This window comes from Primulina tabacum, chromosome 1 (genome assembly GCF_025594145.1).
Source record: "Primulina tabacum isolate GXHZ01 chromosome 1, ASM2559414v2, whole genome shotgun sequence".
NCBI classification, from domain to species: Eukaryota; Viridiplantae; Streptophyta; class Magnoliopsida; order Lamiales; family Gesneriaceae; genus Primulina; species Primulina tabacum.
In genome coordinates, this window is record NC_134550.1 from 12,486,384 (window position 1) to 12,630,562 (window position 144,179).

At 38.2% G+C, this 144,179-nt stretch overlaps 8 protein-coding genes, 1 long non-coding RNA gene and 2 pseudogenes across 10 annotated transcripts; 5 read left to right on the top strand and 6 right to left on the bottom strand.

Moving 5' to 3' along the window:
- The first annotated feature begins 33,220 nt into the window (after nucleotides 1-33,220).
- Nucleotides 33,221-37,315, top strand: LOC142541775 (uncharacterized protein At1g01500-like). Of its 2 annotated transcripts, XM_075648243.1 has the most exons (3): nucleotides 33,221-33,276; nucleotides 34,932-35,780; nucleotides 36,745-37,315. In XM_075648243.1, exons 2-3 carry the CDS (start codon nucleotides 35,010-35,012, stop codon nucleotides 36,970-36,972), a joined length of 999 nt encoding a protein of 332 aa, XP_075504358.1. In that variant the 5' UTR covers nucleotides 33,221-33,276; nucleotides 34,932-35,009; the 3' UTR covers nucleotides 36,973-37,315. The 2 variants fall into 2 exon arrangements, with proteins under 2 accessions (XP_075504358.1, XP_075504355.1); XM_075648240.1 differs by lacking the exon at nucleotides 33,221-33,276 and having other exon boundaries at nucleotides 34,342-35,780.
- A 475-nt stretch (nucleotides 37,316-37,790) lies between these two features.
- Nucleotides 37,791-39,915, bottom strand: LOC142541770 (BTB/POZ domain-containing protein At1g63850-like). Its single transcript, XM_075648236.1, has 2 exons — nucleotides 38,652-39,915; nucleotides 37,791-38,390 (listed from the first exon to the last, which is right to left on the bottom strand). Exons 1-2 carry the CDS (start codon nucleotides 39,840-39,842, stop codon nucleotides 38,097-38,099), a joined length of 1,485 nt encoding a protein of 494 aa, XP_075504351.1. The 5' UTR covers nucleotides 39,843-39,915; the 3' UTR covers nucleotides 37,791-38,096.
- A 15,982-nt stretch (nucleotides 39,916-55,897) lies between these two features.
- On the bottom strand, nucleotides 55,898-56,365 carry LOC142505067 (uncharacterized). Its single transcript, XM_075617887.1, has one exon. The coding sequence runs from the start codon at nucleotides 56,363-56,365 to the stop codon at nucleotides 55,898-55,900; it is 468 nt and encodes a 155-aa protein (XP_075474002.1).
- A 5,442-nt stretch (nucleotides 56,366-61,807) lies between these two features.
- Nucleotides 61,808-65,997, top strand: LOC142541782 (cyclase-associated protein 1-like). The gene is made up of 10 exons (XM_075648247.1): nucleotides 61,808-62,234; nucleotides 62,867-63,035; nucleotides 63,133-63,197; nucleotides 63,892-64,201; nucleotides 64,294-64,444; nucleotides 64,524-64,633; nucleotides 64,750-64,805; nucleotides 64,905-64,961; nucleotides 65,273-65,416; nucleotides 65,626-65,997. Exons 1-10 carry the CDS (start codon nucleotides 61,959-61,961, stop codon nucleotides 65,710-65,712), a joined length of 1,425 nt encoding a protein of 474 aa, XP_075504362.1. The 5' UTR covers nucleotides 61,808-61,958; the 3' UTR covers nucleotides 65,713-65,997.
- Nucleotides 65,998-68,175: 2,178 nt separating this feature from the next.
- On the top strand, nucleotides 68,176-71,366 carry LOC142541793 (ras-related protein Rab7). The gene is made up of 7 exons (XM_075648256.1): nucleotides 68,176-68,416; nucleotides 68,696-68,722; nucleotides 68,860-68,959; nucleotides 69,388-69,534; nucleotides 70,106-70,186; nucleotides 70,635-70,780; nucleotides 71,005-71,366. The coding sequence occupies exons 1-7, from the start codon at nucleotides 68,364-68,366 to the stop codon at nucleotides 71,069-71,071; spliced, it is 621 nt and encodes a 206-aa protein (XP_075504371.1). The 5' UTR covers nucleotides 68,176-68,363; the 3' UTR covers nucleotides 71,072-71,366.
- Nucleotides 71,367-72,104: 738 nt separating this feature from the next.
- Nucleotides 72,105-75,337, bottom strand: LOC142505082 (uncharacterized; annotated as a pseudogene).
- A 13,359-nt stretch (nucleotides 75,338-88,696) lies between these two features.
- LOC142518022 (uncharacterized) lies at nucleotides 88,697-90,631 on the bottom strand. Its single transcript, XR_012813454.1, has 2 exons — nucleotides 90,394-90,631; nucleotides 88,697-89,131 (listed from the first exon to the last, which is right to left on the bottom strand). It is a non-coding gene; the product is annotated as an uncharacterized LOC142518022 (long non-coding RNA).
- Nucleotides 90,632-94,754: 4,123 nt separating this feature from the next.
- LOC142505090 (secreted RxLR effector protein 161-like) lies at nucleotides 94,755-95,453 on the bottom strand. Its single transcript, XM_075617918.1, has 2 exons — nucleotides 94,988-95,453; nucleotides 94,755-94,903 (listed from the first exon to the last, which is right to left on the bottom strand). The coding sequence occupies exons 1-2, from the start codon at nucleotides 95,451-95,453 to the stop codon at nucleotides 94,755-94,757; spliced, it is 615 nt and encodes a 204-aa protein (XP_075474033.1).
- A 1,588-nt stretch (nucleotides 95,454-97,041) lies between these two features.
- Nucleotides 97,042-98,690, bottom strand: LOC142505098 (uncharacterized). Its single transcript, XM_075617930.1, has 2 exons — nucleotides 98,274-98,690; nucleotides 97,042-97,143 (listed from the first exon to the last, which is right to left on the bottom strand). The coding sequence occupies exons 1-2, from the start codon at nucleotides 98,688-98,690 to the stop codon at nucleotides 97,042-97,044; spliced, it is 519 nt and encodes a 172-aa protein (XP_075474045.1).
- A 3,774-nt stretch (nucleotides 98,691-102,464) lies between these two features.
- On the top strand, nucleotides 102,465-106,867 carry LOC142505108 (uncharacterized). Its single transcript, XM_075617939.1, has 6 exons — nucleotides 102,465-102,615; nucleotides 102,697-103,368; nucleotides 103,801-105,341; nucleotides 105,449-105,845; nucleotides 106,110-106,175; nucleotides 106,506-106,867. The coding sequence occupies exons 1-6, from the start codon at nucleotides 102,465-102,467 to the stop codon at nucleotides 106,865-106,867; spliced, it is 3,189 nt and encodes a 1,062-aa protein (XP_075474054.1).
- Nucleotides 106,868-143,161: 36,294 nt separating this feature from the next.
- The window catches only part of LOC142518027 (BURP domain protein USPL1-like), a 1,169-nt pseudogene continuing 151 nt past the window's right edge, over nucleotides 143,162-144,179 (top strand).

Consider the following 144,179-nt stretch of genomic DNA (forward strand, 5'->3'; position numbering starts at 1 on the left):
GCTACGCCCGTGATCACCACGCTATGTCCATCTCTCATCTCTGTCGCGACCCTGATCCTGCTCCACCTGTTGTTATGCACACATACAGACATAACAACAGCCGAAAACGCCGGTGAGAACAAATCCCAGTATAAAACATGTATGCATGGTGATACATAATCATAAATCATGAATGCAAGCAATAACAATGGGTTCCATAGTCTATGAAACCAATCTATATAAACATGCAATTCAAATCAAATCATGTCTTGACTCGACTCAACTCTAACTCTAGGGATCCCGATGTGAATAAGACGTCACTGTCTGTCACCTACCCTCCCAATCGAGGTAACTATACGTTTTATTCCTAGACTTCGGCCCCGTCTGTATCGAATGTTTACAATCGGATTGAATCTGGTCCGAAGCGTCGATACCACCGAACGTCTAGTTTAGCAAGTCTGCCAATGACTCTCCTATCTCAATGCTTGAATATAAATCTATAAACAAGACATAATCATAATCAAATATAAATAACAAATCTAGTATGTGATTTAGGGAAACTCCAACCAAGTCTGATTCGAGTCGTATATCCCGAATTCACATGAATTATACCTTTCTTGTCGTCGGAATAATTCGAAGTCTCGAAGTAGGGATATCGAACCTGTCAATCCAAATCTGAAATGACAATGTTGAGATGTACAATATCAAATCACAACTCAAACTAATACTAGTACGGTTCAATATCAAATCTTGATACAATTCGACGGTATAACGGCATAGTTTCTCGATACCGATCAATTCAAATCTCAACATATATATCCTCAACTCATAGTCAATACCATAACCATTTCAAACTCTGAAAATCTGCATAATCTCATGCACATATATGCTGGAATTTCATAACAATTGTATATGACATCCGATAATCGATCCGTTTACGATTCTAAGACGTCTATGATCTCAAGAACATATAATCACAAACATATCTGAATTTCCTCCACATGTCAACTTCAAAACATGCTGAAAGATATAGAAAGTATACCCTTTTGAAGCCCTTGTCAAGAGGAACAATAATCTCAACTTGGATTAAAGTTTGGATGGCTAAATCTTGCACAAGCTCAATTCTAAAATGAAAGAAGCCTTTCACCTCTTTTTGGAATAACTCTCGGTTCTCTCCTCAGGAAATGAAGAAGAATGACTCAGCCCAAGTAGATATATATATATATATATATATATATATGCCATGTGTCAACATAAGAATCAAGGGTGGCTTTCTCGCACAGGGCACCGCGGGTGCGCTCTATCTAGACCACGGGTGCGCTTAAGCTTCGGCACCACTTTTCATTTTCCAACATTCGACGACCGCGGGTGCGGTGTCTTGTGGACCGCGGGTGCGGTCTTGCTTCGCATAAAATTTCCTACCCTACTGGCCATGCATCGCGGGTGCGGTACTTCTTCACCGCGGGTGCGGTGTCACTTCTGTAAATAATCTGCAACTCTCTGTCCATCAACCGCGGGTGCGGTCTTGTTCGTAGCGCGGGTGCGGTCTAGACTTTATGCAACCCTTCATAATCTCATTCAGTGCCTCTCATTACATGTCATGCATACTCATATCTTCCGAATATCACATCAATGAAGACTAATAAATCTCAAGCCTTACATTTCTCCCCCTCTAAGAAATGATTTCGTCCTCGAAATCGCAGGCCATCAGTCAAATCATAAATGAAAAACAATATAATCAAAAGCTGAATAAATACTCACATCATGTAAACAACTCGGGATATTTATGTCTCATATCTGCTTCTGTCTCCCAAGTCGCTTCTTCAGTGCCATGACGACTCCACTGGACTTTCACTAGCGGAATAGTTTTCGTTCTGAGCTATTTTTCTTTCCGATCAAGAATCTGTATCGGTTGCTCAGTATAACTCAAAGTCTGATCAAGCTCAGCTTCGTCAGGCTGAATGACATGAGAAGCATCAGGCATATATCTACGCAGCATTGATACATGAAATACGTCATGTATTCCAGATAGAGAAGGAGGAAGACCTAGTCGATAGGCTCGATCGCCAATCTTCTCAAGAATCTCGTATGGACCGATGTATCTAGGAGACAACTTCCCGTGTTTGCCAAATCTGACAACGCCTCTGAAAGGAGAAATCTTTAAGAATACTCTGTCTCCCTGTTCAAATACTAGTGGTCTACGTCTGATATCGGCATACTTGGCTTGTCTATCATGTGCCGTCTTCATCCTCTTCTGAATTATCTTTACTTTCTCTGTCATCTCACGAATCATATCAGGCCCAAGTTCTGGTACCTCAGATATATCATCCCAATATAGAGGAGATCTGCACTTCTTGCCATATAATGCTTCAAACGGTGCCATCTCTATGCTCGTTTGATAGCTGTTGTTGTACGAAAATTCACACAACGGTAGTGAATCTTGCCAACTAGTGCCAAAGTCTAGCACTACAGCTCTCAACATGTCCTCTAAAGTCTGGATAGTCCGCTCTGACTGTCCATCTGTCTATGGATGATAAGCTGTACTCAGGTGCAATGTCGTACCTAAAGCCTGCTGCAAACTGTGCCAAAAGTGTGAAGTGAATCGTGGATCACGATCTGATACGATAGACTTCGGCACACCATGCAACCTGACTATCTCTCTGACATATATCTCAGCGATCTGATCGTGTCGATATGACATTCTGTATGGAATAAAACACGGTGATTTGGTTAATCTGTCAATAATGACCCAGATCGCGTCACAACCCCGGGATGATCGAGGTAACTTCGTCACGAAATCCATGGAAATGTGATCCCATTTCCATTCAGGAATAGACAAACTCTGAAGTAAACCTCCGGGCTTCTTTCTTTCGGCCTTCACCTTTTGGCAATTTAAGCACTTAGACACAAATTCGGCAATATCTGATTTCATCTGTTTCCACCAGAACTGTGTCTTCAAGTCGTTGTACATTTTTCTGCCACCAGGGTGAATGCTGAACCGACTACAGTGCGCTTCTGACATAATTTTCTGTTTCAAATCTGAAACATCGGGCACTACAAGACGGTTATTCACATACAGGACAAAGCCATGTACCTGATATTCAGACTGATGTCCTGATCTGACCGTCTGAATTGACTTCTTACATTCTGATCTGTTCTTTGAGCTTCTTTGATTTTCATAATCAAATCTGGCTCAACTTGAATCGTGGCAAGTCTCAATGGTCTACTATCTGTGTCAAATGCTAAACCAGACAAACAACACTTTTCAACTAAATTCGAAACACCTATCATCGATAAGTATAGGGCACATACCTTTCGACTCAAGGCATCTGCTGCTGCATTTGACTTCCCTGGATAGTACTTGATCTCGCAATCAAAATCTTTCAGTAGATCAAGCCATCTACGCTGCCTCATGTTCAACTCTGATTGAGAAAACAGATACTTCAGGCTTTTATGGTCAGAGTAAATCTCAAATTTCTCACCATAAAGATAATGACGCCAAATCTTTAATGCAAATACGATAGCCGCCAATTCAAGATCATGAATGGGATATCGAATCTCGTGTGGCTTCAGTTGTCTAGAGGCATATGCGACCACATGACCCCGCTGCATAAGAACACACCCTAGCCCTCTGTGGGATGCATCACAATATACAACGAAATCGTCAGTACCTGAAGGAATCATCAAGACAGGTGCACTGGTCAGTCTCTTCTTCAATTCTAGAAAGCTAGACTCACAATCCGCAGACCACACAAATGGCGCATTCTTCTGTGTCAACTGGGTAGTCGGCTTCGCAATGCTGGAGAAATATTTGATGAATCGTCGATAATATCCTGCCAGACCCATGAAACTGCGTATCTCAGGCACATAAGTCGGTCTTGGCCAACCGATCACCGCTTCAACTTTACTTGGATCTACCGAAATACCATCTCCAGATATGATATGACCCAAGAAGACAACCTGTCTCAGCCAAAACTCACACTTTGACAGTTTAGCAAATAATCTTTCATTTCTCAACGTTTGCAACACACTTCTCAAATGATCGGCATGCGCAGTCATACTCTTGGAATACACCAAAATATCATCGATAAAAACAATCACAAACTCATCTAAATACCTCTGAAAGACACGGTTCATCAACCCCATAAACACCGCTGGAGCATTCGTTAAACCAAAAGGCACGACAACAAACTCATAATGTCCATACCTGGTTCGGAATGCTGTCTTCGATATATCAACATCTCTAACTCTCAGCTGGTGATATCTAGATCTCAGATCGATCTTGGAATAAACAGAGGATCCCTGCAACTGATCAAATAAATCATCGATACGAGGCAATGGATATTTGTTCTTTACCGTCGCCTTGTTCAGTTGCCGGTAGTCGATACACAATCTCATTGAACCGTCTTTCTTTCGTACAAAAAGTACTGGAGCGCCCCAAGGAGATACACTGGGTCTGATATATCCCTTGTCTAGAAGATCTTCTAACTGTGCTTTCAATTCTTTCAATTCTATCGGCGCCATCCTATACGGAGCTCTCGAAATAGGAACGGTACCTGGAATGAGCTCAATGCTAAAATCTACCTCTCGGACTGGGGGTAATCCTGGAATCTCATCAGGAAATACATCTGCAAACTCCCGTACGACTGGCAAGTCTGCCAATGCCGGGCTCGATTTCTGTAGATCTACATAATAAATAAGGAACCCCTCTGCTCCTTTCTGCAACAATCTACTCATAGTCAAAGCAGATACTAAGGGAATCCGAGATCTGGAACCCTTTCCGTAGAATTTCCACTCTTCTGTCATTTCAGGTCTGAATCTGACAATCTTGTGAAAACAATCTACAGTAGCTCTGTACTTGGTCAACGTGTCAATCCCGACAATACAATCAAAATCAGATAAGCCAAGTACAACACAGTCTAAATCAATCTCATGTCCCTCAAACTGTAGTATACAATGTCTAACTGAAGTTACAGATATCAGACCACTCCCCAACGGAGAAGAAATAGACACTACAGTAGACAATGACTCGACAGGCAATGTATGTAATAGTACAAAACGCTCAGATATGAATGTATGGGATGCACCTGTGTCTATCAACACATATGCAGGATAACCGCAAAGGAAACAGTTACCTGCAATCACATCGTCCGGTGCATCTTGGGCTTGCTCTTCCGTCAATGCAAACACCTGAGCCTGTTGTCTGGGAGGTTGGCTCACTGTCTGGCCACCTCTGGCTCTAGGTTGGGACTGTGTAGGCGTGGGCTGGAAGGAATGGACAGACGAAACTTGCCTCTCAGGCTGAGTCACTGATGCTGATGACCCTGCACTCTGAAATCTCTGTGCACCTCTCTGGGGACAGACTCTGGCGAAATGTCCCTGTTGCTTACATATGTTACATCTGCCCATCACTCCCTGACACTGCTCTGTGGCATGTCGGCCTCCACAAGTAGTGCAATACACACATGTCACATCTGTACTCTGGCCAGGACCTCTCTGTCTTGACCCACTGAAGCTTGACGAACTGCTCCCTGATCTCTTGAACTGCTTACCCTTAACTTTCAAAAAATCCTTCTTGCCACTACTACTGCTTCCACTGTCAAATCGAGGAGGAGGTGGTGGAAATTGGGCGGCAGGCTGTGGCGGTCTCTGGCTCTGAGCACTATAAGAAGCTCCTCGCTGCCTGATCAAGCCAGCCTCTGCTCCATTTGCTCGGTTCAGTGCATCAGAAAAGGTATTGGGTCGTCCCGTGTTCACCAAAGTAAAAATATCCGGGTTCAAACCATTGATGAACTGGTCCGCGACCGCTTCATCATTTCCTGCCACGTGTGGCGCAAATCGGAGCAAGGAAGAAAACTTGACAACATACTCTTCTATGTTCCACTGCCCCTGTCTCAAGTTGGCAAATTCGGCCCCTTTGTCTTTTCGATACGACACTGGAAAGAAACGTTGATAAAATTCATCTTTAAATACTTTCCAAGTAATATCGATACCTCGATGTTCTAAAGCTCTTTTTGTGGTCAACCACCAGCTTTTCGCAACTTCTTGCAACTGATGCCCGATTAGTTTCACTCTTCGTTCGTCTGTATAAGCCAGAGATTCAAACAACGTCTCTATATCGTCTAACCAGCTCTCACAATCCACTGCATTTTCTGTGCCCTTCAAGGTGGGTGGATGGAATGATTGAAATCTCTTCAACAAAGTCTCCATCGGTGTCGCAGTCACGTCCATCTGAGTACCCGACGTACTACCCTATTCTGGCACTTGACCTGCAGCTGGTTGTGGTATTCTTCTAGGCGGCATATCTGATTATCAAACAGATTAGGATACAATCTATAAAATCTGTCTCAGCCCTCCTCTGATCATATACCTCTAATCCAGAATCGGTTCTGATTCAGTCTTTACAAGTATATGCTGTAAATCAACTCAGATACAATACAACATATAACAGGGAAAGCATTAAATCATGCTAGCACATCAAAAGCAAGGAAGAAGACTCGATCTACCCCGCTCATTGTATTCTATCTCAGTCTACAGAACCTACTGCTCTGATACCACCTGTTTTGGGGACCCGAGCTCTAACTCAGTTCTTTTCGGGATTAATCGGATCATTGTTAAAATATACGGGTCAAAATTTTGCTTTTAACATTAACTCACATGTTTATAACTTAAGCAAAAGATAGTTCTATATTTATTTCATTATAACAAACATAATATACATGTCTTGTTTTGTCCATATTCTACAAACCAGTATTTAAGTACAGTACATGTCAAAAGTACAACTACTAGTTCATCTGCTACGCCCGTGATCACCACGCTATGTCCATCTCTCATCTCTGTCGCGACCCTGATCCTGCTCCACCTGTTGTTATGCACACATACAGACATAACAACAGCCGGAAACGCCGGTGAGAACAAATCCCAGTATAAAACATGTATGCATGCTGATACATAATCATAAATCATGAATGCAAGCAATAACAATGGGTTCCATAGTCTATGAAACCAATCTATATAAACATGCAATTCAAATCAAATCATGTCTTGACTCGACTCAACTCTAACTCTAGGGATCCCGGTGTGAATAAGACGTCACTGTCTGTCACCTACCCTCCCAATCGGGGTAACTGTACGTCTTATTCCTAGACTTCGGCCCCGTCTGTATCGAATGTCTACAATCGGATTGAATCTGGCCCGAAGCGTTGATACCACCGAACGTCTAGTTTAGCAAGTCTGCCAATGACTCTCCTATCTCAATGCTTGAATATAAATCTATAAACAAGACATAATCATAATCAAATATAAATAACAAATCTAGTATGTGATTTAGGGAAACTCCAACCAAGTCTGGTTCGAGTCGTATCTCCCGAATTCACATGAATTATACCTTTCTTGTCGTTGGAATAATTCGAAGTCTCGAAGTAGGGATATCGAACCTGTCAATCCAAATCTGAAATGACAATGTTGAGATGTACAATATCAAATCACAACTCAAACTAATACTAGTACGGTTCAATATCAAATCTTGATACAATTCGACGGTATAACGGCATAGTTTCTCGATACCGATCAATTCAAATCTCAACATATATATCCTCAACTCATAGTCAATACCATAACCATTTCAAACTCTGAAAATCTGCATAATCTCATGCACATATATGCTGGAATTTCATAACAATTGTATATGACATCCGATAATCGATCCGTTTACGATTCTACGACGTCTATGATCTCAAGAACATATAATCACAAACATATCAAAATTTCCTCCACATGTCAACTTCAAAACATGCTGAAAAGATATAGAAAGTATACCCTTTTGAAGCCCTTGTCAAGAGGAACAATAATCTCAACTTGGATTAAAGTTTGGATGGCTAAATCTTGCACAAGCTCAATTCTAAAATGAAAGAAGCCTTTCACCTCTTTTTGGAATAACTCTCGGTTCTCTCCTCAGGAAATGAAGAAGAATGACTCAGCCTAAGTAGATATATATATATATATATATATATATATATATATGCCATGTGTCAACATAAGAATCAAGGGTGGCTTTCTCGCACAGGGCACCGCGGGTGCGCTCCATCTAGACCGCGGGTGCGCTTAAGCTTCGGCACCACTTTTCATTTTCCAACATTCGACGACCGCGGGTGCGGTGTCTTGTGGACCGCGGGTGCGGTCTTGCTTCGCATAAAATTTCCTACCCTATTGGCCATGCACCGTGGGTGCGGTACTTCTTCACCGCGGGTGCGGTGTCACTTCTGTAAATAATCTGCAACTCTCTGTCCATCAACCGCGGGTGCGGTCTTGTTCGTAGCGCGGGTGCGTTCTAGACTTTATGCAACCCTTCATAATCTCATTCAGCGCCTCTCATTACATGTCATGCATACTCATATCTTCCGAATATCACATCAATGAAGACTAATAAATCTCAAGCCTTACACGTTGCCTGCTAGTAAAGATGTAACGAAGACGAGTCGAACTGACGTCATGAATATTTAAGCTTAACTTGTTTATAATGGAGTCGAGCTCGATCTTTATTTAACGAATAAATTCATAGTTTACGAGTTTATTCAAACTTTTTTCAAATTTAAACGAGTTTAATAAATATAAATTATACATTTATATTTTCATTAAATTCATTAACATAAACAAATTTAATAGATTTTTCTATATATTTAATAAATAACTTATAAAATCAATAAATCAAATATCAATACTATTATTTTTATTTAAAAGTTGATTCATGAACTTACCAACGAATATGTTCATGAGCTAATGAGACGAATATTTTAAAGCTTGACTTGTTTATGTTAACGAGCCTCATTAAACGAGTTTTTATCGAATCGAGCTTCGAATAGCTCATAAACGATTTGGTTCATTTACATCTCCACTTGCGAGGGTGGAAGAAATTATATGCTCCTTTGGATAGCACCTTGGTCGTAATTTGGTTTCAATAAACTAGTGATTTGAACAAATCAAGGAGAGAGATTAAATTCACCAATGACATGAACGTCATTTCGAATTGAATTAAACATTTTTATAAAGAAAATGAATAATAAATAATAATTGAAATACTGAAAAAAAGATTGAACTTGAGCTAAAGATGATTTTATATAAGAAACTAGTGAAAATGTTTGCAAGTTGATACTAGGCTTGCTAGATAAATGATTGATACCCTCTCTTTCATCTTTCTTACTTATAATCCATCGTAATTGTGAAAATATACAGAATCGTGTCTAATATCAAGAAAAATTTAAGTTTTAAATACAAGTTCGTATAATTAAATATATTTTTTTACTCGAATAAGAGCTTGGTTCAAAATTTGCAAGCATATTTGCGAGTGGTTTGAAACTGCTGCTTAAAGTAGTGATTCGTGAAATGTCGAGAAAGCTCGTTTCAAATTATTAATTATACTAAAAAAAATACTAATTTTTGCAAGTAATTCATGAAAATATCGACAGAAATAATTTGGGTTCGATTTCATATATAAATTATGAATAAAGGCCTTGTGACAAGTGGTTGCCCAAGCTAGGTCCAACTGCCCGATCAACATAATAATCGATCAAAGAAAATTAGGCCATTAGCCCATTCTTAGTAGACCTACCCAACTTTGTATAAATGGTTAAGGGGCCGAGGTTTAAAAAGGGTTGGGTCTCAAAACGCTCTCTTTGGGAAAAAAAAATCTGGGGCCGAGGTTTCAAACTCCGGCCCGTATGTGCTTATTTCAAGGAGCCGGGGTTTCAAACCCGAGATCATTTGAAAGTTTTATCTTTTAAAAATAATATAAAAATAATTATTGTTGGGTTAAACCTATATAAATGACAGTGATAATCAAATTGATTGAAAGTTCTCGTCCGTCAAAGTGCCGACGTTGAACCGCTTGATTTCGTTGGCTAGGTGGACTGTAAAGAGTGGCGCGAAATCTTAACAGGTGATATTGTTTCTGTTGGGGGCATAGCCGACGATATGAAAATGATAAGACTGATATCTAAGGATATAAGAAAGCACCAGTAGGTAAACACACATTATCTCAGACTCATGAGCCTAACTGCCCAGCCCACTGGTACCTAAGTAGTTATACCATGCGCTGCCACAAGCTAAAATGTATTTTTCAGATAAAATTCGGTACAAAACATTGAAAATTTGAAACAAATATATGATTTTTCATAACTAAATATTTTAAATTTGGTTCATATATATGATTTGAGTATCTAAACATGTATAACAAATTTTAATATTAACGACACATATTTATGGATGAAAATTTAAATTTTAATATTAATGACACGTATTTCTCGGATAAAAATTTAGTACAAATACCTTGAAAATATATCATTATGTTATATAGTATATCTATTTTTTTAATAAAAAAACTATCTAATTTAATCTAATAATGTGATCTTCAGGAAAAATTGAAATCTCGATTATCAATTATACAAGAATCTATTGTAATAACCAATTCTAGCATGGTGAAATTTGCATGTATTGTGTCAGCATGACACGCGTTCGATACTTGCGTGTTTTGATGGCATCAAGAGACCGAAGTGACCTGCTTCTTCACGTGTTGTTTCCTTTAAATCGCATTTCCTCAATAAAACATTTATATATATTTTTTATTTATTTTTGTCACCTTTTTATTTTCTATATATTATAATATAATTTTTATTTATTATACTATAAAAACAAAAATGGACGTTTAATTAATTTCAAGGCCTCGACCAGTGGGCCGAGCCAGCCTCTTAGACATGGATTCTTTTGTCGTATATATTATTTATTATTATCGATCGGTCAAGGGATAAAATACCAGGATTTAGATCTATTGTATGCTTAAATTTGCATTTCCGATGTGATCAAGTGTATTATTATTAGAATTTTTTGTGCTTAATGAATTGAAAATAAATAAAGAAGCCGAAGGAAAACTCAAACAAAATCGTGGTAATTTCATTGAGATGTTAAAATTATTGGAGAAATGGAATGCTAGTATTGGTGATGTTATCTTAGAAAAGGCTCCGGGAAATGCAAGATATACCTCACCAGAAGTTCAAAAAGAAATCTTGCATATTATTGGTAATAGAGTCAGAAATAAAATTTGTGATGAAATTGGAGATTCTAAGTTTTGTATTTTGGTGAATGAAGCGAAAGATGTATCTAACAAAGAACAGATGGCTATAATTTTGAGATTTGTTGATGCCCATGGTTTTTTGCGGGAGCGTTTTTTTTCAAACTGTGCATGTTCATGACACTACCGCTGCGACACTCAAGAAAGAAATATGTGATGTCCTCACTAGATATAATCTAGAAATTCATAATATGCGAGGTCAAGGATATGATGGTGCTAGTAACATGAGTTGTGCTTTTAATGGATTGCAAGTTTTATTTCTAAATATTGCCCCTATGCATATTATGTACATTGTTTGCCATCGACTCTAACTAGCATTAGTTGCAGCAGCTGAAAATGAGATCTCTATATGGCTTTTCTTTTCAAATCTGATGACAATTGTTGATACCCCTATAAGGGTCCGGGTCATCATTAACCCGGATTATTACTCGGATAGCCCAGATTAGAGCCAATAGGCCGGACACTTTCCGCAAGACCCTGGCACTTCCTCCCTACCCAGGTGATCGCCCAATAGCCCGGGCCCTCAGACATATACCCGGGTACCCTACTACCCGGGCCACCTCAAGAATTGCACCACACTCGAGTGTGATTGGTACAAGCCGTCTAATCTGTCAGAACCATTTGAGCTTGGAGTGTCCTAGAAGTCATCAGAAGCTACAAGTATGGGCAGTGGACTTGCCATACTTAGTAGGTGGCACGAGAATCGAGGTATCTACCCCATTTTTCTACTATAAATAACAGGTATTAATGTCATTTAATGACTCTAAAATCCTTTAACTCTCAAGCAATTACATATTTTCTCTCAAGTATTGCTTGTGTTCATCTTCAACCTGCTGACTTTAGCACCGGAGTGGCTACGCCGGACACTCCTCCGGCGCCCATTCACGAGTTCCTTTCTTGTTTGCAGGTATTGTCACAGCCATTATCTTTTCACTCAAATTCCTAAACACTAAAAATTATTGATTTGATTCGTTGAAGCTCCTTACCCGGCTCATCTGTTTCAGCGAGATCACATCATTTGCGCCGTATGTGGGAAGTTGAGACTAAGACGTTGATATGGCTCATATGTGAAGAACTAACCAGGATAATTCCCGGGTTCATGGTGATATTGCGCGTACTTCGAGACAAGGTGGTGGTGTTCCTCCCACAGGACTCAATCTTATTACCACGACCCCGGAGGATCTGGCTAGAATGATCTCTGAAGCGGTGGATAAGGCCATGGCCCGCAGAGATCATTCACGCCACTCCTCCAAGAGAAGAGCAAGAGAATGAGCAGGAGCAGTAGCAGGAGTTGAGGGAGGAGGAGGAGATGAGGAGAGAGGACGATGAGTCTAGTGCCGGGTCCAAATCTCCAACTGTAGCGGAAGAATTGTTGGAACTAAGGCAAAAGATGAAGGTCCTGGAAGGGCAGTTGGAGAGTCGGAGTACTTCCCGGGAAATCGTCAAAGGATTCCCATTTGCTGAAGCCATTGTCCGGGAACCTCTTCCCAGGAACTTCAAATCTGCCAAAATAAAAGATTACGATGGCAATGCAGACCCCGAGGAGCACCTGGCCAGATTTGAAAATATGGCCATGTTACACTGATCGAATCAAGTGTAAGGTGTTCCTGACAACATTGGTAGATTCTGCTCAGAGATGGTTTGAGGGATTGGGTCCTCAAAGTATTCATTCCTTCAAAGACTTCCAGAAGGTGTTCTCACACCATTTTAGCAGCAGCAAGAAGTACAAGAAGACTGCTTTTAGTCTTTTTGAGGTAAAACAGAGCCCGGAGGAGAGTCTAAGAGCTTACATTAGAAGATTCAATAGAGTGGCTCTGGATGTCCCTACTTGTGCCACTGAGACAAAAACGACTGCATTCACCCAAGGCTTGAGGGAGGGTGAATTTTTCAAATCACTGACTAAGAAAGTGCCCGGGGATTTCGAGGACTTATTATGCCAGGCAGAAAAATACATCAGCATGGAGGAAGCCCAGAAGCAGAAGAGAGATGCTGTGAGGAAGGAGAGAGGAAACCGGGTGTCTAAGCCCGAGGAGAAGGGACAAAGGAGAAATAATCCAGGGCACTTTTTTCACCATGTGCCTCTAAAGATTGCCCGGGAAAGGGAGATTCAGGAATGTAGTAGAGACCTAGCCCCGGATTTTAAAGTAGCCCGTCCTGAGAAGAGAGGATTTTGCACCCTGCACAAAGTATGTTATCACAACACTGAGGACTGCAAAACATTGAAGGGAAACTATGTCTTACCTTCCGTCTCAGGACCGAGTCAAGCTAACAAGAGACCGAGATTGCCTCCATGGACATCTCGGCAGCCAGGATCCAGTACCCGAGGAGGAGGTATAAGAAGTAGTCTGAGGAGTGAGCTCGGGAGAATGAGAGAGCCCGAGCCCGAGAGAAAGAAGAATTCGCCCCCTGCAACGGGGTTGATTAAAATGATATTAGGAGGCTCCACTGATGGAGACTCTAATCGGGCGAGGAAGTCAAGGAGTATGAGAGATTGTATGGAAGTGGATGGGGTGAGGAGAAATGAGGCGGTGATCAGTTTCGGCCCGGAAGATTTAAAGGGGGTAAATTTACACCATAATGACGCCCTGGTATCCAAGCCCAGATAGCCAATTATGATATTTTGAGAGTCTTCGTGGACTTGGGCAGCTCTGTTAATTTTATCTTTAAATATGCCTTTGAGCAGATGGATTTGCAGGGTTATCATTTGGAAACTATAGAGACTGCCCTTTTTGGCTTTGCTGGCCATGTGGTTTACCCTGAAGGGGAGATTATCCTGCCACTAATTTTGGGCTCCACAGATCTTAAAAAGACGGTGATGACCTCTTTCACTGTGGTGGACTCCCCATCATCATACAATATCATTCTGGGGAGGCCGGCTATGAACGAATTAAAAGACGTGGTATCCACCTACCACCAAAAGATCAAATTTTCTGTGGGAGCCCGGGTAGAAAAAGTCCGGGAAGATCAACCTTCCTCCCGAAAATGCTATGTGGAAGTAGTTCGGGCTGATCAGAGCAAAAACAGGAGGGAAAGGAAGAAAGCGAGAGTTGATGAAGTGGGAGGAAGAGTAGTGGAGAAGGGAGAGGTTCATTTTGTGGCTGAGGAAGACCAGGAGGTGATAGAAGACGGGCTAGGCCAGCAAATACAGGTGGCTCGGGACCTCAGTACATCCACCCGAGTTAGTTTGATTAACTGTTTAAAAGCTAATATTCATGTATTTTCCTGGTCCCAACAGGAGTTGACAAGGATCTCACCCCTGATATCGGAGCATCAACTGAATGTTCTCCCGGGATCTCACCCGGTGAAGCAAAAGAAGAGGCACTTTGGTCCTGAAAAGGACAAAGTTATTGATGAATAGGTGAAAGATCTGCCGAAGGCCGGTCACATTCGAGAAATTCAATTTCCTACATGACTTTCGAATGTGGTGTTAGTGCCTAAGTCCAACGGGAAGTGGAGAATGTACGTGGATTTCCGAGATCTCAACAAAGCTTGCCCAAAAGACCATTATCCCCTGCCCGGATTGATCAACTGGTGGATTCCATCTCGGGCTTTGAACTGCTGAGTTTCATGGATTCTTACCAGGGATATCATCAAATTCCCTTGGCCAAGAGTGATCAAGACAAAGCCAGCTTCATCACCTCGGGAGGTACATTTTGTTATGTTGTAATGTCTTTCGGGTTGGAAAATGCAGGGGCCACTTACCAGCGTCTCATGAACAAAGTCTTTGAGAAGCAAATGGGCAGGAATGTGGAGGTGTATGTAGAAGACATTTTGGGCAAGTCTAAAGAGGTTGCGGATTTTATTGCTAATCTGGAAGAAACTTTCGCCACTCTGATGCATTACGGGATAAAGCTCAACCCTGCCAAATGCATTTTTGGTGTAAAGAGTGGCAAGTTTTTGGGTTTCATAATGACCGACCGGGGGATTGAGGTAAATCAGAAAAAAGTCAAGTCCGTGTTGTGCATGCCATCTCCCCGATCTGTCAAAGAAGTACAGAAGCTGACTAGGAGGATTGCCTCCCTGTCTCGATTTATATCTCGGTCAGCGCACATGAGTTATCCTTTCTTTTAGGTCCTAAGGAAGGCCTAACAATTCGGGTGGGATGAGAAATGTGAACATGCCTTCCAGGACTTGAAGATTCATCTTACAGAGCTCTCTGTATTGGTGTAGCCGGAGCCCGGGGAGAAGCTATTCGTTTATCTGTATACTACGGAGTATGCTGTCAGCTCAGTTATGATAAAAGAAGAAGGCTTTGATCAAAAGCATGTCTACTATGTCAGCCATGCTCTAAGAGGCCCCGAGCTCCGTTACAATGAAATAGAGAAGATTGTTTTGGCCTTGATCATGACCACCCGGAAGCTACGACCTTACTTTCTGTCACATCAAATCATTGTTCTTATCAATAGTCCTCTTGGCAGGATCATGACTCACTCAGAAGTATCCGTGAGGATGATCAAGTGGACACTAGAGTTGGGAGAATATGACATTGAATACAAGCCCTGGGTTGCCATCAAAGCGCGAGCCTTATCAGATTTCTTATCCGAGATGGTTCAACCCGAGGAAGAAGAAGTATCGAGAGTTTTTGTGGATGGGGCGTCTAGCCTTACTGGGTGTGGAGTAGAGGTTGTGATAATATTTCCCCCGGGAGAGAAGATTAAATTACCACTAAGGATTGATTCTCGGGTAACCAATAATGAGGTCGAATATGAAGCTGTCCTCGCCGGTATCCGAGCTACCCGGGAGGTTGGAGCTTCTCGGATTATTATGTACTCTGATTCACAGCTAATCACTCAACAGATAAAGGGCATTTATGAAACTAAGGATGACAGGATGCGCAAGTATCTACAGCTCATTCAAGCCCAAGTAGAAACCTTTGTGGATTGGAGTATTGAACAGATCCCCCGGAAGGAGAATGGAGAGGCTGATGCTCTGGCAAAAATGGCTGCCTCTTTGTCAGAGGTCAGCACCCGGGAAGTTTTGTATGTTTCTCGGTTGGTCCTTTCGACCGAAGAATAAATAATACCAGTACCCGAGAACTCCTGGATGACACCATTGATAAAATTCATTATCAATAATGAACTACCCGAGGACAAAGCCCGAGCTCAAAAGATTAAGAGACAAGCTCTCAGGTTTGTTCTCTTAAATAATGTCTTGTACAAGAGATCATTCCAGGGACCTCTATTAAAATGCTTATCTGAGGGAGAAGTGGATTATGTCCTCCGGGAGATCCATGAAGGATGCTGTGCTGAGCATCTAGGAGGAATATCTTTGGCCCGAAAGACGATGCTTGCCGGGTTCTGGTGGCCAACTCTTAGCCAAGATTCTGCTCGAGTGGTCCAGGCTTATGAGGGATGTCAACATCATTCAAATTTTCAACATAGCCCGGCCACTCTTATGAAGCTTATCTGGACTTTTTTCCCCTTTGATCAATGGGGTATGGATATTGTTGGCCCTTTTCCCATAGCCCGGGCTCAGAAGAAATTCATGCTGGTGGCTGTAGATTATTTTTCTAAGTGGGTGGAAGCTGAGCCCTTGGCCAAGATCACTGAGCAGGAAGTTTTGAAATTTCTATGGAAGAACATAGTATGCCGGTTTGGAGTACCCAGAAGATTGATCTCAGATAATGGAAGACAGTTTCAGGGCAAAAAAATTACATCCTGGTGCCGGGAAATGAAGATCACTCAGTCTTTCACCTCTGTTGCCTACCCGCAGGCTAATGGCCAGACAGAATTCGTAAATAGAGTCATTGTACAAGCATTAAAAACTATGCTGCAAGGCAAAAGAAAGGACTGGGTGAAAGAATTACCCAGTGTTCTCTGGGCATACAGAACCACTCCCCGGGCACCTACTCAAGAAACTCCTTTCAACCTGGTATATAGTTCTGAAGCAGTCCTTCCAGTTGAGATCGTTCAAACGTCTTCCCGGATAGAATCTTACCTGGACGACAATGATCAGATCCGGGCCATGGAGTTGGATTTGGTGGAAGAAAAAAGAGACCGAGCATTCATTCGAATGGAAGCATATTGGAGCCGGGTTATGAAATCATATAACAGGAAGGTCCGGATCCGAAACTTCCAAGTAGGGGATCTACTCATGAAGAAAGTCAACCCTGCCGGGGATGTGGGGAAGTTGGAAACTCGGTGGGAAGGACCCTATAAGATCACCCGGAGGGTCAGTTCGGGATCTTTTTATTTGGAAGATGCACATGGCCGTCTTCTCAAAAGGCCTTGGAATGTATTTAATTTAAAGAAATATTACGCTTGACAGATGTAATTATTTGATGGAAGAGATGATGAAAGATCTGTTTTCTCAAGGAGTTATGTATGTTTCTTATATCTTAACCTGGAGGGTACAAAGCCCCAGTTACATAAAAAGCCCAGGGCACTACACTCTAGCTCGGGGAACCACACCTCGACCATTCCCAAGTCCCGGGACATGCTCTCCGGCCCAAGGCTCCACACCTTGGTTCTTAAAAAGCATAGAGAACTACACTCTGACTCGGGGAACCACACATCGACCATTCCCAAGTCCCGTGACATGCTCCCCGGCTCAAGGCACCGCACCTTGGTTCTTAAAAAGCCCAGGGCACTACACCCTGGCTCGGGGAACCACACCTCAACCATTCCCAAGTCCCGTGACATGCTCCCCGGACCAAGACACCACACCTTGGTTCTTAAAAAGCCCAGGGCACTACACCCTGGCTCGGGGAACCACACCTCGACCATTCCCAAGTCCCGGGACATGCTCTCCGGCCCAAGGCTCCGCACCTTGGTTCTTAAAAAGCCCAGGAAACTACACCCTGGCTCGGGGAACCACACCTCGACCATTCTCAAGTTCCGGGACATGCTCCCCGACCCAAGGGACCGCACCTTGGTTCTTAAAAAGCCCAAGGCACTACACCCTGGCTCGGGGAACCACACCTCGATCATTCCCAAATCCCGGGACATGCTCCCCGGCCCAAGGCTCTGCACCTTGGTTCTTGAAAAGCCCAGGGAACTATACCCTGGCTCGAGAAACCACACCTCGACCATTCTCAAGTCCCGGGACATGCTCCCCGGCCCAAGGCTCCGCACCTTGGTTCTTAAAAAGCCCAAGGAACTATACCCTGGCTCGGGGAACCACACCTCAACCATTCCCAAGTCCCGGGACATGCTCCCCGGCCCAAGGCACCGCACCTTGATTCTTAAAAAGCCCAGGGCACTACACCCTGGCTCGGGGAACCTCACCTCGACCATTCCTAAGTCCCGGAACATGCTCCCGGCCCAAGGCACTGCACCTTGGTTCTTTAAAAAAAATGTCCAAGGCATTATACCTTGGCTCGGGGCACCACACTTGGACCAATCCAGATCCCGAAATATGCTCTTTTACCCATCTTTTCACACTTTGGTTATATATACAAAGGTTTTATACCTGGTTCTATGGTTTTTACTTCTCGGTCATTTGCTAAATATGGGATTTTAATACATTACGGGGATCAAGACCCCGGGTATTTATTTGAAGTTACCGGTTAGATTTCAACAATTTTTATGATCATTTGCACACGAGCAGTGTGGTTAGCCGAGTTGTGAAATAGTATAAAAAGTACAAACAGTGGAAAGAAATATAATTTCATTAAAAAGCCCGAAGGTAGGAATTACAGGAAAAAAACAAAGAAAAGAACAAGCCTAATCTATATTTACAGGCTCGGACTCTGGCTGTTCTTCTGGAGCCTCCTTCTCTTCTTCTCCATCCTTGGGAAGGGATGCTATAGCACGTCCAAAGTCCGGGAAATCTTCCCTATCCTCAGGTAAAAGCCCGGCCTCTTCAAACTGCTCTCGGTTCTTTTCAAAGACGATTTGAAAGAAAGGATAGGCCCGATCTTCAACTGCCTTCTTGAACTCGGAAGATTGAAGGAAGGAGGCCTGCCATTTGTCCTTATTGTATTCAGCCAGAGCCAAGACGCTCTCGGCTTTCTCTGCTCAGAATTGCTGCACCTCTGCCTGCTCGGATAGAGAACGGTTTCTCGACTCCGAAACAGATAGGGAACTTCGCAAATTTTCCTCCCGAATGGAGCATTCAGTGAGGTCATCTTTGACTTTGTCCAGGGCAGAGCGCAAGCCGGCCATTTCCTCCTCGTGAGTGGCTCGAGCCCGGGACAATTCCTCTTGAAGTTTTGCTTGAGTATCTTGGAATTGCCGGGCCCGGTTACCGAAAATGGTGGCAGCCGCAGCAACCTTCTCGAAGGCCGAGATCATCAGTTGAGCAGCCTGTTCAGAAGTCAGTTAGTAAAAGATAAACAATAAGCAGAACAAGAAAGATTCAACGGAAAAACTTACCGCCAAGAGCTTGTTCGAGCCCTCGAAAAGTTTGGCAGAAGCCCGAGAGTTCTTCAAACAAGCCTCCTCATCAGTAGTCAGGAGCCGTTTGAAGATCTTGAGTCCTGTTGATGAGGATCCCTCCTCAAAAATATTGACCCGGGAAGGCTGCTCGGTGAGGAAGGGCTGTTGGTTGGATTGTTGACGAGGGGAGTGGTTGACTGAGCTGCCTAAGATGAACTCTGACCCTCCTCCCGGTTATCCTCTACCAGGATCAGCCCCGGGCTTGAGATAGCCTTTCGCTTCCTCTGGATGAGGGGACATGGTCTTCAGAATCCTCCCGGGATTCGTCTCGAGTTGCCTCCTCCTCCTGGTGAGTTTCAACCCGGGTCAACGTAGCCTGCCGGGCTGCCTCCTCCTCGGCCTGTTTCTTCTCAGCTGCAGCCTTCCGGGCCGCCAGTTTCTTCTCCTTGGCTACCTTCTCGGCCGCCCATCTCTTGGCAAAAGTCTCCTACATTTTCGAGTTATCTGCACAGAACAAGAGGAAGGAAATATCAATACAAGTTGTAAATTTAAATAAAATGAAGTAAAGACAAGAAATAAGAATGTACCGGGTTGAGAGCCCGAGCCAGCTACTTCATCGATCACCCGATCTATCGGATCTTCAGCCCGGGCACTCAACCGGTAAGTAATCAGGTTCTCTTGGGCAATGAGGGTAGAGGAGGAGTATTTTTTATCCTCCACCAAAGTTTGGCTTCAGTTATAGAACTCCTCGAATTTATAAGCCTGGGGAAGGGCAGGTTGTTGGGGAAGAGAAGTGATGAAGCCGGTTTGACAGGAAAGAGGGGCTGGGAGTTGAATGAAAAAATATCTTCCTTTCCATCCCTTCTGGGAAGAAGGGATGTGATCAAGGAACCGGACATTAAGCCGGGCAGAAAGAGAGAAAGCATATTCACCTAATCTACAAACAAAATAGTAGTGAAGGATGAGGGAGTTAATTACAAGGTTATGCATTTTAAAAAGAACATAAACCGAAGCCATTATTCGGAAAGAATTAGGGTGGAATTGTTTGATAGGCACACCAAAGAACTTGGCGACCTCGATGTAAAAAGAAGGGATGGGAAACCAGAGACCATTTCTAACCTGGTCTCGGAAGAAGGTGGTAGAGCCATGGGGAGGTTGATCAGCCCTATCGGAGAAGCCGTGTATGAGAATAGAATAGGTGGAAGGAATAGCCCCCAAAGTTCGGAGTTCCTCATCTGCCCCAGAGCGCAAACTGCTGCTCATTGAGGTAAACCAAGGAACCCCCGGGGCCTCGGTAGAAGGAGGGTCAGAAGTCCGGGCTTTGCCCTTACCCTTGTCTTTTTTTGAGACTCGGGAAGTGCCCGAAGAAGAAGGTTTTGAAGAGGAGAGTTTGGTTTGATGAGCCATTGGTTTTTTGGAGGTTTGGGTAGGGAGGCGACGAGGAGGAGGAGACAGGGAAGAAGCAGAGCGCATCGCGGTGGACTCATCACCAGGAGAGCCTCGCGCATTCGCTCCAGAAGTTGAAGAAGTAGAATTAGACATAGTTAGAGGGAGAAGACTTACGATTTTTGGAGGAGAAGATGATTTGAAGTTTACAGATGGTGGGAGGTCGTCGGAGTCCAGAAATTTGCACGTCGGAAAGATGAGAGGAAAATTCGCAAGAGCTTCGCTGCAATTTTAAATTCGAAAGTGATTTTTGAAAAATAGGAGGGCTACTATATATAGGCGATGAAGAGAGATTTTAGCCGTTGATCTAAGTACGCATGGACGATCAAGATGAGCCTCGTAAATTGTACCGGGCATATGAAAGGATGTGCACATATATCAAAGTGTCAGACTTATCGGATTCTCGGAATATGAAACGATTTTTTGCCGGGAATTTAATGTTAAAGGCATACGTCATAATGACACCTTTTGGACTGCCCTAGGATACTAAGAGACATAATAGGCAAAGTCCGGGAGATATGAGGCCCCGACATCTCATGCAAAGACCGGGCAGTGTGAGACCCCGGCATCTTATTCCAAACCTGGGTAGGGTGAGCCCCCGCATATTATCTTGAGCTTAAGTGGTATCAGGCCCCGGTGTCTCCTCTCACCTATGGGATATTTGAAGCCCCCGATGCTTTTACACATTCTAAATTATGTTTCTACAAAGTACAAGTATGATTGATGGGGACAACGAGTAAGACTCTAGCCCGACTATTTTAGGGATGGCTGGTGATACCCCTATAAGGGTCCGGATCATCATTAACCCGGCTTATTACTCTGATAGCCAAGATTAGGGCCAATAAGCCGGGCACTTTCTGCAAGACCCGGGCACTTCCTCCCTACCCGGGTGATCGCCCAATAGCCCCGGCCCTCAGACATATACCCGGGTACCCTACTACCCGGGCCATCTCGAGAATTGCACCACACTCGAGTGTGATTGGTACAAGCCGTCTAATCTGTCAGAATCATTTGGGCTTGGAGTGTCCTAGAAGTCATCAGAAGCTACAAGTATGGGCAGTCGACTTGCCATACTTAGTAGGTGGCACGAGAATCGAGGTACCTACCCTATTTTTTTACTATAAATAATAGGTATTAATGCCATTTAATGACTCTGAAATCCTTTAACTCTCAAGCACTTACATATTTTCTCTCAAGTATTGCTTGTGTTCATCTTCAACCTGCTGACTTTAGCATCGGAGTGGCTACGCCGGACACTTCTCCGGCGCCCATTCACGAGTTCTTTTCTTGTTTGTAGGTGTTGTCACAGTCATTATCTTCACTCAAATTCCTAAACACTAAAAATTATTGATTTGATCCGTTGGAACTTCTTACCCGGCTCATCCATTTCAGCGAGATCACATCAATTGTCAATCTTGTTACATCTTCTTCCAAGCGCAATGCCGAGTAACAATCTTATCAAGTTAATAAAATTGTACGTTCTATTGTTGTCACTGAACGCGAGACTGGGCGAGGAGCTAATTAGATTGGTACTTTGCATCGAGCAGGTACTACTCATTGGAGCTCCTATTTTAATTCTATTTGTAGCTTGATAGATATGTATGATGCAACTATTAATGTGCTCGAAAACATTATCATTGATGGTACCTCTACTTCAATGCGCGGAGAAGCTGGTGGTTCATTAATAGTGATGAAGTCTTTTGATTTTATTTTTATTTTGCATTTGATGCATAAAATTATGGAGATCACAAATTTGCTTTGTCGTGCCTTGCAAAAAAAATCTCTTGATATGATAAGTGCAATGGATTTGGTATCTACGACTAATGAACTTTTCCTGAGATTGAGAAATGATAGTTTTGATATTCTTCTTTCGTGTGTAAAATCATTTTGCACAAGATTGGATATCGATATACCGGAGATGAGTTCTCTTATAATCATTCTAGTCGTTCATGCCAAAAAAAGAAACCATCACAGTTGAACATCACTTTCATTATGATATATTTAATGTTGCAATAGATTTTCAGTTGGAAAAGTTAAAATCTAGATTCAGTGATGAGATTGTTGAACTTCTAATTCTCATCTCTGCTTTGGAACCAAAAGATAATTTTAAATGGTTCAACATTGACAAGATTTGTATTCTCGCTGAGCAGTATTATCCCGAGGACTTCACTAAACAGAAAATGCATCATTTGAGGTGTCAACTACAACATTTTGAGCTCGATGTAGTTTGTCATGAAGATTTTCAGAAAATGTCTACTATCTCAGAATTGTACCGAGGGTTATTTGAAACAAAAAGGTTGCAATATTATAAATTGATTGAAAAGTTGATCCGTCTAGTTTTAACTTTGCCTGTTTCCACGACAACTACGAAGCGTGCATTTTCGGCTATGAAGCATGTTAAAACAATTCTTCGTAGTAAAATGGGAGATTGTTTTCTGACAAATTCTATGATTATCTACATTGAGATAGAGTTTGCTTCAAACATAGACTCAGATTCTATGATTGATGAATATTATACTTCGAAAAATCGTAGATCACATCTTCAATAGTAAGATTATGTCTACAGATTATCTTTGTATATTTTTTAGTTTTAAAATATTTAATCTAGTCATCTAACATATTAAATGAATGGTTTTAGAGATTTTAGTTTTATTTGATCTTCATTAAATTTTCTTGCAGGATGATGGAGATATAATGTTACATTGTCAATGTTTTGTCGGTTTCTGAATCTTACGAGTTCAATAACCAAATTAATGAAGATCTTGTTAATGAGAAACTTTTTGAGACTACGATGAACATGTATCATAGTTATGATTTTAATTGTTATGGATTATTTTGTTTTTTGTTAAAAAAATTTAGCTCGGGTAGATTTCAAATCATAGGCTGAGTAACTTCACATGTGTTATCATTAAATTTACATTTTCACAGCCTAAATTCCGAGGTTTTTATACCAGACGGCGCCATGCATGTGTTAGAGTAGATGCCCTGCAAGCCAACTGTTGCGTGGGGATTTTATTGACTCAGTTGTAATAAACAATCTTTATTTTAATATAATTCATTATTTTCATGGTTTGTTAATTCTTTATCTGTATACCCATGTTATCAGACATAGATAAAGATATTGATTATACTTTAATACAAATGAATCGTAATTCGATGTTGAAACTCGTTTGTGAACACTGTATGATCTAAATTCGTTTCTAGTCGATTCAGCCGCCTAAAATATGGATAAAGGTCGCTTGAGCTCGAGACTAGCATATTTGATATTGTGTACTGCGTTTCTTGGTAAGGGCATAGAGATGTCCAAACATAGAGATGGGTAGTCATATGATGATTATACCGAACAACCCTCACTCGGAATTTCCAAGTGGTTATCATTCATCGAGAGGATTAAGTCCGTGGTTATGATTGAACACAATTAGTCCTTACTACCCGGGACAACACTGAGGCTCTATATGCTAGGGCTATGCTTTGACTCGTTTACCTGCTCCAGAAGAGTTCAGGTGGCGAGGTTGGGTATAGTTGCGACACATATAGAAGCCAGTGCATTGTAGCCGGGGATTCACCGCTCACCTACGGGTGTGGATATCCTATGTGATCTGATGTAATAATAGTGCATGGAATCTCTGGCCAGAGTATGAGATGTACGTTAGAGAAGGAGTTCTCCAATAGTACACGCGATGCCACTATTATAGTTATCACATAGTGATCGAATTAATATGCAACTCTCGATGAACCAATGATTGCAGATTCGATTGGGATATATGAGATGAAGGGACCGTACTGTACGTTAATCATAATCGACTGGTTCTTGCAGGCACTATCAGTGATACCTAGGGGATCATGGGGTGATGCTACTAGACGCTCTTACCATGATCCGATTGGTGCAATCATAAATGAGTTCTGACAATTTTTATCAAGGTGTTAATGAAAAGAATGGGGCTAATTAGGGTAAAACCGAATAAAGGATTATGTCCTGAATCACAAAGAGTTGTGAACCCAATGCTAGCTGTATCCCTGAACCATTGAGGGTCACACAAGAACTGGATCGTTTGTTCCCGTTGAGAGAATAAATTCAAGAAGTTGAATTTATATTATATAGTAAATTCAAGGAGTTGAATTTATGATAATTAAATTTTGAGAGAATAAATTCAAGAAGTTAAATTTATAAAATTTGAGAATTTAATTTATTAAACTCAAATGTTGGGTTTATTAGATATTAAATTTTGGAGGTGAGATAAATTTAAGGAGTTGAATTTATAAGTTAAAAAATAAATTCAAATGTTGAATTTATAATGAATTTAATTAATTAAGCTCAAAAGTTGAGTTGATTAAATATTAAATTAAAATTGATGTGAAGTATATTTAATGGGCTTGTAGGAGTACAAGTCCAACACACTTAATAAATAAAATTTAATGGACTTTGATTAAATTAATTAAACTAGTTGGACTAGACCAATTAATTAATCAAGCTCATTAATGTTAATTATATGTTTTAGGTCATGGGTTAATTATAAATAAGTGTTGAGAAGTCAAAATCCTAGCCACCACCCACCATAATTTCGAGAATCCCTCCTCCAAAAGAAAAAAAATTCGTCCACCTCTCTTGAGGAAGAAGTTTGGGTCGTCTCTCAAACTTTGATCTCCTACGTAAAATCTCTTTCATATTCTCTAGTGCAATTTGGAAGAGGATCAAACGATCTAGTCGTGGACTTGATAGGAGGATCAAACAAAGAGTTAATCGAAGAAAGTTCGTAGGGATTCATCAAGAGCTAATCCGTTTATACCGGATTAGTTGGAGCCACGTGATTTATTCATCAAAGATATAACGATTATAACGCCCTATAAATGTTTATCTTAAAACCATATAAGTGCCCAAACATAAACATATTTTGATTGTCAAAATAAATTAAAAATTTTAAAACTTTCGCTGCGTTTGGGCGCGTAGAAAACCGAGATCCAACAGTGGTATCAGAGCCAAGGTTTTTCTAAAACATATGGTTTTTATATTGAATAATTTGTTTCTAACAACACAAGAAAATTTTCAGAAAAATTGATGCACCATCAAAAGTATTTTTTTTTCAGGAAAAAAAAAATTTGTATCTGCCTGGAACTGTTCCAGGCAGACCTGCGCCCAGGGCAGCGCTATCAGCGCGTGGCTGCGCGCACGGCAGGCGAAGCACGGCGTGCGGAGCGTCTGCACGCCGTGCGATGCCCTGCGCAGCGCGCAGCGTGTGGAGCGTCCGCACGCTGAACGTTGCGCCACACGCCCTAGCGCGCACAGGAGTGCCGCCACTGCCCGAAACGTTTGGGCAGCGGGCGGGCAACGAGGGTGGCTATCCGAGATCGTCTCTGGAAGCGTGCTGAATGGTGGGCTTGAATTGTTTGGGACCAGAGTGCAATTTTCTGATTTTTCAAATTTTTGGGCAAAATTGATATTTTTGAAAATTGGTTCAATTTTTTTTTGGAAAATTACTTTTTGGAAAATTAAAAATTTTCTTGTAAAATAAATAATTAGAATATGATTTTAATTATTTATGGTATAATTGAGTTTTACAAGAAATCAATTATTATGGTTTTAATTGGAAATTAAATAAAGGTTTTATTTAATTTATTAAATTCTTTAATAATTGTGGTGGCTAGTGATAAAACTATTAGATATATGATTTATCAATTAATTAAATTAGTTTAATTAAATTGATGTTAATATTTGATATTAAATGAATGAAGGATGATCGAGAGCCTTGACCAATGTGTTAGGTGTATGTTAGGATATTTTACTGTTTTTTTCATTTTTTAAATATTTGATATTATTAAAATGAGCCTGGTTTATGGCCCGTTCCCATCCCATGAGATGTATCCCTTATGTGTCATGGCTATTTAAATGTAATTATTAGAAATAGTGGGAGATCAAGACTGGAAGATGGTGGGTCCAATGGACGAGATGAAGACATATTAAATATTGGAAGCTCTTGTAATAGTTGCATTTGCATCCCTGCATTCACCTAGATTTTGGACTTGGATCCATGTATGGCTCACATGGATCTAATAGTGCTGGCAATCGATCATCCTTATTTATTGTTGAATGTCATATTATGATATATATGCGATATATAGTAGTATGCATGTATGTATATTATTAGATAGTATGTATATTATTAGATAATATAGTTGCATGGATCCGGCAAACATACAAACTCGTGGCATGCGTTTTTAAAAATTAAAATGATGACACAATTTTAAAATTAAAATCCCTCATTTTGAATATGATTTGAAATTCATATCAAACCGTAAAAGTTAAAATTAAAAGAGTTTAATTTTTCCCTGCCTTCCATCAACTGTGGTTGCATGTTGATCGCTACCCACGGACAGTGTCTGGCTCATATTATTGGGGAGGCCTGGAAGCCGGAAAGCTGTGACTTCCACCGGACATATGATGTGAATTGAGTGGAAATCCCACTGATTTTGGCTCATATTATTGGGGGAATTCATGGCGACCGTCTACTACAATTCAATATTGATGGGTCTATTTGACACGCGAAAATAAACGGCGTCATATTATTGGGTCCTTATTAAACGTGAGGCAAAACACACAGAGGTTGCATAGGGATGCTAATTGGATTCTACCTTTTAGAAATTATAATTGGCTGATATTATTCGGGATTATAATTGGCTAATTGGACTCTACGTGCCACTAAGGAAATACGATTTCTCTTTTTCATCAGAGGATGGTGGAAATGTCAAAATAGTGGGAGAGATATTTATAAAATAAAATCCATATTTTATATCTTAGAATTATTTTAAAATTATCAGCAGCCATTATTCTGTTTCCATATCAGTATATTTTTGATTTCGTCACGTAATCCATTTTTATTATTAACAAGCTAATCGAATCTAATTTTCAAGACTGGTTGGAAAAATTGTTCTGAATTCGGAGAAAATGGCATACACACTATTGTCAGTCCTGCTGAACTGACAAAGCATGCAGGATGGTAGGACCATAGTATGCAAGCTAAAGTGTAACATGCTCTCTTCTATGTCAAATGAACTGTAGGGACAATTTGAGAAAATGTTGAATGCTGCTGACATTCGAATGCACGTGCAAGAGTTGCATGGTGCATGAAACTCATACAATGATGCGCATTACTTTCAAGGAGCTCATGACTACACGTATGCAAGATGAGCCTTTGGCCCATGAGCGTGATGTACGTATGACTGGCTTATTGAGAATGTGGTGGGCCTGGAATATGTGATTCCTAATGAGTTACTTGATGACATCAAATTGTTGTCTTTCTCTTCCTCATTTGATGGGGTTATGGTGAACTTCAATTTGAATAAGATAGATGATAGCCTTGAAGAGTTAGTCAATACGCTTATGACTTATGAGATCACCATAAAACATGAAATTGTTGTTTTTCTAATGGGCCTCTCGTCAGACGAAAAATAGCCCATAAGGTAAGGGAAAGAAATGTTCTGCTCCTCACAATAAAAAAATAATCCCAAATAAGAGGCAAACTCTGAAGCACTCTTAAAGGGCATACAAAACTCGATAAGTCAGAACATATTTATTTCACTGCAAGAAGTCCGAACATAAGAAATTATATGCGCCAGAAATATTCTGGAAATGATAAGTGAATGTCCAAGTAAACACGATTTCAACAACAAACAAAAGAAAGTTAGATGATCCAAATCCCGCACAAATATGGCACGTTAGACTATGTCACATTTTCCAAATAAGGATGCACAAACTAGTGGGAGAATGCATGTTTGACTTGTCAGACATAAATTCTCTACCTGCTTGTAAGTCATGTCTAAAAATAAAAATGACAAAGACTCCATTCAATGGAAACGTAGAACGTGCGCATGGTCTACTGGATTTGATTCACACAGACTTTTGTGGCCCGCTAAGTGTTAGCACTAAATATGGGCGATCCTACTTCATTACCTTTACTGATGACCATTCGAGATATGAGTATGTTTATGAAACACAAATCTGAAGCATTTGAAAGGTTCAAAGAATTCAGATCTGAATTAAAAAAACAGCTAGAAAGGAGTATTAAGACACTTCGATCTGATCGAGGTGGAGAATACTTGAGTGATGAATTTTTGGGTTATCTAAAAGAGAATGAGATTCTCTCACAGTGGACTTCACCAGCAATACCACAATTGAATGGCGTTTCTGAACGTCGTAATCGAACCTTGATGGACATGGTTCGATCCCTGATGGGATTCACTGAATTGTGTACATCGTTTCGGGGCTTTGCGCTTAAAACTGTGGCAATGTTGTTGAATAATGTCCATACTAAAGCAGTGGATAAAACACCATATGAGATATGAATGGGAAAAACTCCCAAATATTCTTACATGAGAATATAAGGATGTCTTGCTTACGTGAAGCAGACAGTGGGAGACAAATTGGATAGTAGATCCACTTTGTGCTACTTTGTAGGATATCCAAAGAATTTTGTTGGATATTATTTCTATCATCCCACTGAAGCAAAATTGTTTGTTTCAAGAAATGCCACTTTTTGGAAAAGGAATTTCTATTATAGAAAAAGCAAGATGATAGAACTTGAAGAAATTCAAGATACTCCCTCAACTATAGTAATTGAACCTAATCACCAACAACGAGTAGTTGAAGTACAAGCTCCTAGAAAGTCTGATAGGGTTATGAGACCACCTGCAAGATATACGCTTCTTCATGAAAAAGGCCATGATGAGTCTTGTGTTGGATGTGATCCAATGAATTTCAAAGAAGAAATATCTGATACCGATTCAATCAAATGGCCCGAAGCCATGCAGTCAGAAATGGACTCTATGCATTCAAACCAAGTCTGGACATTAGTGGATCCACCTGAGGGAATCGTTTCTATAGGATGCCAATGGATCTACAAAAGAAAGCTTGGGGCGGATGGGAAGGTAGTGACCTTCAAAACAAAACTGGTTGCAAAAGGTTATACTCAAAGGCAAGGAATTGACTATGAGGAAACTTTTTCACCAGTTGCTATGTTTAAGTCCATTAGAATACTATTAGCCATAGCAGCATGGTATGACTATGAGATATGACAAATGGATGTAAAGACTGCATTCCTCAATGGAGACATCAAAGAAGAAATTTATATGTCTCAAGTTGAGGGATACACATCAGTAGGAAGTGAGCATAAGGTATGCAAACTTCAGAGATCAATATATGATCTCAAGCAGACATCAAGGAGTTGGAACCTCAAATTTGATAGCACTATCAAAGAGTTTGGTTTTGCTAAGAATCCTGAAGAACCGTGTGTGTACAAGAAAGTTAGTGGGAGTGCAGTGACATTCCTAGTACTTTATGTTGATGATATCCTGCTCATTGGGAATGATGTAGGATTATTGTAATCAACTAAAGTATGGTTTGCAGGTAAATTCTCCATGAAATACATGACATTCCTAGTATGGTTGCAGGTAAATTCTCCTATGTATTGAGAATACAAATGTATAGAGATAGATCGAAAAGGATGTTGGGACTCACCCAAGCCACCTATATCGATACCATTATAAAGCGATTCTCTATGGAAGAATCCAAGAGATGATATTTATCAATATGTCATGGTGTTACTCTATCTAAAGCTATGTGTCCCAAAACTGATGAAGAGATATAGATGATGACATGTATTTCATATGTGTCAGCCATTGGTAGTATCATGTATGGTATGATATCGACACGTCCTGATGTTGCTTACGCTTTGAGTGTTACAAGCAGATATCAGGGGAACCCTGGTCCAATGCATTTGAAGACCGTGAAAGATATTCTTAAGTACTTGAGAAGGACTAAGAACTTGTTCATGGTCTATGGGGGTGGAGAATTAAAATTGGAAGGCTACACTGATTCTAGCTTCCAATGTGATGTAGATGATTCGAAATCGACCTCTGATTTTGTATTCATGCTTAATGGTGCGGCTGTATCTTGGAAAAGTTCCAAGCAAGACACCGTTGCGGATTCCACCACAGAAGCTGAATACATTGTTGCATCTGCTGCAGCCAAAGAGGCAGTTTGGATGAGGAATTTTGTCCAAGAGTTGGGCGTTATTCCTAATGGAGTTGATCCAGTCCCGGTGTACTCCGACAACACTGGTGCCGTTGCGCAACCAAAGGAACCAAGGTCTCATCAACGATCCAAACATGTACTGAGGAAGTTCCACATCATCCGGGAGATTGTGGGAAGAGGAGATATATCAGTCGAAAGAGTCCCCTCTGCAGATAACGTTGCTGATCCACTTACAAAGCCCTTACTAGAACCATTGTTTGAAAAGCATCGCGAAGCAATGTGATTAAAGTTTATGGGTAGTTGGCTCTAGGGCAAGTGGGAGATTGTTAGAGTAGATGCCCTGCAAGCCAACTGTTGCCTAGGGATTTTATTGACTCAGTTGTAATAAACAATCTTTATTTTAATATAATTCATTATTTTCATGGTTTGTTAATTCTTTATCTGTATACCCATGTTATCAGACATAGATAAAGACCTTGATTATACTTTAATACAAATGAATCGTAATTCGATGTTGAAACTCGTTTGTAAACACTGTATGACCTAAATTCGTTCCTAGTCGATTCAGCCGCCTAAAACATGGATAAAGGTCGCTTGAGCTCGAGACTAGCATCTGTGATGTTGTGTACTGCGTTTCTTGGTAAGGGCATAGAAATGTCCAAACATGAAGATTGGTAGTCATATGATGATTATACCGAACAACCCTCCCTCAGACTTTTCAAGTGGTTATCATTCATCGAGATGATAAGTCTGTGGTTATAATTGTACACCATTAGCCTTACGACCCGGGACAACACTGAGGCTCTATATGCTAGGGCTGTGCTTTGACTCGTTTACCGGCTCCAGGAGAGTCATCAGGTGGCGAGGTTGGGTATAGTTGCGACACATATAGGAGCCAGTGCATTGTAGTCGGGGATTCACCGCTCACCTACGGGTGTGGATATCCTATGTGATCTGATGTAATAATAGTGCATGGAATCTCTGGCCAGAGTATGAGATGTACGTTAGAGAAGGAGTTCTCCAATAGTACACGCGATGCCACTATTATAGTTATCACATAGTGATCGAATTAATATGCAACCCTCGATGAACCAATGGTTGCAGATTCGATCGGGATATATGTGATAAAGGGATCGTACTGTACGTTAATCATAATTGACTGGTTTTTGCAGGCACTATCAGTGATACCTAGGGGATCATGGGGCGGTGCTACTAGACGCTCTTATCATGATCCGATGGGTACAATCAGAATTGAGCTCTGACATTCTTGATCAAGGTGTTGATGAAAAGAATGAGGCTAACTAGGGTAAGCCCGAATAAAGAATTATGTCCTGAATCACAAGGAGTTGTGAACCCACAGCTAGCTGTATCCCTGAACCATTGAGGGTCACACAAGAACTGGATCGTTTGTTCCCGTTGAGAGAATAAATTCAAGAAATTGAATTTATATTATATAGTAAATTCAAGGAGTTGAATTTATGATAATTAAATTTTGAGAGAATAAATTCAAGGAGTTGAATTTATAAAATTTGAGAATTTAATTTATTAAACTCAAATGTTGGGTTTATTATAAATTAAATTTTGGAGGTGATATAAATTTAAGGAGTTGAATTTATAAGTTAAATAATAAATTCAAATGTTGAATTTATAATGAATTTAATTAATTAAGCTCAAAAGTTGAGTTGATTAAATATTAAATTAAAATTGGTGGGAAGTATATTTAATGGGCTCGTAGGAGTACAAGTCCAACATACTTAATAATTAAAGTTTAATGAACTTTGATTAAAATAATTAAACTAGTTGGACTAGATCAATTAATTAATCAAGCTCATTAATGTTAATTATATGTATTAGGTCATGTGTTAATTATAAATAAGTGTTGAGAAGTCAAAACCCTAGCCACCACCCATCATAATTTCGAGAATCCCTCTTCCAAAAGAAAAAAAATTTGGCCACCTCTCTTGAGGAAGAAGTTTGGGTCGTCTCTCAAACTTTGATCTCCTACGTAAAATGTCTTTCATATTCTCTAGTGCAATTTGGAAGAGGATCAAGCGATCTAGTCGTGGACTTGATAGGAGGATCAAACAAGGAGTTCATCGAAGAAAGTTCGTAGGGATTCATCAAGAGCTAATCCGTTTATAACGGATTAATTGGAGCCACGTGATTTATTCACCAAATGTATAACGATTATAACGCCCCATGAATGTTTATCTTAAAACATACAAGTGTTCAAACATAAACATATTTTGATTGTCAAAATAAATTAAAAATTTTAAAACTTCCGCTGCGTTTGGGCGCGTAAAAAATCGAGATCCAACAGCATGTGCTTAAAGCAATTCAAGAACCCACCATTTCTTAACTCAATTCGAGAGAAATTTCTTGAGACGGTGGGCTGCCTACAAATTTAGTGCTATTTAACGCATAAATGTGGTTCTATTGGATTTCATTCTGAATCCAACAGCAAGCATGAAGCACACACTTCACGCCTTGGGGGTTTGCTGGGGGCTGGGGAGTGGGTTTGTTTTCTAGCGTGTCACTGAATGAGAAGGGTGGTGTCGTATGGTGATGGCTCACATTTAATTATGGGCAGTAATGGGCTTTTATTTCATTCTTTCGTCATTTTAAATTATGATTTTTGGTATTTTTTTTCAAGATAGGAAACTTTTTCTTCGCACGTAAAGCATCTGGGATTCTTGGTTCACTATTTATTAGTGCTGGCTAATTTTTTTGGGTTTGTTTGGCGGGCATTCAAGTTTTCTGATATGTAATCACATTTTGTGGCGTATCGGGAGGTGGTAAAATCAAGTGTTTTTTTACTGCACTTTTTTGGTTCTACATTTGTCATTAATGTCTCCATTGACCATGCAGCTCAAGCCATTTTACTCTAGTTCCATTCGATACATTTCTAAGGCCATCTCCAATCCATATCCTCTATTTTTCATCCTCTATCCTCCAAAATAGAGATCCATGATCTCTATTTTCAAACACATTCTCCAACCCATATCCTCTAAATATTACCAAATACTCTATTTCTTTAATTATTTCATTTTCAACTCATATCCTCTAAATATTACCAAATAATTTTTTTTAATTTATTTCATTTCCGAACACATACACACATATAATTAATTAATTTCATAATATATTATTTAACTAAACTTAATTAATTCGCTAAACATGGCACAACTACATGTAATTCGCTTATTAATTTTCAAAAGGACTATATGGCAATTTTTAAAATATCTATTTTGTAATTATTTTTCACTCCTTTTCAATCCTCTATATGAACAGTGATACTCCATAAATAGAGAATCACTGTTGCATACTCTAAAATGGAGGAAACAAATAGAGTACGGTTGGAGAAGATTTCATCCTCCATAATGAAGGATTCCTTCGTTATGGAGGACGGTTGGAGATGCTCTAAGGAACTTAGTATAAAAGATTTGGAGAAATTACACCTCGGCTTTTAAGTAATCAATTTTGTTGGATTTCTACTGTGCTTTTTTGGAGTTTTCTTTTATTAAGAATTGCCACTGTTTCATATATATCTCTCCCGAACACCTACTTTATATCCTCATTTTCGGGCTCTTTTTATCAGGCAAGTTAGTAGCTGGATTCTTGGTTTGTTCTATGCTTCATAGATTTTTCTTACTTTCTGTTTGATGCAACAATAAAAGCAAAATCTTTGCATCAGGGAACCATTTTTTTCGTACTCAACCTACAATCCTTCCACGTTTTTTCGTTTCGAGTTGCGTTTATCACCTTTTTTTCTTAAAGGGTTTTCCTTGTGGTTCTCATATCTGTTTCTTTAGTGCAAATTTGAGAAGTTTTTGTCCATTTAAACTCCTCCGTCAGTCCGTTGGTTTCTTGTAGGAGGAATTTGCTTATTTCCCCCCTCTTTCCTGTCCACAATTCTGTTCTTTCAACTTTCTTTCTTCGTAGTTTCTTGGAAAGTGGCTTATTCCGTATTTCCTTGTTTCTTGAAATGCGTGGAACGCTTGTTTTATATCTCTTTCATATTGCTCTGCTTGCATTTTTTCAGGTCTTATTTCCAGATACAAAAATCTTAATTCCCACTCCCGTGAGTACTTCTCTCAGTCCATTACATTGAGTGAGCTAAATGGATTTCCATGAAGAAGTGGAAGTGTCGTTTTCTTTGAGAGAAATGGAGGATTCTGATGAGGAACACCACGAAAACGGGGCTGTCGTAAATGGTAACACTTTCATTAGGCACTCTTCTCACCAGCAAGGCATCAACAACAAGGCATCTCTAGCATGGCTTGATTTGAGAGTTTTTTATGTTAGATTCAGCAAATGTGTGATTCAGGATTATTCAATTCCTGAATGTCTTACAGTGAACTACGTTCCATTGAATCGGGATACTCTTTTAGAGATCAATGGTATTAGGACAAGCATATATGCTGATGGTGTGTCATCCCTTTTGAAAAGGGACAGATTAGATAAACGATCCGAGGAGGTTACTTTTGTGAGTACCGATAGTATCAGGATGGCAGGGAGTGTGAAATTTGAGATTTTTTGTAAAGATGTGCTGGTTCTATCTGGGACGTTAGAGCTCTGTCCTAGCAATGGATTCATCTGTGAGTCGAAATACCATTGGCAGGGTTGGAGTATGAATTGTGAATCAGATGTACATGTCGAGGCTGGGTTTTTTAAGGGGAATCAAAATCATCATGCGGGTTTGGATTCAATTTCGCCGGCTATCGAGGTTTATGTGGCTGGTTGTTACTCAAGTAGTCCTATTATATTGACTAAAACTTTGCAGATTGGTCACGGGAAGAAGCAAAGGAGGAGAGGGATGCTGGATTCTATTCCAGAATATGAGGCAATTTTAAGTAAGAAAGGTGATTCCTCGGCTGCCTTCGGAATCCAGGTACCTGTCATCGGATTAGTGGATTCATAAAAAAATTTGCTTCAATGGAATTTGGTTACCCTTTTGATTTATTTGCTTGTTAGAATGTGGGATTTTCTTGTTTAGCAAGTCTTGGCCTTTGCATGGTTGCTGAACAAAAATGAACAATTCTTGCAGAAAATCTTCTTGGTACCACAAATCTTGGGACATAGTTAAAAACATGTCCTAAAATTTTCAGGATAGTGAAATCGATGATGGCACGTGTTTCAATGCAGAAGAATCATAATTATAGGCCTTAATATCTTTGTCATATGGTATGCAATTTTCAACCTCAACAGGGTCCACTAGTGCAGATGATAACACACATATGAAACATAAGTATCACCTTGCAGTAGTAATTAATTCGAAATGGATCTTTACAGAAATTTACGCATAAAATATTACAGTTTTTTAATCTAGAGAACTTGGGGATCCTCCCTTATTTGGAACTTTGAACGCTAACAGTTTTTTAAGGGAGGAAGCTAACAGTTTTTTAATCTAGAGAACTTTTACACATGGTTGCTTTCTCAATGCATGTGTCCATTCGAGTCGATCCTCCCTTATTAGCAACCATGTGTAAAGCTAACAGTTTTTTAATCTAGAGAACTTTTACACATGGTTGCTTTCTCAATGCATGTGTCCATCTATAAATACCCCTTTCGAGGCCATAGCTGCATGATGCATTGATGTGGTTCTTGGTTTCGCATGGTTATCACCTCCTTAAATTTTGCTTCATATCATCTACTTAAACTTGAAGAAACAAATCAAATCGTGAAAACTAGACCTAGTTTACCAGACTAGTTCGGTTTTAATGAACTAGTAGCAATTTCTCAAGTATCAAATTCTTGTTTTCTGAATGTTTTTCCTCTTATGTTTTGTTCAAACACTAAAAGATAACAAAACTAGAGTTCCCACTGACTCTTTTCCTGCACCGTGCATTTTGCAGTCTCAGAATGGCCTGGAGTACAAACTGGAAGAGGAAGGTAACTGCAGTCTATGTTCAGGAATGGAGAATTTCGAAGGTGAAGATGGAGAATTATCATGGTTCAATGCTGGAGTAAGAGTTGGTGTAGGCATTGGCCTCAGTGTTTGCCTTGGCGTCGGGATAGGAGTTGGATTGCTCGCTCGAACTTACCAAGGAACGGCCAGAAACTTTGCAAGGCGCCTAATGTGATTTGTTTCTTTGTCCCAAACAGTTCGATTTGGTCTACTGTAGGGTCGTGTGCCCTCACGCTGAGCAAAAGCAAAAAGAGGATCACCTAACCCAATGTAGGTGTAGAAGCTGACAATAAAATCTCTAATTCTGTAACAATGGAGAGTTAGCCGAATATCATGAAGACTTGACGTCCCAAGTCCAACCTGTCTAGCTCTTTGTTTTTGTTATCGAGTCGTTCTTTCTAATGAAGCTTGTGTAGTCTGATGAAACTATATTTCTTCTGATGCCACGTTAATGTTCTGTGGAATAAGATTTTGGAACTTTTGGATACATTACCAATCTAGACACTTTACAAGGTTTAGCTTTCTCGTTGCATCTCTTTTGGTTGCTTGTTCTTGTAATAATCGATACATGTTCCATTACAGTAACAGAATCAGGTCAGACTTGCCGAGAACATTATATTTGTCTCTCAAGTATTCTCACATGGATCCATGTAAAGCCAGTTTTTTCGATGCTGCCGAACGTCATCAGCCAAATCTGATCATATGGTGGTCAGATCTAGCCCCTCCATACTAGGAGGTGGTCAGTCTATGCTAGCATCGCAGTAGCTTGTTGAGCCAGTCTATGCATGGTAGACCATCATCTTAAGTAGCTACAAGAATGTTTCTTCCATCTTATGAAGCTATTCCTCCCATTCTACTAATAGAAAAATGGGGTCTTGTAGTATTCATATAGGTGGCAAAGAGTCTCTGGCATATACAACCAAATTATAACTCTAGAATCGGATATGGAACGGGTGTCACAGCATTCACAGAGATGGCAAAGAGTCTCTGAACCATAACTTAAACACAGCACTGGAATCCGATATGGAACAGGTGTTACAGTACTCACATAGGTTCCAAAAGCACATAAAACTATACATTCACGATTTAAACAAAAAAAGTATCTGAACTCTACAACTCAAAGTTCTAGAACAGAAACGACACGCAAGTTCGCAACCAGTCAATAATCATGAAATGGTTGCCTTCGAGTTGATAAGTAGGTGGTCATTGCTGCAGAAAATATACAAACTGCTCGCTTTGCAGAAGATTTATGCACCATTCAAGCAGGAGTTCCCAAGCTTTTATATAAACATTGCAGGGTCACTCACATGATTCAAACTGTTGGGGTCTGTTTGCACGACGAAACCAAGTAGTAAAAGCCGCAACCAAATGAGGGCAGTCATCACCGACACGAGTTGAAAAGCGAAGACACTGCTGTAGCAAGTCTTGAGAATCTGACATAGGAAGAGTTGATATAATTCTCAAGAATGTTTCTTCCAGCTCGAGGTAGAGTGTTTTGTGATTCGGCCCCATAGGCGATGACACACTTTCTCTGTCTTTGTCTTTGCATATTATCAAAACCGGGAGCCAATCTCTTACAAGATTCATTCTCACCTGTTGTGCACACTTGAGCTGTAAATTGACAGGTTCTATAAAATTTTGAGTAACAGCATGTGATGGATTTTCTAGCACATAAAAACATGAAACCAAACTAGGAAAAACAGTACAACACAGTGTATAATTGAATTGCGACTCCTCCCCAAATCAATAAATAGTTCCCAGAAACAGAATAGACAATATCAGATGGATTCAGGATGTCTTGTAAAACATTGGTCGACATCTGAAGGATAAAGGCAAGTATATTTGGGAGAAAACCTGTCTAGTGGCCAAAACACTGCCCGTTGCGACAGCATTAGCAAGCTTGCTAGTGCACCGAAGCACGACAGAAGGAAGTCCCGGAAGCATATTTCTCCAAGGACCTTCATGAAACGCCTTGTGCAAGTCTGCAGTAAAGGAAGCCAGCTCGCTCCAAGCCTTCACAGCCGAGTCCGCAACTTTCAGCTCAAGCATCCTCTCCACCAACCACAACAAGTGTTTCCCATAATTCATAGCAGTGTACAGATTCACCTTCTGAATCGCCTCCGGTGCAAGACGATTTGCTCTAAAGTCGGGACTCGAGTACTCCTCCATGGCCTGCTTCACTATTCTCAAATTCTTCTCAAACTCCTTATGCAAAACCCTTCTTGCTAACTCCTTAGAGGAAAAATCCTTCAGCAGCTTCACAACAAACGCTTTCCCGGAGGCCATGCTAGGGCTATTGTAGATTGCAGTACGTACTAACCCGTGAAGCATTTCCTCTGATGAATCACTCTTCGCCGGAGAAACCCTAGCAAGAAGCTCTTTGGATTCTTGGTCACTCAGTAAAGGAATCAAATCCAAAATTTTTTCTTCTTCATCTTCATTCCACGGCACTGCCTCCAGGAATTTAACACATGCCTTAATGCAATCCTCGAAGAGTAATTCAAGCGCAATCGGAAGTATACTGAGGACTGTGGATACGCTACCAATCGAGGACAACAAATCATCGGAGTAAAGCAGCTGGAGAACTTTCAGGTAATTGTCGATGGAATCAGCAGTTTCCGGAACCGAGAGACTGAATCGATACTGCTTTCGCGAATTTCCTGAATTGTTCGAAGAGAAATCATCCTGGTGCTGCCACCGTTCCGACAGGAACGCAGCGAAATACTTCGAGCGGCGAAGAACGAGAGAATGAAGATGTAACTGAATCTCGGCCCGATCGACGGTGGTAGCGGGGAGTTTTTTGGTATCGGAGGAGGCGTCGGACGATACAAAAAGCGGAGTTCCACGATCGGGGTGAAGGCGGAGGATGACGTCAGCAGTCGCTGCGTCGTTGAATCCGCCACCGCAGGCGGAAGCGACGGGGTGGAGAGAATAGGGAGACGATTCGATGGCGGAGGAGAGGCAGTGATTGGTATCCACGCGCTGCCTCTTCTTCGGTGCGTCGGAGGTAGCTCCGTCGCAGTTGCCGCATCCACCACGGGACATCAAAAAAGATAATGAAATGGGGAAGGATTTGGATGAGGATGGTTACTTGATGAACGAAAACATTTTTCACACTGAAAATAAGGGAAATTTGGTAATTCACAAAAATGTACTGATCGTAATTTTATTATTTTGTTCATAAAAATAAAAACCCAAATTAATCAAAATAAAAATTGTACCTCAAACTTAACTCGCACATAAAACTTTATCTCAAACTCAGATATGTAAAACTCGCCTATTAACCTAAATATGTAAAAACTCAACTCAAATATGAAAAACTCAACTCAAATTCGATCCAAATGTGAAAAACTTTATCAAGATATGAAAAAAGCGACCCAAAATATGACAAATTCGACTCATGCTCGATCCAAATGTGAAAATTTTAACCAAATACGAAAACTTTGATCTAAATAAGAACAAATCGACCCAAATTCGATATGTATATAATTATTTACGTAAATATTCAATCAAACGTGAACTAATGCATTGGGAAGACATTTAGTTGTGCAAAACACATGGTTCGAATCTTGATTTGGTCAAAATATAATGCTAATTTTTTATTTTTATTTTAACAACAAGCATGTGTAAAGACCATCTTGTCCTTTAAGTCACTGTCTTTTACCAAATTAAAAAAAGTCAGACTCTCTCCGAATTAAAATCAATCGGTGGAGAGTCGTATATAATTTAATGATATCTGAATATAATAATAATTGTTATTATTAAACTAACAGTTGGCTAATACCGAAATCAAGTCAACCTAGATCGGTTTATGAGTCCGGATCAGTGAGTCTTTGCGATGTGATCACTAAAATTATCTCAGAGGCAATGATAAACAGCTTCAAAGTATCATTTCAATTGAACAAAGTGCATTTGTGTAGGGACGTTTAATAACTCATGATAATATCATTGTAGCTTTTGAGTGTCTTCATACTTTGCATGAGAGATCTCGAGGCAGAGAAAGTCTGATGACTTTCAAGTTGGATATGATCAGGCTTATGATAGAGTTGAATGGATGACCGACTGTTTCGGTTGGGAAAAAATCTAGCAAGTGGACTAGGTCAAGTTATAGTAAATGGACGACAACTCCAAGTATCGATCCCACATAAACTATTATTTAAATACCAAGATCTAACTTATTCGATTTAATCTAGGCAAATAATAACAAGTGATTTGATGATAATTTAAACTAATTAATTTAAATTAAATTATGCTAAATTAATGACTAAGAGCGAAATTTCAGAACAGGTTGACACTTGGGAAATTTTCAAATTCAACAAAATGATCGGAGCACACAACGGTCCAAACTTTGATTATTGTCACGCATTAGAATTAATTAACCACAGATTATTCGATGATACGATGAAATTCCCTGGATTAACTATAAATCTATTTCTAGAATTTATAATCCTATTTTCGTTTAACAGTCCAATTATTTCTAATTGAATTTAATCAAACAAAAACTGCATTATTCAACGATGGAATTACAGATGTCGCCTAAAATCGCACATTGAAACCGAATACTATTTCTAGTCGATTTAACCGTGTGTTGATTAATATTTTTGAAGCTAAATTTAATCTATTCTCTTTCGAGTCAAGATCAAACAACAAACATGCAAATTGTTAGAGTAGGTGCCGGTCGAGCCAAGTGTTGGCCGAGGGTTCATGTTTAAACTCTATGTATAAACAATCTTTATTTTAATAATATTTGAAATTATTGTTTTGGCACTTTTTTATCTGTATACACATGCTAGTTGCATAGATAAAGCCCTTGAATATACAAATATTAGAAAGAATATGAGATGCTCATATGATGAGTATCATGAAACTCATATTTGGAATACTGTATATTCTAAACAGTTCCTAGTCGATTCAGCCGCCGCTAAGAAGGATATAGGCCGCTCGAGTTCGAGACTAGTATCTGCGATGTGAGTACCATATTTCATTGGTAGGGGACATTGTGATGTCCGAACATGCAGATAGGTGCTCCTTGTAGAGTGCACTGAACAACCCTCCATAAAGGTTTTTCCAAGTGGTTCTCACTTATCGACTGGAAACGTCCTAGTTTATGGTTGTACACCATTAGTCCTTATGACCCGGGACAACATTGAGACTATATGTGCTAGCATTACACTTTGACTTGTTTACCGACTCTCATGGGGTCATCAGATGGCAAGGTTGGGTGTTTTGTCGAAACATATAGGAGTCGATGCATTGTAGTCGGGGATTCACAGCTTACCTTCGGGTGTGGATATCCTATGTGATCTCATGTGTATGTAGTATGAAATCTCTGATCAGAATATGGTGGTAATTATGAAATGGGTTTTATAGATTACACCATCCTACGACATGACACATAGTATCGATTCATTGGCAACTCTCGATAAATCAATGGTTGTCGAATCGGTCGGGATATATGAGTTGAAGGGACCGTACTTTACGCTAACCATAATTGAATGGTTCTTGCAGGCACCATCATTTGATACCTAGGGAATCATGTAAGCGATGCTGCTAGGCGTTTAACATGATTGGTTGAGTACTATCAGACTTGAGTTCTGACGTTCTTGTTATCAAAGAGTTGATAATTAAAAATAGAGCAATTGGGGTATGCTCATATAAGGACATGTTTAGTCCGAATCACATGGAGATGTGAACCAACGGCTAGTTGTATCAATGAACCATTGAGGGCCACACAAGTACTAGCTTTCTAGATCCTGTTGAGAAGTAAAATAGTTCAATGTGTTGAACGGCTTATAAATGAGTTTATAAGCGTAAGGAAAAATAGAAGTATGACTTTTATGAGGGAAATGTAACTTTTAATTTATGGAAGTGTTCCTAAATTAAAAGTTGGCCAAATAAATAATGTATTTGAAAATTGTGATTTTCATAAATATTATTATGGACTAAATTAAATTAATTCAAGTGTTGAATTAATTAAACACTAGTGGGCCTAATAGAGTCCAAATAATTAAATTAATTCAAGTGTTGAATTAATTAAATCATATTGGGTCTTGTATAGCCCAATAGTAAAATAATTATTCAACTAGTGACTTGAGTAAATTCAAGTAATGTTTAATTAGTCTCAAATTTATTTTAAATAATAAATTAAGTCCATGGATTTTTAATTGTTAAAAATCAAATAAAATTGCATGCATGGGAGGTGAAGGGTTGGAGATTACTTTTTCAATCTCCAAGGCTTGGCATACTAAAAGTGTTTTAGCTTTTTACACAACCAAGACTAGTCATCCTTCTCCCCATTCCACTCCTCACTTGGCTGAAACCTTGAGAGATTTTCCTTCCAATTTTCTCTCAATTTTTCTTCTTCAATTGTTGAGGAAAGAAATCAGTTCTCAAAGAAAAATCTTCTTATTTTTCTAGTGCAAAGTAAGAAGGGTTCTAGCTAGCAAGTGGTGGGCCTAATTTTGAAGGAAATGAGGAAGCTTGTAGATCAACTCATCCCTTCAAGAGCTTAGTTGTTTGATAACTAAGTTGGAGCCAACATCAATCTTTTAAGATTGATAGATAATATCTTTAAAACACCCTATGTATGACATATTTTGTGTTTTGTATTTGTTAGACCACTAATAGGTGCTCGGTTTTCTTCCCTATAAAATATGATTTTTGAAACTTCCGTTGCGCTACCGACACCGTAACAGATCCTCTTTCAAGTGGTATCCGAGCTATGGTTACAATTTTGGTGTAGCAAATACATAATATTATATTGAGGTCGATTTCTAACCGCTTGAAATAAATTTTGCAACAAAAAAATCAAGGTTTTTGAGTGGGGATTTCGGGCAGCAAGGGCAGCCCGAGGGGCTGCCCGAACGCCCTCTTTAAAATAAAAAAATTTTGTTGGCCGGAATCCGGCGACGGCGATGACGACTAGGGTTTTCAAAAGTGTTTTGGATTATCAAAGTGTCATGGACCTTGAAGTTGTTGGGCCATGAGATGGCTAACATATTTGTGAAATTTAAATGGGCCAAAATGTTTTTGGTGAAAAATGATTTTTTGGGCCCTTAAGTTTAAATTTATAAAAGTTGCAAATATTTTCTCATGAAATAAATAATTGAAGTTGGACTTTAATTATTTATAGTAAATGATTATTTACAAGAAATTCGGTTATAAATAAATTAATTAGAAAGTAGACAAAGGAGTTTGTATACTTTGTTAATTTAGATTATAATCGTGGCGGTTAGTGATTGGATCAAGATATATGATATTAGATCAATTAATTATTGTGATAATTAATTGATGTTGTATGATATGTAATATTATGCATGAAGGATGATCAAAAGCCCAAGCCCAATTTGCTAGGTGTATGCTTGGATATTTTGTGTTGAATGATTGTAATAACTATCAAATTTAAAGTGAGCTTGGTTTATGGCCCGTTCCCACCCCCATGAGATGTATCCCTATTTGCCATGGATATTTATTTGTAAATATTAGAATAGTGGAAGATCAAGATTGGAAGATGGTGGCCTTGATGATTATGAAGATCGAAGACATGTAAATATTGGAAGCTTATGTAATAGTTGCATTTGCATCCCTTGCATTTCCCTAGGATTGGACCTAGGCCCGTGCTTAGCTCACACGGGCCATTAGTATTAGGGCGATTGATCATCCTTGTTTTGTTTACTGTTTATAATATATGCATGATATGTTATAAATAATGAGTATCTGCGTTATTATTATGATAATAACAAAGTTGCATGAATCCGGCAAACATACGATCAAACATGGCGAGCTTTTAAATAAAATTAATGATGAGACCTTTCAAAATTAAAAACCCTCATTTTGAATAAGATTCAAAATTAATATCAAGCCCGAAAAGGGAAATTATAAATTTGTTTATAATTTCCATGTCTTCCATCGACAATGGGTGCATGAAGAACGCTACCCGTGCTCGGGGCTCGGCTCATATTATTGGGGGGGGGGGGGGGGCGTGGGTGCCGGAAAGCTGTGACATCCATTGACATGGTGCTTGAACTACGTAGAAGTCCCATGATTTCGGCTCATATTATTGAGGGAACTCATGACGACCGTCCATTAAGGTTCAACATCGATGGGTAAGGCTTGACACGTAAAGATGAACGACGTCATATTATTGGGTCCTAATCAAACCTGAGACAAAAGTTTACGTAGAGGGTTGCATGGTGATGCAATTGGAAACTACCTTTTAGGAATTGTGATTGACTGATATTATTCGGGATCATAATTCGCTAATTGGACCTTGCGTACCTACTGAGGAAAGGAGTTTCCCGTTTTCACTAGAGGGTAGTGAAAGATATCAAAACAGTGGGAGTAAACATTTATAAAGTAAAAGTCCATACTTTATATCTTACTAAATATTTTAAAAAAGTCATTAACATTTATCTGTTTACTTTTCGGTACAATTTTTGACAATGTCTTCGATTCGCAATCCACTGTTTGCTATACTCGAAAAACACGTATTAACCCGACCTAATTACCTCACTTGGCTAAGAAACCTGAAAATCGTCTTGAACTCGGAAAAGATTGCATATACACTGACTGAGTCGCCCCCTGTTGAGGCTCCGACTAGCTGCACGTCTGAGAAATTGCAGACTTACAGGGATTGGTGTGACCATGACTTGAAAGCCAGGTGTTATATGCAGGCTTCTATGAATGATGAGCTGCAGAGGCGTTTTGAGGATGCAAAGAATGCTGCTGACATTCATTTGTATCTCAAGGAGCTCTTTGGTGAGCAGACTCGACCTCTGAGGCATGCTACCGTCAAGGAGCTGATCACTTTGCGCATACGAGATGGGGCCTCGGTCCATGAGCATGGTCTAAAGATGATTGGGCTCGTTGGCATGGATTTGATGTTGCCTTCGGAGCTGACCACCGACGTGTTGCTGTTTTCACTGCCTAGCTCATTTGATCCTTTTGTGGTGAATTTCAATATGAACAAGATGGAGCCGACCCTTGAGGAGTTGGTGAACATGCTTGTGACCTTTGAGTCCACCATCAAGAAAGAGAAGCCGGTTCTTTATGTGGGTTCTTCATCTGGTACGAAGACCGATCCATGTGGGAAAGGAAAGAAGCGTTCTTTCCAACGTCCCAAGAAGAACGTACCCTTGAAGAGGCAATCTCCGAGTTCCGTTGTGGCAGCCATACCAGTGAAGGCTGACAAGACTGCTGATGTATGTCATCACTGCAAGAAGCCTGAACATTGGAGGCGTAATTGCAGGGAATATCTTGCCCAGAAGAGTTCTAGAAACGGTATGTTCTATATTGAAGTAAACATTTCAATTAACTCTACTTCTTGGGTAATGGATACCGGCTGTGGCTCACATCTCTGTAATGATTTGCAGGTGATGAGAAGAAGTAGGAGGCTCAGGGAAGGTGAGACCTTCTTGAGGATGGGCAATGGAGCAAGAGTTGCTGCCAAGACCATATGAGATGTTTACTTGCTTTTGATTAATGATTTTAAGTTAATTTTGAGAGATGTTTTGTTTGTACCAGATTTGGTGAAAAACATTATTTCCATTTCTATGCTTGATAAAGATGGATTTTCTTGTTTATTTAGCAAATGTGTTTGCAAAATTTACAAGAATGAATGTTTAATTGGTACTGGAGAACTTGAAAACGATCTCTACACCTTAAAATACAAAGATATTCCACTAAACAATGTCCAAGCAATAACAACAACAAACAAGCGAAAACAAGATACTCTAAATTCGACATAATTGTGGCATGCTCGATCAGGACATATTTCCCTAAGAAGGATGAACAAGCTAGTGGGAGTGGGCATGTTTGATATGTCTGATATTAATGCTCTCACGACTTGTGAATCCTGTCTAAAAGAAAAGATGGCCAAAATTCCCTTTAAGGGCCATGTGGAGCGAGCCACAGGGTTATTGGATTTGATCCATACCGATGTGTGCGGTCCTCTTAGCATCACCACTAAGCATGGACATGCCTACTTCATCACCTTTACCGATGACTTTTCGAGGTACGGGTATGTGTATTTGATGAAATACAAGTCTGAAGCCTTTGAAAAGTTCAAAGAATTCAGAAGTGAAGTAGAGAAACAGTTGGGACGAAGCATCAAGACACTTCGATCGGATCGAGGTGGTGAGTACTTGAGTGCCGAGTTCCAAGAGTATCTTAGGGAGAATGAGATTCTCTCGCAGTGGACTCCGCCTGCTACACCACAGTTGAATGGTGTTTTGGAGCGTCGTAACCGGACTTTGATGGACATGGTTCGGTCTATGATGGGGTTCACGGAGTTGCCGCCATCCTTTTGGGGATATGCGCTTGAGACAGCGGCACTGTTGTTGAACAATGTCCATTCAAAGGCAGTTGACAAGACACCATATGAGATATGGATGGGTAAGCCACCCAAATATTCTTATCTTAGAATATGGGGGTGCCCTACTTATGTGAAGCAAGTAGTGGGAGATAAATTGGATAGTCGATCCATTTTATGTTACTTTGTGGGATATCCAAGGAATTCAGTTGGATACTATTTCTATCATCCCCAAGAAACAAAGGTGTTTGTTTCTAGGAATGCAACTTTTTTGGAAAAGGAATTTCTATTGGATAGAAAAGGGGAGATGATAGCACTCGAAGAGGTTCGATAGACACCCACAATTATAGAACCCATACCCGAAGAGCCAAGAGAGGAGATACAAGCTCCTAGAATATCCGAGAGAGTCTCGAGACCACCTATGAGGCTATGGTCTGCTTCTTGAAGAGGGCCATGATGAGCCTAACCATGGATGTGATCCGAGGACCTTCAAGGAAACGTTATCTGATGCCGATTCGTCCAAATGGCTTGAAGCAATGGAATCTGAGATGAATTCCATGCATTCGAACCAAGTGTGGAATCTCGTGGATCCACCTGAGGGAATTGTTCCCATAGGGTGTAAATGGATTTACAAGAGGAAACTTGGGGCGGATGGGAAGGTATTGACCTTCAAAGCGTGATTGGTAGCAAAAGGATATACTCAAAGAAAAAGAGTTGACTTTGAGGAAACCTTTTCTCCAGTTGCAATGTTCAAGCCCATAAGGATATTGCTAGCCATAGCTGCATGGTATGACTATGAGATATGACAGATGGATGTCAAGACAGCCTTTCTTAATGGGGATATTAAGGAAGAGATTTATATGTCTCAACCTGAAGAGTTTACATCTTTCGGAAGTGAGCATATGGTATGCAAACTTCAGAGATCTATTTATGGTCTAAAGCAGGCATCTAGGAGTTGGAACCTTAGATTCGATAGTACAATCAAAGAGTTTGGTTTTACTAAGACTCCTGAGAAACCCTACGTGTATAAGAAGGTCAGTGGGAGTACTGTGACATTCCTGGTGCTTTATGTTGATGACATTCTACTCATTGGGAATGATGTAGGAATGTTGCAATCAACTAAGATATGGTTAGCGAGTAAGTTCTCGATGCAGGACTTGGGTGAAGCATCTTTTGTATTGGGAATACAGATCTATAGAGATAGATCAAGAAGATTGCTTGGTCTCACCCAATCCACATACATTGATACCATCGTGAAGAGGTTCTCGATGGATGAGTCCAAGAGAGGACATCTACCAATGTGTCATGGCGTGTCCCTATCCAAGTCTATGTCTCCCAAGACTGATGCAGAGGTAGAGGCGATGACACGCATTTCCGTATGCATCTGCGATTGGTAGCATCATGTATGGGATGATATCTACACGTCCTGACGTGGCTTTCGCACTAAGTGTAGTGAGTAGATATCAATCGAACCCCGGTCTTCCACATTGGAAAGCTGTGAAAGACATCCTCAAGTATTTGAGAAGGACCAATAAATTGTTCTTAGTCTATGGGGGTAGAGAACTGAAATTGGAAGGCTATACCGACTCTAGCTTCCAAAGCAATATCGATGACTCTAAGTCAACCTCTGGGTTCATATTCATGCTCAATGGTGTTGTTGTCTCTTGGAAGAGTTCCAAGCAAGACAGTACAGCGGATTACACCACTGAGGCAGAATACATTGCTGCATCAACTGCAGCAAAGGATGCTGTTTGGATAAGGAATTTCGTCCAAGAGTTGGGCGTCATTCCTAATGGAGTTGCTTATTTTCCGGTGTTTTGTGACAACATGGGAGCCATTGCTCAAGCAAAGGAGCCAAGGTCTCATCAAAAGTCCAAACATGTATTGAGAAAGTACCACATCCTCCGAGAGATTGTGGAAAGAGGAGATGTCTCGATTGACAAAGTCGGCTCCGCAGATAATGTTGCTGATCCGCTTACTAAGCCTTTACCTAGACCATTATTCGAGAAGCATCGCGAATCGATGGGTTTGAAGCATATGAGTAGTTGGCTCTAGTGCAAGTGGGAGATTGTTAGAGTAGGTGCCCGTCGAGCCAAGTGTTGGCCGAGGGTTCAGGTTTAAACTCAATGTATAAACAATCTTTATTTTAATAATATTTAAAATTATTGTTTTGGCACTTCTTTATCTGTATACTCATGCTAGTTGCATAGATAAAGCCCTTGAATATACAAATAGTAGAAAGAATATGAGATGCTAATATGATGAGTATCATGAAACTCATATTTGGAATACTATATATTCTAAACAGTTCCTAGTCGATTCAGCCGCCGCTAAGAAGGATATAGGCCGCTCGAGTTCGAGACTAGTATCTGCGATGTGAGTTCCATGTTTCATTGGTAGGGGACATTGTGATGTCCGAAAATGCAGATAGGTGCTCCTTGTAGAGTGCACTGAACAACCCTCCATAAAGGATTTTCCAAGTGGTTCTCACTTATCGAGTGGAAACGTCCTAGTTTATGGTTGTACACCATTAGTCCTTATGACCCGGGACAACATTGCGACTCTATGTGCTAGCATTACACTTTGACTTATTTACCGACTCTCATGGGGTCATCAGATGGCAAGGTTGGGTGTTTTGTCGAAACATATAGGAGTCGATGCATTGTAGTCGGGGATTCACCGCTTACCTTCGGGTATGGATTTTCTATGTGATCTCATGTGTATGTAGTATGAAATCTCTGATCAGAGTATGGTGGTAATTATGAAATGGGTTTCATAGATTACACCATCGATGCAACTACGACATGACACATAGTATCGATTCATTGAAAACTCTCGATAAACCAATGGTTGTTGAATCGGTCGGGATATATGAGTTGAAGGGACCGTACTATACGCTAACCATAATTGAATTGTTCTTGCAGGCACTATTATTTGATACCTAGGGAATCATGTAAGCGATGCTGCTAGTCGTTTAACATGATTGGTTGGGTACTATCAGACTTGAGTTCTGACGTTCTTGTTATCAAAGAGTTGATAATTAAGAATGGAGCAATTGGGGTATGCTCGTATAAGGACATGTTTAGTCCGAATCACATGGAGATGTGAACCAACGGCTAGTTGTATCAATGAACCATTGAGGGCCACACAAGTACTAGCTTTCTAGATCCTGTTGAGAAGTAAAATAGTTCAATGTGTTGAACGGCTTATTAATGAGTTTATAAGCGTAAGGAAAAATAGAAGTATGACTTTTATGAGGGAAATGTAACTTATAAATTAAATTAATTCAAGTGTTGAATTAATTAAATACTAGTGGGCCTAGTAGAGTCCAAATAATTAAAATACTTCAAGTGTTGAATTAATTAAATCATATTGGGTCTTGTAGAGCCCAATAGTAAAATAATTATTCAACTAGTGACTTGAGTAAATTCAAGTAATGTTTAATTAGTCTCAAATTTGTTTGAGATAATTAAATTAAGTACATTGATTTTTAATTGTTAAAAATCAAATAACATTACATGCATGGGAGGTGAAGGATTGGAGATTACTTTTTCAATCTCCAAGGCTTGGCATGCTAAAAGTGTTTTAGCTTTTTACACAACCAAGACTAGTCATCCCTCTCCCCATTCCACTCCTCACTTGGCCGAAACCTTGAGAGTTTTTTCTTCCAATTTTCTCTAAATTTTTCTTCTTCAATTGTTGAGGAAAGAAATCAGTTCTCAAAGAAAAATCTTCTTATTTTTCTAGTGCAAAGTAAGAAGGGTTCTAGCTAGCAAATGGTGGGCCTAATTTTGAAGGAAAGGAGGAAGCTTGTAGATCAACTCATCCCTTCAAGAGCTTAGTTGTTTGACAACTAAGTTGGAGCCAACATCAATTTTTTAAGATTGATAGGTAATATCTTTAAAACACCCTATGTGTGACATATTTTGTGTTTTTGTATTTGTTACACCACTAATAGGTGCTCGGTTTTTTTCCCTATAAAATATGATTTTTGAAACTTCTGTTGCGCTATCGGCACCGTAACCGATCCTCTTTCACAAATAATTAGCCAAATTAAGAGCACGAAAATTACGCAAACATTAATCAATAACATAAATTAATTCGTAAATCAAATAATCTAGTGAATGAACAACATCAAAAGTTAGTCCCTATCGTGGTCCCGATCACAAGAAAACTACTCCATAAATTCAAAACTAGAATCAAATCTGATATTCGAATTCATGAATGAAAATAAGAAAACAAGAGAAGAGAAAATCTCAGCGATAATGCGCGGTTCTTGCGTGTGAAGTGCGCGGTTTTCTCTCGTTTATCCCAAGCTGTCGCGCTGCCTTCCAAAGTCTCCAAGTTCTCGTCTTTCTCCTCTCAAAGTTGGCTGCCAAAAGTCACGATCTGAAAAGTCCCCCCAAATCTTCTTAATTTCTTTCTTAAATCTCCTAAGATCTTCGCGAATCTGATCTGAAAATACGGTACACAGGACCCCGTGTAAGCCTCAGCTGTAGGGTCCGTGTAGTTTCGATTAACAATTCTTTCCGGGAGATGCTGGACACGGACCCCGTGTAGGGGTCCGTCTCTGGGTCCGTGTTCGTACGCTAATTTTCCATTCTCGGATGTTGCTGGACACAGACCCCGTGTAGGGGTCCGTCTTCGGGTCAGGATTGGCTCGCTACAAGTCTTCTTTTGGCTTCTAAGGCACGGACCCTTACACAGGGTCCGTGTATGGGTCCGGGTGCTCTCCTTGTGTTATTTTCCTATTTTTCCGGGTATTTCTGACATGGCATTGCGAAGCTCGACTTTTCTTTCTTTTCTTTGGCTTTTATCATCTTCTGGTCAAACCTGCAAATAGCAATAATAACACGAATTAAGCGCAAAACTCGGAATAAAAACGCCAGATAAGCACGAATACGACAAAATAAAGTCCCTAAAATGCTATATGATTCGTGCTTATCAACTCCCCCACACTTAACCTTTGTTCGTCCTCGAACAAATCAAACATGAAATAAAGATGAGAAATATCTTGGATTCATAACTCAAGTATCGCAATCAAAACTTCTCAATTTGTCAAACTCCTTCACTCCCGGTCAAAAGATCATGCTTCGAATATCACAAGATTCGTTTTCTTCACAAACCAAAATTCAAACATTACCCAGTCAAGATCAACAGAACTAGATGTGTGTAGTGTGCAAGTCAGAACTTAAACTCATCAACAGCTACTTGGTTTTAGGATCACTTATTCTCAACAATTTTTTTTTCGCCCCATATGCTTGACTTTCATACCCCTCTCTACTAAATGTTGAACGATAATGACTTGGTTAATAGGTCTTTTTAAGCTTATAACGTAAGGCCAAAGCTTACGGCTACCTTAGAAGGCATGGGAATCAAAAGTGAGAGAGAATAAACATATTCCTGCAGCGCATTCATTCAACTTTTGACTCGTCACCAATCACTGTATTTTCATCATCTTTAGAGCTTCTATTATTTCCTTCCTTTCTCATTGTCCTTCAACTTTCACCCGCAAATTTTTCGGGTGTCTTCAATACCATACAATTTTTACCATTTTTTTTCAATCATAAATCCACTTCTTTTCATTCAACGGTAATCCAACAACTCCTTCAAATATGTCTCTTCTACACATGTGAGTGCTGGAACATTTCAAAGCGCTCGAAGGGTTTATTTCTCTCAAAGTTAGGGTAGGATAAAGTGTATAGGCTAACATTTTGGTAGTTGGTGTGGGACATTGAATAAATTATGAATGGGGTTAATTGTGTGTCATTGACACACACCATTCGATTTTTACAGGCTCAAGAAGGGTTACTAGAGACTATAAATGATATATCGGGTAGGCTTGAAAGGCTCAAACGGTCCAAAGATCGCCTAAATCATCCCTAAGTCATCATCGTTCGTATTTTCGCTTCGAGGGCTAATCAGACGAGTTCTAGGTTGTTTCTCGTTTTTTTTCCCTTGCACCAGTTCATTTTCAATGAGCCAAAGACTGACCATGTGCGTGGAATGAAATGTCAATATAAAACTGGTGCATGTCTGACTCTCTCATTGAAACTACGACTCCTCTCATTCAATACTAGTCATGAACCAATTTCCCGGTTGATTCAAAATCTAACAAATTAATCCGGTTATCAAGTGAAACAAGAGTTATTTCTTTAGATATAGTCTCATCCTACGTGAAGAGTGTTGTTAAGTGTTGTGCAACGATGTGTAACAAAACTGGCCCCACCCCCACACTTTGAAATCGACACTGCCCTCAGTGTAAAGCGATGTAACATGTATTAACAAGGTAGTTAAAGTAAACACACTTTCCTGAAAAAATGTCGAGTAGGTGGTTACAGTGTGGTAGAATGCAGCAATTCCTGAAAAGAACAACATCGAATGCACAAGGAAACGTAAAAAAAGATAGGAAAAAAACTCAAGCACTCAAAGAAAATCCAAAAGATAATAAAATTAAAGAACATGTCTCATAACAGCAATAACAACATACGATTGAAATGCGCAAGTCTAGAAAAGCGATAAAGTTCTCCAAAAATCCTAGAATAAAAAGAAGCGGACTACTCATCATCTGATCCTAGCTCAAAGTCCTCCAAATCGTCAAGTGCGGATCTGTCCCACGGTGGAGCAAAGATATCGTCTGAAGAAGACTGAGTCCTGGACTGGTGCTCGATGCGAGCCAATCTAGTGCGTATGTCGTCCATGCAATCAAACATGGACGATAAAACCTGTCATATACCTCTGGGGCGCGCTGTCGAGGGGGCATATCAGCTTGAGGTCCAGCTCGGGCATCCAAAGCCGCTTCTTCCTCCACACGGTCTTCCCAGGCTCGTTCATCGATGGTAGGGGGAGGCACAGATGGGTCACGGGGATGACGACGGATATGTAGACTCCCTGGATTACGGTACCAAGCACCCTGTCAAAAGATAAAGTACATGCCCTGCATGACCTGGGTGGTGAGCATCTGCGTAGATGTGGGCAGGAGAGAAGTCTCGTCGGTGAGATCGACATCGTGGGCCGCCAAGATCCTGGAGATGATGATAGGAAAGGGGCATATGGCGTCCTGTTCTTTGTGGGGTCAGTGTGAGCGACTGATCGCATATGAGAAAGTATGATCGACGCCACTGGGATAGCAGGAATGTCCCCCAAACCATTCAGCATCTTGTCAATGATATAGAGATCCAAATGGCGGACCTCATTGTTCCCGGCCTTCCTTGAGATGATATTTGCCCCCATAAAGTAACAGATGAGGCGATCCAGCAGCGGGAGGGATGTAGGGAGTACACTGGAGCGGGAGCCGGTAGGAGATAAGCGGTACTGCAGTCGGCGTCGAGCCTCATGGATCCGAAAGGTGAGGTCCGAAAAGTAGATATCCACCTGATTGAAAGCCACCGGCGGCCCGTCATTGTCCAGAATAGGCCCCCATCCAAACTTATCGAACTCTGCCCTCAGTGGCACATCATGGTCAATCCGTGGATGAATAGACCGCTCAACAATGACCGAGTTCCCATGAAGTGCGAGTACCACTCAAAATTTTCACGACTGGTGAACTTAAAAGCATCAAAAGCCAACCTGGCGGACCCGGATGATGAAGAAGCATCGCTTCGTGCACGTTTACTGCTCTGTTTTCGCGGAGGCATTTTGATTCAAGCAATGATATCTGAATACTCCAACAAACCAAGCATCACAAACCAAACAAAGCACGAACCTATCCCAACGCAATGATAATAATCAACACCGAAATTGAAACAATGTACGGCAAGAAGCTCCAATAACAATTTTTGCTCAAGACGAACTCAAAGTGGAACAAAGCAGCCCTCAAACAAGCCAAATCCAACAATCCAACCAATCAATTCGAACAATCCAACAAGATGCCAATCAATCCAACAGCAACATACTCAACAACATAATATCCCGAGGAAACCACAGTAACAATTAAATCCAGACAAATCAACACCCAATAATAACGCCCAATAATTGAAAAAAATTAAACACCTAGCCGCGAATCTGAAGGAAGCGCAATAACTCACTATCGAAGTTGGTGGAAGGTGGCCGGCGACGAGGCGGCGGCGGGTTCTCAGCTGAAGTCGGCGGTGGATGGAGAAGACTCGATTTTAGGATTTAGGGATTTAGGTGAAAGGGTCGCGAAAGTATTCGGATTTTTTCAAGAAAATAGAGGGCACGGACCCCGTGTAGGAGTTCGTCGTGTCTCGCAAAAAAAAAAATTCGGAAGAATTTGACACGGACCCCGTGTGAGGGTCCGTGCAGAGGTCCGGGTAGGCTCGGAAGTTTGAAAGTTTGGGAAGAATTAGACATGGACCCCGTGTTGGGGTCCGGATAAGGGTCCGTGTGTGCTCGGAATTGCAAAATTCTGGGAAATATTAGACACGGACCCCATGTAGGGATCCAGAAGAGGGTCCGTGTCTGCTCGGGACATCAGCGTGCAAATTATACAAATGTAAAGCCAGGAAAGTACAATTCTATAAATCGATCCATCAAATATTGAAACTCAATCAAGCACACAAGATGCAAGAATTGTACAGAAACTTCCCTGGCCTATTTGACGTTCTGAATCTGCTCGTCCTAATAGAATCCCGACACTGGAAAAACCCCACCGCCAGTGAATAAACTACCTGCAACACCATCAACTGAGATTAGCTCACGAAAAATGCATAAAACAAAAAGAAAGAAAACTAAAATAAAAGAAGAAAGAAAAGAAAATAAAACTAAACACTGGGTTGCCTCCCAGCAAGCGCTAAATTTAGAGTCGATAGCCTGACTGTACTCCCTTGATTCAGTTTGGATCCTGCAGATCCACTGTGGTTGGCTCATCGGGTATGGCGCCACCATGATAAACCTTTAGCATATGCCCATTTACTTTGAAAGTTCCAGTTGCTTCACTAGTGATCTCTACTGTCCCGTAGGGGAAAACTTGCGTGATGGTATATGTTCCTGACCACCGTGAAATCAACTTACCTGGCATCAACTTCAGTCGAGAGTTATATAACAGTACCAGTTGTCCCATCACAAATTCTCGATGGACGATGTTCTGATCGTGCCAGCGTTTGGTTTTCTCTTTGTAAAGCTTGGCATTCTCGTAAGCCTCCAACCTAAACTCGTCCAATTCATTCAGTTGCAGAACTCTCTCGTCACTTGTGGCTTTAGCATCAAAATTCAAGAATTTAGTAGCCCAATAAGCCTTATGCTCAAGTTCAAGAGGGAGGTGACATGATTTCCCATGCAACAATCTAAAAGGAGACATGCCAATGGGGGTTTTAAAAGCAGTGTTGTGGGGACCCGAACCTAATCCATCTTCTTAATTATTATTATGATCATTTAATTAATCTGGGTCTAAATTTTTTTTTTAAATACAATTGCGGAAACGTAAAGTAATCACTCTGATATAAATATCAACATAAAGTACAGATCATGTACAACATATGTTTATCGCAACTAGAGTTCAGCTACTACATCAAGTACTGAAAATCACTCTACTCTAAGTCCGGATCTCCACGCTAATCTTGAATCTCTCATTCTCTTCGTGACCCTGATCCTGTCTCACCTGTGGTCATGCACACATACAAACAAGACAACAGCCGGATAATCCCGGTGAGAAATACATCCCAGTATAAATAATGTAAACATGCAATCATATAAAACATATATAAAAGCATGAAACAGATATCAATAACATGTATTAAATCTGAAAGACATGAATCGATATAAAAATGTAAATCAAACTCTAGACTCATCATCTCAGACTCGACTCATTTCTAATCTAGGGATCCCGATCTGAATAAGAACGCAACGTTCTCCCATCTACTTTAGCCCAGCTAGATGGTGGTACGTTCTTAGTCCCAGACTTTGGCTGTCTATATCGAAGATCTGCAATAGGAGTCGGTATTCTCCTCAGTATATCGATATATATCCAAAAGTCCAGTGACTTGGCGGTTCTGCCATGGCGATTCTGCCAAAGACTAGGCGGATCTGCCCAACTCTAACTCATGCTTTGCTATAGATCAATAGACTAAGCATATCAATATCAAGAATTGCAAATATCAATGCAATAATCATTCAGTATGTGATTTTGGGAAACTCAAGTCAAATCTAACTCGAGTTGTGCAATCCCGAATCAACATTGATTTATACCTTTCTCTCTGTCAATCTGACTCTGTCGAATTCTCGAACTCAAATCTGTCAATACTCAATCTGACAATGACAATAACGAGGAATACAATATCAATACCCCACTCAATCAATACTGGATATAATCAGAACTCAATCAAATTCTGTTTCAACAGCATAACTGTACAAACTCAATATACCCAGCAATATAAATCAATCAGATATCCATTCCCACAACTCATAATCAATATGATACAAATCTGATATCACATCTCAGTCAAATCAACTCTGAAATTCATAACAATTCTACACGGTATCCGTTCTTCAATCCGGTTTCGATTATACGATGTCTAACATATCAGAAACATTATATATGAATCATATCCGATTCTGGCAATATTATGATTTCAAGACATATGAGAACATAAGAAAACTTACGTCCAGTTGAAGCCTGCGTCGATAGAAACTCAGTACTGAAGTCGGATTGAAAATCAGACGTACCGATCGAAATATAAAGGCGTAAAGATTTTCTGAAACTATTCGGTTCTCCTTTCTTCGTTTTCTCCATTTCTGAATGAAGGAATTCGTATATATATATCCTAACTTGCATGGTTCAGCAACGTGTCACTTTTCTTGGATATCGGTTGGCGCTCGGGCGGTCATAAATTTCCGCCCGGGCGCTTGCTCGGCGCTCGGGCGGTTAAAACTTACCGCCCGGGCGCGAGGTGTTCTGCCTCCCAATTATTCATTGGCGCTCGGGCGGTCAAAAACTACCGCCCGGACGCCACATCTTCGGTCCGAAGCATATTTTGTTGAACATTGGTGCTCGGGCGGTCACTTTCTGCCGCTCGGGCGCCAATAGTTCTGCCCAAAACTTGTACAATTCATATGCTTTGCCCAATCTGATCTCGGAATGACCCGGCTATAATCACATCGGTTCATAATCAATAATCTCAGATTAATAGAATCAAAATCTCGGGCATTACAAGTGCGATAATCCCAAAGTGCATCGTCGAGTTTGCTAGACAATTCTTTCCTTGAAGTACCGACAGTCTTCTCAAGAATGCGTTTGATTTCTCTGTTTTATACCTCGACTTGGCCACTAGTTTGAGGGTGATAAGGTGTTGCCACATTATGTCAGACCCCATACTTAGCCAATAAACTGTCAAATTTTCAATTACAAAAATGAGTACCCCCATCGCTAATAATGGCTCTAGGTGAGCCAAAACGTGAGAAAATATTTTTCTTGAGAAATTGAACGACAACCCTAGAGTCATTAGTTTTGCATGCAATAGCCTCGACCCATTTAGAAACGTAGTCTACAGCCACCAAAATATACTTGTTCCCAAAAGAAACTGGGAACGGCCCCATGAAATCTATACCCCAGACATCGAAAATTTCACACACCAAAATATTAGTAAGAGGCAATTCATGTCTCCTAGAGATATTACCTGTGCGTTGACAATTTGGGCATTTTGTGACATATTCATGCGCATCCTTAAATAGTGTAGGCCAATAAAAACAAGACTGGAGGACTTTGGACGCAGTTCTAGTTGCCCCAAAATGGCCTCCAGTCGGACCAGCATGACAATGAAACAAAATCTCACATACCTCTTCCTGGGGAACACACCTGCGGATTATACCGTCTGCACAAATTCTGAACAAGTAAGGATCCTCCCACAAATAATATTTCAAATATGAGAAAAATTTCTTCTTTTGCTGATAAGTGAAATGGGGAGGGATGAACTTACTTGAAAGATAATTAACAAAATCGGCATACCATGGTAAACTGTTGATTTCAAAGAGTTGTTCATCCGGGAACTCATCGCGAATAATTTCAGTACCTGGGATAGGATTGTCCAATCGCGAGAGATGGTCTGCAACTTGGTTCTCTGTCCCCTTCCTATCGATTATCTCCAGGTCAAATTCCTGCAACAGAAGAATCCAACGAATTAGCCTTGGTTTTGCATCCTTCTTAGCCATCAAATATTTCAAGTTTGAATGATCAGTGTGCACTACAACTTTGCTCCCTATCAAATATGATCTAAACTTGTCCAGAGAAAAAACCAAAGCAAGGAGCTCTTTCTCTGTAGTGGCATAGTTCAGTTGGGCAGCTGACAGTGTCATACTAGCATAGTAGATGACATGAATGCATTTATCCCTCTTTTGGCCCAACACTGCCCCTAGAGCTGTGTCGCTTGCGTCACACATCACCTCAAATGGCGACCCCCAATCAGGTGCTATTATCACAGGTGCGGTGATCAATTTCTCCTTTAAAACCTAAAATACCTGCACACACTCATCAGAAAAATCAAAGCGCACATCTTTTATCAGCAAATTGGTTAGTAGCTTAGCAATGCAAGAAAAATCTTTGATAAAGCGTCTATAAAACCCTGCATCTCCTAGAAAACTACGCACTCCTCTGATGTTTGTTGGGGCTGGGAGTTTCTCTATCACTTCAATCTTAGCCTTATCAACTTTCAATCCCATTCTCAGAAATTTTGTGCCCCAACACAATTCCCTCTCTCACCATGAAATGGCATTTCTCCCAGTTTAAGACCAAATTCGACTCCTCACATCTCTCCAAGACTTAGACATATTAGAAAAACACGTATCAAACGAAGAGCCAAACACAGAAAAATCATCCATGAATATTTCAATGAAATCCTCAATCATGTCATGAAAAATTTCCATCATGCATCGTTGGAAAGTTGCCGGTGCATGACATAGACCGAATGACATTCGTTTATATGCAAATGTCCCATAAGGACAAGTAAATGTGGTTTTCTCCTGATCTTCAGGGTAAATGAGAATTTGCATATAACCGGAATAACCATCCAGGAAGCAGTAGAAAGAGTATCCCGCTAACCTTTCCAACATTTGATCAATAAAAGGGAGGGGAAAATGGTCTTTACGGGTGGCGTCATTAAGTTTTTTATAATCAATGCAAACACGCCACCCTGTAACAGTTCTGGTAGGAATTAATTCATTATTTTCGTTCTTTACAACAGTGATCCCACCTTTTTTCGGAACAATTTGTACTGGACTTACCCATCTACTATCAGAAATCGGGTAAATAATACATGCGTCCAGTAGTTTTATCACCTCTTGCATAGCTGGGTTCGGACGCCTTTGAGGTTGGGTAGATGTCTTGTGGTCGGCTTCCATCAGAATTTTGTGCATGCACATGAATGAACTGATCCCCTTTATGTCTGTAATACTCCAACCTATGGATTTGATATTTTCTCTCAGAACTCGCAACAGCTTTTCTTCTTCCGTACCTGTCAAAGTAGAGGAAAATATCACTGGCAACCGAGTACCATCTTCTTGCATGATTCGTGTCAACCGAGTACTATCTTCTTGCACCAGAATCCCATCCTCATGTGGAAATCGACCAGCTAACATTTTCTTCTACGGTGCCCGTAATATACCGATCACATCCCCCAGTCCAATCATCTAGATTAAATCGCTTTTCATCTATTGTTTCGAAAAAAGCTGCAGCAGAAGTACCAGCTTCATCATTAAATCTCATTGAATTGGACCCTTCAGTTATACGTGGAAAGTATGATTCAGGAACCTCAACACGTACATTATGCTCGATAAAACCCGTTTCGATATACAATTAAATGCATCGCATTTCGTTAATAGAATCCAGCATAAACTATAAATTTTCGTCATCATTGATGTCAAGATGCACTTCTACACAATGTGACTTATCCATGTAGGAATGTTTTGTTGACGATTTTAAGTTAAAATTCGAACTTTCAATATTTGTCAGATGGTTCACTATTTCCTTCAATTCATGAAAATTAATAGATCTTGGTATTCATGTTGCCCTCAACGTAGTGGTACTATATTTTGCAGTGCGATGTCCTATAATAACATTACCACCTATGAATAAAAGCGCCGGTACTCTGTCCATTCCTATATGTAAAAAAAATTCAATAGATCACATTTTATATTAGTTTCCGAACTACATCGTATTAGGCGAAGTCGGCTCTGATACCTCGACGACTGTCCTCACTGTATAAAGACGAGTCTTTCCACCGTGCTTATTTCCTCACTCACAAGCACCTCAGGAAACTTCGCAGGGATCACCCATCCCAAAATTGCTCAAAATCAAGTACGTTTAACTTTAGAGTTTTTATTTGATGAGCTACCGAAAGGAAAATGTATCTTCTTGATATGAGTAGTACTAATCAAATCTTTTAAGCTCTCTACAACTGTTACTTGCATAGTTTTTAGAATCTCTCTCCTTTCGTTGTGAGATCGATTTATTCATGTTTCCTTCGTTTAAAAATCTATCAAAAATCACTCATTGTCCGTACAATCTCATGATAGTAGCGATTACCCTCCGCTCTTTCCAGCCTCAGGCTTCACAGAAAAATAAAATATAGGCCTGGATTTGACCGGTTGAAAAACAAAGGGCAGTTTTTATGTGGAACGGATGGAGAACATAGTACAGAACTACTCTAAATGGAAAATAAAATTATAAAACACATGACACGTGTCCCACTCACAGATAGGTCTATTCATCCGACACGTGTAACCCTACAGGACTTTCTCTTTAGTGCTGGGGACACAAAAAATCCCAGTTGTATCTGCCGCCTTTCTGCCAAAAGGAAATTGCTCCAAAAATGTACGAGTAGTGATTCGCGACCACTGATTCCAGATCTATTCTCTCAACTTGTGACTGTAATTTTTATTTAGTTACTGCGATTCGGGCAAATATGGATGAAAATCTGATAAAAAGGTTGGAATCCGCGGTTTCGCGGTTGGAGGCGCTGTCCGCCACCGGATTTAGATCGGGAGGTGTGACGGAGGAGGTTGGGTATGCGGATACAGATGCGTCGATCGTGGCGTATCGGGATCTGGAGTCGCAATATGTGGGTAGGGTTATGAGCGCTGCGGAGAAGATTGGGGGACAGGTTTTGGATGTTTCGAAGGTTATCGCGGAGGCATTTTCTGTGCAGAAAGAACTTTTGGTAAAAGTCAAATCTACGCAGGTTAGTGAATTTTAATCGTCTGGATTTTGATTTAGCTTGGTTTTAGTTTGTTCTTATCGGAGTATGTGATGTGACGAAATATTGAACAAAGTGAAACGATCTGCGTTATCATCGGCGCTACTGATTCATCGTTGTGTTGTAAAGTGATACGATTACGGACAGAATGGCGTATTTTTTATTTTTTTGGATAATGGGGAAAGATTTAAGTGATGTTGGATAAAATGTAGGGCGCTCCTTGGCCAATTTCGTTCGATAATTATTGTTCTGCTGGGATCTTTTGTTATGTGATACTACCAGACTAGTATGCATAAGCAATGCAGCAGCACTTTTGTTATGGTTTTCTGTAACCTGCATTAACATCGCCTGATGTTTTTGTGGTAAATAGTTCTAACGTAATCGTAGGATTGTTTGTCCCTTGAATTTTTTCTCACTAGTTCAGTGAAATACTGAAATTCTAGATTACGGCAGTAACATATAGGACGTACGTGGCAGAAACTTTTGATAGTTTGCTGCGAGATGCTGTATCTTGCACGTGTGAATGGATATTTAATATCTTTTTTTGACTATTCTTAATTTTGTACCCTCTTTCTATTTTGTACTGTGAGGCTAAAGCCTGATCATGGAACTTCCAGAAACCTGACACAGCAGGGTTGGTGGAACTCATAAAACCGTTGAATGAGGTGATGGGAAAAGCTTACGCGTTGACAGAGGGAAGGAGATCTGAATTTTTCCACCACTTAAAAACTGGTGCTGACAGCCTGGCAGCTCTGGCATGGATTGCATATACTGGAAAAGACTGCGGTAAGAGGAATTTAGAAATAGATTTACCATTGATCGTTTGTTTAGCTCAAATCATCCTTTTTTTTCGATTATAGTTATTGTACTTTTTTCATCATAGGAATGAGCATGCCGATTGCACATGTTGAAGAGAGTTGGCAAACAGCCGAGTTTTACTGTAACAAGGTAATACTTTTGACTCTTTGCGGTATAACTCCAAAAGGATTCACACACCACCGGTGAGAGAAACAAAAGAAAGAAGGAAAATGGGCAAGAAATGTTTCAATCTTTTGTACTCCTCGTCCTTGACGTCTTCATCCCTATTGGAGCTGAATTATTATGTGGTGATGATTGAATATACTTTTGCCACATCATTGAAGGATTGAGAAAATTGCATGTGAGCTAGAACAATGTAGTTGTTGAATAGGGGCTGATTTTTGCACTTCAAAAGGTGATTCTGTACTCCACGTGTAGTCAATTTTCTTGCATAAACGGATAGGAAAATGGAACTCGGTATCAGTCTCGGAGTGCAAAAATGGGAGTGAAATATTGGAGTGCAAATATCAACCATCTAATTGCCGTTATGCTTTTTCAAACTTTGTTAAACATGTTGATATTTCGCGTACATTATATATCTTCAGTATGACCAGAACTTGAAGAGTCATATTCATATGTTGATACTTAAGTTACGGAAGAAACCACTCGATATGAGTATAAATGGGTTGCATTGGGTCCTGAATACTTGTGTTGTCAAGACCTTAAAATTTCATCATCATCCGATTATCTGAGTTATTGCCTAAAAAAATTCTTGTTTGTCATTATTTACGTTTATTGATTCTTCAAATTTTAAACTTTTGATGTGTACCCAATGAATGCACAGATTCTTGTAGAATACAGAAACAAAGATGCCAATCACGTCGAGTGGGCAAAGGCTTTAAAGGAGCTTTACGTACCTGGGTTAAGGGATTATGTCAAGTCTCACTGCCCATTGGGCCCTGTTTGGAGTGCCACAGGAAAGACTGCCGGATCTGCCCCAACAAAAGCTCCGGCTCCTGGTGCACCTCCTCCTCCCCGTCCTCCCCCTGCTTCACTATTTAGTTTGGAGACGACCCGACCTTCATCTTCAGCTCCCAAAGAAGGCATGTCTGCAGTTTTCCAGGAAATTAATTCTGGAAAGTCAGTTACTTCTGGTAATTCACTCTCTTATAACTTCCTTATGTTTTTACTTTCCATGGATTTATAATGTTCTTCTCATCTCTGGATTTTTGATTTTTTCTTAAAGGTTTGAGGAAGGTCACTGCTGATATGAAAACCAAGAACCGTGCAGATAAAACTGGTGTCGTTAGTGTTGCTGAAAAAGAAAGCCGTGCTGCTGGCTCGCCTTCATTTTCAAAGTCGGGACCTCCGAAGCTAGAGCTTCAAATGGGTCGCAAGTAAGTAAAAAATGTTTATTTTCATAAGCATAATGATAGGTTTGATTCATTTGTCAATCAAGTTAAATATGGCGTACAGATGGGTGGTTGAGAATCAAATTGGACGAAACAGTTTAGTAATTGATGATTGTGACGCAAAGCAGTCTGTGTATGTCTTTGGGTGCAAGAATTCCATTCTTCAGATACATGGTGTGTCTTCTTTGGTAGTAAACTAAATCAGAATCCAACTATAAGCCATCATTTTGAGTTGGCTTCTCTCGTCTGGAGTTGTGAAAAACTTTATATGAGTATATAACTATGTACAGGTAAAGTGAACAACATTACAGTGGACAAGTGCACTAAGATGGGGGTGGTATTCAAGGTCAGTTTAAGAACTTGTTCTAACTGGCCGTCTGTATATTAGAAGCCATCAAGCTGTAGATTAACTCACTCATGTCCTTTTTGATACTTGGGGAACTAGGATGTTGTTGCAGCTTGTGAGATTGTTAATTGCAATGGTGTGGAGTTGCAATGTCAGGTAATGATCCTTTTCTGATTCTGGGTCAGGGTTGAAGGGTTTTTTCCTTATGTTCCCATAAAATATGCCTCAACCCAATGGGTGCCTCGTGGGAACCATTCGTAGCAGCTGCCTCCCGTTTAAATTAAAAAGTCAGATTATATGACATATTTTGTTGTATCGTAAGTTTTTACCTTTAAAAAATAATTCGACCAGTGCTATTTTCATTAAAATTCTAGCATGCCCGTACCTTAACAATTAAGAAAAATAATCAGCTGGAGCAGCATTGTGTTTTAAGATTCCTTCTGTTCGTTGTAAATTTTCCTTCTCAGGGCTCTGCTCCAACAATTTCAGTCGATAATACATCAGGATGCCAATTATATTTGAGTAAAGATTCTTTGGAGACTTCTATAACTACTGCAAAGTCCAGTGAAATCAACGTGCTGGTACCTGGATCTGGATCAGATGGTGATTGGGTATGTATCCTTTTCTATATGTGGATGCTTATGGCCCCAACCCTCACTACCCTTTTAACACGTGCAGTTTATTTGGCAAAATTTATTTTCATCGTCAATTTCGGAGCGTAGATTCAAATTCTTTCGGCCTTTTCATAATTTTGTTGGAACAGTAAACAAACTAAGTTTTCAGACAAACGATTGGATTAGGTTGATGCCTTTTATTGCAGGGAGAGTATGCTTTACCGCAGCAATACATTCACGTTTACAAGGATGGCCAATTTGTGACCACCCCTGTGTCCCACTCCGGAAACTAATCGGCTGACCGGAAAATTATCGGATATCGTTGTTGCTGTTTTTATTCCCATTTTTGACACTTTTCTTTTTGATGAAAGGCTTGAGATTGCCTTTTTTAATCATATGTTTTTTATTTATTATGATTATACCTCTTCTGTCCTATGTTCATTCATTGTACGGTTGTATTTGGCTTTTTGCTCTGTTTTTGTATCCATTTGTACGGAAACTGGTCCGCACTCACTGTCTAATTTGGCAAAAATGTATGGCTTTGGTTTTTGAATGAAATGTCAACATTTTTATGCCCATTTGTTGGTTTACTTGTGGATGACAACTCGAACTCCTTGTGCTTCAATGGATTTAAGGAATTTTGAATCATGCCCCTGAGCAAGGATCATATTCTCTAGTCATTTTTTGACAAGAAACGAAACCGTGGGATACAGAGTTACCAGGCATTGTTCTCCAACCCATGGCAGATATCAGTGACTCCCGTGGTTACCAATACCAAAAAGTTAAACTCAATGTTGATCTTTTGAAGCTGATCCAATTGGGTCTCACTTTTTCCGAAGACCAAGCGAATATGCCCCACCGCGACACTGAAGTTCTGCAATGGCAGCGTGTACTGGGTTACATTCCACAGTGGATACGATTTCGGGTACTTACTCAAGCTCTTGACTCGCGGGAAGTTGCCTGATACACAGGCAGGATTCTTCGATTTGATAGCTACATATTTTCAAGTGCTAATTAGCGACGGTTTTGAGTAGATAAACCGTCACCAATTAACGACGGTTTTGTCATATTCCGTCGTTAAATTTTTTTTTTAAAAAAACTTAGTTTTATAATTTCATAAAAAAAATAATTTTATAATTATTTATACATATTTTTAAATAATCTCCTCAGCTCATCTAAATTAATGATTTTCAAATTTGTAACTAATGTATGAAACAATTAAACCTCGCGATAAAATAAGCAAACAATAAAATTAAATAATGTCATAAAACTGAAAAACAAATCGTTCATAAGTCTCAATAAATATATGCTTAAATAAACATTTTAAACTCGTTTTTGTTGTTTATACTAATTAATCTTTGTTGTTTTGTAGTTAAATATTGATTAGAAGTACGAGCCCTCGCAACTTATATTCTATCCTACACTAAGATCTCAAGTTAATGACGAGATATATAGTTTGAAATCTAATCATAATAACCCCCAAACTAAAAAATATGAGTTTGAAATGAATGTAATATCAAAATTTCTACATTTAATAAATATAGTGTAATTTGCACTCATCTCCTCAACATTTTATATATATGACACTCATCTTCATTGACATGTTATAATTTATAAAGTCAACGAGGAGTTAAATATCAAATGTATATAATATAGGGGAGATGAATACAAATAACTCAATAAATATGTGTTATAAAAATAAATTCAACCAAAAAGAATTTATTCCATAGAGAAGTAAATTCCTCTTAGAAAAACAAAAAATATCTATCTTTCTGAGCCGCATTCATGGTCGTAGGTAGCTATAATATAGTTAAGAGAATCATATGTTCTTGGTTTAAATTTTTATAATGAACAAATTTATTTTAATAAATTCATTTTGTCAATACACTAATAACCAAATCCAAATACAAATTTTATTTAAATAAAATAAAAATTTGAAATCATATGATACCGCCAAAATTTGTCTTTTATAAATTTATATTTTTTGGAATATTTTCATTTGTTATTTCCCCTATTGTATACGTTTATCTGTTTTTATTTCTAAAAAACAAACAAAGCACCACCTTGCTTGGTCTTTCAAAGAGGACCTTAATGTGGTTATTATTATTAATTTTTTTTAAAGCTTATTTTTTGCATTTTAAATTACAAAAATACCCTTCAATCCAATTAAATCTTTTTATTTTTTAATTTTCTATTTCATTTGAAAAAAAAAAACGACGTCATATGTGTCAATTTAAATGTACTATCTCATTTTATAAATATGTTCAATTTACCATTGCATACTGTTACTATTATGGTTAAAATTAATTATTTGTTCCAATTCTTTTATCCTAGGAACCAAAATCGACCGACGAGGATAGGAACCGAAAAATTACTTTCTATTTCAGTATTTGGAAGATGATTTTGGTTTCTATTTACAGATTTGTGGGGAATATGAATCCAAAAATAGTTGGGATTTCAGTTTTTTAGAGACGATTTTGGTTTCGGTTCGTGTCGAGTTGACTCATGCATTGCAGAGTAGATCTCTTGTGAGACGGTCTCACGAATCTTTATCTATGAGACGGGTCAACCCTACCGATATTCACAATTAAAAAGTAACACTTTTAGCATAAAAACTAATTTTTTTTATGGATGACCCAAATAAAAGATCTGCCTCATAAAATATGATCCGTGAGACCGTCTCACATAAGTTTTTGTCAAGCATTGTGTATGTATATATATATATATAGTTGTGATTAATAAAACCCGGAAACAGCCAGCTAGAAAAGTCCGTTGCCAACTGTGGTGTTTTCTAGAGAGGGGACACAAAAACGATCATCCAACCAAATCCTTAAATCGAATCTCTCTCTCTCTAGACAATCACAGCTCAGAGGAAAAAGCCCGTCCGCTTTTGCGATTCAGAACCTCAGATCGGGTCTTCTCTATCCAACTGGACGTCCAAACGATGCCGTCTCGCAGAAGAGCGCTCCTCAAGGTCATCATCCTCGGCGACAGCGGGTGAGGCTTTTTTGCTATTGCGTCTGATTTGTTTTTCGGTTTGATTCTGCGAGAAATTTTCGATTTTTCGTTTTGAGGGGTTCATTTTAGATGTTTTTCATTTGATTGTGGTGGATATTGGATTTATTTTTTCTTACAAGCTTTGGGTTTTCAGTTTCTTCCCTCCGGCGATCAATTTAGATTGCTTTGACTGTAGGTTGTTAGATTTCTATAACCCTATTTGTACACGTGTGTTCTTATCGACAATTATGGTAATTATTTTCTTTCTGTGACATGCAGGGTGGGAAAGACCTCATTGATGAATCAGTATTCTCGATAGTTCATATTTATTAAGACAATTGCTCAGGCGTTTCTTAGAATTTTTTCTGGACATCATTTGTTACTGTGAGAAAGAATTCTTGTTCAATTATTTGTTTAATGTTTCCTTGATCTGTTATTTAAAGATATGTAAACAAGAAGTTCAGCAACCAATACAAGGCGACAATTGGGGCTGATTTCCTGACTAAGGAAGTGCAATTTGAGGATAGACTCTTCACTTTGCAGGTAGGTCTGGGATATATTTGTTTTGTCACGGTTGTATGAGAGAAAATAGGAGGTTCATTGACCAAAAGAACTCGTCTTTACTTGAAAAAACACAGTTATCTCATACTTTCCCTGGGTCAGATGAGTTTTATCCAAAGACACGCTTCTTCCTCTATACTTGATCAAATGTTGTGTCTGGTCCATTGTATTATGAGAAAGTAGAATGCTGACATATTCGTATTTTTAAACTTTAAATTTTTTGATGTGAAACTTTAATCTTATCTCAGTGCAACAATGATACTCAGCCTTTGGAAATGCGAAGAAAAATGAAATTCATGTGATATTTTGTGTCTTGACATGCTCTTGTTATTCTTAGTTGTGTCTCATGACTTTGGACAATATGTAGACTTTTTATGCCTTAAGATTAAGATTGATTTTTGTTCTAGTAGATATGGGATACAGCAGGCCAGGAGAGGTTTCAAAGTCTTGGGGTTGCTTTCTACCGTGGTGCTGATTGCTGTGTGCTTGTCTATGATGTCAATGTGATGAAATCATTTGATAATCTTAACAACTGGAGAGAAGAATTCCTAATTCAGGTATCTATCTAATTCAGATCGCTTATTACCTGTCTTTATTTATTCTCCTATCAAACTGAATTAAGCATGACAATCATCGTGCTATGCTTTTCAATTTACCTATTTATTTCTGCAAGGAATAAATTCTATATTTGTCTCGCTTCAGTTAGAGTTTTGATATAATTTATCCAGTATATTTCCTTCTTTGTATAAGATAATTTAAATTTTCCAAGTCCCCCTTTTCCATGAATTGAAAAAGCTCAAGTCCTCCATGGACTCAACCCTTGCAGATGTAAAATATGACTTTGCAGGCGGCAGCATAATACATTTTATTTTTCAGATTTGATATTAGAATTGTCTTTCTTCTGGTTTGGGTATTTACTGTCATAGCAATGTCGTAGTTTGAATTTTTCTAGGGCTTTTAAGCTTGTGTGTGTTTTTTTTTTAAAAGATCGATTATGCAATTCATTTGTTTATTAGTAGCTAGGATACATTTGCTAAAGAAATATTTTTATTGTGATGCTATCTCTAGTCTTGTTCACTTAACGGAAGAGATTGAAAATACTAACAGAACTGGAAAAGTTGTCTGCAGGCAAGTCCATCAGACCCAGAAAATTTTCCGTTTGTTGTGATCGGTAACAAGATCGATGTGGATGGAGGAAATAGTAGAGTGGTACTCCTCTCCTCTCTCTCTCCCCGTGCTTTGATGCTTGTCTTTTTCTTTCCACTTTCTGTCCCCTAGCCTTTCTTACATATATGATGCAGGGGCACTCTTTGAGAGGGGTCTGTACAGGATTAGACACTAGTTTAGAAGTTTTCTTAATCCTTAAATTAACTGGAATGTTTTATAGGAATTTTTTCTCAGTCATGTATACATATGTGTATCTATCTAATTCCTTTTATTCTTTTGTTTTGATGTGGATGGCTGGGATTTTTCATTTGTGGGCTAATGGGTAGGATTGGAGATGAGTGGTTGATCTCATGGTTTATTGGAGGTGTGGCGGTGACTGATAAACTAATATATTTCTACTGTACTGATGCTTATCACTATTTTGTTGTTGAAGCTATAATGTTTATTTTGGATTGAAAAGGTTTGTGCTGTCTTATATGAATCTCCACAGGTATCTGAGAAAAAAGCTCGGGCTTGGTGTGCCTCGAAAGGGAATATTCCCTACTTTGAGACTTCTGCCAAGGAAGGCACCAATATTGAAGAAGCTTTCCAGGTTATTGCAAAGAATGCTGTGAAGAGTGGAGAAGAAGAAGAAATGTAAGTACATTAGATTTTTTGTGAATTCTGGTTAAATTATCCGTTTAATTATGACATTCGCTGAGGAGATATGTGTATCAATGTTATAGCATGTAGTCATCTGTTTCAGAAAAGTACTTGAATCATTTGGTGCACAGAATGCTCATTAGTTTGACACACACACACACATTAGCTTTCTTTTTTATTGTATTAATTTTTTTGAAAAAATGTTTGTGCTGCTGAAGATATTTGCCCGACACAATTGATGTTGGAAGCAGCAGTCAGCAAAGGTCGAGCGGATGCGAGTGTTGAATGGATTTATGTTTCTGAAAAAAGTTTCCAGAAACAGGTTCAAAGATGAATTGGTGATTCTCGTGTCTTTCCGTTGTGACAGTGTTTATTGTGGAGGAAATTGATCTCATGTGTTTAGCTTGTCGAATATATATATTTATGTTCCGTTTTCAATTTGGCAAGAATTGGATAGTGCTCCCTGCAAGGATTTGTGTAAAATTATTGTTTCTCGACACTTTTTTTGTCTAGTTTGCTCGTCCACTTTTGTGAATTGCATTACAAATCGACCAGATTCTAATGATAGCTGTTTATTTCCCTTCTCTTATGTTCAGTTTTCAGTGTGTTTTGAAATAAATCATTTTTTTACTCGAGTTACATTCTCGTAATCTCTCGCAAAGCCAACCGAACCTCCTCAAACGAACCGTTTCTTTTTAAGAACGAAAAAGAGTTGTTCCGAAATAACATAGACCACTAAGAGCCAAAGGCTTTGGACACGCAATGGATCTTTGAGGTAGGTAAATACCCCTTCTCCCTGGTCGAATCTTCCCTCACATATGGTGGATTTACCTTCTCAAACAAGTTTTCCCGGAGGGATAGTATGACGTCACCCCGTGGATAAAAAACATGGTACCATTTTCACCTTTGATATATTAAAACATTTTTAAAATGCATATATAACATTAATTTTATGTCAACTGATTCCCACCCGCAAACATTTACATTACTGATAAGACGAGCAAAACATGGATGCCATAAGCTTTTTCATGACAAAAACAAAACATCCCATGTTTCAACTAGAACATTTCTACTTGATAAACGTTAGTACCAACCTGTCTTCATTTCATTGAGATTCCTATCGATTGTTTTTCTATCATAAGTGAATCTGTTAAATTAACAAATCATGGCTTCTATGGTTACCAAAGCTCCAAGAGAACCCCGAGACATTTATACGTGAGAATCTGATGTTATCAGTAACAACCTCACCACATCCAAGTAAAAAAAATGGAACTCCACGATCCAACAAGGCTCTGCTGCCTTAAGAACTCGAACAACATCAAATACCACCAGATGATTCACTAACAAATTGATTTTTCTTTGATTTCATACGTTTTCTGCTCCTTTTTACATTGTTATCGACCTTTTTGCTTTCCTGGAATCACAATTGAAGTCTCAGAAACAGATACTAGAAAGAAAACACCGCAAATTAAAACCACTCAGCCCATTCCGGAATGAAACAAGACTCAATGACGTAGAGATATCAGAAGATGGATAGAGACTACGACCATTAGTTTTAAGCTATTTTACTCTCAATTTTAAATATATTTATTTGATTCAATCCATTTATGATGTGTTTACTTGGGGTGATTAACATATGATATTGCTATTAATCTCAATTAATCTAACGTTTACTTAAAAAAAAACTCAAATGCTCGTTAATAGTTGGATTTGGACATGATTTTTAGTCCTCAATTTCAACAAGGATAAATAATCTATGATCTGTGTAAATGGAAAGAAAATGAAAAAACTCCTAACATACTCTCCCTTCCCTTCCCTTCTAATATATTTTTATTCACAATTCTAATCAAAATCTTAAACAAGTAAATTAAATATATTACTATTTATCCATAATCACTCTATAACCTATCAAATTTTTTAAATAATCACACTATAAATTATCTCTACACAATCATATCCCGAAAGTAAACGCAACCTTCAGTCATTCAGGTATGCAACCTCAGAAAAGTTCCTACTTCAATCAAAACCACTTATTTTTTGTTTTAGGGCCCTAGAACCTCGTTTTCATTTTCCAAAATATATTCTTTATGCATTAAAAAAATCTGCTGATTTCAAGGTTCGCCAGGATTAAACTTGAATAATTGGAGTTCATGCCGGTATTTTTACATCAATTAGATACAATGTTCTAAATGATGGTCGAGGCGGCTGCCTACCCGCCTCTGCATCAGGCTGCCTCTTTAGGCGGCCCTAAGATATCCGACACGAGCAGGCGGCGGAGGCGTGTAAAGAGAAGACAAGAAGAAGCCATTCAAGCTAGGGTTTTGAGTTAAAAAAAACGAGATACAATATCAACTTTAAAGAGAGACAAGAAGAAGCGGCCGAGGTGTGTAGAGAGAAGACAAGAAGAAGCCATTTGAGCTAGGGTTTCGAGTTTTAAATAAAAACAATATATATCAACTTTAAAGAGAAGACAAAAAAAAGTGGCTGAATAATATAAAGAGAAGACAAGAAGAAGCCATTCGATTCCAAGTTTTGTATTTTTGGGCCAATCGAGCCTTAGCCCATTAAGAAATGGCTAATGAGTTTTCTATGATGAATTGTAGGGCTTCAAAACAACCATAGGAGGTCATTAACAGCCCCGCCATCGCCTCCCCCTCCCGCCATTGACAACTCTGATTATATATGAATGTATCAATGATCATGCCAGAACACACTTTCCATAAAGGCATATGATAAGCATGGACAGATTACAATTATTCGAAATACCATAAAAATCTACACCCCTTTTCAGCCACAGAATTTTCATTCACCTTTTTCTTTTTCTTCTTGCATGACAGTGGGTTTGGACCCTGCACTCATTATAAGCATAACTTGATATCATTAAAAAAATCCTGATTCAACAAGAATTTGTTGCATAATTTTGCTATAAGATTGGTGGACAGAAGCAACAATAGCTTTCACACAAGAATGTCACATATTCTGCAACGAAATTTCTGCAAAATTATGAAATAAGAGGGAACCATGTGGCTTCCCGGGTAACAGCTAATTGTTTGGACTGTGGGCCACAATTACATTGAAAAGAAGCGAAATGATGACAGGACATTGATACTTACCTTCGCTCTCTTTCGCTTGAACTGAACTTTACCATCCACCACTATCCTACTTGGTTTATCATTTCTTTTGAGATCCTGATGATTTTCATTATCGTCATTCACATCCAAAGCGTCGCATGCTTCTTCATTGTCTACTCTTCTCTTCTTTACCTTTAATATCTTGTATTCCAACTCAGTCATATGTGAGTCTGTGACCGCCCTTCTTCAGCAGTCTTCTCAACTGCTGATGGACGATCAAGCAACCGAGCATTTCGGAGAGCATATAAGATTGGCACTCTTTTTATCTGCCAATGGCAGCCTTAAAAACCTGAATTTCTAACAAAAATGTGGTTTTTGCTTGCCACAACGTAGAACAGGATGAAAAATTGATTTGCACAGAAAAAAAGCATGAACCTCTTGGAACTTTCTCCTCAGCTCAGCATCCTGTGTTGCAACACAAACGTGTTCGGGGTTGCTTTCACCCTTAATTTCTGTAATGCACGCTGCAACAATTTTTTTCTTCTCATAGTCACATCTAGAAATCGGGTAGTTGAAATTTTAAACTCATATTTGAACATCCCATAGGTCAACCTAACTAACTACATGAGCGGGAGATTTTCAATGAAAAATCACAACATGATCATAGAAGAATGTTCAATCTTGTTCACATTGATCCTCGAATTTTCAAGACACTCTATTATAGAGACATTCAATGCAGCTAAAGCATATAGCAGCATAGTTCCACCACCAAACCAAAATTCATATCCCAGCCACAAACCATTTTCCAAGTCTAGAATGATGCAAACATTGAATACAATGATGAAGTGAATATGCCCATTAATATCTAATTAATTTATTGTGTGTTATCACGATCTCAATGGAAAAACAGTACTGACAGAAAATACTTAGAAGTGCGTAACACTTCACACAAAACACATTCCTATAAAATATTAAAAGGACTGACCTCGCAGTTATCAGGTTTCGAGCAGCATTAACAGAATCGGAATAGGAATCACCGAGGATTCTCAATTCTGCAATAACACATCTGTTGCCAAATGTTTCCAAAGCCAGTTAGCAATCAACGAACTATTATGTACAGAAAAATTCCAGACTAAATCGAACATCATCAAACCTAGTAGTGAAGATCTTGACAGTAGCGCCAAGAATATTGGCCAATGCAGTATCAGCGGGATTATTTCCATTCGCCAGAAGATGATACAGATTACAGAAAGGTCCCATGACAGAGGATTTTGAACGGGTCTCGGAATCCATAGCGATGATGCTCGGGTAAATTGGGTGATCAATCTACCGAGCAGAGATGTGAACTCTCCTTGTGAAAATTTTGAATTGATGGGATGAGTCTGACCTTGCCTGATGGGATGAGCCCGGGTGATTTGGCCTGATCTCCTGGGTGCTCTGGTCTGGTTGATAGGGTCGTTCGGGTGGTCTGGCTTGCCATGGTGATCTAGTCTGGTCTGGTCTGGTCCCCAGGGGTGGTCTGACCCTAGGTGGTGTGGCCTGGTCTCCAGGATGGTCTGGCCTGGTCTTCCAGGTGGTCTGCCCTGACTGGTGGGATGACCCCGGGTGGTCTGTCCTGGTCTCCCTGGTGCTCTGGTCTGGCTGGCGGGATGACCCCGGGTGGTCTAGCCTAGTCTCCTTGGTGCTCTGGCCTGCCTTGGTGGGATGACCTCGGGTTAGACAATTTGCACACACTCAACAAGATAATGTCAGTGGGGCATCAGAAGGGTTTCTAGCGTAGCCACTCCGACGCTAAAGTCAGTACATGGTTTACTAAGTAGAGAGAAACTTTATTGAATGCAGTAGATTGGCATGTTTCTCAAATGAGCAAACCTAAGTATTTATAGGAGAGAAGATGATCTCGATTACATTGCATGTACATTGTTCTTGATTAGACATATGTCCATGCTTAATAAAATACTATTTTCAAGCCAAGAGATTGGATATATACCAACTCCATGATATATACTTATTTTAGTCTTGAGTCTATGTCTAATTCAATCTTATATAACCTATAGTCATACATGGTTATACTGAAGGACCCTATCTAGGCTGGAGGACCTTGTCCAGGGGAGAGGACCCTTGTCGGGCGAAAGGACCCTGGCCGGGATGGAGGACCCTGACCGAGGGAGAGGACCTTGGCCATAGTTTACCCATGCTCTACTCCTAGGAGCAAATTGAAATATGACTCGTTTAAGTTTTCTCTTTCCGCTCCAGTCCAAAAATGACCCGAGCCCTTTCCAGGGTATCACCACTCCGTCCTTAAATAGTCGGGCTAGAGTCATATTCGCTGTCCCGATTAGTCGTGCTTGGACTCCACCGGAAAGATAATTAATTCTTGCGTAGATAAAAGTGTAGGGCTTCACGCCTCTCGCTCCTAGTATAAGGTGTCGGGGCCTCACGTCTCCCGGGCTTACAAGAAGGTGCTGAGGCCTCTTGTCTCCCGAACTTATGATAAGGTTCCGGGGCCTCATGTCTCATGGGCTTACAAGAAGATGCCGGGGTCTCATGTCTCCCGGGCTTAAAAAAAGTGTTGGGGCATCATGCTTCCCGGGCTTAAGATAAGGTGTTGAGGCATCATGTCTCCCGAGCCTACAAGAAGGTGCATGGGCCTCATGTGTCCCGGGCTTTAGAAAAGGTGTCGAGGCCTCATATCACCCGAGCTTACAAGAAGGTGCCAGGGCCTCATGTCTCCCGGGCTTAAGAAAAAGTGCCGAGGCCTCTCTCTCGGGCTTACAAGAAGGTGCCTGAGCCTCATGTCTCCCGCGATTTAGAAAAAGAGTCGGGGGGCCTCATGTCTATCGGGTTCATGGCTTACAAGAAGGTGTCGGTGCCTCATGCTTCCCGGGCTTATAAAAGGTGGCGGGATCTCATGTCTCTCGGGCTTAAGATAAGGTGTCGGGATCTCATGTCCCCGGCCTTACAAGTAGGTGCCGAGGCCTTATGCTCCTCAGACTTAAGATAAGGTGTCGGAGTCTCATGTCTCCCGAGCTTTAGAAAATGAGTCGGGGCCTCATGTCTCCCGGGCTTTAGAAAAGATACCAGGGCCTCATGTCTCCTGAGCTTTAGAAAAGAGCCGGGGCCTCATGTGTCCCGGGCTTACGATAAGGTGTGGGGTCTCATATCTCCCGAGCTTAGAAAATATGCTGGGATCTCATGTCTCTCGGGCTTACAAGAAGGTGATGTCTCCCGTGCTTACAAGAAGGTGTCGGGGCCTCAAGTCTCCCGGCTTTTAACTGCATGCTTCTCCTACTATGTTAGTTTTATTAAAAACCAAATCACCAACCTGGAATACTGAATCCAAATTCATTTACGGTAAAGTGATATTTTTTAGTTGAGCCGAATTAAGTGACCAATATAGTTGTACACTACTGATTGCATAGCCAATTCTCTTCCACTCCAACCCAGAATAGCTGCCGAACTTCGAGCCCATATGAAAATCCACAGATAAAATCTGATTGCGAGCTGATACCGCTTATTTTTGAATGAAAATCATATCCACGTCTATAGATCAAATTTACCGCGGACGGCGCTAATGATGATACCCGGGTAGATTGGGTGAGCTGGGTGGACACTTGACCGATGATTTTGGTTGGAAATAAATCTAGCAAGCGAATTAGGTCAAGTTATAGTAAATGGATGATGAGTCCAAGTATCGATCACATAGAGACTAATATTTAATTACTATAATTTATATTACTTAACTTAAGCTAGACAACATAAATAAAAAGATGATATATGGATTATTAATCTAAAATATTAAATAAAATAATTGCAATTAAAAACGAGTATCAAGGAGGGATTCAAATTCAAATAAATAACTAAGAGACACAATGGTACCAAACTCTACTATGTTGACACGTGTTAAAATTCAATTAATTATTTAATTATTGACAGTCACGGTGAAATCCCCATTTTTATTTATTAAACGATTTCTCGAGTTAATAAACCTATTTAAATCTAACAGTCCATTTATTTCTAATAGAATTTAGTTAGATCTAAATGCATTAAATCTCCGTGGAATTTCGATTTTCACCTATCATCTTCCGATTCGTGATTAATCAACAAACATGTAAATAGTTGATCAGATTATTAACAAGAAATATTAAATTAACATCAATCAATAATTAAAAAAATATTTAAAATAAACAAATTATCAAATAAAGTGTTGTTTGGTCGTTTCGTGATATTAGCCTAAAGAAATTTATTCCATAAATTCAAAACAAAAGTGAACTCATATTTAATTTCATATAAGAAAACAAAATAAAGAAGGAATAAGAGAAATTCTCAGTGATTTTTGGCTTGTATTGAGGAATTTCTCATGCTTCTGCCTTCTATCTTCCACCGTGTAGATGTCTTATGTGCAGTCTTTTGTTGTCTTCACTGTAGCATTTTATTCCTCCTTTTTGCACTTATGTCTTCTTTTATCCTTCTCTGTTGTTCACTTCCTCCTTCTGTTTTATCTTCTGCTCTCTCTTCTCCTCTCACGTCTCTATCTTCTCCTCTATTCTCTCACCTCCTCTATTCTGCTCCCTTCCACGCTGCTTTTTCTTTTTCTCTTTTGTGTGCCTCCCTCTTGCTGCTCACGTACGATGCCTTTTATATTTCTTCATGGGCCTAATCCTCCAACTTCTTGAAGCCCATGCCAATTTCAAAAATTGTAGATAAGATTGTATAAACTTTATTTATCAAGATCTGTACGATTTTTCTTCCATAACTTCAATATTCTCAAGATAATAAATTATAAAAATATTTTATTTCCTTTTTTTTTGGCATTTTGTTTCCTTTGAAGTTTTGTAAAATCATCTTATCTCCCGAATTAGGCACTTTTCATCTTTTATTCAAATTTACAAATATTATAAAATTAATTCAGATAAGCACATAATTAGGGATAATAATTACAGATAATAATAAATATTATAAAATAAAATTCTTAAAATCTCTAAAAGATTTGGGCTTATCAGCAATCTACCGAGCAAAGATATGTACTCTCCTTGTGAAGATTTTGACTTCATGGGATGAGTCTGACCTGGCATGATGGGATGAGCCCGGGTGATCTGACCTGATCTCCAGGGTGGTCTGGCCTGCCTGGTGGGATGACCCCGGGTGGTTTGGCCTGATCTCCCGGGTGGTCTGGTTTGCCTTGGTGATTTGGCCTAGTCTCCGAGGATGGTCTAGCCTGGCTGGTGGGATGGCCTCGGGTATTCTGGCCTAGTCTCCCGGGTGGTCTGGCCTGCCTTCGTGGTCTGACCTAGTCTGCCGGGTGGTCTGACTTGGCCAGATGGGATGAGCCCGGGTAGTCTGGCCTGGTCTCCTGGGTGGTGTGCCCTGACTGGTGGGATGACCCCAGGTGGTCTGTCCTGGTCTCCCGGGTGCTTTGGCCTGGTTGGAGGGATGACCCTGTGTGGTCTGGCCTGGTCTCCCTAGTACTATGGCCTACCTTGGTGGGATGACCTCGGGTCAGACAATCTGCACACACTCAACAAGATAATGTCAGTGGGGTGTCGGAAGGGTTTCCGGCGTAGCCACTCCGACACTCAAGTCGGTACATGGTTTACTGTAGAGAGAAACTTTATTGAATGCAGTAGATTGACATATTTCTCAAATGAGCAGACCTGAGTATTTATAGGGGAGAAGATACCTCGATAACAGTGGATGTACATTATTTTTGATTAGACATATGGCCATGCGCTGTTGACGACTACCCGTGACTTGTCATATGTCGGTAGGTATGGCGACCCATATTATTCGGGTCTTGTCATGGGCACTGATTGTCATGCTAATGATACATGGTGACCCATACTGGTCGAGTGACCTGAACACTGGTTGAACAATAGGACCCTGACTTGATTAGAGGAACCTGGCCGGGCTGGAGGACCTTGATCGGGGGAGAGGAGCCTAGCTTAGCTGGAGGACCCTGTCCAGGGGAGAGGACCAGTGGTTGAGCGAAAGCACCCTGACAGAACTGGAAGACCCTGGCCGGGGGAGAGGATCCTAGCCATAGTTTACCCATGCTCTACTCCTAGGAGCAAATTGAAATATGACTCGTTTAAGATTTTTCTTACCACCCTAATCCAATAATGACCCGAGCTTTTTCCAGAGTATCACATAGCAAGAACAATTTTCAGTGCAGACTGAAACCTAAGAAAAATAAGATAAGAAATCAAAACTTGTAAACGATTCTCTAATTCAAATCTATTACAGTGAATGCTTCGCAAAGTTCGGTGATCTACTGGATTTGGGTTTTCAGAAAAAACCCTGAGATTGTATTAAAAATAGGGTAAATTAACTTTCAGTCCCCAAACCAAACAAGTTTTGTTCTAAACTCCTAGGTGAGAGAAAAAATTTTCAAAAATGCCAAAATTACCCTTATTCCCTATTTTATTTTAATTGATCATCCGCGCTTTCAAAATGGTATCAGAGATTAAGGTTGATTTATTTCAAACACATTATTTATTATTATAAAGAAACGGAATGTTTGAGGAGGAGAATTTCGAAAAATTATGAATCCGAACTTAGGTTCGAGAAAAATAATTTACAAGATCTATTCCAATATTTTGGAATACACACAAGTTTGTCTATCCTTGGTTAGATATCAAAAACAGAAAGGGAAGCATCATCACCCTCTGGTAAACTCTCAGGTAAAATTATGATTCAAGCAAATAAGTTTCTGGAGATAGTACCAGATTCCTCTAAGCTCTCTTTAGATATTAGGAAAATTCAGAAAACAATACAAAATTATGGCAATATGCTATACTTTGTACCCCAACGAGTTGAAGAAATCCTTAAAAACCAGGAAGAAATTCTTGGAATATTAAAGGATATTCAAATAAGAATTCAAAAACTAGAACAACAAGAATTCAAAAACTAGAACAACAACCAAGTTCTAGTAAAAGAACTTCAGGAGGATGGTTACCACCATCATTTGGTACTGAACCTTTGTTACATCAACAAGGGAAGGCCAGAGTGGTGTCAAAATCTTTGACTGAAGAAGAAAAGATGATCAATCTAATTAAATTTGTCTCAGAAAAAAAATTAATCTGATGACAACATTAGAAAGGATTGGTCTGAAAGATCTACAAGAACTTGCGGAATCTTTCGCAAATCTCAAAGTTGTAGATCTGAAGATGAACACGACAGGAGGTGAACCACCTGCTATTACCTGATCATCTTCTCAGGAACCATTAAGGGAAAGTGTGGGATCTCAAAATGTAAACATGAGAGAATCTCAATCTGATTTCCATACTGGTGGAGGATCACACCCAGCGGAAACAAGGACAAGGAGAAGTCAAATTCCCTTGCACCAAAACCCCTATGGGAAAACTGTTTTAGATCCTATACATCCTTACGGGGTTATGCTTAACCTTGATGTATTAGATTTCAAAAATAGAGAAGATCTCATAGATGACTGGACATCTGCTATGAGAATCGCAGCAGATACACTTGATCTCAACAGAGAAGGATTTATTAAACTTTTAGAAATGAGTCTGATGGGATCAGTCAAGATTTCTTGGAACTGACTTCCTTAGAAACTAAAGAGTCAGTCCTAGCCGGTGAATCTCTCAGTGAGATCGCTAGAAAAATGGCTACCCTATTTAAAGCACAATTTATAGGAGTAGACTATTTTAACAGTCAAGATACAGAGAAGAGGAAGAAATATACTCAGGCTCTGTATAGTCTTGAATTACATGATATATGTTTAGTGGATGAATACGTTATGTTATTCACTAAATATCAATGGAATTCAGGAGTCGAAGAAGATATAGCTATGCAGCTTTTCTTCGCAAAAACTTCCAAGTCCTTGGAGAGAAATGTTCATAAGAGAATACGTACCTGGCAATCCAGATACGTTGGCAAGAAGAGCCTCTTTCCTTAAAGGAAAATTGGCAGAATGGTGCCATATGGCAGCATTACAAAAGAATTACAAACGCTTAAGGGGTATCAACAAAAGAACTCCTTTGTGTTGTAAGGAAAATGATCTTCCAACAATTATTGGAAGTAAATCACAGAAGCATAAAAGGAAAAGTTTTAGGACTCATCCTTATGCTCGAAGTGGAAAAAGTTCTTGGAAACCAAGAACAGTATGGTCTAGACAGAAAGCCAGATCTTATAAATCTGGACAAAGAAGCGGACCATCAAGGAGTAGGATATCATCCCAAGCATCGAGTACATCTTGAAGCACATGAAGAATACCTATGAAGAAAACTTTCAGAAGAGCTCATACTAGAGCTAATGAAAGTTTCAAGGATTGTAATTGCTGGACATGTGAAGCAAGATGTCATATCTCGACTAATTGTCCAGAAAATAAAAAAAGGGGTATTAAACGCTTCGATCCTACCCCGGATATTGAAGAAGCAGTTTATTACCAAGATCTTATTCAGGTATACCGATTCGAGGACATTGCCTCGGACGAAAGTATATATGAAAAAGAAGTCTTAAGTCAGGAAGAATCTGATGGAACAGAATCGGAATCTGATTGAGGACGAGGTGTTTCGACACGAAACACATGAAGATTTGTCTGGGTTTTTCAGCCAGACAACAATATCTCATAACATGGTCCAAAGGATCATGAGAGAAAATCCTAGTCTACAGAGATATCAAGGATTCTCTGTAGGACAGGTAGAAAAGTTCTTAGGAAGTCTTGGCCTAAGAAATAGAAAGCATCATCTAATCTATAAAGTTTCTAGAAGGGAAATGGCAATCTGATGGAACTTACAGGCAATAGAATGGAGATGCAGTTAATTCTTTCCGAAGAAATTAAGGAGGAATTACAAAAACTCAAGATAGAAGTAGCAAGGACTATGTCCTGGATTCATATCGGAGCAATCCAAATTATGATAAAGGCTACTTTCAAAGAAGGGATAGATTCATCTATCAATATTGCTAAATGCGATAAAAGAATGGGGAATCTACAAGATTCAGTACTGGGAACAATCTCAGGAAATCTTTGCGCATGAAAGATTGTAGGAGTGATCTATCGAAGGATAGCCTACAACCTGGCAGATCGAGATTTTAGTCAAGGCTTGACATTACATCAGAATTTCAAGGAAAAAGGCTGATGAAAGAGGGTAATAGACCATATTCTATTATTATCAGATTTCATATGCTCTATCTAATACACATCATTCCGAGTTGTTTATTAGAAATGAGTCATTGAAATATCTGAGATATTCAGAAAAGTTGCTCAAGTAATTTATTCAGAAAGAGTTGAGTTTCCTTTAATACAGGAAATAGATATTCAAATACAAGACAAACCGATTCTACAAAGGAATCAAAGTCTTATATTGGAATCAAGAAGACTATCTTTTCAGGGAGATAGAATTACAAGTTACAGGTGGGGAAAAACGCCTGTCATAGAAACCCAACAGGAGCTAAAAAGTTTTTCTACAATAGGAAAGCTGAGATGCCCAGAACGGTGGAAGGAAGTAGAAATAGTATTTGATATTACGAAGCAAAGGAATCAATTTCCTTGTAATTCAATATATTATTTGGAACAACCTATGATAGGAACTTACCAAGGAGTGATTATTATCGGAGAATTGGAAGTTCATATTCAAGGAATTCCAGGGAAAGAATCAGATCGCCTGATTCTTGGACTAGAGTTTTTCGAGGAACACAAACCTTGGAAATGACTAGAGTATGAGATGGAGTTTATGGCAGATGATAAGATGTGGAAAATCCAATTACCACAAGTCTATTCTCCATATACATTCCAGTAGGAATGTTATATGAACAATATAAAGCAGAATATTTTGCTGCTTATATTGATTCAGGTGCTGGAATCTGTACAGCAAAACGAGGAGTTTTTCCAAATAATTTGGAAGAAGAATTACCAAAGATTGCTGGAAGAGATTTTTCCAGAAGAATCTTAATCTTATGTAAAGGGATTAAGATGACTGAAATTATGATCGGCGGTGCTGGACAAACACCTTGGTACAAGGTGAAAACACCACCAATTTATTTTCATGATACATGAGCTGACATATATATTGTTAGGAAATAATTTCCTACAAATGTTCAAGTCCTATACTCAAGAAAATGAGACTAGACGATTAGTGTTCACAACACCCTGTGATAACAAAATCATAGTCCAAAGACTATGAGAGGCATTTTACAGAAAATTGCCGATCCAGTTTCGCAGCAAGCGTGGTGATGAAGGAAAACTTCTGAACCCAAAAATGAAGGATTCTAGACGGTTTGGAGAAACAATGCTCCAGTTAAGAGCAGATAAAGTACTCCAACCAGAAGATATAGAATGCCTGAAGATAACTTTACAAACGAATGAAGTAGAGTTCGAATCTAGGGTATCATTGGAAGATGTCAAGAAAAGGATCAAAGGAAATTACAATGAAGATCCCTTTGCATGGTGGGACAGAAATCAACTCAAAGCTTGCCTTAAAATTAAGGAAGACAAAGAGTATGAATTTGTCTGTTGTAAGCCTATCCCAATGAACATAGTTGATCAAATGGATATGCAGATTATAATCACGAAACATTTGGACCTTGGTTTGATCAAAGCAGGAATATCACCATATAGTAGTCCAGGTTTCCTGGTAAGAAATCATGGTGAGATAAAACGAGGAAAACCCAGATTGGTTATTAATTATCAAGAAATTAATAAAATTCTGGAGTTCGATGGGTATTTTATACCTAGTAGAGAACATCTAATTAGTTCCATACGCAATGCCAAGATCTTCTCTAAGTTTGATTGTAAATCCGGATTTTATCAAATACGGATGCAGGAAGAAAGCAAGAAATTCACAGCTTTCTCCACACCTCAAGAACATTATATTTGGGAAGTATTACCAATGGGATTGGCTAATTCACCCTAGATATTTCAAAGAAAAATGGATAATCTTGTTAAAGATTATTTTAAATTTATGTTTGTTTATATTGACGATGTTTTAATAGCATCTAAAATATGGATGAACATGTTAAATACTTGGAGATTTTCTCTAAAGTTTGTAAAAAAGAGGGACTGGTTTTATATGAAAAGAAAGCAGTTATTGCAACAAGAAAGATTGAATTCCTCGGAATTGAGATCGATGAGTCATGAATAATTCTGCAAGAACACATAGTGGAAAAGGTGCAGAATTTTCCAGAAAGTCTCAAAGACAAGAAACAACTTTAAAGTTTTCTGGGAGTTGTTAATTTTGCTGTGATGTTTATTAAAAACTTAGCAAAACATAGGAAAGTGTTTAGTCCATTATTGAAAAAAGATACAAGATTTATATAGACAAAAGAACACACAGATGGACTTACCCAGTTGAAGAAGATTTATAAAGATCTTCCAAAAATGGCGATTCCTCAAGATGAAGATGATCTGATATTATACACAGATGCCAGTGATCATTGGTGGGCGGCAGTTATTACTAAGCTCACACCAGAAGGAGAACAACCATGCAGATATTGTAGTGGTTTATTCTCAGATGCAGAAGCCATCAGATGGCATATCAACGAGAAGGAATTTTATGCAATAAAAAGGGCTTTTGAAAAATGGCCATTATTTTTACTTGCAAAGAAATTTACTTTGAGAGTTGATAGTACGCAGGTGAAAGCTTTCTTAAGGAATAGAATTGAGTCTAAACCTGAGAAGGCCAGATTATTAAGATGGCAAGCTTTATGTCAAAACTATATTTTTGATATAATTATTATTAAATCTCATGAAAATATTATTGCAGATTATTTAACAAGAGATGGACAACATTGACATAGATGCTATCATCAAGATGCAGAGGCATTTGAGGGAACACCTTGAAATGCTTCAAACCGAGTTCAACAAGTTATCACTGAACGCAGAAATTGTGGGAAGGCTTCAGGAAGCGGATAAGAGAATTGTCTCTGACCGAATTACAAGATGTTTACAGGCATATACTCAGTTATGGTCTGTAATGCAAAGGCCTATCCTCCAAGGCATTGAGAAGCCATTGGTTTCCCAAATGGAGAGTTTTCGAGTACATGACTCTATACCTGGAGCAGGGGATTCAAATATATCCTAGCACAAGTGTTAAGTCAGGATCATCTCCAGATGAGTCGGCTGAAACAAAAATTGAGACTCATGATCCTTATCTTGAGTCCTCAAGTCAACCCTTCACCTCGGGGATTGAAGAGAGAGAGATCAACCTTAGGCCTCGTACTGACAAGGGCAAATCTAAGGTTGGTACTAATGAAGTTGCAATTTCTCCATTTCAGGTTTACCAACAGGAACTGAGAGAAATTAAAAACAAGAGTTGGCATTAACCCAGCTACCAATAGGGTTGATGTTTCAGGAAAATATCCTAGGGTATGGATGAAACCTAATTCATATCCCAAGGAGGTCAAAGCCTGGTATGAATTCGGGGCTCTTGCCTCAGTTTATACTACATCACCCAGCTTTCCGGAAATTTCAGGACTATCTAAATGGATTCAGGAAGCTGTTCATGAAACTTGGGCGAATAACGATTATTTGTCCAGATGAGATGTTTTGGAGCTATACTTTTTCAGTGCAGCACCAGAACTAGCAGGGAAAGGCTACACATGAAGCCTTTCATTTCATCAAGTTAAGGAGGCCAGATACAAATATTCAGAAATTTATCAAGGACCCTCCGACAGAAGAAACACCCTTGGTTGCTTCAATAACTGAAGACGATATTTCAACTAGAAGAGCATGGGGTTTATGGGTCTGTCTCACTGAGATGGACAAAGTCAAGTTTTCATTTAAGTTTTATCAAAATTCTTTAAATGGATCATTCATGTTAAATACAATGACAGAAAAAACCACAAGTTTTGCGGAAGAAATATTTGAAAAGAAAATAAATCTTCTAGTGGAACAGCAAGCTGTCGGCCAGTAAAGAAACTCGCCGAAAATTCTGCAATATGGCACATGTAGGAAGATGGTCAGAAAGCAACTGCCCTGAATGCTAGAATCAGAAAGAACCGGAGTTCGGTAAAGGATTCAAACCGAGATCTGATCGGATACATTTTACCGACACAAAGACAAGTAGGGAAGGACTACAATCCCATTTTCCTCGAGGAAACAAAAGCCAAAGATTCCTCGACAGAGTTAAAAGGAACATGTGATCATCCCACTGAAAAAAGAAGGACCACCTATGTGAAAAACCATGTGAGTGGAATTCAAGGACCACCAATAATCGATGAAAAAAGAACAAGGACCACCAATAATAGGTGGAAAATGACAAAGAACATTGGATTCCTTATCTTTAAAGGAAATCTGATGAACGGACAAGAAAACTGGACCCAAAACTTATACTATAAATAAGGGTAAATGAGAATCAGTAAACCACACCAGAAAAGAACCTAAAGAAAATGTATTACACATATCTAAAGGTTTTAAAAAGAAGAATCAAGTATAAGAGAGATCAGGTGGAAGCCCTTAGATGGCTAGTCCAACATTTCAAAGAAAAAGGAAATGAAATTACAGCAGATCTCCTACAAACTCATCTCTACTGGTATCTCGGAGAGATAAAAGAAGATGAGAAGTTGATTTCTAGATTAATAATCTAGAAAAAGATAGTTCAAGAAAAGACAATCTCAAGGGACCACTCAACTACTGCATGGTCCATGTGCAAGCTGTAAAGGCTTATCAAGATTTGGAATCCGAATTTCAAATTCGAAGAAGCCTTCTATAAATAAGTCATGAAGAAAGAAGTGAAGATCATCGAACATTTTCCTCATTTCTTTCAACAAATAAATTGTAATATTTATCTTTTTAGTTTATGTGTTTTTCAAGTTCGGCTACTATAAGTAGCTAAACAAGTTTCTCCTCCTCTACAAGATGTTTCAATGTAATAAATAAATGTTTGTGTTTGAATAAAGAGATCTTTGCTCTTAGCCCCTCTCATGTATTATTTTCAAAATTTTATCTTTTATTGTATACTCTAAGATAAGAAACGAATTAGAGTTGTACCAAGTGCTGCTGAAGGAGTCTGCGTCAGTAACCATCGGTTGCGATCGCGTGGTTGGACTGTGAGGAGCAGTCTGTAAAATACAGGTGGATATAACCCGGTGGTACTCCGGTCAAAGAAGTAAAAGATTTAATTTATTTTACGGAAGCATGATGGGCCTTTAATTCAAAAGGAAAATCAATTATTAAAATATAAGGATGAGGGGTATTTTGGGAAAATAAGGAGTTGAAGTAAAGTTGGAAAATTTTAGGGAGGGATTGGTAAGTTGCCCTTAAAAATACAAGCCCAAAGGTCTCGGCCTTTAAAGAACGTTTTACATGAAACTGTTAATATAATATTGGGACTTTTCTTCTTTGGAAATTGGTAGATTTGTTTTTATTTTGTCCAATTTTAATTCATTTTTTGGTTTATAAAATATGTAATCCGAAATCCGAATTCTTTTATTTTGGATCCGTTAGGTTTTATTCTGTAATGGATAGGTTTATACTGTTCGGTTTGATATATAATTAAAAAAGCATAAATTTAATGGGATAAAATGAGAAATATCATTGTAAAAAAAAATAAGAATTAAATATTTTTAATCCTATTAAAATACTCATTAAAAAATTGTTTCTGCAATTTGGGATGCAATTTTCTGGCTCCACGGATGCCTCTATCAACTTTTGCCTAGGTGCATGAAACTAACTCCATGGCTCGTTTTTTGGCTACAAAAGAATTAACTTCTCATACTAACATGGTCAAGTTTAGGGAATTGATTCCTATTTTTTTTTTAAATGATGTATATAAAACTTTATACTAGTCGGAAAATTAATTAATGGAATCTTTTTTCTTCTTAAAAAAACAAAAAAGATTCAAACTCTTGTTTCGACTATATTTTCTTATTCACAACTTACATCTACTTGAAACACAATATCACCGACATAAATTACACAGAACACTTGCAAGAATCCATTGATCATAAAAATTTATACGACCTAAACATCAAATTAATTCCCCACGAATTTAAATGCATTCCTACAGTTCATACATTCATTATGAATCACCTTAAACTCATACTTGAACATATTTAAAACAGAAACATTAAAACAATGGTATTATTTCAACCATTCAAAGGTTTAGATAGGCTATGGTTCTTCAGGATCAACACTCTGACTGTGATATATTATTAAAGTTCGCTTGGCATCGAAATCTCGAGCAAACCGGTCCATCTTCATCTTTGAGGAAGGGTTCTGATTGAAGAGGTCTTGGATTGCCTTAGGCATGGGCTCATCATTCATCTTACTTTTCCAATAGTTTCCTCCAACTTTTCTTGCATCAGCAATAATAGCAAACTGAGATATGAAGCATCAAGGCATGATTTTTTTATAAACAAAAAACAAAACAAAAGAATTAATCATATTTTAAATAAATTTTTTTACAATAAGTTCAATTTATCTACTGTGGAATCAAGAAATTTGATTCCAGAAAATGTGGTTGTGTATTTTATGACCACCCCAGAAACTAGAAGATGGAAGAAAGCGACTAAACCACATCAAGAGAGCGTTTGGGAGAACTTCTGCTTATTTTAAAGTGACACTTCGAGAGATTCTTTTGAAATAAGTTTGAGTATTTGAAGAAAAATTGTTTTCAAACTTAATTTTTTAGTAAAATGACAAAAATATCTTTAAGATATATAACATTTATCTTTTTAATTATCTAAATTTGGTATTCACACCATCGGCAATGTATTTATATAATTATTATTACATTTTGAAATATAATTTTTTTATAATATGAATGCGTCAACATTTATATAATATTAATAAAAATAAAAACAAAAGCAAATGAAAAAATTTGTACAAATGCAATAAATATGTAAAAAAAATTATAGACATGAAAATTATATAAAAAATACATTATATATTTTTAAAAAATTAATTGTTTGTAATAAAATATGATTTGAAATTTTACGAATTCTATTTGAAACTCTTAAAAACTAATATATAAATAAAATTTAACATTTTCAAAAATCTTCAAATATATTTATAAAAACTCAGATCAATTATGGAATATGACAAATTTTATAAAGATACAAATGTCAAAGCATAACTTTAAACTATTAACAAAAAAACACAGAACCATAAAAAAATATCGCAAACTTTTAGCTTTTGGTTCAAAATCATAGAAATTGAATAGAAGCTGATATTCACACACACCCAAATGCACTTTCAGCCGGCTAGAAGCCAAGAAATGTGCTTCCTAGCTACAAGCTCTCTCAAACACTCCCTAAGGATTCATTATTATTCAAAGCATGGACGTGTATGAAATCCTAAAAATTTCAAGAAATCATCCAGAAAAAACCCTTACGATTCAAAACCAAATTTCTTACGGACAAGATCGACCACCCCGGCCCTGATCATAAATTAGAAACCGAAAAATAACAACCCCAAAAAAAAAAATCAATCAACTTTTAGGTATCAGCTTGGCGAGCTATTATTCGGGGAAAAAACATACACCAAAACTATTACAAGGATTAATATTTCGACACACCGATATATCCATATATCTTCTTACTGGTAAGCATAAAATTAAATATATAAGCGTAACATTATACCGATAGAATTGAGAGGAGGAAGAAGGCTGAAAATGCTCTCATTCCCATCTTCAAACCTGATGGAACCCTAAAATTTGGCGTGCTTTTTTCTTCTTGCAGCCTCTGACTTCACTATTATATAGAGATTGGGCAAAAACCTAAATCAAGATTTGATTCACATTTCTCTGTATTTTTCAACAAGGAGATAATTATTTTGGTAGTCAACTCCCCACTTTATAAGACTGTGAGCCATCCCTTTTTACAATTGACAATTTGAGCAATCAAAAAGCTTAGTGCTACCAATATATTTATTACATACGCATGACTATTGTTTTGGTAGGGTGGATTTGATTGATTGACTCCCATTAATTAATGCACAATTCTTGTGGTTAAATATACATACATATATATATATATAATATATATATATATATACATACATATATATATATATATACTAGTACACCGACGCACGCATTTGTATAATATTTTTATAATTCATTTGATTTATATTTAAATGAAGATCAAAATATAATTATAAAAAATAATGATAGACTACACTGTAATTTTGATATATAAATTAAAAAATAAATTGAAAAATAAAAGAATAAAAAAATCACCTCAATAAGAATTGAACTTATAACCTAAATCCCAACAAACAATGACTCTATCCGCTGAACTATATATAACTTATATTAAAATTTTCACATTTTATTAATATATATAATTATTAAAACAGACAATGACATCAAAGTTAGTTACTCTAAGTGTCTTAAACTTAATAAAATAGTATAGATAATTGTGCGTGTGTGTATATATATATATGTGTGTGTGTGTGTGTGGTGTGTGTGGTGGTTGTTCATATCGTGTCTTGATTTTTGTGTAAAAAAATTTGTTGAATAAGTCTCCTAAATTCGAAGTTCGAATGAATCTTGAAGGTAGAAAATTATTTTTGAAAGATTACGGTAAGACTATGGTTGTATATATTTTCCACAAAAAATTTTGTTAGACGATCTCACGAATCAATTTTGTGAGGCTGATATCATATTTGGATCACAAATAAAAATTATTAATTTTTTCCAAAAATATTACTTATTATTGTAATATGAATAGGTTGACTCGTCTCACAAATAAAGATAAATGAAATCGTATCACAAGATACCTATTATATATATATTTTGTCCATCATAATTTTTAATAGCTATAATCTTCTAGTTCTACATATATTATATAACCATATAAAAAATAGGCTAATTTCGAAAAATTATCTTGTATGTTGTTAGTTTTGTATTAGGTTTTAATGCAATAAATTAGTAATTTATATATTTATAGTTCGATTTCCATCCGATTACCGACATGAAATTAGACGGTATCAATACAACATTGGATATTACTGATATCTGTATTTAAACTTTGACCAAATGACTGAAATTAATGAGCAGTTAACTAAAACCTTGGAAAATTTAACAAAAAATGAACAAATTAATATTCCCTCTCAACAAATTAATATATATATACACACACACACACACATATATTTTGAACTAAAAAAGTAATAACATTTCCATGTATCAATCACTATATATATATATATACACATATATATTTTGAGCTAAAAAAGTAATAATATTTCCATGTATCAATCACTTGTAGTACATATCTATTAAACGTCAGATCCATTATTTTATGAATAATATTTCCTAATCGGTAGAATAATCGACGGGAAATTGATCTTCAGTCCCCAACCGTCGATTTTTTTTATGTTCAGTCCCTGGGTACTTTTTTAGTACCACATTTCCACATGAAGTGTACCACATTTTGTATGAAATAGTACCACAATTTTATGGGTAGGGAGTGAACCCAAAGAAATGTTTTGATTGAGGATTTTTCACCAACTTCCCCGATAATCAACTATGAGAGCACTATTTTCCAAAATGTTGTAATTAATAGCCACTGATTTTGGAGACATGTGAGCAAGTAGTCCACCAAGGCAAAAACAAAACAAATTAATGTCCTTTTGTTAACATGCAAAGTATCCATTTTGTGCGACATTATTATGTCATAATATCAAATTTCAAGTTGGTGAAAAATATAATCATTTAGGTTATAATACAACCAATTGCAGCCAAAAAATAAAGTGACAAAGGAGATGATTAACTATCATACCTTAATTAATTTCGTTTGGTTAAGTGATTGAAACTGAGTCAAATTGGAAATGTAGGACAATCAAATTGTCAACATTCTACAAATAGTTTTGGGTGCAAAATATTGGAATATAATTGGTTGGGGTACTTATTTTGAGAGGCAAAAAAATTATAAGGTTTAAATTTTTTTGTAGAATGATAATATATATAGGAAAATTGCATTTTTGGTAACGTATGTTATTTGTCTCTTTGCGTTTTTTCATTGTTATCAAATTTCAATATTAGTCATGCATCTTCCATTTTTTTTGCGATTTTAGTCATTTTTCATCGGATTGTTGATGTGACATTACACACGCCACCACCATGTCAGAAAAAAACTAAAATCGCAAAAAAAAAATCAAAGACAACATATTAAAACTGAAATTTGACAACATAAATGACCAAAATCACAAAGAGACAAACATACGTGATAAAAAATTTATATATATATATATATATAATATTATGTATGAAATCCACCTTTAATTTGCATGGGAAAAATTTGATTGAAAGTTTCTATAATTTAACGTTTGTACCACCCAACCATCACCGTTGTCCGCCATCGGAGTTCCGAAGAATTTTATTATGTACATTTAATTTTGATTATATGCACGAGTTTAATGTCCAACCATATATATATACAGTTATTTAGAACACAAAATTTGACCCACTAGATATTAGTAGATGGTAAACAGCATTTGATTTATTTATTTTTAATAATAAATAAATAAATTGGTTTTATTTGACTCCTGTCTCTCCATATTCCAACCAAAATAGATTCCCTCGGCAATGTTTGAGGAGCATGAAAAAAAAAAATCATTTTATATAATTCTTAATGTCAAAATATTTGTGTTTGTCACCCACATTTCGTTTGAACGAAGTCGAGTATCATTGTGTATTTTGTTAATTTAATTGGAATTGATTTTCTACATACTAATCGTCGATTTTTAGTAAGTAAGATTTTGGTTTTATTTGTAAATTAATTTGATAGAATAAACACATCCCATCTTTGATTAATTTTATATAGCATATATAAGAGAATTAATTAATTAATTATTAACATCCTTCTAATTGAATAATAGTCCTCATCGTTATAGTCTCCGTGTGAACGATTTGAACTCAACCTCGTTACGACGCAACTTGAACTAGTTCACTTGCTAACGTATTTTGCTGCTCACTCATATATAGATACACTATATATGTTCACATGCATTTGAGTAGGTTGACCCTTTCACATAAAAAACTTGTCCACTTGCTAGATATTGTGTCCCATGCATATATTATACGCTTGGGCCATTTAGTGGAGACTGTGTTGGGAAAAATCCATAAACCGAAGAATCCATCACGTTAAATCATTAAGAATTTGACTGAAAACTTAAGCGGAAGCGTACCTGAAGCCATAATCCTGAATTCTTTAGAATGTGTCTTAATCTTCCAGATCTACGCGCTCTTTCCTTGAGAGAATCATTTAGTTTCTCTTCAGAACTATTTTCTTAATGGGGTAGAGAATAGTGAAAGTGATAACGCGAGATCTGGGGACCATGACCCATATTTATAGATAATGTTTATCAATATCTTCTGATATTTCTGTTTTAGCCCATCATAAAAACAGAATTTACACTTATGTCTCTACACATTAAAGGCCCCCAGCCCATTAGATACATTAAAGACCATAACCCGAAACAATAGTTGATCACTTTATTTTGGGTTTAACTTAATAGACAACCCACAACACATAATTATTCACATATAAGCCCATAGAAATAAATTGATCCAACAATCTCCCACTTGGGCTATATGTGCAACTTTATAATTATGTTTGTGAAAATAACCTTATGAGCTTAAAATTATTGTCATTCCGAAATGTATCTATAACCAATCCGGTCCATCAATCACATCAACATAGGATCAAAGCAGTCTTCGCTACACTCAAGGTATCTAGACTCATCAATGGTCACATATGCCAACACAACTGAATGACATGGATCATGAATTAGATGTGTAGCATGGAAATTTCATGCAATGTGACCGTAACATGCCTATTTTCAACTGGTCCTCCCTTTAACTTTATTGAGATCAAACTTTAAATAATAATCACAGTGTGACTTAACTTGAAATTTATTTCTGCAGAAAATAAATTTACATAACTGTAACTGAAAATGTCTACAACTGAAAAGCATTTAAAACAACAAACTCCCACTAAAACTGAATTTTCTCAATTGACACAACACCCATACTAGCAGTGTGCTCATGAAACTGTTTGGGTGATAGTCCCTTAGTAAGCGGATCCGCAACCATGGAGTTTGTACCGATATGCTCAATAGAAAACTTTCCACTCTGAATTCTTTCTTTAACAACCAGAAACTTGATGTCAATGTGTTTTGACTTCGTCGAGCACCTGTTGTTATTGGAATACATAACTGCTGATTTACTGTCACAATGTAATCTTAGTGGCCTTTCAATGCCATCAACAATGCGCAGTCCCATGACAAAATTTTGCAGCCATATTCCATGATTGGATGCCTCATAACATGCTACAAACTCAGCTGTCATGGTGGAAGAGGCTATAAGTGACTGTTTAGCACTCTTCCAGGAAATGGCACCTCCAGCAAGGAGATAGATGTAGCCCGACCTAGATTTCATACTATCTTGGCATCCAGCAAAATCGGAGTCAGTATACCCAATGATCTCAAGCTGATCCAACCTCCGATATATGAGCATGTAATATTTTGTTCTCTGTAGGTACTGTAAAACTCTTTTGACTGCTTTCCGATGTTTCACTCCTGGATTACTTAAATATCGTCCCAACATTCCTGTCACGTACGCAATATCTGGACATGTACAAACCTGAGCATACATCAGACTCCCCACTGCAGATTCATAGGGAACTTTCTGCATTTTTTTTCCTCAAAATCATTCTTTGGGCATTGTTTGAGACTAAATTTGTCTCCCTTAGCCACATGGGTATCTGTTGGTTTACAATCTTGCATCCCGTATCGCTTGAGAACTTTCTCGATATAGTCTTTCTGAGATAATCCAAGAATACCCCGAGAACGATCTCGATGTATCTGAATACCCAGTACAAAAGATGCATCACCAAGATCTTTCATCTCAAAATTCTTAGCTAGAAATCTCTTGGTTTCATGCAACAACTCTATATCGTTGCTAGCGAGCAGAATGTCATCAACATATAAAACCGGAAAAATATGCTTACTCCCACTGAACTTATGGTACACACAATCATCGACCAAATTCATCTCAAAACCAAACGAGATGATCATTTGATGAAATTTGAAATACCATTGTCGAGATGCTTGCTTGAGCCCATAGATGGATTTCTTTAATTTGCAAACCATATTATTTGTGTCTTTGGACACAAAATTTTCTGGCTGCACCATATAAATCGTTTCATCAATGTCACCATTTAGAAACGCAGTCTTTACATCCATCTGATGAAGCTCAAGATAGAAATGCGCCACCAAAGCCATTATAATCCTTAAAGAGTCTTTCGAAGAAATCGGAGAGAAAGTCTCTTTATAATCAATGCCTTCTTTCTACGTAAAGCCTTTAGCGACAAGACGAGCCTTATATCTTTCCACATTGCCTTTCGAATCCCTCTTGGTTTTAAATATCCATTTGCAACCAATGGGCTTCGTACCTTTAGGCAATGGGACAAGATCTCATACGTAATTGTCCTTCATGGACTTTATCTCCTCATTCATGGCATCATTCCACTTTTGAGAGTTAGAACTTTCCATGGCTTGACGGAAGTCAATAGGATCATCCTCCATCAATCCAATGTCTGCCTCATGTTCTTGAAGAAATACAATGTAATCATATGGCACTGCATTTCTCCGCTCTCTAATGGATCTCCTTAATGGCATAGGTTCTGGAGGTGCTTGAGTTTGTTCATCTGGAATGAGAGGATCTCTAATATTGTCTTCCTGTATTGTTTCTTGGTCAAAGTGAGGAATATGATCCTGATCAATATCCAAGACATCTGTGGGAATATTTACATATTCCTCTTCAAAGACAATATCCCTTACTTTATCTCCCCCCGCAAACTCAACATCCTCAAAGAACCTGGCATTTCCTGACTCAAAAATCGGCTTACTCGTGGGATCATAAAACTCGTACCCCCTGGATCTTTCAGAGTATCCAATAAAATAACAACTAACCGTCCTTGAGTCCAGTTTCTTTTCATTAGGCTTGTAAGGCCTTGCCTCAGCTGGACATCCACAAATGTGCAGATGCTTAAGACTAGGCTTTTTACCCGTCCAAAGTTCATAAGGGGTTTTGGTCGCTGCCTTAGTTGGAACCCTGTTAAGGATATATGCTGCGTTCTTTAGTGCTTCTCCCCAGAGTGATTCTAGTAAGGTAGAATGACTGATCATACTCCTCACCATGTCCTTAATTTCTGTTTCGTCTTTCAGCAACATCATTCATAGTGAGGCGAACCCAGCATAGTGTACTGTGGGACGATACCTCATTCCTCCAGGAATCTAGCAAAAGGTCCTGGACGTTGTTCACCTGAACCGTCATATCTACCATAGTATTCACCACCACGGTCAGATCTAACGCTTTTAATCTTTAAGCCAAGTTGATTTTCAACTTCAGCTTTATAGTTTTTGAACACATCCAATGACTGTGCCTTTTCATGAATGAGATAAATGAAGCCATATCCTGAAAAATCGTCTGTGAACGTTATAAAATACTGTTGACCATTCCAAGAAGCCGAAGGAAATGGTCCACAAATATCAGTATGTATAAGTTCTAAGACGCCTGAACACCTGTTGGCTTCAAATCTCCTTTTGTTGGTTTGTTTTCCCTTTATACAATTAACACAATTATTAAAATCTGTGTAATCTAAAGGTTCGAGAATTTCGTCTGACACGAGTCTCCTTATTCTCTTTTCAAAGATATGACCCAATCTTTTGTGCCATAACGCAGCTGAATTCTCACTGGTTAATTTTCTTTTAGTGCTTCTACTTGTTTGCAGGGATTCATTAAATGAAGCAATAACATCCAAAGAATAGAGATTATCGTATCCTGATAAAGAACCAGAACCAACCAATTTTGAATCGAGAAACAAACTGAATATTCCATTTCCAAAAGAACAAGAATAACCAAATTTGTCCAATGCAGAAATGGAAATCAAATTCTGTCTAAAAGACGGCACAACAAATGTTTCATAAAAATCCAAATATATTCCAGTCTTTAACAATAATATAAATTTTTCTATTGCCTCAACTTCAACTTTGTTGCCGTCACCAACATAGATGAATCTTTCACCATCACTTGGTTTTCGGCAATCCAGGCAACCCTGCATAGACACATTGATGTGAGTTGTTGCACCAGAATCTATCCACCACGTGTGTCTAGGCACTGAAGTTAAATTAACCTCAGAACAAACCATATTCAGAAGCATACCTTTCTTAGCACGCCAAGCGTGATAATTACTGCACTGCTTCTTCATATGCCCATCACTGCCACAGAAAAAACAACCAGAACTTTGAGAATCACTAGGATTCTTCTGTTGTTTCTTCGGATGCTGTGTATCCGCAGCTTCCTTATCCTTTCGTTTCTTCCTTTATCCTTCGAGGTAGAGGCATAATGAGCACTTTCTGTCTTGTCTTGCTTCAATCTTTCCTCTTCCTGGACACAGTGCGAGATGAGCTCATTCAGAGACCAAGTCTCTTTCTGACAGTTATAGCTCACCTTGAACTGGTTAAACTGAGGAGGAAGAGATATCAAAACCAGATGCACCAGCAAGTCCTCAGAGAGGTCAAGCTTCAGTGCTTTCAACCTTGAAGCAAGATGAGACATTTCCATAATGTACTCCCTGATGTTGCCCTTACCCCTGTACCTCATTGAAACGAGGCTTGCCAAAAGTGTACCAATTTCAGACTTTTCACTTTTAGCAAACCTCTTTTCGAGGTCTTGAAGAAAAGCCTTAGCCGTAGCAATGTCGCTAGACATTGTGCCCCTGAATGTTTCTGGAATGGCCCTCTTCATGATCATCATACACATGCGATTCAATCTCTCCCACCTTTCAAAATCCCTCTTTTCATCAGAGGTACTCTTATCCGTAATGGTGGGAGGAGAGTCAACCCTTATCGCAAGGTCCAAATCCATGACTCCGAGAACTATCAATAAATTCTCTTGCCACGATTTAAAATTCGAGCCATTTAGCATAGGAATAGAATTTATGTTGGAATGAATATTTGTAGGAGTCAAATCTGAACAGAGAACAAAAAAACAAAACATACATGCTCAACCAAATATCCAAATAAAATAATCAATAAATTCAAATAATGTAAACCCCCATAAACAGAATATCGAGCACTCCATTAATGTTTCATCTTTGGACAAAAGATTAACTTGTAAGTAATATCCTGGCGCAGCAATTAAACACTGATAGTAACTATCATCTCAAATAACAACCTTCCTTTGGGCCGATTTATTATTCACATGAAAAACCGAACAACTATCACATGTTTACCACCACAATTGCATATGTGATTATATTAAATATTAACCTTCCTTTGTGCCGATCAATATTCATATAAATCATCTATAACCAAAATCCTTTTGTATTTCAAAATAAAATTAATTTCCATAAAAGAGGTCACTTTGGCGACATTTTATTTCAATTAATCAATTTTAAAAATACATATAGCCTTATCATTATTTGAATTAATGAATATTTAACCTTAACCGAATAAAACTGAACCAATTTTTTTTTTAAAATTTCGGAAATTCCGTACGGGTCGGGTCGACCCGGTTCCATACGACCTGACTGAATCCGTACGGGTCGGGTCAACCCTGGTCCGTACGACCCGACCCGAAAGCGTACTTGATATATATATATATATTTTTTAAAAAAATTTTAATCCAAATTTTCGATTTTCCACTTAAATATTTTGTTGAACAAAACTGGAAGAAAAATCGAAATCTTATGCCAAATCCTTAAAAATTTTCAACCAAATATTTTTACCAAAACTGAAACTTTAAAAGATTTGGTTTTCAACCAAAATATTTTCCGGATCTGAAACCATATCAAAAAAATTTTCAGATCTAAACCAAATTAATTTTCAGATCTGAAACCATATCAAAATATTTTCAGATCTGAAAACATATCAAAATATTTTCCAGATCTGAAGCCATATCAAAAAAATTTTAAACAAAATTTTATTTTTCAGATCTGGATCCAAATAGTATCCAAAACTTTACACAAATCTCAATGATTCAAACATGAATGGCTCTGATACCACTTGTTGGGGAAAACCCATAAACCGAAGAATCCATCACGTTAAATCATTAAGAATTTGACTGAAAACTTAAGCGGAAGCGTACCTGAAGCCATAATCCTGAATTCTTTAGAACGTGTCTTGATCTTCTAGATCTACGCGCTCTTTCCTTGAGAGAATCCTTTAGTTTCTCTTCAAAACTATTTTCTTAATGGGGAAGAGAATAGTGAAAGTGATAACTGATAAGTGCAATTTATTGTACTTTTATTACTTGTTTTTAACTTGAAATTTTGTTATTCTTGAGCAGGTTTTATGTGATTTGTTGTTGTTTTTGTTGTTGTAGTTTGGAAGCTTAGAATAGAATTTGGAGTAGCAAATTGTTGAATTGGAGTAGTGCAAAAGATAAAATGGCCGAAGTATGACCGCACCCGCGGTATCATATGGACCGCACCCGCGGTCCCTGAAGTTAGAAATAAAAGATTCTGCCGAAGCATGACCGCACCCGCGGTCCTTCTTTCACCGCACCCGCGGTCACTGAATTTCAAGACTGAAAGTTTCTCCGAAACAACACCGCACCTGCGGTCCTTCTTTCACCGCACCCGCGGTCCTTCGCAAAACAGAGTCCGAAAAATCTGTAACTTTGTGGACTTCGAATAAAAGTAGAGGAAAATGGTGTGCTGCGTGGGGAAGCTTGTCTGGACTATAAAAGGCTTCTATTATTCACCATCTAGGGCATTGGGAGCAAAGGAAAGGAGAGGAGGCTACAAAGAAAGGATTGAAGCTCAAGTTCATCATCCTTGGAAATCTATTGCACATTTCTGGACAGAAATTTCATTGCACTCCAAATCTCTTGTTCTAAGTTCTTCTTTCTTTATTTTTATTTGATATGTCTTGTTTAAGATTCATGTGTTGTTGTGTTATTTTTATTATGAACTTATTCTTATTTCTAGAGGAATGATGGAACAAAACTAGACACCATGTGTTGGGATTTATGAATTATGCTATATAAGTTTTTCTTATTGTTTATTTGTATTTTTCCAATCTTAATGCTTTCATTTTATTGGCCATATCTTGAATGATTCTTCTGTTTATAATTTATCACTTGGAAAAGGGAATTTATAAATAAGAAAGGGAAAAATACATCGATGGTATTTATATAGTTCGGGAGGACATATATTGCTATTGAAGCCATTAAAAGAAGTTATTGCTTATTGTGTTATTTAATTATAGATTGTTGACGGGGACGTTACAATCCTTTGTTAGATAATTAGTATCTACTTAGAACTCGGGAGAGGGGGTAGATAATTTAGAATTCTTGGCTAATGTATAATAAGGACATTTATAATATAGCTACACAAAATAACACATGGTGGATAGTTGCGTGAAATCGGACCTCTAGATCTTTTATTTTATAGTTATTTGTTATAAAAAGTTTGGTGTTATAATATAATTAAATTTATTTTCAATTTAGTTATTGATGCAAACAAATCTGTCAATTGATTTTTCTAAATAAAATTGAGACTATTTTAATTGCAAGCATTAATATACATTTAAATACGTACTCCTCGTGGGATCGACACTTGTACTCGAAAATACATTTTATTACAACTTGACGTTGTGCACTTGCAAGCAATTAAGAAATCACGCGACAAGTTTTTGGCGCCGTTGCCGGGGAGTGTCTATTTTAAATTTATATTAGTATTGTTACCAATTAGTCTTTATTTTAATTTAGAGCTGTTTTTATTGTAACACATTAAACATTGATTTGTTTCTTATTTTTGTTTGACAGTGCATGCGAAGATCGCAAAATCTTGACTTGCTTATCTTTGATCCTGAGATCGAAAGAACCGTAAGAAGATTAAGAAAGGAAAGAAGAGAAGAGATTCGAGCAATGGCTGAAAACAGAGATAATGAAAATCCACCCCCTGCAATACCCATCAGAGATCATTTTAGGCCGGTACTAAATGCTCATTACTCGGGCATTGCACGAAGGACTATTAATGCAAACAACTTTGAGCTTAAGCCCGCATTGATAAACATGGTTCAACAGAATCAGTTTGGGGGAGCCGCTACTGCAGATCCTCATCTACATCTCAGAACATTCCTTGAAATTACTGACACGGTAAAAATAAATGGTGTTTCTGATGATATAATTCGATTGCGTTTGTTTCCTTTTTCTCTAAGGGATCAAGCAAGAGGATGGCTCCAATCGCTTCCTTTGGGGAGTATCACAACATGGCAGGAGTTAGCAACCAAGTTCCTTGCTAAATATTTTCCACCTGCGAAGTCTGCACAGTTGAAGATAGAGATAAGTACTTTTAGGCAGACTGACTTTGAGCAATTATATGAGGCATGAGAACGGTATAAGGAGTTGTTGAGGAGGTGTCCAAACCATGATTTTGAAGATTGGGTACAGATTGAATTGTTTTATAATGGTTTGAATGGACAAACAAGAGGCACTGTGGATGCAGCAGCTGGTGGAACGATATTTGCCAAATCACCTGATCAAACATATGATTTGCTTGAACAGATGACCATTAACAGTTATCAGTGGCCATCTGAAAGGTCAGGAGTAAAGAAGACAGCTGGTATTTATGCCGTGGATCCTATCACTTCACTAACCGCCCAAGTTTCTGCATTGACCACACAACTAGCAGCCATGAATAAAGTGAGCATACCTGACACTGAAGGTCCTTCCGTGGTTGCTGAAGAAACTCATTCTCTTGAAGAAGCCCAATATATCAACAACAGAAACTTTGGTGGATTTGGAGGATATCGAGGTAACCCTCCTCCTAATACTTATCCTCCAGGTTTGAGAAATCATGAAAATTTTTCTTATGCAAACAATAAGAATGTGTTGAATCCTCCTCCGGGGTTCAATACATCAAAAGGGGAGGGAAAGCCTTCGTTTGAGGATTTGGTAGGTACATTTGTGGCTGAATCTGAAAAGAGGATGGCTAGAACTGAGTCTCGGCTTGATAGCATGGAGACTCACATAGGAAACATGGGTGGTACGATGAAATCTTTGGAGACACAAATTGGACAGTTGGCTAATGCTTTGAGAGATCAGAACAGGGGTCAATTTCCGAGTAATACGGAAGTTAATCCAAAAGAGCAGTGCAAGGCAGTCACTTTGAGGAGCGGAAAAGAATTGGAGGTTCAAAGTCCCAAGGAGATGGTGGAAAATGAGAAGTCAGTGGAAGATGTTGAGTTTGAGGTTATAACAGAGAATAAGGTTGAGGACTCTAAGACAAAAGTTGTACAACCTCTTGCATTTAAGCCTGCCATTCCATACCCTCAGAGGTTCAAAAAGAAGAGTTTAGATGATCAATTTGCAAAATTCCTTGAGATTTTTAAGAAGATACACATCAATATACCATTTGCTGATGCATTGGAGCAAATGCCCAACTATGCCAAGTTCATTAAAGATGTGATGTCTAAAAAGAGGAAGCTGCAAGAGTTTGAGACAGTGAAGCTTACTGAGGAGTGCAGTGCCATCCTACAAAAGAAATTACCACAAAAATTGAAAGATCCAGGGAGTTTTACTATTCCTTGCTTTATTGGTGGTTCTCATTGTAGTAAAGCTTTATGTGATTTAGGAGCAAGTATTAATTTGATGTCATTTTCTATTTTCAGGAAATTGGAGCTTGGAGAAGTTAAACCAACCACTATCACCCTACAGCTTGCAGACAGAAGTCTTACATATCCAAGAAGGATCGTCGAGGATGTATTGGTAAAAGTGGATAAGTTTATTTTTCCTGCAAACTTTGTGATTCTAGATATGGAAGAGGATAATGATGCTCCATTAATCTTTGGGAGACCGTTCCTTGCAACTGGAAGGGCATTGATAGATGTGCATAAGGGTGAACTCACCTTGAGAGTTGGTGGAGAAGAAGTCATTTTTAATATTTATCATGCCATGAGGGGATCAAATGAGGTAAGTACTTGTAAAAGCATTGATGTTATAGACTCATGTGTATCCTTTGACTGTGCAGGAATTAGGGACCCTTTGGAGAGTTGCTTGGTTGGAGCTGCTGAAGCTGTTAGTGAAGACGACTGGAAAGTGAAAGAGCAACTGGTGGCTCTTGAAGTATTGCATAAAGAAAAGAAAACGGATGTGTTGATTGAAGAGTTGAACGTCAAAGAGAAAATAGAGGTAATATCACCCTCTCCTGATCTGAAGGAATTGCCAAGCCACCTATGTTATGCATTCTTAGGAGAGAAGTCGACATATCCGGTAATCATATCTTCCTCCCTTACTATTGATGAAAAAGATAAATTATTGAGAGTATTGAGGGAATATAAAACTGCATTGGGATGGTCGATTTCTGATATTAGGGGAATTAGCCCCACTATATGCATGCATAAAATTTTAATGGAGGAGTCGTATACTCCTTATGTGGATCATCAGAGGAGATTAAATCCGGCAATGAAAGAAGTTGTGAAAAATGAGGTGCTTAAATTGTTGAATGCTGGTGTGATATATGCTATTTCTGATAGTAATTGGGTGTCTCCTGTACAAGTTGTACCGAAAAAGGGTGGAATAACTGTGGTTAAAAATGAACATGATGAATTAATATCTACTCGTACCGTAACTGGTTGGCGAGTTTGTATGGATTATAGAAAATTGAACAATGCCACCCGAAAAGATCATTTTCCATTGCCTTTTATTGATCAAATGCTAGATAGACTTGCTGGTTATTGTCATTATTGCTTCGTAGATGGTTATTCAGGTTATAACCAGATAGCTATAGCACCAGAGGATCAGGTGAAGACTACTTTTACGTGTCCCTATGGCACGTTCGCTTTTAGGAGAATGCCTTTTGGGCTATGCAATGCACCGGCCACTTTTCAGAGGTGTATGATGGCTATATTTGCAGACATGGTGGAGGAAATCATGGAAGTCTTCATGGATGACTTCTCGGTATTTGGCTCTTCATTTGATCATTGTTTACATAACTTATCTCTTGTGTTGCAGAGATGCCAAGAAAAGAACCTAGTTCTTAATTGGGAAAAATGTCACTTTATGGTCCAAGAGGGCATTGTCCTGGGACATAAAGTATCATCTAAGGGATTAGAGGTGGATAGAGCCAAGGTGGTTGCAATTGAAAAACTTCCTCCACCAAAGAACATCAAAGGAATAAGGAGCTTTCTAGGACATGCGGGGTTTCATCGGAGATTCATTAAAGATTTTTCTAAGATCACTAAACCCTTATGTAATTTGCTTGAAAAAGATTCCACATTCATATTTGATGATGATTGTTTGCAGGCTTTTGAGAAAATCAAGAGGGCATTGGTGACAGCACCAATCATGATAGTGCCGGACTGGAAGGAGCCCTTTGAGCTGATGTGTGACGCAAGTGATTATGCCGTTGGTGCAGTATTGGGCCAAAGAAGAGAAAGAATGTTTAGGGCAATCTATTATGCAAGCCGTACTATGGATGCTGCACAGCAAAATTACACCACAACTGAAAAGGAGATGCTTGCTGTAGTATTTGCCTTCGACAAATTCAGGCCATATCTGATCGGCACAAAAGTAATTGTTTTTACTGACATGCAGCCATTCGCTACCAATTTTCCAAGAAGGATGCGAAACCACGCTTGATAAGGTGGATACTGCTATTACAAGAATTTGACTTCAAGGTCAAAGATAAGAAGGGAAGTGAGAATCAAGTGGCTGACCACTTGTCAAGACTTGAGCTAGAGGATAGGAAAGAAGAAGGAGCAATACAGGAAACATTTCCGGATGAACAACTTTTTGAGGTAAGTTCAATACTCCCTTGGTTTGCTGACATTGCGAATTTTTTGTCTTGTGGTATTCTTCCTCCATATCTGAACCACCATCAGAAAAAGAAGTTCTTTCATGATATCAAAATTTTCTTCTGGGATGATCCTTATGTGTATAAGAGATGTGCTGACCAAGTGATTAAGAGATGTGTTGACGGTGTTGAAGCACACCAAATTCTTGAGCTATGTCATTCATCTGCATATGGTGGACATTTTGGAGTGACACGAACTGCAGCTAAGGTATTGCAATCAGGTTTTTTCTGGCCTACTTTGTTTAAGGATAGCTATACCTTAGTGAAATCATGTGATAGGTGCCAAAGGTTAGGAAACATTTCTAGGCGTCACGAATTGCTACTGACAAATATTTTGGAAGTGGAACTTTTTGATGTATGGGGCATAGATTTCATGGGACCTTTTCCCCCTTTTTTTGGTCAATCTTATATTTTATTAGCTGTTGATTATGTGTCGAAATGGGTGGAAGCAATTGCCACCAATACTAATGATGCTCGTGTTGTAGTTAAGTTTGTCCACAAGAACATCTTCACCAGGTTTGGAACACCGAGAGCCATCATAAGTGATGAAGGTACGCATTTTTGCAATAAAATTTTCAAGTCACTGTTGGCTAAATACAATGTGAAGCACAAAGTGACATTAGCATATCATCCTCAGTCGAATGGACAAGCTGAAATATCCAATCGTGAAATTAAGAAAATTCTGGAAAAGACTGTCAACACCAACCGGAGAGATTGGGCTATGAAGTTGGATGATGCGTTATGGGCTTATCGGACTGCATTCAAGACGCCTATTGGGATGTCTCCCTATAGGCTAGTGTTTGGGAAAGCATGTCATCTGCCGTTGGAGTTGGAGCATAGAGCATTTTGGGCTGTGAAGAAATTAAATTTTGATTTGAAAGCTTCAAATGACGTTAGGAAACTGCATTTGAGCGAGATGGATGAGTTCCGCAATGATGCATATGAAAATGCCAAGATTTACAAAGAGCAGACCAAGAAGTGGCACGATAAACTCATTGTACGAAGGGAGTTCAAACCAGGACAACAAGTACTCTTGTTCAACTCCCGTCTGAAGTTGTTTCCTGGTAAGTTGAAATCACGTTGGTTAGATCCATTTTTGGTGGAGACAGTGTACCCTCATGGGGCAATTGAGATAAAATGCAGTGATGGAAGGACCTTCAAGGTGAATGGGCAGCGAGTTAAGCCATATTATGGAACTGAAGTAAGGCACCTTGACAACATTCCTTTGGGCGGATCGACTTGATGTAGACTGATGGAAGTCGGGCTGAAGACGTTAAACCAAGCGCTTATTGGGAGGCAACCCAAATTTTTGTTTCTCTTTTGCAATTTGTTTTCGGTTTTGCTTTTATTCTAGTATTCTTATTATAGGTTGTTTATATTTTTTTAGTATAGTGTGTGCTTATATCTTCCCAAAACTAATGAATTCCACTTGTTTTATTCTCAGGACTCAAAAAAAAAAATGAAGAAGAAAAAATTTTTTCCCGAAGGAATACCGCACCTGGGGTACATATAACATCGCACCCGCGATTAAGGAAGAAAAATTTTCAAGAAATTGCCGAGAAAGCACCGCATCCGCGGTATATTTTGGAGCGCACCCGCGCAACATGTCCCGAGAGCATACCACACCCGCGGTCTCTTGTACACCGCACCCGCGGTCATCGAAGATAAAAATTATAAGAATTCCCAAAGGAACACCGCACCCGCGGTCTCTTGCACACCGCACCCGCGGTCGATAGTTTTACAAACAAAATGGGGTAGAAATTTTCATAATCGAAGAACACCTCTCTCAAATTTCTCTCCTTCCTTCGAAATCCTTTCTCAAGAACAAACTTTTCACACTCAATTTTTGTTATTTCTTCAACAAATTTACCACTCCAACCTAAATATCTTCATTCATTCCATCAAATATCACTTTTCTTTCCACAAAAATCAACATCAAACCTAGGGTTTCAAAGGGGCTCGAAAATTTCTTCAAGAATTGGATGGAGCTTTGATTTTATTCTTCAAGAAACATTTCAACACAATCAAGGTGAGCAAATCCATTGCATATTTGTTGAAATTTCGAAATTGAAGGTGTTATTTGCTATGGAAGGAAATTACGTTTAGTGAAGTACATTCTTGGTATTGTGGATATTGTTGATTGATTGTTGTGTATATTGTTGAGGTGTGGATATTGTGAGTATTAAGTTTGGGCGAGTGCAAGAATCATTAAATTTTGTGAATTGGATTGAGGAGAAGTTGGTGATTGAAAGGTGTTCGATAAAATGCCTCCAAGAAAAAAACAATCTAAGGGTGCATCATCATCTGTGAATTACGATGCAAACAGGTTTTGGGACGAACAAGCGGAGGAGAACTATGGAAAGATTTTGAGCAAGAGAATTATAAAAGAAAGGGGATTTGATCTTAATTTCCCTAGAACTGAAATTGGACTAATGCTTACTGCTCGGCATTGGGATGAGTTCGGCAGGCAGCCACAAGATGCTGTCATTTCGTTGGTGAGAGAATTTTATGCTAACCTCAAGGTTAGGCATGATCAGTTGAAGGTGTTGGTGCGAGGAAAAATGGTAGCCTTTGATGCACATACGATCAATACGTTATATGTTATCCCTCATGTAATGCACGATGAATATGAAGAATACCGGGCTGAGCATGTAAATTATAATAATATTCTTCAAACAATTTGCATAGAGGGAGCGGAATGGAGAATGAGGGATGATGTGCATGTTAGCCTAGCTAAGTCTGATCTCAAAAGTGTTGCCAAAGATTGGTATTCATTTATTTCTGCTAGGATTAAGCCTACTGAGCATACCACCACAGTCATCAAGGAGAGGGCAATTCTTACTTTTCGCATTATGACGGGAAAGACAATTGATTTAGGTCAATTACTTCAGAGTTCGATGCTTGAATATGCAAGAGGTAACTCTCCTAGTGGACTCCTCCACCCTTCTCTTATCACTGATTTATGCCAAAATGCGGGAGTGACTTGGGCATTAAATGAAGAATTGTTGAAGCCTAAAAACCCCATTGTGGTAGTTCAACCACATAGGGTAGTTAGAGGTGAACATGCTGCGGCACGTCGAGCAGAAAGGGAATTTAACAGAAGAGCTGCAGAGAGACGTGCTCAGGCTCAAGCTCAAGAACCACAACCACAACCGCAACAACGAAATAGGAGAGATAGGTTGACCCAGTTGGAAGGAGATATGCAACATCAACGCCAAGAAATGGATGCATTTCGGTTTAGGACCGACACATTTATGGGATATATGATGGATTTTACATCTGTCTTGGCTCAGCAATTTCCATCGGCTTCAACTTCTGGCAATCCATTCCCACCTCCTCCACAGTGGCCACCCATATACCACCCGCCGGAGTTCCAACCACCACAAGATGACGAAGATGATGAGGATGGCGATGACCACTGACGGTCGTCGCCCGAAGTATGTGTATTCTCCTAATTTTCATAATTATTTACATCGAGGACGATGCACATGTTTTAGTTTGGGGGAGATTTGATTTATTTTATGTTTGCTTGTGTGTTAATTTTCTTTTGTGTGTTTATTTATTTATTTTGTGTTTATTTATTTGTGTAGTTGTTTGCTTGTGTGTTTTTAGTCATGAAAATTTTTATTTAAAATGGCCAATGATGAGAAAAGAAAAATGTTGCATTAAGAAGAAAAGTCATGTATTACATTCATGTTAATCGATCAATTTGAAAAATTTAGAGAACAATCATGAGATTTGGTAAGTTTGAGACTTATAATTTCTATACAACTCTTTGATTTTCATTTGACATCGAAATAAATTTTTGCAAACGCATATATGATTGAGGCAATCTTTGATTTTATTTGGGCCTATTTATATTGTTCATAAATATTCATTTGAAGCCCTCTTGAGCCTATATGAAAAAAAGAATTGTGTTCTTGAAATTTCTTGGAAGCCAAGCACTTTTCTTTTGAGATGCATTGAGACACCATTTTCACGATGATTTGATTCTACTTTGTGTTGGTGAATTGAAATTTTGTCTAGAACTATCCAAACATCACTCAAGGCGAAATACGGAAAAATTATTATTTAGGTGATTTTTGGATCGATTGAGCCGTTCAAGCTACCAAATAAAAAGAATTTATCATTTGTCACCTCTTTGAGCTTAAATGAATTCGAATGGCACACGTTAATATGTGTAAAAGACCCCCATTCGATGTTCTTTCAAATATCCCACATTTACTACCCCGTTGAATATCTTAAACATTAATTTCCTACCTTCTCAAGGGAGTAAGAATTCAAAGGATCAAAGAAATGAAAATTCTCCTACAAAAGAAAAGAAAAATGAATGATGTTACATTGATGAAGTTGGAGAAAAAGGGGAGAAAAAGAGATGAAATAAATAAAAAAATTGGAGATAAAAGTAAAAGTGGAGTTTGCAAAAGAAATAAAATTCAACTTACTCCCTTATTTGAACTCTTAATCTTTATTTGTAGCCATGAGCCAAGGCCTAACATTATAACCATTGAAAATCCTATTAACCTAGTCATAGTTGTCCAATATACTAGTGGAGAGTGATTGGGAGGATCTAGCTTATGGACAATCGATAAACACTTTCATTGAGCAAGAATCTTGATCAATTTTACACACACCTCATTGCATCAAATATTTATTGGGTATCCCTTTCTTGAATGAATATTGCTTTGAACCAAATTTTTACCGGAAAAGACCTCTTGATTTGTGTTTGTAAAAATTGAAATTGATTGAGAATGTTTTGAAACATGAGTTGAAGAGATTAGAAGTTAAGAAAATTAACCGATTGCATGATTTTATCCGGATGAACAAGTGGTTGGATTGATTTGAATTGTGAATGCATGAAGAGTTAGTTAAAATATCTTGAGGCCAAGTTCTTTAAAATATTTCATGACTTGTTTGTTTGTGTTGTTTTGTTTTGCCCGGGACTAACAAAATCTTAAGTTTGGGGGAATTTGATAAGTGCAATTTATTGTACTTTTATTACTTTTTTTTAACTTGAAATTTTGTTATTCTTGAGCAGGTTTTATGTGATTTGTTGTTTTTTTGTTGTTGTAGTTTGGAAGCTTAGAATAGAATTTGGAGTAGCAAATTGTTGAATTGGAGTAGTGCAAAAGATAAAATGGCCGAAGTATGACCGCACCCGCGGTATCATATGGACCGCACCCGCGGTCCTTCTTTCACCGCACCCGCGGTCACTGAATTTCGAGACTGAAAGTTTCTCCGAAACAACACCGCACCCGCGGTCCTTCTTTCACCGCACCCGCGGTCCTTCGCAAAACAGAGTCCGAAAAATCTGTAACTTTGTGGACTTCGAATAAAAGTAGAGGAAAATGGTGTGCTGCGTAGGGAAGCTTGTCTGGACTATAAAAAGGCTTCTATTATTCACCATCTAGGGCATTGGGGAGCAAAGGAAAGGAGAGGAGGCTACAAAGAAAGGATTGAAGCTCAAGTTCATCATCCTTGGAAATCTATTGCACATTTCTGGACAGAAATTTCATTGCACTCCAAATCTCTTGTTCTAAGTTCTTCTTTCTTTATTTTTATTTGATATGTCTTGTTTAAGATTCATGTGTTGTTGTGTTATTTTTATTATGAACTAATTCTTATTTCTAGAGGAATGATGGAACAAAACTAGACACCATGTGTTGGGATTTATGAATTATGCTATATAAGTTTTCCTTATTGTTCATTTGTATTTTTCCAATCTTAATGCTTTCATTTTATTGGCCATATCTTGAATGATTCTTATGTTTATAATTTATCACTTGGAAAAGGGAATTTATAAACAAGAAAGGGAAAAATACATCGATGGTATTTATATAGTTCGGGAGGACATATATTGCTATTGAAGCCATTAAAAGAAGTTATTGCTTAATGTGTTATTTAATTATAGATTGTTGACGGGGACGTTACAATCCTTTGTTAGATAATTAGTATCTACTTAGAACTCGGGAGAGGGAGTAGATAATTTAGAATTCTTGGCTAATGTATAATAAGGACATTTATAATATAGCTACACAAAATAACACATGGTGGATAGTTGCGTGAAATCGGACCTCTAGATCTTTTATTTCATAGTTATTTGTTATAAAAAGTTTGGTGTTATAATATAATTAAATTTATTTTCAATTTAGTTATTGGTGCAAACAAATCTGTCAATTGATTTTTCTAAATAAAATTGAGACTATTTTAATTGCAAGCATTAATATACATTTAAATACGTACTCCTCGTGGGATCGACACTTGTACTCGAAAATATATTTTATTACAACTTGACGTTGTGCACTTGCAAGCAATTAAGAAATCACGCGACAATAACGCGAGATCTGGGGACCATGACCCATATTTATAGATAATGTTTATCAATATCTTCTGATATTTCTGTTTTAGCCCATCATAAAAACAGAAATTACACTTATGTCTCTACACATTAAAGGCCCACAGCCCACTAGATACATTAAAGCCCATAACCCGAAACAATAGTTGATCACTTTATTTTGAGCTTAACTTAATAGACAACCCACAACACATAATTATTCACATATAAGCCCATATAAATAAATTAATCCAACAGACTGAACTTGTCGTATATTTATGTTATGCATAACATATAAATTTTGTCTTTCCTTCAAATTTAATTTTAAATTTCATCCCGAAAAAAATTGTTTTTCTACATATATCATAAGTCTCTCTCCTAAATAAAATTCGGAGTAAAATTTATTTGATATACGAACTATTGATAAATTGTCAAATCTGTACATGAACTATTGTAAATAACTTAATTGATGCATGAATTATTTATAAATTAGCAAATTGGCACATGATCAAATTTAATAATAACTTTTACGCTTAATCTAAATTTTTTTTAAGTTCTATTATTATCAATAAATTCATTCAGATGCATATTTTTATTTTCAAGATTATTTAATTTATTTAATTGATTATTTAACCAATTAATCACCGGATTATGTTCTGCTTCTCTGAAACCTCACTGGATGAGCTCTTTGAGTCAGCTAAGATGGAGCGTGGATCGTTTATGCAAAGTTAGATATACAAATATCTGCATCACACAAAAGCTGTTAGATGAAATGTTCGACCTTTTAATGGTCAGACTTAGCTCTTTTCCATTCTTTCAGATGGTAATGCTGCTCGTTGGAGAGTGAAGCTCATCATTTCTTGCTTTTCTTAGGATAAGCCACGGTTTAGAAGAAGGATTTCAAGCCAAAGTTGTAACGTCCGAAAAATCAATATATATAAACAATATGCATGCAAATTATTTTAATTGCATAATTGTTTTATTTAATTGATTTTAAATGCTTGTATGATATTTATTAAATGATTAAATGTATGAATGCATGATTAAATGATTATATGATATGATTTCATAAAATTGAAGGATTTTACCTGAATATTCAATAATAGGCAGGGGAAAGGAGACCAAGGACGATCAAGACAAGAATATTTATTTATCATTAAATTTTTTCAAGGCTTCTTAATATGTTTAAAATTGATTTAATTTTTCTAAAAATGGTAGAGTTCAAATTATTTTACGAGTCGATCTCGATTTTTCCCGGGAAAAAGCCGATTTTTGGCAAACCTGGAGTTTTTAAACGATCAAAATTATTCTTTTTGGAAACAAAATTTTATAAAATTTTATTTTTATTTAACTAAGAGTTATTGAGCCCAATTTAATTAAATTAAGTAGGCTCAATTGCTCCTATACTTGGAGGCCCAAAACCAAAGCCCATTAGCATGCAAAATTAAATCTATAAATATGTTACCTAGGCTTTTGAGAGCACCATATCAGCCGAAAAACACACACTTGCACACACTAATTTTCAAAAATAAGAGAAGGAAGAAAAACTAGGATTCTTCGTCGTCCAACTTCGCACCCTCGTCAACGATTGAATATTCGAGCATATTAAACGCAAAGACACGTTTTCTAAACTCCTTTACGCATCATTCAAATCATAATATGCATGTTTCAATTTTTTTTCATGAAAAATATTTATGTTCGATGGTTTAAACGTTTTGTCAAATATTTTCAAAAGTTTTGAACGTTTTACGTATATATGAACGTAGTATGATTTTTAACGAGTACGCTGCCAAGGCAAGTTGAAATAGGGTTAAAACATTATTAATTTAAAGGGAAAAGAGGGCTAGAATGAGGCATGGCAAGGGTAGAGGGACCAAGGGTTTTTCTAGGACAACTCACATGCATGGCTTTAAGGAAGTGGCTCGGTTTGTGCATGGGGACTCACGGCTTGGCCAGGGCTTGGGTTGGGGTCTAGGCTGGACTTGGGTCAGGGTTAGGAGGAGTCCAAGCATGGCTAGAACTCTTTGATCGCAGCCTAGGAGGAGTCCCGTGGAGAAAGGACTCCTTGCGCGAGCTGTGGGAGATGGCAGCAGCCAAGGTGCTCGCGGCTAGGGCAGGGAGGTTCAGAGTCGGTCCTTTAGGGTCTAATGAAGATGGTCAAGGGTTGGGACAGGGGCTGGTGTGGCTTGGTTTGGTGATGGCTCGTGGAAAACGTGAGAGATCAACTTCAAGCGCGCGGCTGCTGCTTATGGTTCAAGTACCTCGCAGCGCTGGTCAGGGGCTTGGGCTGGGCTTGGTCTGGTCTTGGCATAGTCCAGGGTCGGTAAGGGTCAGGTGGTCTCGGTTGTGGCTCGAGTAGGAGAGTCCTAGTTCACTAGGAGTCCTAGGTTCGAAGGTGAAGCTTGCGCGCAGATCTTGTGCCTACGGTGCTGGGCTTGTTCGTGAGATAGGGTCGGGTTTTAAGGGTCAGGGTTGGTCAGGAGGGTACCTAGATGGGTTGACTAGGGTCTGGCTCGAGATGGCTCGACCATGGCTCCAGTGGAATCGGCAGATGGCTCGGTGGTCTTGATAATGGGCCAAATTGAGTTTAAAAGAACAAAATTTTGAATTATGTGTCCACGGGGTGGTTCATGGCTCACAAGATAATTTAGGTAATAAAAAGTCTATGTTTAAAGTTTGGGAAGAAATTATTAAGTTTTGAATTTATTCGAGAATTAAACGCCCCACGAATTGTTAATTTAATAAATAATTGAAAAGTCTCAAATTAAGCTGAATAAAATTATAGAAAATTATATTTAAGTTTAAATATTTATTTGAGATAAGCCCATGTCATTTAAAAGTAAGAAAAAGTTAAAAACGAGAAATATTACGTCTACGGGTAAAACGTTCATTACGTAATAGCTTGGCAGTGTCCCGAAGGATGATAATACATGTTTTATGATTTAAAATGATGATTTTGATGAAAATATGGAATTTTATGATTTACGGTAAAGTTGAGCAATTTTTACTGTTAAAATGCTACTTTTGGAAGTTATGATATTGTATGCTTTTAAAAGAAAATGAAAAATATTTTGAGGGATATGAATTGACTGTGACAAATAATATATGATATGTGGGGGATCTGTTTTAAGAAATAACGGTGAACTAACAACTTTGTTGGGATGTCGTGAAGGAAAAGGCCCTGAGGGACCCCGTTTACGGGAAAAGGCCTTGAGGGACCCCGACGATCGTATTTTCCACGGCGAAGCCTAGTACTCACCCCCATATGTGGAGCTGAAGACCGATCAGTTGACCAAAGAATAAAGGCTAGGCACTTTCAAGGATCAAACTTCATCCAAAATGATAAATGATTGAAAGCTTTACGATTAAATGATTTTACGATTTACGATTTATTTATGCTTAAAAGCTATTTTAAATAAAAGTATGATTTTTATGCATGTGATTGTATATGTATTATTTGCTACTCATGTTTAGAACGTGCTGAGTCATTAGATTCACTAGGTTTGATTGATGCAGGATTTGTTGATATGAGGAAGCGCTGACGCTTGAGTGGATCGAGTGCGGCAGTACACTCCCGGGGGACATTTATTTCCGCACTAGCTTGTTTGATAAAAGATTTAAAGGATTATTGTTAATGATTTTATTAGGGATTTTTATACTTTATTTTATTGTTAGTTGATCTTTTTAAAAGGTCGATGTAGGATTTTTGGTTAGTTGACGATTTAGGGATTTTACGCACTTGAGATTTCAAATGTTAAATTATTATGATTGATGAAAATGTTAAGTTATTTATGTTTAGCAATTTTCGAGTTTATTAGGGAAAAAAAAGTCGAGGTTGTTTCAAAAGTACATGTTTCTGACTTTGCTAAGGCAGAGGCCTTCGACAAATCACCACCGAGAAATTTCTAGCAATGACAACCATTGATTAAAAAATCAATGTAAACTGGTCAAACATTTTGTTCAAAATATCCACTGTTATGGTGAAGAGAAAAGCTCACTCTCAAGGATTTGTCATTCCATTATGCTATCTTTCGGAGCACATGAAAGTCAAGCTGGTGGATACCACCAAACTCCACGAAGTTAAGCGGTTGGATTGGACTTGTGTGGATACTTATGCAAAGAAAAATGTTCCGACCGTTGAAAAAAATCTAGTCATTAAAATTTAGAAGAGTGCATAACAAGACAAGAAGAAAAAGGAAATCAAGAAGCTAGCTGGCAAGGCTAAGACGCCAGCTCAAGAGACCAAAAGAATTTTGGTCTTGTCTTTTGATTTAGAGGATGACAAGGAGAAGGTTCCACTTACTCGGGTATTCAGCTCCAGTAAGAAATTGAAGAGCCTAAGAAAAATGTTGAGAATATCAAGGAAAATACTGACTGGGCATACCCAAGAGGAACAATACAACAAGCCTTGGGTTAAAAAATCAGGTTGATAAAACATGTGAACACTCCACATTTTCCCGCTCCAATCCTATCCGTTCCCATCTCCATGTTGTCAAAGGGTGTCACAATCAGAGAACGTGACATCTCATATGTTCAATATGGGCTACCGTTGATAGACCACCAAGCCCAAAGGAAATGAAATTTTTTTACCAGTGCAACAACTATCAAATATTCAAATTGGCATAAATCTTGCCATGGAACAAGTGAATCGAAGTGTTGAAGAGAAAAAGACAGAATTTGACAGACCGGTGGATTTCCAAACGGTTGCTAACTTTGAAGTTATTTGAAAGGAGAAGAAAGTGAAGAAGGTTGCTGCCTTAGAACAAAAATTACTGAAATGGGCACAACCTAAAGTGATCTCTAAAGCTCTCCAACGACGAGACTTAATTGAGATGGAAATAAAAGAAATTATTCTTCGAGCCTTGATACGGCAAAAGAGAGAACTCTCTATGGCTCACAGCCCGATTGCCCAATACAAATCATCTAATATGTCAACTGAAAGGGACACAGTTTGCTGGTCCATGAACAAAAAGTTGAAATATAATGAGTATGAGCTACCAGAGGCTGAAGAAGAAGAATTTTCTATTGTTTTTTAAATTAGTGAAAGTCAGGCTGACAAGCAGCCAGAAATTAAAAAAATGCTACCATTGGAATCTGACCAACAATCAGTTTCAAATCCTAACATCATTATGAAATCAACGATTCAAGAGGTTGAGATACCTACTAACGTGGAAGAACTCTCTCATATTCATACTATTGAGGAACCTACAAATTAGACTGGCGTTCAAGAAGACCGGTCTGAACCCTTGAATACAGAGGAACCATCTTCCCCACAGCATAAGATGTAGACTGAAGATCTCCCAGAGATTCCTCTTATATATGTGGATTAAGTGGTGAAGTCACTGTCCCACTTCGACTTCGATCAAGGCAATATAGGCCCCTCTACTGCAATGAATGTATGAAGTAGTAAATTTTTTCAGGACAATCGGACATGGAAGAAGTTGTTGAACCATGGTCTAAAAATTTGGAAATTCTAGCTGCTGACTCAATTTTTTATCCTCAAGTTATAGACTTTTATTCCTCTCCTCCATCAGCTGCAGCTTCAATCAGGCTATCCATTTCTTAAAGAAGAGTCTCCGTCTGATCTTAACTTAAATTTCTTCTCAGAATTTGACGATAATTTTTCAAATGCTCTACTCGATCAAGTTCACATGCAAATTAATAATCTCTCCCAAAAAAGTCAACACTGTTGAGATAATTTTGACAAGTTTTGGAGAGATGTTCTGTGTGATCTTGTTTCTCTGGAAAATAATTTCACGCTACTCAATGTTGATCAAGTCGTAGCCAAGCGTCAGACTGAAAATTTGGGTATAACTTTATCAAGTCAAATAAATCGATCATAACAACACATGGACACCTGGTCCGATCATATTCAAACCTCCATTGGCAGCTAGTTGCAAGAAATTCTTGATCATATGCAATGATGTCAAAAATGGGGAAGTAGTGGATTTCAAGAAGATTGAAGAGCAAAAACGACGAGCCGAAAAAGATAAGTTTGAAGAATCTAAGTGCAATGATGAAAAAAGAAAACTGGAAGAAGAAAAGAGAAGAAGAGGAGGTGGTGGCAGCAGTGGTTTAGGTCATAGAAGATATTTTTTTTATAGGTGTAATAGGAAATGTTTTTAATTGTATTCACCTGTAAAATGACATTTCATTTCTTTAATGAAATTCATCTTGCTCAAATCCTTGTAAATTTTGTTTTATGTTACTTCTTGTATAAACTTGTAGGTTGGTTTTGCCATCACCAAAAAGGAAAAAATTGTTTTAATATTTCAAGTACTTCTAAATTCTGGTTATTGACAAATAACAACATCGAGTTGTTTCAAGTCCATGCCCTTTTAAATGCATTTCAGGTTTCGGATCGCTGACCAGATCAAGCCATTTAGATAGTGCTTAAGAAGATCAAGTCTTTCGGGCTAAGGAGTCAAGATGGTGACGTATATGAACTTAACCTACAAAGTTATCATTTATAAAAACTGACCAACAGTCCAAAGTGTTCAAATCATTGAAAATAAAGTCACACCGCACTGCCATCAGTAAGAAAAAAGTTAAATCTAAAGGATACTAAAGTCAAGACGTTCAATCAATTGCCTCATTTGGAAAGATTATACAATATCATACCAACTCCGTAATGACATAAAGCTACCTAATTTGGACATGGTGTGTCATATTTATGGAAAGCAAAGGACTTGAAATCTCAAAAGCACTATGAGCATTAATGAGCATTTAATTATATGAAAGTGATATGTCTAGTGTGTAACGTACCACACTTTAAACTATTTGAAATTTTGCGGAAAAATAAAAATGTTCTTAAATAAATTGTGATCATTCAAATTGTGATAACGAAAAACTGTTCGACCCAAACATTAGCAAGAAAAAGGTTACAAAATAGTTTGCTAAAATAATTTTCTCAAACAACGTAAAACAATCTCGTGAAAATCAGAGTATTTCATTCAACATGCATAAAGTTCTTAAAACATAGGCGATCCTCGGGTTTAGTCTCCTGCGCAGTCCGAGACGGCTCATCGGTCCCCACCCCTCTCGTCTCCTCATACTCGTCCTCACCTGCATCGATCAAGTCTAGTGAGTCTACCGACTCAACATGTATAAACTGGAGATAACAAGTAAAACTGTAATAAAACCACATGCATCTTTAAAGTAGAACGTACATACTTAAACTTAAACGTACTTGCATAAATATAGACATGCCAACATATCGTAAAAAATTTCATAAACATTCTTGCATCAAACATACTTGAACATGCATAAACTTCATCATTTTTCATAGAGATGTATTTCAAAGCAAGTGACACATACATAAATGCGCCTGATCAGACTAAACCACAGTACTGGGCTGGCAGGAAAAATCCACTACTGCATACATGAGATCCCCAGTCATGCTTTACTGGATGGATTGGTCCCTGGTCATGATTTACCGCTTTCCAATCCTTATCTAAACCCGATCATGCTTTACCGGGGTGGAGAGGTCCTCGACCGCATTGACCGACTTCCAAACTCGTTCATAATTGGTCACAAGACATTTAGCATATCTCAAAAACATAAAATATTTTCTTTTGTACGTCGAACATACTTACAAGGCGTTGAGGGGTTCATTGGGTCTCGCTTGGGGCCACTGTTGAACATACTAACATGATTACATGCACTTAATTTTTCATAACTTAAACGTAATAGTCGTGCTCGTCATCCGAAATGACAATTCATGGGACTTGACCTCGTTTAATCATCGTACTAAATCATGACATCGAACCCCAAAACAATCTCTATATGAAGTGCTGAACATTTTCCCAAACATGGAAGACATGGACATAAAATAGTGATTTAAAAAGTCATGGACAAGCGCATAGGCGCTGGACAAAGCTGCGCTGCGGCACTGCCTAGCTCTAGACACTAGCGCCACGGTGTTGGCAATGCCGCAGGTCGAGCGCCGCGGCGCCACAAGGGCAGGGCCGCGGTGCTAGACTTGCGCAGATCGGGCGCTGCGGCGCTCCCTGGTGAGCGCTGCGGTGCCTAACCCTGCGCACAACCAACCAAAAGTACACGTTTTGATGCAATTTTAAATGTCACGCCCAAACGACCTGAACCAATGCAACGAGACTCAACCTAGGACGCTATGGAAATGTTCCAAACTCACACAACGCCGAAAAACAACGACGCACAACAAATAACGCAACACAACCTGGGAACACGACATATTGACACCAACACATTTCATACGACTTCTAATGCAACCAAATGCCTATCGACAAGAAAAGAAGCACCAAAAATCATCACAACCTCATACTCAATATACCTAAACGCAGCAGCGATCACCCAACAGTTCCCAACGAAGCATACAACAAATAAACTTCAAGAACACTTCAAGAACACATTTTCAGAAAATCACGGTTTGAGCAGTCCCACAAAAACGATCATAACTCACTCATTTCTTGTCCAAAAATTACGAATTTACTGTCAAAGCGAAAGTATCAAAAATTACTACGTTTTATATGTTGAAAACTTTTCCAGAAAATCGACCGAATTTTTGCAGTAATCAAAATGACAGCAGACACGTTTTTAGATCAAAAAATTTGGATCTAAAAATCATTTCAAACGTTTTTGCTCAAACTTTTTCACAACATACATGGATTTTCACGCATAATAAACGTCACAACACATAATATGACAAGATGCAGAAACAATAGAATATACATGCATTGATCTTTCAAAATTCTTGAAACGACGATACCGAAGTGGGAAGGTTGCGAGGGTTGATCCGGGACAAACGTGGTACAATTTTCTTGAAGAAAAATGGACGATGGATTGCTGGAAAAATGCAGAGGAAGGGGTGGCTGCTATAACACTAAGAACCCAAAGTTTTTGCTCTAAAAAACTGAAATGAAAGTGTGTGTGTGTGTAGGTGAAACATGTGTGTGTATATGTGTGTGTGTGTGCTCTTCAAATAATTAGGGGGAAGAAAAATTGCTTAATTCATAATTAAAATGTTAATTAAAAGTTAAATCCACACCAACTTTCACAAAATCCCCTAATAAAAATAAAATACACCAATGATAAACTTTAGAAGTTTTAAAAATCTTAAAATCATCTAATTATTAAATTAGGCTTTTAGAATGCTAAAAACTAAATAAATAATTTAAAATGCCCACATTCCTAACTTAAAATAAAATACCACATTTTAAAATCGTCAAATTCGTCGTCGGTCTCTTTTTCTCGATCCCGCATTGAATAATTGTCTGTCTAGGACCGAGCGCTTGCCGCTTTACCAAAAACTATAGCTGGTGGTAATGGTGCAACTCAAATCTTTTAAACCGCACAACAGTTCAAGCACCACGATTAATTTCTCTACCAAGCAGAGACAATTATTGCACCCAACAGCCTGAAATATGAAACTCAAGAAAACATTTTAACGTGCATCACATAAACATAAATAATTTAAAATAATGCAAATTCTTGAATCATGGATCACTAAATTCGTTTTAAATTTAAATAAATAATTTAACAATTTAAATAACATCATGTGTTTTATATGTACTGATTTTGGGCTCTACAATTCCTCCCCCATTTAAATAAATTTTGCCCTCGAAATTAAATCTTACCAAACAGTTCTGGGTTGCGATTCCTCATGTCTGTCTCGGCCTCCCAAGTGGCCTCCTCCACCGATTGACTCAACCACCGGACTTTGATCAACTTTGTCACTTTATTCCGAAGTCTCGTTCCTGTCTGCCTAGGATTTGGACAGGTCTCTCCTCATACGACAGATCCGGAGCAAGCTGCAACATCTCATATCTCAAGACATGCGAAGGATTTGCTAGGTACTTCCTCAGTATCGAGGCGTGGAACACATTGTGTACCCTGGCCAGATTCGGCGGTAGGGCTACACGATAAGCTAGAGTCCCAACTCTGTCAAGGATCTCGAACGGTCCAATAAATCTCGGACTGAGCTTGCCTCTCCTCCCAAACCTCATAACACCCTTCATAGGTGCTATCTTTACAAAAACGTGATCACCTACAGCAAACTCAAGATCCATTCTCCTCTTGTCAACATAACTCTTTTGACGACTCTGAACTCTCACCGACTTCATCCCAATGAATCGGCGATCTGCACTTCCTCCCATACAGTGCCTCGTAGGGAGCCATACATATAGACGATTAGAAACTGTTGTTGTAGGTAAACTCCACTAAAGATAGCTTTGATTCCCAATTCCCAAGGAAATCGATCACACAAGCTCGCAGCAAGTTTTCCAAAATCTGAATCACTCGCTCAGACTGGCCATCTGTTTGAGGATGAAATGCAGTACTGAATAGCAACTTCGTCCCCATGGCTGAATGTAAACTCTTCCAAAAGGACGACGTAAACCTAGAGTCCCTGTCAGACAAAATAGAAATGGAGATCCCGTGCAAATGGACTATCTCCCTGATATAGAGCTCTGCATACTGAGTCATGGAGAAAGTCGTCTTCACCGGTAAGAAATGCGCTAACTTAGTAAGTCGATCCACTATAACCCAAATGGCATTGGATCCTCTGAATGACCTCGGTAAACCAACAACAAAGTTTGTGATGATATTCTCCCATTTCCACTCGGGAATAGGGAGTGACTTAAGCATTCCTGCTGGTCTCTGATGCTCTGCTTTCAGTTGCTGACAAGTGAGGCACTCAGACACAAATCGACGGATGTCCCGCTTCATACCTAGGCCACCAATACATGATCTGAAAATTATTGTACATCTTGGTGCCTCCTTGATGGATGGAATACGGAGATGCATGTGACTCTGACAGAATATCCTCTCTGATCGAATCAACACTAGGCACCCACATTCTCCCTCTGTATCTCACAATACCATCAGATACCGTGTAGAGTACACTGCCTTTGGCCTCATCCTTCAGTCTCCATTTCTGTAACTGCTCATCCGAAGGCTGACCTCTACGGATTCGGTCTAGCAAAGAGGACTGGACTGTCAAATTAGACAGCTTAGGAGCTCTGCCCTTAGAATAAACTTTTAAACCAAACCTCTAAATCTCTGACTGAAGAGGTCTCTGTACCGAGAGCTGTGCTACGACTGCAATTTTCCTGCTCAAGGAATCTGCCACGACATTAGCTTTCCCTGGATGGTATCTAATTTCACAATCGTAGTTTTCACTAACTCCAACCACCGTCTTTGTCTCATATTCAGCTTTTTATGCGTGAAGAAATATTTGAGACTCTTGTGATCAGTGAATATCTGGCATTTCTCGTCGTACAAATAATATATTCATATCTTCAACGCAAAGACAACGACAGCTAACTCGAGATTGTGAGTCGGATAATTCTTCTCATGCACTTTCAACTGTCTGGAGACATAAGCTATAACCCGACCATGCTGTAGCCATACTGCGCCTAACCCGAGCTTAGAAGTATCGGTGTACAACACGAAATTACCTTGCCCTGATGGCATGGCAACACTGGCGCTGTGATAAGAGCTTACTTCAAAGTATCAAAGCTCTTCTGACATCCTTCACTCGGACAATGAAATAAGTGGCACTGCAATCGAATAAAACCCTTGAATAAACTTCATGTAGTAGCCTGCTAAGCCTAGAAAATTGCGGATCTCTGAAGCATTCTTCGGCTCAATCTATTCCTTAACTGCTGCCACCTTAGCTGGATCCACCTCGATACCACTACTAGATATTATATGACCCAAAAATGCTACTTTTTCCGACCAAAATTCACACTTACTGAATTTTGCAAACAACTTGCGACTCTGCAAAACTTGCAAAACTGTACCCAAATGCTAATTGTGCTCTTCATGGCTCTTCGAGTAGATAAGAAAGTTGTCAATGAACACTATGATGAACTGATCCAAGTAGAGCTGAAATACTCGATTCATGAGATCCATAAAAATTGTTTGAGCATTTGTCAGTCCAAACGGCATCACTAAGAACTCGTAGTGCTCATATCTGGTTCTGAAGGCTGTCGTATGAACATATGCATATTTCACCTTTAACTGATGATACCATGATCATAGATCTATCTTAGAGAACACTTTAGCTCTCTACAATTGATCGCACAAGTCCTCGATCTTCGAAAGTGGGTATTTATTCTTGATCGTTACGTTGTTCAGTTCTCGGTAATCAATACACAGCCTCATGCTCCCATCTTTCTTCTTTACAAAGAGCACTGGTGCGCCCCATTGTGAGAAACTAGGGCGGTTAAATTCTTTATATAGTAGCTCCTAAATCTGCTGTTTGAAATCTAACATCTCAGCTGGAGCTAAGTGGTACGGTGCCTTAGAGATTGGCACGGTGTCTGGCATAAGGTCAATGACGAACTCCACCTCTTCTCTGGTGGAAGGCCTGTGACGTCATCAGGAAACATGTCAGGAAAATCTCTGACTACTGGTAAATCAGATATCGATGGAGTGGGTACATCAGATATCCTTGAAAACTCTGCTACAATGTTGTTTCCCCGTCGCAGCGTCATGAACTCCCCAGTCAGGCGGGACCGTACTTCCTCAGTGAAGTACTTGGAGTAGAAAACCTCCTTGAAACCATCCCACGTCAGTGTTTGCAAGTTCATTGACATCGATGCGCTCTCCCACCAAAGTCTGGCATCTCCTATCAGAAAGAATGTGGCACATCTGACCATGTCTGCATTTTGCAGCTCCATAAACGCAAAAAATACCTCGATGGACTTAATACATCCCTCAGCTATCATCGGGTCAGTAGTTCTCGAGAATTCCTTCGGATCCATCCTCCTAAACCTCTCGTAAACCGTCTCTGGTCTGGGCCTCGCCCTTGTATCCACTGCAGCATTGTTCCCGTTAAACTGTGCAAAGGACTGAGTCATCCTGTAAGCATCTAGGCTTGCATATCTAGCGGTGGACGAGGAGGAGTGGCCCTCTCCCCATCCCGAGGCTCTATATCATCATCCCTTGCACCACGGGCAACCTTACGTCTAGGCGACATACTGTTCCAAAATTTACCCAACACGTAAACCTAACATGCATGAACATAATATTAATATCATAATATGCACGTAATTTGAACTTAAATATGTACATAATGAAATCATGTCTTGATGCTTAATAAATGAAAGAATTTAAAACTTCAAAATTTACAGACTTGAGGTGTGGCTTCGTGAGCTTCTCGCAACTGACAGTAGGCATAACCGTTTACAAGAACACCACTCTAATACCAACTGTAACGTACCGTACTTTTTAAACAATTTAAAATTTTGCGAAAAAATAAAAATTTTCTTAAATAAATTGTGATCATTCAAATTACGATGACGATAAACCGTTCGACCAAAACATTTGTAAGAAAAAGGTTACAAAATAGTTTACTAAAATAAGTTGCTAAAACAACATAAAACAATCTCGTGAAAATCAGAGTATTTCATTCAACATGCATAAAGTTCTTAAAAAATAGGCGGTCCTCGAGTTTAGCCTCCTGCGCAGTCCGAGCCGGCTCATTGGTCCCCATCCCTTGTCTTCTCATACTTGTCCTCACCTGCATCGAGCAAGTCTAGTGAGTCTAAAGACTCAACATGTATAAACTGGAGATAACAAGTAATACATAATAAAATCACATGCATCATTAAAGTAGAACGTACATACTTAAACTTGAACGTACTTGCATAAACATAGACGTGCCAACATATCGTAAAACTTTTCATAAACATTCTTGCATCAAACATACTTGAACATGCATAAACTTCATCATTTTGCATAGAGATATGTTTCAAAGCAAATGACTCATACATAAATGCGCCTGATCAGATTAAACCACAGTACTGGACTGGTAGGGAAAACCCACTACCGCATACATGATATCCCCAGTCATGCTTTACCGGGTTGATTGGTCCCTGGTCATGCTTTACAGCTTTACAATCCTGATCTAAACCCGGTCATGCTTTACCAGGGTGGAGAGGTCCTCGGCAGAGCCGTACCTGTGTTGAATGAGGCCAGAAACCAAAATTGAAAAATGGGCCCTCTTGTTGCAGTAATAAATATAAAATTCAATTTGCATATAACAAATATATTAATAAATACATAAATATATCAAAACCAATATATTACATAAATAACAACTTAATAAATATTTAAAATAACTACATAAATACTACTCGTGTAGTTTTCTAGATGCGAAAATATTTATCAAATCTGTGTAATCCAATTGTCATACTATTTTTTTCTCAATCGACAACATAGTTGGCCCATTTAATCTATCTTACGATATCGTTGATTGAAGATAATTCTTGTAGAAACTATATTTTTAGTGTCTATGATGTAGAAATTACAAAATCAAATAATTCTTTGAGTCGAAATAACAAACCATAAAATGAAAAGACAAAAAAATCCCAAAAAACAATGAATTTCATCTTTCAACGGTGCACACATTCAAGCTCTATTCACAATTTATTTTATTTTTTTAGACTATCCACTTATTAATTACACAAGTCGCACATTAAATTTATATAAAACTCATAATTCAATTATAAATCATTAAAGAATTTAAATAATGCGATTTGTGCTTCAGTTATATATTTAATTGATATGATCTCTACGCACATTACACTGCCCATATCGCAAGTAAATTTCATTTTCAATGAGTATCCTTTAATAGATTAATCTACAAATATAAATATAAATTTGTATTTATAAAAAGATTTGAAATGGAAATAAAGCATAATTTATGAAGAAAATTACTTACCTTCAAGCTTAATAGAAGTAGGGGACCATAAACTTTTTTGTTGAATGAGAACAAAAATTAGGGTTGAGATTTTGAGTGATTTAAAGAACAAATAACATATATCATATATATATTTATGTATATAAAGGGGCCCCTTATTGGGCTGGGCCCTGAGGCAACCGCTTGGTTGGCCTCATAAAAAGTACGGCTCACTCCTCGGCCATGTTTACCAACTTCCAAACCCGTTCATAATTGGTCACAAGACATTTAGCATAGCTCAAAAACATAAAATATTTTCTTTTGCACGTCGAACATACTTACAAGGCGTTGAGAGATTCATTGAGTCTCGCTTGGGGCCAATGCTGCACATACTAACATGATTACATAGGATGCTACGGCAATGTTCCAAACTCACACAACGCCCAAAAACAACGACGCACAACAAACAAAGCAACACAACCCGGGAACACGACATATTGTCACCAACACGTTTCTTACGACTTCTAATGCAACCAAGTACCTATCAACACGAATCGAAGCACCAAATTAATCCCAACCTCACACTTAATATACCTAAACGTAGCAGCGATCACCCAACGGTTCCCAACGAAGACTGCAACAAATAAACTTCAAGAACACATCTTCAAAAAATCGCAGTTTAAACAGTCCCACTGAAATGATCATAACTCACTCATTTTTCGTCCAAAAATTATGAATATACTGTCAAATCGAAGGTATAAAAAATTAATACGTTTTATATGTTGAAAATTTTTCCAGAAAATCGATCGAATTTTCACAATCGAAATGACAGCAGACACATTTTTAGATCTAAAAAATTTGGATCTAAAAATCATTTCAAACATTTTTGCTCAAACTTTTTCACAACATCATGGATTTCACTAATAATAAACATCACAACACATAATATGACGAAATCGATGTAGAAACAATAGAATATACATGCCTTGATCTTTCAAAATTCTTGAAACGACGATACCGAAGTGGAAAGGATGCGAGGGTTCACCCAGGACGAACGTGGCACGATTTTTTTGAAGAAAAATGGACGATGGATTGCTGGAAAAATGCAAAGGAAGGGGCGGCTGCTATAACACTAAGAACCCTAAGTCTTTTGCTCTAAAAAACTGAAATGAAAGTGTGTGTGAAACGTGTGTGTGTATATGGGTGTGTGCGTGTGTTTCAAATAATTAGGGGAAGGAAAATTGCTTAATGCATGATTAAAAGTTATATCCACACCAACTTTCACAAAATCCCCTAATTAAAATAAAATACACCATTGATAAACTTTAGAAGTTTTAAAAATCTTAAAATCATCTAATAATTAAATTAGCCTTTTAAAATGCTAAAAACTAAATAAATCATTTAAAATTTCACATTCCTAACTTAAAATAAAGTACCACATTTTAAAATCGCCAAACTCGTCTCCGGTCTCTTTCCTCGATCACGCATCAAATGATCGTCTGAAACATGAAACTCAAGAAAACATTCTAACGTGCATCACATAAACATAAATAATTTAAAATAATACAAATTTATGAATCGTGCATCACTAAAATCGTTTTAAATTTAAATAAATAATTTAACAATTTAAAAAACTACATGGTTTTACGTGTACTGATTTTGGGCTCTATACAGTGATTGCAAGGAGTACAATTATTGAAAGTGAAATTGTTCTCGTGCAATAATTTTTCATGATAGGTAGAGCAATCAAATCTTAAAATTGTGTTATTGTACACTTTAAAATATTTGAGTTGTACGTTATCCTTAACTGTATATTTTCTAACATTGTAAAAAATTTGGGAATTTTAAAATTTGGAGAGAAATAATCCTAGTTGAACTGCCACCGAAAATTCCATCACATCAACCCAAACTTATAAAAAAAAAGTAAATAAAAATACAAAAAAAAACAGGACGGAAATCTAAAAAAAAATTCCAATTTAAAATAAATATTCATTTCACTAAAAAAAAATCAATGTTTATGGTGCAATTTTTTGAGTTTGAATGTGTGTGTATATGTAGGGGTAACATTCCCCCAGACCATTTGTAACAATTCTATGGTTTAAACTTTGGCAAAAACTTATGTGAGACGGTCTCACGGATCGTATTTTGTAAGACTGGTCTCTTATTTGGGTCATCCATGAAAATGTATTACTTTTTATGCTACTTTTTATTGTGAATATCGGTAAGTTGACTCGTCTCACAGATAAATATTCGTAAGACCGTCTCACAAGAGACCTACTCTTAAACTTTGCCTTGACTCAATGTAACATAACAAATATTTTATAATCAAATCTATATTACAATATATAGTTGGAATTTTTTAGAAAATCATATTTTGTACACGTACACATTGGATTATAGTTTATAGTAGAGAAAAACCTGAAAGTTGACTTTAAAGCAAACATGACATATACAATTAGGTTCTTTATTTTTTAAAACTTTTCAAACATTATAAAAAGGCATAAAACTTTTCAAACATTATAAAAAGGCATATTGATTAATCATGTGTCCAATCTATGGTGGCTAGTGTTTTTAAAACCACTTCAGATTGGTCGGTTCAACCGGTTCGATCGAAAACAAGTCATGAGTTTGATCCGGATCAAGTCTAAAACCATTTTACGGTCAAACCGGTCCTATCGGTTCACCTTTTTAAATTTTTTATTTTATTTTTTTTAGAATTTGATAATTTTCTTATATTCCTTCAAAAAAAATTTCTTATATTTTTAATTTCATTTTTAGTTATATATATGATTATTTGGAGTTTAAAATTTGTTAAAAATATTATTTTAGTAGTATTAGAGCTTATTTTGATTTGTTTTTTTATCTAAAAATATAGATGTAATCATATTCGATTATATGTATGTTATTTAGATTTTAAACTTTTGATAAATATTTTTTTATTGATTATATATATAGTTAAGATATTTAGAATTTTAAAACATATTATTTACTATATTATATTATTATTTTATATAATATAAAAAAAATTGGTTCGACCATCGAACTGTTTTTTAAAATAAACTTATTCAATAATTTATCCGAAAATATCGATGATGTCATCACATTGCTCAAAGTCAAATGAAAACTAAATTTACAAAAATAAATATTTAATGCTATTGGCCCGCAATACGGCATATTTCAAATGATTTTTTTAAAACTTTTGATATAATTTTTTGATAGATTGAAGTGTGGCCTAGGTACAGTTTTTTATTGAGCAAATTGCAATTTCGTACTGTTTATTTTCCTGCTTTGATTGTGACAAATTTCAGTTTGGTCCTCGTTTTTTTAAATTTTAGTCTTTTTTTTCTAACACAACAAAAATATGAAATCAACATAATATCGACATGTCCAGGGATACATCGGTACCTTCAATATAAAAAATGACTGAAATTGCCAAAAAATCAAATGTATAAAACTAAAATTGAAATTTGACAACATGAAGAATCATAAAAAAGTAAAATCTGAACCAAAAAATGGTTAAGGAAATGATTTTTTTTTCGAGAGATCGATAATATATGATATCTACGTCTTTATTTCCCAAACATATAATGTGTAATCTTATATTTCATAGCTATTGTCCTGCTAAATGGGTGATTCGTTAGGAAAATTCATTTTTTTCAAATATATCCAGCAATGAGTCCTTATTGATTGTAATGCCCTAGAGTGTATGTGGATAAAATGAAAATATGAAATGTTGCTTGAAGAAAGGGACCGCACCCGCGCCTAGAGAAGCACCGCACCCGCGGTGCATGGACAGAAAATTAGTCATGTTACAGTAGGGTCACCGCACCCGCGGTCCAAGAACGAGTGCACCCGCGGTTGATGGACAGAGAGTTGGAAATTATTTACAGAAATGACACCGCAACCGCGGTGCAAACGTAACCGCACCCGCGGTCTTATACGTACCGCACCCGCGGTCGTCGAATTTAGAAAATGAAAGGCATGTCGTGGGCATAGCGCACCCGCGGTAAAGAGTGACCGCACCCGCGGTGCTGCATGCGAGAAATCCACCTTTGAATTCCATGAAGACACATGGCATATATATATATCTGATTGTGCTGAGTCTTCACTTTCACCATTTCCATCAGCTGAAAACGTGAGAGAGTGGGGAGAAGCTTCAACTCCTTATGCTTTAAGGTTGTGATTTTGAAAGAATTACATATCCAAATTTTAATCCAAGTTGAGATTCTTGTTCCTCTTGACAAGGGCTCCAAAAGGGTATACTTTCTATATCTTTTCAGCATGTTTTGAAGTTAACATGTGGAGAAAATTCAGATATGTTTGTGATCATATGTTCTTGAGATTATAGATGTCGTAGAATCGTAAACGGATCGGTTATTGGATGTCGTATGCAATTTGTATGGAATTTCAGCTTTCATGTGCATGAGCTTATGCAGATTTTGAGATATGACACATAGATTGTGCTGATTATGAGTTGAGGATTATGATTGTTGAGATATGTTGAGGTTTGAATGGACCGGTAGCGAGAAACTATATCGTTATACAGTCGAATTGTATCAAGATTGATATTGAGCTATACTAGTATTAGTTTGAGTTGTGATTTGATATTGTGCATCTCAACATTGTCATTTCAGATTTGGATTGACAGGTTCAATATCCCTACTGCGAGACTTCGATTTATTCGACGACAAGAAGGTATAATTCATGTTTTGTTTGGGGAAGACACAACTCAAATGAGATTTAGTTTGAGTTTTCCAACAAAATCACATACTAGAATTATTGTTTATCTTTTGATACGATTGTGATTTGTTTATAGATTTATATTCAAATCTCTTGATATGATGATGCCTTGTTCATAGATTTATATTCAAGCCTTTGAGATAGGAAAGTCATTGGCAGACTTGCCAAACTAGATGTTCGGTGGTATCGACGCTTCGGATCAGATTCACTCCGATTGCAGACATTCGATACAGACTTGACCGAAGTCTAGGAATAAGACGTACAGTTACCCCGATTGAGAGGGTAGGTGACAGATAGTGACGTCTTATTCACACCGGGATCCCTAGAGTAGAGTCGATTCGAGTCAGGACATGATTTGATTTGAGTTGCATGTTTAGATAGATCGGTTTCATAGACTATGGAGCCATTGTTATTGCTTTCATGCATGATTTATGATTTCGTATCAGCATGTATACATGTTTTATACTGGGATTTGTTCTCACCAGAGTTTCCGGCTGTTGTTATGTCTGTATGTGTGCATAACAACAGGTGGGGCAGGATCAGGGTCACGACAGAGATGAGAGATGGACATAGCGTGGTGATCACGGGCGCAGAAGATCACTAGTGATGTTGTACTAGATTTGTACTACTCGTAGTTTATGGTTTGTATTAAACCCTAGTGATGTGTTGGTAGTAAGACATGACATGTATATTATATGTGTTGTAATTAAATATAGAAAGATATTATGTTTAGTGTTTACATTTGAATTAATGTTAAAAAGCAAAATTTTGACCCACATTTTTGAATAAAGATCCTATTAATCCCGAAAGGAAGTGAGTTAGAACCCGGGTCCCCACAACATGTGGTATCATAGCAGTAGGTTCTGTAGACTGAGATAGAATAGAATGAGCGGGGTAGATCGAGTCTTCTTCCTTGCTTTTGATGTGCTAGCATGATTTAATGCTTTCCCTATTATATGTTGTATTGTATCTGAGTTGATTCACAGCATATACTTGTAAAGACTGAATCAGAACCGATTCTGGATCAGAGGTATATGATCAGAGGAGGGCTGAGACAGATTGTATAGATTGTATCCTAATCTGTTTGATAATCAGATATGCCGCCTAGAAGAATACCACAACCAGCTGCAGGTCAAGTGCCGGAACAGGGTAGTACGTCAGGTACTCAGATGGACGTTACTGCGACACCGATGGAGACTTTGTTGAAGAGATTTCAATCATTCCATCCACCTACCTTGAAGGGCACAGAAAATGCAGTGGATTGCGAAAGTTGGTTGGATGATATAGAGATGTTATTTGAATCACTTGCCTATACAGATGAACGTAGAGTGAAGCTGGTTGGGCATCAATTACAAGAAGTGGCCAAGAGTTGGTGGCTAACGGCGAAACGAGCCTTAAAACATCGAGGTATTGATATTACTTGGAAAGTCTTTAAAGATGAATTTTATCAACGTTTCTTTCCAGTGTCGTATCGAAAAGACAAAGGGGCCGAGTTCGCCAACTTGAGACAAGGCCAGTGGAACATAGAGGAGTATGTTGCCAAATTCTCGTCCTTACTTCGATTTGCACCTCACGTAGCAGGGAATGATGAGGCAGTGGCCGATCAGTTCATAAATGGTTTGAATCCGGATATCTTCACTTTAGTGAACACGGGGCGACCCAACACTTTTTCTGAGGCGCTGAATCGAGCGAAGGGAGCAGAGGCTGGCTTGATTAGGCAGCGAGGAGCTTCCTATAGTGTTCAGGGTCAGAGACCGCCACCATTCGCCACACAGTTTCCACCACCTCCTCCTCGATTTGATAGTGGAATCAGTAGTAGTGGGAAGAAAGATTCTTTGAAAGCTAAGGGTAAGCAGTTCAAGAGAGCAGGGAGCAGTTCATCGAGCTTCAGTGGGTCAAGACAGAGAGGTCCTGGCCAGAGTATAGATGTGACAGGTGTGTATTGCACTACTTGTGGAGGCCGACATGCCACAGAGCAGTGTCAGGCAGTGATGGGCAGATGTAACATATGTAAGCAACAGGGACATTTTGCCAGAGTCTGTCCCCAGAGAGGTGCACAGAGATTTCAGAGTGCAGGGTCATCAGCATCAGTGACTCAGCCTGAGAGACAAGCTTCGTTTGTCCATTCCTTCTAGCCCACGCCTACACAGTCTCAACCTAGAGCTAGAGGTGGCCAGACAGTGAGCCAACCTCCCAGACAACAAGCTCAGGTATTTGCATTGACGGAAGAGCAAAGCCCAAGATGCACCAGACGATGTGATTGCAGGTAACTGTTTTCTTTGCGGTTATCCTGCATATGTATTGATAGATACAGGTGCATCACATACATTCATATCAGAACGTTTTGCATTGACACATGCATTGCCTGTAGAGTCATTGTCTACTGTAGTGTCTATTTCTTCTCCGTTGGGAAGTGGTCTGATATCTGTGACTTCAGTTAGACATTGTGTACTACAGTTTGAAGGGCATAAGATCGATTTAGAATGTGTTGTACTTGGTTTATCTGATTTTGATTGTATTGTCGGGATTGACATGTTGACTAAGTACAGAGCCACCGTAGACTGTTTTCACAAGATTGTCAGATTCAGACCTGAAATGACAGAGGAGTGGAAATTCTATGGTAAGGGTTCCAGATCTCGGATTCTCTTAGTATCTGCTCTGACTATGAGTAGATTGTTGCAGCAAGGAGCAGAAGGGTTCCTTATTTATTCAGTAGATTTACTGAAATCGAGCCCGACATTGGCAGATTTGCCAGTAGTACGGGAGTTTGCAGATGTATTTCCTGACGAGATTCAAGGGTTACCTCCAGCCCGAGAGGTAGATTTTAGTATTGATCTTATTCCATGTACCGTTCCTATTTCGAGAGCTCCGTATAGAATGGCACCTATTGAGTTGAAAGAATTGAAAGCACAGCTAGAAGATTTGCTAGCCAAGGGATATATCAGACCCAGTGTATCTCTTTGGGGTGCTCCAGTGCTATTCGTGCGCAAGAAAGATGGTTCTATGAGATTGTGTATAGATTACAGGCAGCTGAACAAGGCAACGATAAAGAACAAATATCATTTGCCTCGTATCGACGACTTATTTGATCAGTTGCAGGGATCATCTATCTATTCCAAGATCGATCTGAGATCTGGATATCACCAGCTGCGAGTACGAGATATTGATATACCAAAGACAGCATTCCGAACCAGGTATGGACATTACGAATTTATTGTCATGCCTTTTGGTTTAACGAATGCTCCAGCGGTGTTCATGGGACTAATGAACCGTGTCTTTCAGAGGTATTTAGATGAATTTGTGATTGTTTTTATTGATGATATTTTGGTGTACTCTAAGAATTTGGATGAGCATGCCAATCATTTGAGAATTGTGTTGCAAACATTGAGAAATGAAAGATTATATGCGAAACTGTCAAAGTGTGAGTTTTGGCTGAGACAGGTTGTCTTCTTGGGTCATATCATATCTGGAGACGGTATTTCTGTAGATCCGAGTAAAGTGGAAGCTGTGATCAGTTGGCCGAGACCGACTTCTGTGCCAGAGATACGCAGTTTCATGGGTCTAGCAGGGTACTATAGACGATTCATCAAAGATTTCTCCAGTATTGCGAAGCCGATTACCCAGTTGACACAGAAAAATGCGCCAGTTTGTGTGGTCTGCGGATTGTGAATCTAGTTTCCTAGAGTTGAAGAAGAGGCTGACCAGTGCACCTGTCTTGATGATTCCTTCGGGTACTGGTGATTTCATTGTATATTGTGATGCATCTCACAGAGGGCTAGGATGTGTTCTTATGCAGCGTGGTCATGTGATCGCATATGCCTCTAGACAGCTGAAGCCACACGAGATTCGATACCCCATTCATGATCTTGAATTGGCGGCTATAGTATTTGCCTTGAAGATCTGGCGTCATTATCTTTATGGTGAGAAATTTGAAATTTATTCTGACCATAAAAGCCTGAAATATCTGTTTTCTCAGTCAGAGTTGAACATGAGGCAGCGTAGATGGCTTGATCTACTGAAAGATTTTGATTGCGAGATCAAGTACTATCCAGGGAAGTCAAATGCAGCAGCAGATGCCTTGAGTCGAAAGGTTTGTGCCCTATCCTTATCGACGATAGGTGTTTCGAATTTAGTTGAAGATTGTTGTTTGTCTGGTTTAGCATTTGACACAGATAGTAGACCGCTGAGACTTGCTTCGATTCAAGTTGAGCCAGATTTGATTACGAGGATTAAAGAGGCACAAAAAACAGATCAGAATATACAGCAGTCAATTCAGATGGTCAGATCAGGACATCAGTCTGAATATCAGGTACGTGATTTTGTCCTGTATGTGAATAACCGTATTGTAGTGCCAGATGTTTCGGAGTTGAAACAACAGATATTGTCAGCAGCGCACTGTAGTCGGTTCAGCATTTCATCCTGGTGGCAGAAAGATGTATAACGATCTAAAGACACAGTTCTGGTGGAAACAGATGAAGTCAGACATTGCCGAATTTGTGTTTAAGTGTTTAAATTGCCAACAGGTGAAGGCCGAAAGAAAGAAGCCCGGAGGTTTACTTCAGAGTTTGTCTATTCCTGAATGGAAATGGGATCACATTTCCATGGATTTCGTGACGAAGTTACCTCGATCATCCCGGGGCTGTGATGCGATTTGGGTCATTATTGACAGATTGACCAAATCAGCGCATTTTATTCCATACAGAATGACATATCGACATGATCAGATGGCAGAATTGTATGTCAAAAAAGTAGTTAGATTACATGGTGTGCCGAAGTCTATCGTATCAGATCGTGATCCACGATTCACTTCTCACTTTTGGCACAGTCTGCAGCAGGCCTTAGGTACGACATTACACCTGAGTACTGCTTATCATCCTCAGACCGATGGACAGTCAGAGCGGACTATCCAGACTTTAGAGGACATGTTGAGAGCTGTAGTGCTAGATTTCGGCACTAGTTGGCAAGATTCACTACCGTTATGTGAATTCTCGTACAACAACAGCTATCAAACGAGCATAGAGATGGCACCGTTTGAGGCATTGTATGGCAAGAAGTGCAGATCTCCGTTGTACTGGGATGATATATCTGAAGTACCAGAACTTGGGCCTGATATGATTCGGGAAATGACTGAGAAGGTGAAGATCATTCAGAAAAGAATGAAGACGGCACAGGATAGACAGGCCAAGTATGCCAATATCAGACGTAGACCGTTAGTATTTGAACAGGGAGACAGAGTATTCTTGAAGATTTCTCCTTTCAGAGGCGTTGTCAGATTTGGCAAACGCGGGAAATTGTCTCCTAGATACATCGGTCCATATGAGATTCTGGAAAAGATTGGCGATCGAGCATATCGATTGGCTCTTCCTCCTTCTCTATCCGGGATACATGATGTTTTCATGTATCGATGCTGCGTAGATACATGCCAGATTATTCTCATGTCATTCAGCCTGACGAAGCTGAGCTAGATCAGACATTGAGTTATGTTGAACAACCGATACAGATTCTTGATCGGAAAGAAAACAGCTCAGAACGAAGACTATTCCACTATTGAAAGTCCAGTGGAGTCGTCATGGCACCAAGGAAGCGACTTGGGAGACAGAAGCAGATATGAAACAGAAATATCCCGAGTTATTCTCATGATATGAGTATTTATTCAGCTTTTGACTTTACTGCTGTTCGTACATACTTTGATTAATTGATTTCACGTTCGAGGACGAAATAATATCTAAGAGGGGGAGAAATGTAATGCCCTAGAGTGTATGTGGATAAAATGAAAGGATGAAATGTTGCTTGAAGAAAGGGACCGCACCCGCGCCTAGAGAAGCACCGCACCCGCGGTGCATGGACAGAAAATTAGTCATGTTACAGTAGGGTCACCGCTCCCGCGGTCCAAGAACGAGTGCACCCGCGGTTGATGGACAGAGAGTTGGAAATTATTTACAGAAATGACACCGCAACCGCGGTGCAAACGTAACCGCACCCGCGGTCTTATATGTACCGCACCCGCGGTCGTCGAATTTAGAAAATGAAAGGCATGCCGTGGGCATAGCGCACCCGTGGTAAAGAGTGACCGCACCCGCGGTGCTGCATGCGAGAAATCCACCTTCGAATTCCATGAAGACACATGGCATATATATATATCTGATTGTGCTGAGTCTTCACTTTCACCATTTCCATCAGCTGAAAACGTGAGAGAGTGGGGAGAAGCTTCAACTCCTTATGCTTTAAGGTTGTGATTTTGAAAGAATTACATATCCAAATTTTAATCCAAGTTGAGATTCTTGTTCCTCTTGACAAGGGCTCCAAAAGGGTATACTTTCTATATCTTTTCAGCATGTTTTGAAGTTAACATGTGGAGGAAATTCAGATATGTTTGTGATCATATGTTCTTGAGATTATAGATGTCGTAGAATCGTAAACGGATCGGTTATTGGATGTCGTATGCAATTTGTATGGAATTTCAGCTTTCATGTGCATGAGCTTATGCAGATTTTGAGATATGACACATAGATTGTGCTGATTATGAGTTGAGGATTATGATTGTTGAGATATGTTGAGGTTTGAATGGACCGGTAGCGAGAAACTATACCGTTATACAGTCGAATTGTATCAAGATTGATATTGAGCTATACTAGTATTAGTTTGAGTTGTGATTTGATATTGTGCATCTCAACATTGTCATTTCAGATTTGGATTGACAGGTTCAATATCCCTACTGCGAGACTTCGATTTATTCGACGACAAGAAGGTATAATTCATGTTTTGTTTGGGGAAGACACAACTCAAATGAGATTTAGTTTGAGTTTCCCAACAAAATCACATACTAGAATTATTGTTTATCTTTTGATACGATTGTGATTTGTTTATAGATTTATATTCAAATCTCTTGATATGATGATGCCTTGTTTATAGATTTATATTCAAGCCTTTGAGATAGGAGAGTCATTGGCAGACTTGCCAAACTAGATGTTCGGTGGTATCGACGCTTCGGATCAGATTCACTCCGATTGCAGACATTCGATACAGACTTGACCGAAGTCTAGGAATAAGACGTACAGTTACCCCGATTGGGAGGGTAGGTGACAGATAGTGACGTCTTATTCACACCGGGATCCCTAGAGTAGAGTCGATTCGAGTCAGGACATGATTTGATTTGAGTTGCATGTTTAGATAGATCGGTTTCATAGACTATGGAGCCATTGTTATTGCTTTCATGCATGATTTATGATTTCGTATCAGCATGTATACATGTTTTATACTGAGATTTGTTCTCACCGGAGTTTTCGGCTGTTGTTATGTCTGTATGTGTGCATAACAACAGGTGGGGCAGGATCAGGGTCACGACAGAGATGAGAGATGGACATAGCGTGGTGATCACGGGCGCAGAAGATCACTAGTGATGTTGTACTAGATTTATACTACTCGTAGTTTATGGTTTGTATTAAACCCTAGTGATGTGTTGGTAGTAAGACATGACATGTATATTATATGTGTTGTAATTAAATAAATAAAGATATTATGTTTAGTGTTTACATTTGAATTAATGTTAAAAAGCAAAATTTTGACCCACATTTTTTAATAAAGATCCTATTAATCCCGAAAGGAAGTGAGTTAGAGCCCGGGTCCCCACATTGATACTTAAGGTATAGTTTGGTACATGGGATAAGGGAGGGATTGATAAATAATCATCCTTATCCCATGTTTGGTATCTTTTTAAAAAGTTCATGATAATATCATGGGCTCTTGATAAATAATTTTTTAGAAGGATAAAATGTCCCTTCTATTAGGTGTGATAATTTTAATTTAATGATAAAATACACTAAAAATGACTTAGTTGCCCTCAATTTATAAATGATTTTTATAAATCTATGCTAGTAGGTAGAAATAAAAATCAAATAAATATTTTTATTTATTTTTATATATTATATAATATGATAATTTAATAAATGAATTCGAGATAATTATATAAATAATTTTTATAAATATCAATAAAATTATTAGTATCACTCGATTAACCTTAAAAATTGATATTTGACTTGACTCACAAAATCAAGGGCCCAATTATCATATTATATAATATATAAAATAGGTAAAAATAAATAAATCATGCAAGCAAAAAATATGAACTCAAGCAACAACTTTGAAATTATAAAATTTATTATGATAAGGTTAATTTTGTCATTACAATCTAATATATAAATTTAATCACTTTTATTAAAATCATACAAATATTAAATATAATATCCTACGTCTTATTTATCATTAACTTATCTTTATATTATATATCACATGTTTATCCTATCATGTATACCAAACTATGCCTTAATGATAGGTAGTAATCCCAAGAACTTGCCAAATTAATTGATTGTAAGTTCAAAACTCTCGATCGTCCGAATTTCCGAGTTGGTATTGTAACGCCCACGACTGAACAAATTAATGTTGTAATTAAAAAAAATAAAAATATATTGTTTTGATATATTTTTTGAGATATTTGATTGTCTATTTTTTTTTTAAAGAAAAAGGTGAATATGATTTGGAAGCATATGAAAGTTTAGACAAAAAAATAGATTATGGATATTGGTTTCATTAATTTTTCTGATAAAGTCGAAAAGCATTCAAGATTCCATCTTTTGACTAGCAAAGCAAATCCTTATTAAATGTGTGTGTGCATATATTTGACTTTTAATAAATAAAATATTAATGACAAAAACTTGTGTGAGACGATCTCACAAATCATATTTTGTGAGACGGATCTCTTATTCGGGTCATCAATGAAAAAATATTACTTTTTATGCTAATAATATTATAATTTATTGTGAATATCGATATGATTGATCTATCTCACAGATAAAGATTCATGAGACCGTTTCACAAGAGACCTAATTTTTGCATAAATTGTAGAGGCCTCCGTGCGAGGTTACCTTTTTATTTATTTTTTGAAAATCACTGGCATTATTTAACATATTATTCATCATTATTATCTTTATTTTATTATTATTATTGAGAACCTCAAAATAATAATTTTGGTATATCAACATGATAACAAAATATATTTTCAGTTTTACTCTCGCATAATTTGTTATTAACTTTGAGTCTTTGATAGTGTGGATTTATAAGTAGTCATAATATATGTCCACTTTCTTCCAATTTTTCTCTTACTTATTTCTAGTTCATCTCAAGCTCGCATTTTTTTCTCTCTTATAATTTTTTTGAAATATATTTTATTCAAATAAATTAAATTATGTAAGCACGTGGAAACCATATGCGACGGTTACTAGTAGTTATTATAATATAAAACTTCTGCAATATTAACCGTTTTTGATATATCTCAACTTTTTATTCCTAAAATATTTATTCCTCGTAATACCATTTGTCACGCCCCAGGGACGGGGTTAGTCGACACCGGTGTTGTTCTCAAATTTATATTCGAAAATAATAAGCCTCAAAAATATAAAATTCAGAAACCAGTCTTTTTATTCATAATACTGAATATTTCAATGTCTGTTATAAACTCGAATACAAATGTTTTACAGCGAAAATGTAAAACCAGATATAAAAATGTCTTAACAGATGCAGCGGAAAACAAACATAATTTAGAACTGAGAAACAACAGTCTTCTTCACCAGCCCCAAAACCGATGTTGCTCTTCTTTTTCTAACAATTCTTCCTCGTTCTTATCTGAGATGAGTTTGGTGGGTGAGTGATATGGTTGTCACTCAGTAAGCGGGGGCGGGAATAACTCCCAGTTTTCAAAACCAGTTTCAACAGAAACAATAATACAAATAATATACAGAAGCTCTTATTTTCAGAACATGAATTAGTATTCAGAACAGAAATAAAAAATTTATCAAGTAAGCACTGAGAATGTTTGTGAATTTCATGGCTAAACTGATATCAGCCCCCTATATGTTTTCTCCTCTAAGGGGTGAGGCCAATAATCAGTAATCAGAATTCAGTAATGTTCAGAATATATATTCCTACCATTAGTTCACTAGGTTTCAGTGCTTCAAAAATCAGAGATCAGAAATACATAAAACTTGGATTATCAAATTGATTTAAAGATATTTATACATAAACCCACTTACAGTAATTTGCTAGGGAGTTTCGGTTGAAGTCTGGAAATTGGCTTGTTCTTGCTACTGGATTTTCTTGCTCGAAAAATACACTCTCCTAGCTCGAATTTCAAGTGTTAACTCAAGATTTGTGTAACACCAATTTAGAGATTTGAGGGTGTTATTTATAGGCAAAATTATGACTGTTAGCTTCCCAATTAATGGCCATAATCTGTCATTAACAGCTTTTATTCCATGTTAAATGCTTCAGTTGCAAGTCATAAGCTGAATCAGTAACTGTCTGCTGGAATTCTGTCTGCTGGAAAACTACCAGCTTCTGGAATATTAGTTGTTGCTGGAATTGTTAGCTTCTGAAATATGCTAGCTACTGGTGGAAATTCAGGTTCTCACACCATTACTCTTTAAAAGAAAAAAAAATGGAAATCACATTTTTTTGTTTTTTGTTATCGATCGATCAACGATCTTAATCTATTAATTTGTAATTTTTTTCCGAATTTTTTTGTTGGAATACTAGTATCACAACATATATACAATATGGAAACAATCTGATATGAGTCTGGCTGTATCCATCAACCATCAACCATTAATATAAGTGGTCAACCAATAATAAAATAATCACTCTTTAAAATTTTAAATTCTAACCCTCATGTCCGCTTCATGGTTCGCCGGAACGGCCATTATGCGGCCGGAACGGGAACGGTGACAATCGTTCCAAAGTTCCAGGGCAAATCGGTGATTGTGTTGTAGCGCTGTTCTTCGACGTTTTATCGGCGATTTAACGGGAAAGCGGAATGGAACGGGCGGAACGGAACGGTTTTGTGTTTAAAAAATATGGTTATGAGATATTCATGGTTCATTGCGGTGTATGGTAATAGAATGGTTATGTTATTGATATTATATTTCATAGTTGTTGATGATTATGAAAATGAATGTGTAGAATAGAAAGTTGATCTTGAGCCAAATAGGAAATGGAAGTGCATAAATGGTATGAAAAATGTGGCAGTAGTTGTGGTTTATAGTATAATGTCTTGTATATTGATCCAATTGTTGTGAGGCCACTTGCATTAGAAAGATAAGATATAAGGCTATAACTTTCATGTTTTGAGGTTTGTTCAAATCATTAGGGAAGACGAGCCAAAAGTGGTCCAAAGTGTGTCGTGTGTATCGTTGTTCTTGCACTGACACATGTTAGGAAAATGAGCATAACTTTTTACTCAGACCTTCAAATGACATGAGGTCAATTGGAGATGAAAGAAAACACGTAGGGCTACAACTTTTATGTTGACCACTTTTGCTAATTCGGAAGTTAAAAATGAGTTTTTCGGCAGAATGTGGCGTGCATATGGACAATCACGTCAATATCCAAATGTTCGAAATCAATTTAATCTACGAGATAGTGATGAACAATATAACAATGATCTCGCTCCTCCGCGTCACTCTTCATGGTATTAGCTTTGGATATGTTATAATTTTTAGTGTGTATTTCTTATTAGTGCTATTATTGTAAAATAGTTTTGTATTGAGAGATTAATTTGTAATAAATTCATATATTTTATTTTTTAGTATGATGTAATTTATATTTTAATTTTTTTTACCAATTTTTTGAATTTATTAATTTTTTTATACAACCGTTACGCAACCGTTCCGTAACATAACATTGTAACTGGAACGGTAGTTGCCGTTCCAAGCACCGCAACCGTTTCGGCGAACCATGCCATGGTCCGCTTACCACTTGCTCGACATTTTATAGTAGACTTTCACGAGAAGACAACATATCCCTCAATCCAGAATTAAACAAAAGTAAACTGCAAAAAGCTTCGAGAAATTGCACAAGAATATGGCTTCCCAGTTCGGTTCCCTCGTCTTCCTCCTGTATTTCCTGTTTTCGCTTAAGGTAATAAATAAATCATGAAATTACATAGATTATTTCATGGCTGATTCTCAAATTCCAGGCCAAATTCTTAACTGTTTCATGATTTTTACTGAAACCATTTTGCAGTGCTGTCTCCAGTTATCCGAAGCAGACGTGAAGATTTTCCCCAGACATGTTCCTGTTGATCCCATGAAAGCTGCGACCGATCATGGATATGACCATCTTCGATTACGGGCAGAAAATCCAGGCCTGGATCCTGAGATGAACGTGTTTTTTCATCACAATGATTCGTCATAGGGAATAGGATACCCATCTATTTTCCCAGAAAAAACCCGTCTGCGTCTCCCCGTTTTCTTTCCAGGGAGGAATCCGACTCCATCCCTTTCTCCACATCCCAATTCCCCAAACTTCTCGAATTTTTCTCGTTCCCATCGGATTCTAAACAAGCCAAAGCCATGAAGATGACGCTTCACCACTGTGAAGCTAAGCCGATCAAAGGAGAGACCAAAATCTGCGCCACCTCTCTAGAATCCCTGTTGGATTTCGTTCAATCCGTGTTCGGGACCGGTTTGAAGTTCAAGGTATTGAATACCGATTACCTGAATGAATCGATCTCCACTTTTCAAAACTACACAGTCCATGAAGACCCGTCAGTGATTACGGCTTCGGAACTGGTGTCATGCCACAGATTGCCGTACCCGTACGCGGTTTTCTACTGCCATGCTCAGGTGGGAGACAACGTGGTTTACAAGGCCTTGATGGAAGGGGACGACGGCGGAAGAGTGGAAGCTGCGGCGATTTGTCATATGGATACCTCGGAGTGGGATCCCAAGCACGTCGGGTTTCGAGTTCTGAAAACTCGGCCGGGGG

Bases quoted from the DNA above. Each gene is read 5' to 3' on its own strand.
- LOC142541793 (XM_075648256.1), top strand. From the start codon at position 68,364: ATGCCGTCTCGCAGAAGAGCGCTCCTCAAGGTCATCATCCTCGGCGAC. The intron at 68,960-69,387 runs GTAGGTCTGGGA...TTGTTCTAGTAG, and splicing joins ATAGACTCTTCACTTTGCAG to ATATGGGATACAGCAGGCCA. The intron at 70,781-71,004 runs GTAAGTACATTA...GTGCTGCTGAAG, and splicing joins AGTGGAGAAGAAGAAGAAAT to ATATTTGCCCGACACAATTG.
- LOC142505108 (XM_075617939.1), top strand. From the start codon at position 102,465: ATGAATAAAGTGAGCATACCTGACACTGAAGGTCCTTCCGTGGTTGCT. The intron at 103,369-103,800 runs GTGGTTCTCATT...TTGACTGTGCAG, and splicing joins TACTATTCCTTGCTTTATTG to GAATTAGGGACCCTTTGGAG. The intron at 105,846-106,109 runs GTTTTTTCTGGC...CTCGTGTTGTAG, and splicing joins AGCTAAGGTATTGCAATCAG to TTAAGTTTGTCCACAAGAAC.
- LOC142505098 (XM_075617930.1), bottom strand. From the start codon at position 98,690: ATGGATTTGGACCTTGCGATAAGGGTTGACTCTCCTCCCACCATTACG. The intron at 97,144-98,273 runs GTGAGCTATAAC...CTTGGCTTAAAG, and splicing joins CTCAGTTTAACCAGTTCAAG to ATTAAAAGCGTTAGATCTGA.
- LOC142505067 (XM_075617887.1), bottom strand. From the start codon at position 56,365: ATGTCTCCTTTTAGATTGTTGCATGGGAAATCATGTCACCTCCCTCTT.
- LOC142541775 (XM_075648243.1), top strand. From the start codon at position 35,010: ATGGATTTCCATGAAGAAGTGGAAGTGTCGTTTTCTTTGAGAGAAATG. The intron at 35,781-36,744 runs GTACCTGTCATC...TGCATTTTGCAG, and splicing joins CGGCTGCCTTCGGAATCCAG to TCTCAGAATGGCCTGGAGTA.
- LOC142541770 (XM_075648236.1), bottom strand. From the start codon at position 39,842: ATGTCCCGTGGTGGATGCGGCAACTGCGACGGAGCTACCTCCGACGCA. The intron at 38,391-38,651 runs GTTTTCTCCCAA...TGTGCACAACAG, and splicing joins GTGTTTTGGCCACTAGACAG to GTGAGAATGAATCTTGTAAG.
- LOC142541782 (XM_075648247.1), top strand. From the start codon at position 61,959: ATGGATGAAAATCTGATAAAAAGGTTGGAATCCGCGGTTTCGCGGTTG. The intron at 63,036-63,132 runs GTAAGAGGAATT...TTTTCATCATAG, and splicing joins ATATACTGGAAAAGACTGCG to GAATGAGCATGCCGATTGCA. The intron at 64,806-64,904 runs GTCAGTTTAAGA...TTGGGGAACTAG, and splicing joins AGATGGGGGTGGTATTCAAG to GATGTTGTTGCAGCTTGTGA.
- LOC142505090 (XM_075617918.1), bottom strand. From the start codon at position 95,453: ATGCAGAAAGTTCCCTATGAATCTGCAGTGGGGAGTCTGATGTATGCT. The intron at 94,904-94,987 runs GTAAATCAGCAG...TGGTTGTTAAAG, and splicing joins ACTAAGATTACATTGTGACA to AAAGAATTCAGAGTGGAAAG.